Source organism: Manis pentadactyla, chromosome 10, assembly GCF_030020395.1.
Source record: "Manis pentadactyla isolate mManPen7 chromosome 10, mManPen7.hap1, whole genome shotgun sequence".
NCBI classification, from domain to species: Eukaryota; Metazoa; Chordata; class Mammalia; order Pholidota; family Manidae; genus Manis; species Manis pentadactyla.
In genome coordinates, this window is record NC_080028.1 from 82,444,229 (window position 1) to 82,586,798 (window position 142,570).

General features: G+C 47.4%; 5 protein-coding genes across 13 annotated transcripts in view; 1 reads left to right on the plus strand and 4 right to left on the minus strand.

Annotated features, from left to right (window-relative positions):
* The first annotated feature begins 20,330 nt into the window (after positions 1-20,330).
* SBK1 (SH3 domain binding kinase 1) lies at positions 20,331-72,018 on the plus strand. Of its 4 annotated transcripts, none has more exons than XM_036905706.2 (5): positions 20,331-21,126; positions 61,073-61,238; positions 65,767-65,999; positions 67,427-67,629; positions 68,454-72,018. In XM_036905706.2, the coding sequence occupies exons 3-5, from the start codon at positions 65,774-65,776 to the stop codon at positions 69,267-69,269; spliced, it is 1,245 nt and encodes a 414-aa protein (XP_036761601.1). In that variant the 5' UTR covers positions 20,331-21,126; positions 61,073-61,238; positions 65,767-65,773; the 3' UTR covers positions 69,270-72,018. The 4 variants fall into 4 exon arrangements, 3 of the variants coding, with proteins under 3 accessions (XP_036761601.1, XP_036761600.1, XP_036761599.1); XR_005028848.2 differs by lacking the exons at positions 20,331-21,126; positions 61,073-61,238 and adding an exon at positions 49,327-50,135 and having other exon boundaries at positions 68,454-70,669; positions 71,120-72,018; XM_036905705.2 differs by lacking the exon at positions 61,073-61,238.
* Positions 72,019-84,897: 12,879 nt separating this feature from the next.
* On the minus strand, positions 84,898-85,117 carry LOC118922680 (cyclin-dependent kinases regulatory subunit 2-like). The gene has a single exon (XM_036905699.2). The coding sequence runs from the start codon at positions 85,115-85,117 to the stop codon at positions 84,905-84,907; it is 213 nt and encodes a 70-aa protein (XP_036761594.2). The 3' UTR covers positions 84,898-84,904.
* A 32,637-nt stretch (positions 85,118-117,754) lies between these two features.
* LAT (linker for activation of T cells) lies at positions 117,755-122,784 on the minus strand. The gene is given in 12 exon segments (XM_036905711.2): positions 117,755-118,446; positions 118,599-118,693; positions 118,781-118,843; positions 118,996-119,058; positions 120,654-120,748; positions 120,820-120,889; positions 120,892-120,996; positions 121,088-121,152; positions 121,286-121,373; positions 121,631-121,665; positions 121,762-121,789; positions 121,978-122,784. Coding segments are annotated over 11 exon segments (804 nt in total). The 5' UTR covers positions 122,081-122,784; the 3' UTR covers positions 117,755-118,446; positions 118,599-118,604.
* A 148-nt stretch (positions 122,785-122,932) lies between these two features.
* On the minus strand, positions 122,933-130,768 carry SPNS1 (SPNS lysolipid transporter 1, lysophospholipid). Of its 5 annotated transcripts, none has more exons than XM_036905708.2 (13): positions 130,612-130,768; positions 130,060-130,352; positions 129,899-129,964; positions 128,166-128,302; positions 126,892-127,043; positions 126,731-126,797; positions 125,771-125,916; positions 125,314-125,469; positions 124,812-125,001; positions 124,398-124,463; positions 124,025-124,123; positions 123,538-123,709; positions 122,933-123,271 (listed from the first exon to the last, which is right to left on the minus strand). In XM_036905708.2, exons 2-13 carry the CDS (start codon positions 130,298-130,300, stop codon positions 123,177-123,179), a joined length of 1,587 nt encoding a protein of 528 aa, XP_036761603.1. In that variant the 5' UTR covers positions 130,301-130,352; positions 130,612-130,768; the 3' UTR covers positions 122,933-123,176. The 5 variants fall into 5 exon arrangements, with proteins under 5 accessions (XP_036761603.1, XP_036761604.1, XP_057343067.1 ...); XM_036905709.2 differs by having other exon boundaries at positions 130,060-130,264; positions 130,612-130,763; XM_057487084.1 differs by having other exon boundaries at positions 130,060-130,368; positions 130,612-130,752.
* A 4,787-nt stretch (positions 130,769-135,555) lies between these two features.
* The window catches only part of NFATC2IP (nuclear factor of activated T cells 2 interacting protein), a 10,660-nt gene continuing 3,645 nt past the window's right edge, over positions 135,556-142,570 (minus strand). The window contains exons 3-8 of one of the 2 annotated variants that reach the window (XM_036905712.2): positions 141,103-141,220; positions 140,369-140,449; positions 140,093-140,279; positions 139,031-139,175; positions 138,802-138,911; positions 135,556-137,640 (exon numbers count right to left, since the gene is read on the minus strand). In XM_036905712.2, coding sequence (XP_036761607.2) covers positions 137,482-137,640; positions 138,802-138,911; positions 139,031-139,175; positions 140,093-140,279; positions 140,369-140,449; positions 141,103-141,220 — 800 coding nt within the window. In that variant the 3' untranslated portion in view covers positions 135,556-137,481. The remainder of the gene's footprint in view (positions 137,641-138,801; positions 138,912-139,030; positions 139,176-140,092; positions 140,280-140,368; positions 140,450-141,102; positions 141,221-142,570) is intronic. The other variant, XM_036905713.2, reaches the window with a different exon arrangement.

Genomic DNA, 142,570 nt, shown 5'->3' on the forward strand with positions numbered 1-142,570 from the left:
TTCTTGGAATATTCCCTTTGGGGCAAGCCAGCCACCATATAAGAAGTCTAATTACCTGAGAACACCATGCTGTGAGAAAGTTCTAGCCAGGCACATGGAAAGACCATGTCAAAAGAGAGAGTATTGCCTGATCTCAGGTTCCATCTTTCAAAGCTACCTCAGCTGAGGTGCCAGCCATGAGAATTAAGAATCACAGATGAGCCCAGCCATGGCTTGGGAAGATGCCAGCCCCAGCACCTCTCCAACTGCAACTGCATGAGAGACCCCAAACGGGAATCACTCATATAGGCCTGGTCAATCTGCAGAACTGTGAGAGATCATAAATAACTTGTTGTTTTAAGTTACAAAACAGTAACGAGTGCACACTAGTGAAGGTCTTCCCTTTAAAAAAGCTAACAAGAAGCTGTCATAGCTCCTTTCTTGTGGGGCTATGAAATACCTGTTGTCCATAATCCCAGTCAACCACTGGGCAACTCCCTTGCATGAGACCTGGCCCATTGCCTATTGACTGTGTCCTTAAAAGACAAGAAGTACCTGAAGCTTACATCATGTGAGACCACCTCCTATCCAACCCTGAGACACAACCAGGTCTCCCAACTTCAGTGAGCCCAGGCAACCTTCAGATTGGAGGTACTCTAGCCAGAACCCAGCCCCCCACCTTCATCGTTAGCTGCTGCTGAAATGGATTTCTGTTGGCATGGCAAACCTTGGAAGAAATTCTGAAGTGATAAATCGGAGCATAGGTATTATTAAGAGAAAAAAAATCTGTGAAATTGCACTACCTGAATTCTGAACAGTGAATGTAACAGTTATTTTTATGTAAATTATTTCCCAAACAACATCTAAATTTAGGAAATTCAGTGTTATTGAATGATAATTACTTTTTTAATGGCAAATGAGAATAGAGAGGATAATAAAAGATCACAAATGGATCCAAAAATATAGTGCTGACAAAAGAGAAGATGAGCAGTGGTCTGTTGACAAATAAACACAAACTGAGTGCAAAATACCTGTATTTTATATACAGATTAGAACGAATAAAAAATAAATGTAAAATGCAGGAAATTTAAAGGACAACTTATTATGAAGCAAATGACAAATGAGAAAATAAACGTAGGGCTGTAATGAAGGAAGATATAAAAAGACTCACTAAGTGATGTAGATGCACTATAATCTTAAATACAGGTGGGACCCAGGTGTCAGCTATTCCTTTGTCCTTTGGCTCCATATGTTCTTTACCCCCCTGCCCTCAGTATCAATCCAAGTACAAAACTCCAAACATCTTTTAAGTTTCCAAAACAATCCACTCACACCAAAGCAGTGTCTCTAATGGGGGCACTAGTAGCCTCGTGCAAGAGACATCACACCAGTTGTCATGATCCTGCTGTTCACCAAGTCAGCAATGACCATGCCCCACCCCCAGTAGTCATTGTGACAGGTTAAACCAGCCCACATGTTTCCAATGCTCCTAGGGACAGTACCACCCTCACCAACAGAGACACCCTGCACCAAAGCTGTAGGGACCCATCATCTTTGCTGAAGATTTAATAAGGATACAGAAGAGAGGACTTAACATCACACATCCCACAGCAAACAACCTAGAACTTTCATTCATGCTTTGCTTTTTTCCACAATCCATCAGCTAGGCTGCTGCTAACTCATTTTTTTCCTTAGCCCCTCATCTCTCATAATGCCTGGCTGTCTAATGCATCTCTCCTCCCTTCAGACTTTCATTTTAAATCTCAAGTTGCTCTCCCCACTATTATACAGAAAAGCATCTCACCATTGCCTCAGATGCTACCCCACGTTTGCATGTCCACACTCATCACGGGTGCTCAGCAAAGCAGAGGGACTCTAATAGAACTCAGTATCCCTAGAAGGTGGGTTAGCCACCATCAACTGGCTACCTTGAAATCTCACCCCAAGTACTGTATCACCTGTGTTTGCTCTTGAGCATTCTGAAGAATGAAGTTGTCTCTATCTTGTTACTTAGAAAAACTATAGATGATTGTGGATAAAGTGAAGGTTCCTATGGCCAGGATGCTCACTGGCCCTGCATGTGGGCAATATGTTGGGCAATATGTTGCTATTGACAAAAAGCTTCACCCAGCACTCTGGGCGACACTGTGGCATGGCCGCCTGGCTGCTATACAGCTGCAGGGCTGCAAGGCTGCAGGAGAGCAGAGACTGAAGTGGTGGCAATGCCGAGGACAGACTGAGATGGCTGCGAGGGCAGAGAGGCCCAGAGGCAGAAACCAGCTTGCTACATGCAGAGTCGCTCTGAGTGGACAGGATTCTAGTGATTGACCTGCCACAGTGGGAATAAAGTTGGGTATAACCCTTTCACCCCAAGTACTTTCCATTGTCATTCCTTGGTCTCATTAAATCCATAGTGAAACTTGCCTGGGCTAAAACCCACTGGCAAGACAATGATGAAGAGGACATCTATTTTTTTTTTCCTATCCCTTCTGATGGCTCCAGTTTTGCTCTGAAGGACCCCTCTCCTCCACACTTAGTTCTTGAAGTTTGGGTGGGGCTGATCCCACTCCTCAGTGTCAGGAGTAAGCATGTATAGTATGGTTTCATTCTTTTATTAACAAAACCAGTGCTGTAAAAAATAACTTTATGCAAATGCACACACAAGTGTGCAGGTGTGTCTATAGTATAAACTCAAATTACTAGGTCAAAAGGTAAATGCCTTTGTGCTTTTGATGGACTGTTCTAAATTGCCCTCCATAGGAATTGTCCACTCCTACATGCTACACAGAGTGTTTGTTTCCACACAGGATATATTGTCAAACTTCTGGATTTTTGCCAGTCTGAGAGGTAACATTAAAATCTTTTGTGAACCGTTTGGGTACTTTGCTCCTCTCTGCTATTGAATTGTTGGGCTCCTTGTCTATGTTTCTAGGAGTTCCTTGTATAATAAGGAGACTAACTCTTTGTGATATTGACTTGCAAATATTTTTCCGAAATTGTCATTTATCTTTTGACTTTGCCTGTGGTTTTACTTTTCCATGAAGAAGTTTAAATGTTTTGTAGTTGAATTAATCTATCTTTTATGGTTTCTGGATTTTGACGAGGGTGCCTCTATGCCAATGTTTAAAGGAATTTGTATATGCTTTCTTCATGTACTTTTATAGCTTTGGGGGGAAAAAAAGGTCAATCTTTGATCTAATTGAAGTTTACTTTGCTGTACAGTATGAGGTGTGAATCCCAACTATTGTCTGGAGAAGCCAAACCCAGATCAGGCACAGCATGAGGTGACTTAGTTCACAGAAGGAGGCCAGACCTGGTGCCAGGATCTGATCCATGAAATGAAAGAAGTGCCCAGAACTGGCCAAGTTTAGGCTTTAGAACAACTGGAAGCATCATCACGTCCTAGCAGGATGATAGCAAGAAGCAGAATCAGATGGCAAGACCAGAGTCCCAGCCAAAAGAGGGACAAGAAGACTGGGAGAAGGACCTGGGAAGCTGCTTTCAAACTCTAGACAAAGCCTGTACATGATCTGACTTGTGGGATGTCCTGTGGCTACAGGCCTCCCAAGCCTCACGGTCATCATTACCCTGAACCCTTTCTAACGTGGTACATGGAGACAGATGGAAGAGAGTCCTCATCTTCAACAAATACACATTCTTAAGGGACAGTCACAGGTATCTGCCACCAATCCTAATGAAAGATCCAAAGGAGAATAGAGGTCAAGGGACATGGAGCAATAAATTCTGACCAGGAGGACTTCCTGTAGGAAGTGATAGCAATTTGAGATGAGCCTTAAAAGAACTAGTGAGCTCTGAATAGGTGGACTTTATTTTTTATTTCAATAGTATTAATTGTACAGATCAGCTTTGGGAGAAGTGACATCTTTCTGCTGTAGACTTTTTTTTCAAGAATAAGTCTGCCATTCCATGAGTTCAGTCTTCTTTTGCATCATTCAGCAGTATTTTATAGTTTCTTTCCTATGGATTTTATGCATTTCTTATTACCTTTATCCTAAATAGGGTCATCACTTCCATTATACCTTTTAAGTGGCTGTTGCTGGTATAAATAGGGGAGATACTGATTTCTGTAGTTTAATTTAGACCCAAACAACTAACTGAATATTTTTATTGTTTTTCTTTTGTCAACAGATTCAACTGGGCTTCCCAGGTATAAAACTGTATCATCTGTAAATCATATTAATTTTACTTCCTTTTTTCCATTTTCTATAGATGACTGAAAAGCAAGGAGGGCATGCCTCCTGAATTCAAGCTCTGATGTTCATTGAAGAGGAAGAGGAGAGAAACTGCATCTATTTTAGTTCCTCATGGCCTTTACATCGGTTCTTTCCTTAGCTACCCCTCCTCTCCCTTTACATAGTAGATCCCTATTACTCTTCAAACCCTTCCTCTGAGAATTTCTTCTTGACTCTTGGCCCAAATCTGGTTGGCCTGTACTTCTCTGTTGTGGAGGCCACCCCAGCACACTGCAGCGCCTCGCACCATGGAAGGATGGGATGAGTGGGGGCCTCCCCCAGGCTGGAGTGAAGTGTGCTTATTTGGGAGAACACTTGTTTCAGCCCACCCAACATCCATCTGCTTCTCAATTCTCTTTTGAGGTTTTCCTCCTCTCATTAAATGGGGTTAGTAGGAATTGAAAACAAAGGTTTTCTCTCCCCTAGCCAAAACTAGGCCAACTGGATGCCCACTCTCCACCACCCACCAGGAATTTGAATATCAAAACAAAGAGATTGATATGTCTGGACTATGGTTCCAGATGCATGTCCACTCTATACAACCAGTCCTCCTTTGTAGCCTCTGCAGCTGGCCATTTCTAGGTCTCCTGTTGACTCCATAAGCAGCCCATTTCCTTCCAAGAAATTAACTTTTGCTTAAGTTGGCCACAGCGGATATCAGGGTAGGCTATGGTGCAGTTAACAATCTAAAATCTCAGTAGCCTAACACCAAGGAAGTTCATTTCTTGTTCATGTCACAGTCACAGTGGATTGGAAGGGAGACTGTGTGCCACAGTCATTCAAAGCCCCAGGCCTTTTCCATCTTGGGTCTCCACCCTCCTTTACGTCCCTCAAGTCATCAAATCTTCTACATCTGCTGACAAACAAAAAATACTCAGGGAGATTCTGGTGTAGGTGCTTCAGGAGAAACACTTGGAAATGTCATATCATACCACTTCTGCCCCAAATTTCATTGGCCAGAACTTAGTTATTGGCTCCACCCAACTGCAAGGGGGCCTAAGAAATGCAGTCTAACTGTATGCCAGATTAAAAAAAGAAACAGGATTTGCCACTATTGTTTGCCACCAAGCAAAGTATATCTCAATTGATCTACTCACCACTGTATTTTTCAGCCTCTGGCCCCACGCCTGACACAGAGTGTGTGGCTCAGTAAATATTTATGGAGTAAGCAAACAAATGGCATGTTATATTGTTTAGTCTCCACAATAACCCTCATAAAGCTCAGAATAGTTAAGTAACTTGCTGAAGGTCACCTAGCTAGTAAGTGGCAGAGCCAGGATTCAAAGCCAGCACTCCTTCCATTGTCCCCTGGTGCCAACCAAAATTTCCATCTGTGTGCCGAGCCCGGAGCTGAGTAGGAAAAGTACATCAATAAGAGCAAGCCCCTGGCCTGGAGGGGTAACATCAAAAGAAAAGTTGAAGAGCAGCCCAAGTTTGCCAAGATTTAAAGACCAGCTCAGGACAACAACAGATGATATGGCACAGATTTCAGTGCCAAATGCACTGCACAGACAAATGTGGAAAGCAAAGAGATGCACTTTGGGCTGAACCGAATGGTTCTGGGAAATCCTCAGAGACAAGGCAGAGTTCAAATATCAAAAGAAGCTACATTCACACAAATTCTCCCAGGAACACGTTGGATTCAGGTTCTGGTCAATCGATGCATTGCACTGAATCTGACAACAGGCAATTTGAGCTTTAGATGTTAGCCTACCTGGCTACATGCTACAGTATTTGTCATGGACTAAGATTCTCTAGTCTGTTTTAGTTTGTATAAGAGAAAATCAATTCAAATTGAATTTAACAAAACAGGTATATATTCTTATTCACATATATTTAAAGTGTAGGTGTAGGTGGCCTTCAGACATAGCGTGATCCAGAGGCTTCTACCAAGTCCTTGGAACTTGGCCTCTCTATCTTTTAGTTTTTCCTATGCTCTTGGCCCTAGTAACGGGCCCCAGCTACTCCAGATTATTATCCTCTCAAGAATGAGTCTAATAGAAAGAATGATTTTCTTCCTGAATTGTTGTGGAAAGAGTCCTAGGAGTTATTCTAGGTTGACTTGGATTGGGCCATCAATTTGAGCTGAAAGGAATCTGAATAAAAGTCCTGGGTGGTATGCATGCTCCACACTCCATCCATATCTATACTCTGTCTCCCCCTCCATTTCCAGGCCATGGTGTCTTTAGATGTGGGAGGACGCAAATGGAAGGGACTAGCAAAGGAACTTTTCCTCAGAGAAAGGGAGAACTCAGCTGGGCATCTCCCATTGGAGCAGTTAGGAACTTGCCCGATGTATCATGACACACCCTTTAGAAGACCTCCAGTATACAGGTCTGAATTTCCTTCACCCTCTCAGTGAATGGAGGTTCTGCTGCCCAGAAAGGGATTTAAAGAGATGGGGTAGGCAGCAAAGTTGACAATAGTTGATGGACTCTCTCCATCCTCCGACCTGCTGGAAGGAACAAGATTTTCTGCTCCATACCCCTGAACAGCAATACATTATCCTTGTGACTCACTGAAAAATAGAACCTGGCACAGAGACCACCAGGACAGAACTGGTGGCTGGGCCTGGGCTGAGCAGGATGGAGGGCAGTTAGAACTGTTGGGCATCCACATGGTCTAGAAATCAAGACACTGTCATTGTTTAGGCATAGTTTGTGACAATAAAGAGAAACCATTTATGCTAATTTAAATAAAGTGATAGTATTTACACTAGGAATACTTTCAGCAGCAAGTAAGGAAGACTTAAAAATTAGGACTTTTTTCTTTTTTTTGCTTAATAGTAAGTAAGTGATATTGTGTAGACTCAGTTGCTCAACGATGTCAAGGCATCTCTGTGATTCTCTTAGCCTTGCCTTTGTGATAGCAAGATGGCTGCTGCAGCTCCAGACACTGTGTTCACATTCTAAGTAGGAAGCAGAGAGAAAGAGATGATGCCAGCCACACCTGACCCCTTTTTTCGGACAAAGTAAAAGCCTTCGTGTATACCTTGAGCAGCCTTCTGCTCCCATATTATTGGTCAGAACTGAGAAATACAGCTTCCCTAAGCTGTAAGCAAGGCTGGGCAAGGAAACATTTAGCTGTTCTAGATTATATAGGGGCAGTAGCAAGAAAGAAGGAAATGAATGCCAAATAGTGTCAGCCACAGAAAAGTTTATTATAAATATAGTAGAATAATATTGTGGGGACATTAACCTATGTTCTTTTCAATTTCCTGATATTTTCTTTTTCTTCCCTGCTATCAAGCCAAAACCTGTGCATATCACATCAAGAAAGGAATGTGAGAGGGTGGAAAGGAGAAAAAAGCCATTGAGATAGGGACCTTGGATGTAGTCAGAGTAGGGTGAGGGCCTCCAGGAAAAGCAAGGCAGGATATTTACAGTCAAAGCAATGTAACGATGTAAAGAAGTCCCTATTGAAACTCTGTGTTAAGCATTATGCAAAGTCAAGGTCACACTACTTCTCTAAGGTAAAGATACCAGACTAGGAATACAGACATCTTCAGTGAGATCAGTTAAAGGTCAAAAAGCCAGGAGCAACTTGGCCTGGAATGTTTGAGTGTTTCACAAATAAAGAAGGATATCTCAACATAACCCATGACTTCACTGTAAACAGCCCTAGCATATAGACAATAACCCAGCCCACCTCAGGGGCAGGGCAGGTGGTACAAGTCCACACCCTAAGCCCTCAGTTCCCAAAAATCCTCAACTGCCTATATATCCCCTAGACAACGCACCACCCCAGGCTCCCTTGTCCTCTCCTGGCATGAGCCAGGAGCTCTGTCCTCTCACTGTATCTCTCAATAAAAGCCTCTCCCTGGCTTTCCTACCTTTTGTGTTTGCTAAGTTCATTCTTCAACTCCACAAACAAGAACCCCGGCTTTTTTTCCCAATAACTTAAGTCTGGACTTTTTGTTCCAATAACTTAAGTCCTTAATGGAGAAATATAAAGGCCAAAAATAGAGTTTGCCACCTTCAGATCAGGAATATTCACCTTAGGTATGGGGGGAAAGAGATAGGCATAGGAGAGGTAATGATGAAAGAGAGAGTTTGGGAAGTCTTGAGGGTGAGGCCCTGAACCCTACATCTTGTGGGAGAAGCAGCAAGATCCAGAGAAAGGTCTGAGAAGCCCAAGAGCAGATGGAAAGAACGCTTCACAGAATACCCTTGCTCCCAGGCAGCCTGGGGCAGCAGAATGACCCCTGAGCCTGAGGATGGACCAGAAGAGGCCAAAGGAGTTGGCTGCACAGAAACAATGTGGTCTGTATGAGCTTATGGCCAGGGGCAGATGGCTGAGGACTGATGTCTTGGGCACACCTGCATGGACAGAGGAATTCAGGACAGACCCTGCTCACATAGCTGGGCACATCAAAAGACACCCAGGAGTTAGACATATTCACACAGACAAGTGCAAGTGACCTCTTGATTTGCAACAGGATTATGCTGAGTTATGGAAAATATTTAAAAAATCCTTCATGCACCCTTAACTATGAGACTTAAGTCTGAGGTCATAGTCTGTGGCAGACAGCTGGTTGCCTCTCTCAGCATCCACACTCCCTTGCTCTTTAGGAATAAACCCTTGCTTTTAGCTAAGCATATTTCCCAGATGCCCTTGCAGTGAGGTGTGATCGTATGACTAAGTGGTGGCCAATAAGATGTTAGCAAAACTGTTCTATGGGACTTGCTGAAAATCACTTTAAAAGGTGGAGCTTGGGGGGGTGAAGTTCAAACAACACCAGGGAGGGACCCACTCTTTGTCCCTTTGTCCTTGTTGCTGCTGGTATAAGGCAGCTCCAGAAGCCATGTTGGTCCAGGAAGTGACCTTGAAAGTAGAAAACAGAGCCTGAGTCTCAGTGACATGGGTGTACCATCCTAGTCTGCCCACCTCCAGATATTTTTTATATGAATGGGAAATGCATGATATTTGTCTGCTCAGGCTGCTATAACAAAGTACTGCAGAGTGGGTAGCTTAAACAACAGAAACATATTTTTGCATGATTCTGGAGGCTAGAAATTCAAGATCAAGGTATCAGCATGCCTCTCTCCTTGGTTTGTTGATGGCCAGCTTCTCCCTGTCTTTGTGGTCTTTTCTCTGTAAGCCTCAGTCTCCTCATCTCCTCTTCTTACAAGGACACCAGTCATGTTGGACTAGGGCCCACCTTAATGACTTCATTTTACCTTATTACATCTTTAAAGACACCGTCTCCAAATATGGTCTCATTCTGAGGTACTGTGGTCAGGACTTCACCATATGACTTGGAGGAGGAGACACCACTCAGCCCACACAAACACTTGCTAGCAGGAGCCAGCCTACCTTGTGGAGCAGTTCTGGGTAAATAATACCCCTGCCCTTCCTGAGCCTCAGTTTCCTCTTTTGTGAAGCAAGAGGCTTTATAGATTGATGACTACTGCTGTGCATGTTGCTTCTCAGCTCCCTCTGGGACTGCTTTTCAGCTAAATTTAGAGCCAATCTGTCCCCATTGTGGGCTTGGTATAGCTGAAGAAGGGTGTGGGTGGACTCACAAAGGACAGCTGCCAGCCTGCAGCCTCACTCCTGGACTTCGTCCCTGCCCCACAGTGAAGCTTGGGACTGGCCCAGGCCCTCCACCAACCACTGACCTTCCCCCTAGGATACACTGAGAACAGTTGTGGACAATGCCTTTTCTTGCCACCCACATCTGCACCCAGCCTGCCCTGGGCCTCAGAAAAGGGATGAGAGTCACAGCTGACAAAAGTCAGTGCTAGGTGCTTTCATGGTTAGCTCGAGAACCCTCATTTTACAGATAGAGAAACTAAGGCAAAGCCCTACACTTACGCCTGGGCCTAGATTCCCACCCCATCCCATCTTCTTGAGAATGTCTCTCTTCTGTATTTCAACTACTTTCAACAGGATCCATCCCATTAACTTTTTAAGAGTGGATAATTCACCAATTAAAAAAAAACCTTAAAGCAAGAATAAAGTCACATTTTTCATTCCTGTTCCCATCCTCCCCATGCCCCAGCCCCTTTGTGGTAAACATATTTTGCCATTTTACCCAGTGTTTTTTATGCAAATACAAACAAATGCAAATATTTTCATATTTCCTATTTTACCCAAGTCTTACACAAAAGATGGCACACTAAATATACTATTCTTCCTCTGGGTTTTTTTTCACTTAACAGTATATCCTTGTGATCTTTCAATCACAGTACATAAAAAAACTTCTTGATTTTTTTTTTATAGCAACAAAATATTTCATTTATGTGTGTACCATAGTTATTTAATTGGTCGCCTACTGATGGCCTCTTGGGCTATTTCCAATCTTGTGGATAACTTTTTAAGGTCCACAACACAAATACACACACACACTTCATCCATGCCAAGTAGCTTTTATAGCATAAGTTTCGGAAGTGAGACTGCTGAGTCAAAGGATAATACATTTGTAATTTTGATAGATAATGACAAATTACCAATCACAACAATTGTAGGAATTTGCAAAACCTGTCAGAAATGTATACCCATGCCTGTGCTTCTTTAGCCTCATGAATGTCAAAAGAAAAATGACAAAGGAAAATACATGTACAACTAACTTGATAAATGAAGAGCTCTTCTGCCTAATACACATTCTTAAAATCAATAAGAAAAAGACCAATGAGCCAATTGAAAAATACATTAAAAACATTAAAAAAGACAGTCTCCAAAGAAAATTTTCCCCTAGACCTGTGAAAAGATGCCAAGTTCACTCATAATTTAAAGAAATGTACATTAAAACCATACTGAGAGGCTATTTTTCCCCTATCAGAGAGTGGAGAAAAAAATCCAGAAGTTTGAGACTTCATCATTATTTATACCTCTTCAAAGTTCTCTCCCTTGCCTTCTCCAGGTACTATCTTATTTCTCTCCTCTTCTCCATAAGTAAATTTCTAGAAGCAACTATCTAATGTCACTGCCCTCTGTCTGTATACTTACCCAAAATACTGACAGGGTAGAAATTCTCAACTGGGGTTGATTTTGCCCTCCAGAGGACAGCAGGCAACACCTGGAAATAATTTTGGTTGTCACAGTTGGAGGGTGGGGTGCTACTAGACTCTGGTGAGTAAAGGCCAGGGATGCTGCTAGACATCCTCCAAGGCACAGGACGGCCCCACGAGACAGAATTATCCAGTCCAAACATCAACAGTGCGATGTGGAGAATCTCAGCATTCAGGGCCCCTCTGACGTCAACATTAAGTCCAGTGAACTTTGGCTAAGTCTTCAGCTATCTTGACCCCTCAGCAGCACTCAGCACTGTTGATCCTCGCTCCCTCCTTCTGGAAAAACTGACTTCTGTGACACTGGCTTCCCATCCACCATTGGTTTTACTGGCTCATCTTCATCTATGTGGCAGTTAAATGTTGGAATTCCTCAGGGCTGGGTCCTTGACCTTCTTCTTCTCTCTTTTTATACTAACCATAGTGGATGTCACCCACACCCTTGACTCTAATCACCATCTGCCCATGGTTTTGCAAATCTAACTTCCTGTTCCATGACTCCACCTGGATGTTTCCAAGACCCTGCAGCCCATCAGGCCAGGCCTGCCCTCCTGATGCCCCATACCACCCTTTTTTGGTGTTCCCTATTTCAGTGACTGGCAAAGCCATCAGTGCAGACCAGAAGCCTTGGAGCCCACAGAACTATTGTAGTACTGGCCACAGCTAAAGAAGCCTGGTGGCTTCAGAGAGAGGCTGGACTCCCAGCCCAGCAGGGTCAGTCCCTGGCACAAGGGACTCTGCCTCCAGGCCTGGGTCCTTATTCCAGAGCGGTGTGTGGCAGGGAGCAAGAACCAGAGAGTGAGGAGCTGGAAATGTCATCTCTGAGTCAATACACCTGGGTGGGCTCAGCTTTGTGAGGAGATGTTCCATGGACTGGGTGAGCTGTGTGTAGATCTCAGCAAGGCAGTCTTGGATCTGGGGGAGCAGCCCCCTTTGGCTTTGTTGATCTCTTCTTCTGAATCCAAGTAAGATCAGTTCCAGAATTTCTCTGTAGACATCTTTGGGAAGCAATTTGATTGGAAGAGCAAGAGGAAGAACAGTTGTTTTGAAACAGTGATGGAGAGCAAGGGTGTTGTTGAACTTAGAGTATATTTATTAGGGATGACTCTGGGGGCCACTCATGAAGTGGTAAGAAGACTAAAGATCCTCAGTCCACCCCTTAGCATCACCATGGCCCCAGGGTCACAGGAGCAGAGCAGGGAGATCCTCCTCAGCCACCAGCCTCGAAATCTAGCGCCCCCTATGGGAAGAGTCTACCAGGGAAGAAAGGTGGTTTGCAGAGCACCTTCCCTCACATTACAAAGGCAAGTATAGGAGGGTAGGTTTGAGCTCATTATGGCACGAGGGCATTTCAAATGAGTGAGGAAAAGATAACCTATTCTATAGCCTTTGAAAACATAAATCAGGATTCTCACTCTTTAAAACATAGGAAACAACAGAGAGATAAAAGATTTCAAAGTTAAAAATTCAATTATAAAAGAATTGAAAGAAAACATGAATGAATTTTTTAAACAATCTCAATGGGAAAGTGTTTTCCAGGTGAGGAACTGAATTCATCGATCATGAATTTGACTTTAAAAAATTAAAATTTTCTACAGAGCAAAAACTACCACAAACAAAATAAACACAAATGGCCAACTATTTTGAAAGTCTGTAATATAAATGACAGATAAAGGCTAATATCTTTAATGCAAAATTAGCTCTTACAAATCATAAGAACAGGACCATGAACTCAATAGGACAAAGAACAGAGGCTGTGAACTGGCAGCTGCAAAACAAATACAAATAGTAAGTTTGTGGGGAAAGATGTTCAACTTGTCTCATTCTTAAAGGGTCTTTGCACTCCCTGGTCCTTTGTCTGGAATATTTCCCCCAGGTAGCAACATAGCTTCCCACTCAGTTCCTTCAGATCCATGTCACTCAAGTGTCACTGTTAAGTCAAAGGGTTGTAGATGACCAGGGGCTTGAATTACAGGATATCTTGGGTGGGAAGGTCATCTGGGACAGGGATCTTCTCTGCTTCTGTGAGATAAGGCTGGCAGGGACCAGGCCATGCCAGTAGGTTAGGGATTTTGATTTGACCCTAAGAGTAAGCAGTGGCAATGACAGCAAGGGAGAGACATGATCACTATTGTGATTTGAAAAGGTCTCTGTGGCTGCTGGAGGGCAGAGTTGTGGAGAAGCCATGCAGGAGATGGCGCAGTGGTCCAGGGTAAAGGTGACAGTGGCCTGGTACAGACTGGTGGTAGTGGAAATTGGGGGAAGTGGATGAATTAGAAAGATATTTAGAGAGTAAACCTAAGGACTTGGTGAAGCCTGTGGAAGAGGAAGGTGCACAGGTCACATGGCAGCTGCAGCTCTCTTACTGCATCTGACAGAGAGGCGGGCTGCTGTACAAAGGGGAGGGATTCTACTTTCACATGGGTTCCCAAGGCCAGACTTAGGGCTAGCAGACAGAAGGCACAGGGGCCCTTTCCATTGCCAGCAGCCTTCTTGGAGAGTAGTGAGTTTCCCATCCCTGATCCTTTGTCCAGAGTGCTTTCCCCCCCAGTATTATCATCACTTACCACTTATCTCCTTCAAGTCAGTGTCACTCAAATATCACTTTATTAGTGATCTGCAACCATCTTATCTAAAACTGCAAACCTCCCACTCCATCCTTCTTTCCTCTTTCACTTTCTTATCATTTATCATCCTATATTTCATTAATTTATCTTGCTTATTATCTATTTCCCACCATTAGACTATAAGCTCCACAAGGGCAGGGATGTTTACCTGTTTTTTTCTTTACTGAATCTCTTGTGTCTAAAAGGGTAGGTACTCATATTATGAGCACACATAGTAGGTGGTCAACAAATATCTGTTGAACAAATTCCTACAACTGCCTTCAGATATAAATAGTATTTTATCCCCATTTCACAGCAATAGAAACTGAGGCACATAAAGATGAAATAACTAGCCTTAGCAGCAGCCCTGGATATCTAGTCCCAGGCCTTCTATATCCAGGGCCTGTGCAATTAACTCTACATGGTATTGCAGCTACAAAATGCTTATTACAGCACTGTCTGTAACAGAGGAAGCCTGGAAACAACCTAATTTCCAATCAGTAGGGGAGCAGTAAAATAAATTCCCGTACTAGGCATCCTGTAATAGCCTATAAAAGCAGCCTATAAACAAATTAAGCAGATCTATACGCACTTCTTTGGAACAATCTCTAAGATATTGTTGACTGAAAATAGCTAGATGCAGAACAGTGTATTGCATGTGCTCTTATCTATAAAAAAGAAACAGGATAATCATACACACATAGGTTGGATATGCAGGAAAATGTTCTGAATGGATACTCTATAAATTGTTAACAAAGCAAAGGGGAGCTTAGGGGTCCCTAGTAGGAAGAAGGGTTTGCATTTCATTTTGTATTGTTGGGATTTTAACTTATGCACAAGATTTACTTTTTCCAGCAACATAATCTCCCATCACATAGTTTTAAAACTCAAAAAAAAGAAAAAAGCTGCAGGACTTGTATTAAAAATTAACAGCTCCCTACCCTATCCCTTGGTACTCGAGGTCTATCCCTAAAGGTAGTAAATCCACCTCTTTCAGCTGTTCTGTTTGCCATTCTCTTTCTATGTCAGGGTTTCTCAAACTTTAAGAAGCATGTGAATCACCTGGGTCTTGTTAAAATACAGATTCTGACTCAGCAGATTTGGCATGGGATGGTGGGTGTTCCAAAATTCTGCATTTCTAATAAGTTCCCAGATGATGCTGATGCTGCTGGCCCATGAAGCATTATTTAAATAGAAAGATTCTAACTTACATGCTAATACATCTATTTCTTTATTTTTCTGTTTTTGGTCATACTTCCTAATATAGGAAGTGAAAATTTTTTCCCCTCTCCCACACACATGCATCCTGTCCTCATCCTCCACTATTGTTATATACCCTTTTTGGTTAAAATAGTTTTTAGTATTATATTAGTATGCCTTTGTAGATGACATTCACAGCACAGCCACATAGTATACTTACATTACATAGTATAATTACACTTCTCTACTTGTGCAACTTTTTGTTTTTCCTGGAGTTAATAATTGCTTCAATTTTTTTCATTTCACCTTTATTCATACATTCATCAACCTTCCTCTCAAAACTGAAAATTCAAATGTATAATCTATGCCTTGGAGCCTCTGTCCTCCTGGCCCAATATAGATTGGTTGTTCCATATAATTCTTCAATTAAAAAGACCCCAAAAATGGGCTGGTAAACAGAATTTATGACTGGAAGCAGAGAGGAGGACTCAGATCTTCAGCTACAAATTAGGCCTTCATGACTAACCCTAATCTCTCTTCTTCCTTTCAGATTTACCCTATCCCTGCCCTGGGTTTTAGCAATGTACATGGCTGTGCAGATAGAGACTGAATTTCCCAGTCTCACTTGGAACTAGGGGACTAAATATTTGCTGCCAGAATATGAGTGGAAGTGAGGAATGCCACTTCTGCTTCACTCTATCTTTTTTCCTTCTTGAGGACTAAAATGTGAATATGGTGCTTATTAGCCAGCTTCAACCAAGAGGATCACTCACCTCTGGACTGTTACCTGATGAGAAATTAAATTCCACCTGTGATAGAGAAAACTTGGACCAAAGTAGATTTGACACAAAACTTTTTTTTCCACATGATTAGTTCACAAACTACTCCTGGGAAAATGCTGGCATTCTTGACAAAATGTCTAAGCAGCATTTTGATAAACTTTAATTCAAGTAAGACTTCTTCTAGGAAACAAGCTTCCCATCCACTCAGCTGTCAGTCACTCAAGGCACTAATGATTGGGAATCAGACATTCTTTTCTCTTGTGGCTGGTTGAACTAGCCAGGCCTCATGTATCCTGTTTGAGCCACCTATTGCAGGCCTCTTTGTTACAGCAGCTTAGCTGCACCCCGATTGATAGAGAGAGAAAGTCCTACTCCCACCAACCCCCACTGGGCAGAAAATCTGCACAGATGGGATCCTTTCCTCTTGGGCTTGTCTGGATCCCCACATGCACTGCCTAGCCTGTGGGCTGGCCTCAGGTGTACACCCAGTAACAACTGAATTTGAATTTGAAGTGGGAGCTAGTTCTGTCCATCTTTGCTTCCCCATCAGACTATGAGCACATTAAGTTCATTCCATTGATCATTCAGGCCTTTAGTGAAGGACTTTGAAAAACACCAGCCATGCTCAGATGTGCCAAAAGGGAAGATATTTTGTCAAAGCTTCAGAGGCCTCTGGGGAAGAAAGCCAGTCCAGCAGATGGAACAAGACCTTCACTGACCAGTCATTGCATGCCAAGCATTTTACATGTTCTGACACTGACCTAGGTGTCATGACTCTGGGTGTTCATATTATTCTCCCAACGAGTCCATGAGGTTGTGTTTGGAGTAAACCTTGACAGCTTTTGCCTGCCCACCATCCATGGGGATAAAAGGGAATAGAGAAATGAATAAAAACAAGGGTGGGGCCTTGCATGGACCAAGAATAACAACATACCATGAACTGAAGAGAAGGATTAACCCCACCTTCTGCATACCTGAGTTGAACATGGAAAATAAGGGAATTTCAGGGAGTATCCTCTGGGGCCTGGGTCAGGGAGGGGACAAGGCTAGGCTGTGGACAGGGTGCATGGGACATGTGAGCCTGGCAGTCACCATTCTCCACGTCCTGGTTCCTGGGTTCTGGAAGGCCATAGTGCTAAGCTAAGAACCCAGCAGATAGCTCCTTTCAATGGCCTGAGTGTTTCCAGCCAGCCGGGTGTGGGCCTTGGGTCAATCGAGAAAGGCCTGGGTTCTTGGGGAAGCAGGGAGGGCCTTTCCAAGGTTGATACACCTCAAGGTCACACCTCCTTTTTGGAGGCTCATGGTGTTCTAGAAACATAGAAATGCCAAAAACAGCATTATGAAGACCACAGTGTATCCTAAGTGGTTGCACTTGCCTAATTAACATTTTTAACACACATACAAATACAGCGCAATATAGCTGTCCGTTCGCAAGACAATTACAGGATCCATAAAGGATATTGACTCCAGGGAAGCCCATGGAATATTGGGGGAATGTAGTCTGAGATGCAGCATGCTCTTACTATCCTATGAATGTTCTTGGCTCTCAATCCTGTCAGGGAAATGGTCATGCCTTAATGTATAACTGCACACAGAAATAATATCAGAAGCTTACATTTAAACCTCTTCAGGAATGTGAGGCCTGGATCACATACCCCCCTACTCCTAAGACAGTGAGCTAGGCCTGGGCCCAAGAGGGTGACTGGGGTGGCCCCTGAGCACTGGACAGGGGTAGGCTCGTCTGGGCCACAGACCACTGGGCCCAAGGGTCACAGTTCTGATTCCAGCCCCTAAAAGCTTGTGGGGCTGTCCCTGCTGGCACATTTCTGGCCAGTAGGTCTGGGACAGGAGCCATCCCTCTTGGAGGGGCTTGGCTGGAGGGTGATGGAGAATGGCTGAGATGTAAGGGCTCGAACCCTCCAAGATGCTTGGGGCATAGTTTGGAGCTGCCTGGTGACTCTAATCCCCCCTCCCCAGGCTGAAGTCAGAAAGTGATGGGTATGGGACAGAGAAAGGTAGATTCTCAGGCTCCTGAGAACTGGTCTGAGCCCCCACCCCCACCCCCAGCCCAGAGCCAGGCCCAGCCACCCAAAGAGCAGACAGACAGAGCTTCACAGCCACCAAGAATTAAACCTATTGATTTTCCCCATTAGCTAGAGAACGCCATCAAAGTACATTAAAACCAGGCAGAGCACCAGCCCTGTGAATAATTAACATCCACAAATGACAACCCATGGGGCCCCCAAGAGGGGAGAAGGGGCGCCTAGAGGCCTGGGGTAGCCTGACCCCTTCGACTCCCACCCAAGGGAGACAGAGCATTGCTGGCCCTTTCTTGTTCCTCCCCGAATCCTGTCCCCTCTCATTTCCTGTCCTCTCCTCAAAGAAACACCAAGTCTCTGAGGAAAGCAGCCCAGGATGAGTCAGAGCAGCGAGGACAGAGCACTGGGGAAGAGTTGAAAGTGCTGTGTGGCATGGTGTGACGTCAGCGGAGTCCGCCCCTTTCTGGGCTCAGTCCTCCTCTGTGCAGTGAAAGGGCTGTATTACCTGGCCTCTGGAGAAGTCTGCAGGTCTGTGGTTCTAGAGAGGGACAGTGGCTGGCCCAAAGCACACAGCAGGTTTGTAGCAGAGCCCACACTAGAACCTGGGGCCCCAGGTCATCCCCACTGGGGCCTTTGTGCAAACCAGAAAAAGGTCACCCCCTTTTGGATAGACCAGTTCGAAAAAGGCACCCCTGTGGATGGACCAATTAGATGAAAGCATGCCCTCTGAACAGACCAATTCAAAAGAGGGACCCCTCTAGGCAGACTAATTTTTGAAAAGGCCCTCTTCAGGCTGACCAATAAGAAAAAGGCACCCTTTTGGCTAGACCATCGGAAAAGAGCAACACCCCCCTCCCCCACCATGCTGTCACAGTTCTAAAGATGCAAGGCTTGGCAGAGCAGAGGAAGCACTGGCTATAGGCTCCCACTCACCATCTGCCAGGCTGCCCTGTGCAGCCTGAACAACTCTATGTTGGGGCTGTGTACCCACACCCCCCACCTTTTCTTGGCCAAAGAGGCCCAGATCTGTCCTTTCCATCAGTGGAATTCAATTCAATAATGTAGATGTTTACTTCCAAGTCTCTCTGCCCCGACCCACCTCCTCAGCCTTCAGCTGATCCAAGTTCCCACTTGCATCCTCCTCCCACCCATTCTTCCTCCTAAGAGCCCTGGGAGGGGCAACTCTAGAATGAATACCTCCTATGTCTCTGACCACATCACCTCCACCTTCCTCCTGCCTTGCAGGGCTCCATCCAGCCTTTTGTGCCTCTGAGCCTTTGCATATATATACTGTTCTCTGTGCTGGTACCACCTCCTGAGCCCCCTCAAAAACTCCACTCACTCTTTAAGACCCAGCTTAAAGACCTCCTCATCTGCTCCTCCTGCTACTCCTCAAACATGCCAGCTAGTTCTTGCCTCTGAGCCCTTGCACCTGCTGATCTCTCTTCCCATCCTGTTCTCTTCTGACTGGCTTCTCTTCCTGCAGGTCACAGCTCCAATGTCAGGTCCTCAGAGGTCTACTCTGAGCACCCTATCAAACTGCCTCCCCATCATCAGCCTCTCTCACATCTCCCTGTTTTATTTTTCCATAGCACTTTTCACAGTCTGAATTTATTTTTTCCTTTGTTTATTGGTGCCTCCACTGTGAATGGCTGTGCACGTTGTAAATTGCAGAGGAGGTGTGTGGGGCTGAAACCCAGCCTGGAATCCACACCACATGCTGGTGTCCGGGGCTGTCCTTGTCTGGAGGGGAAGGATTTGGTGCCCTGCCATGGTACACAAGCCCACCAAGGCAGGAAGTGCCCACCCTCTTCATTGCTGGGTGTCCAGGCACCCAGCACAGTGCCTGGCACATAACAGGTGCTCAATAAACATTTTTTCAAGCAAACAAATTCTACCTGGAGTCCCCTGCTCCCACCCTCTTCACACACTCCTCAGTAGAATAGGTGGGTGCACATAGTCCATTTCTGGGTCCCACCCGGGCTGCATGCAGTTCATCTGGTGGTGGGTTGGGGGGTCTGACAGGAAGCCAGTGATGGAACTGGACCCAAAGCTAGCGATGGTGACTGTTTATTAAGGGAACATGGTCGGGGAGGGAGCATCTAGTGAGTTGAGGGGTGGATGTGTAAGCTCAGAGCCCTTCCCATCCAGGGATGTTGCCCTCAGCCTTCAGTCCCACCCAGCTCTCTGGAGATGCCCCTGGCATTCTGACCAAGATCCAGATGCCCAGTGCTGCACAAAGACTCCTGTGAGGAGGTAGCATCTGAGGGTCCTGTGGAGGCAGGCCAGGCACAGGTGGGGGCCAGGCTGAGTGTCCTTCCCTGTGCTCCCTGTGGCCACCCACCTGCCCTGCTGGCCTCCCCAGCTCTGGCAGTGAAGGAGTTAACTTCCCCGCTTCTCAGCGTGAATGTGGAGCTATTAATACCCACAGCCAAGCCTGTCTGCCAGAGCAGCCACTGGAGTTGGAGGGAGCAGGAGCAGAGGGAGCGAGCTCCAGTAGGAGCCAGGACTCCAGGGGCCAGAAGTTTTCTAGGGAACAGCGTGGATGCTGCGCCAGCCTCATCTGGTTGTCACCCACCTCTCAGCTTCAGGTCCTGACCCTCTCTCCTGGAGGCCATCCATGCCACCTTCCCCAGGAGGGGAGGACAAACTTTCTTAGGGAAACCACCTCCACTGCTGTGCTGGCTGGACAGGGAGGAGCAAACGCCTGGACAGACAGATGAACAGATGGCCGGGGCATCTGCAAGCCTGCCCTCCCAGGCCCAACCCTGACAGGCACGGCTGAGCGGGCAGCCAAGGGGCTGAGTGCTCCATAAAGGGCAGCGAGGGGCCCTGCGGGACCTTTGTCCAACAGCGAGCCACCTGAGGCCAGGCGGCTGGAAGCTGCTTCCTGAGGCCCAGCCCTGTGACTGCAAGTGCTGTGGCCAGGACAGGAGTCCCCATCAGGCAGAGCCACCGGCTCTTCCACTCACGGAGGAGACGGGGAACTTGAGTGAAAAGGCGCAGGTGGCAGGGGGGCAGGCACAGGGCCCCGAGGCCAGCAGGCTGCTGACCCTGGAGCACTCAAGCTCGGGGACTCCTGCCCAGGCTGGGGATGATGCTGCCGAGACCACCAGCAGCCACCCCTGCCCTGCCCTGCCGCTGCCCCCAGCCTGGTCCCTGGGCTGCGGAGTGGAGGATGTGCCCCCCTTCTGCTTCGTCTGCTTTCACCAGGAGGAGGAGGAACTGCTGCTGGAAGATGGCCCACTGCAGAGGTCAGTGCCCAGGTGGGCAGGGGGAGGGCACAGGGCTCAGACCTGAGGCCCCTCGCTGCCTGGCAGACCTGCTGCTGAGTCTCTCTGTCCACCACTCACTGCCCACCCCCCTGCATCAGACTCTCGGATCTCCCACCTGGTTGTCACCAAGGCCTCCCCCCTATCTCTCCCACCCTGGCCCCAAAGTGACCTTCCTGTCCTGTCCCACAGTGGTCCCTCTGCTCAGAGCCCTCTGTGATTCCCAGCTCCCACAGGACAAAGTTGACACTTAGTTGGGCATTCAAGTCCTGCTTTATTGAGCCAACCCCACCCACCTCATCTCACTCTGCTCCCCTGTATTCACCCCCACTGAAACTGCCCAGATTTTCCTTCTCCTGGCTCAGCTGTGGTACCACCTCCTCCAGGAAGGCCTCCAGGAACCCCCCACCCCATCCTAAGGCCCAGCCACAATGCCTCCAGCCATAGGGCTGGGCCTTGGGAAAGAGCCACCTTTCCCCACTGAGCTGCACTGACACGTAACAACATTCAGTCTTTGTTGAATTGTGAGTCTGCATGTAAATATGCACGTGTGTGTGTGTGTCTGTGTGTGTGTGTGTGCGTGTGTGTGAAAGAAAGGGTGAGAGTGGGGGCAAGGGGAGGGAATGGTTTCTGTGGCTGTGCGGGTATTTGGGAATGAGTATGTGTGATTGTGAGTGTGCGTACATGTTTGTAGCAGTGGGTGTGAGTTCAGGGTACCTATGTAGGAGAGGGATTGTGCAGTGTGTCTTGGGGGAGGTTCATGCCCTAGGAACCATTGTCCCTTTTGCCAGCTCTCCCCAACCCCCACCTTCAGGGAAACCCAGACTCCAGCCAAGTGCATTACCCAAGCTGTGACCACAGGCTCCAGGAATGGATGGAAAATCTGCAGAGAAGACAGGGGTCACCTCTGCTCCAGCCCAGCCCGCCCACGTCTCCATCACCACCTGAGTCAGCATTGCCCTAAGTGAGGAGAAGGGCAGTCTCAGAGCCAGCCCAGTGCCCCTTCCAGGCCCCTTCAGGAGGCTGAGGGTGTGGGCTTCTGCAGCCTGGGCCAGATTCCTCCCTGAATTTCTCTGTTGGATCTCAGGTCTATTATTTTCCCTCTGTGGGTCTCTGTCTCCTCATCTGTGAAATGGGGGGATGCTCCATGCCACAGTTACCATTCTTTATTCAGCAAACAGTGACTGAGCACCCGCCGAGTGCCAGGGCCTGAGCAGGGGGCTGGAGCCCCAGCCCTCACAGGGTCACTGCCTGCTAGGAACACAGACAAGCAAACAGATCAGGTTCCAGAATGGTGGGCACCACAATGGGCATGGGTGCACTTGCTAGGGAGTCAGGAGGAAAGTCTGCTTCTGGATCCCCTGCTGGGGCTGCCTTAGAGCCCAAGTCCTCTCCCTGGTGGTGAGTGAAGTGGAGGAAAGGACATGGCAGGCGGCAGGAAGGCCAGGAGCAAAGACCCTGTGGTATGAAAAAGAAATTGCATAAAGATAGTGGAGATGAGGCTGGTAAGGGCCCACAGGGGCCAGACAGCAAGAAGCCTTGGCTACTGAGGCAAGGACTTGATCCACAGGCAATGGAGCAGGCACTGGGGTCAGGAATTAAAGCAAAACAGAGCCAAGTTACGAGAGTTAATGGGATTACAGGTGTGGAAGTACTTCTTGAACCCCGAAAAATAGACTCCTGAGAAAATCATTTTTTTTTAGGAGGTAGAAATGCTATCGAATGAATGAATGACTATGACATGGGGAGTTAGGACATTGGGATCATCTGAGTTGAGTGTTTAAAAATACACGCTCCTAGGCCCTGCCCTGGAGAGGGGATGACTGTGTGATTTAACTAGTGCCCCATGTGAGCAGCTCGAGCAAACCAGCATTTGAGAAGCCCCAGAATGAGAGAGGCCCAAGCCTTAGGGTCAGGCACCCAGGAGAGATCCTGCTTTCCTCCCCTCCCACTCATCTCCCACCTCCAACTTTAGGGAGCCCCCCAATAGGGGATGCTCCTCCACTCCTGCCCTGGGGATAGAGTGGCCTGTGTTTGCAGGAGCCAGCATCCAGCTGGTAGGTGCTGGCCCTTTAAGGCCTGGGGTGGAGATACCACCAGGCTGGGCAGACAGTGACCACAGGTGCCAGGTGGTGAAGCTAAAAATACCGAGTGATGTGGACACCCAGGCTGTGGAAGCCAGGCAATGCTAGCTGGGGAGGGTAGGAAGGAAGGTTCTGGAGCATTCCTTTCCTACTGCAGGGAGGTTTGTGCCCACTTGGGGGCTTAAAGGAAATGACCCTCACTCCTGCCCTCTTCAGCCTTTCTCCAGCCCCTGGAAGGTGCCAGGATTCACTACCAATAGTGGCTTGCCCTGGGTCACTCTGATTCTGCAGCATCTTGTCTCTCTGTGACCCCAGAGAAGTGATTTTCTTCTCTTTGAGCTTCTGTCAAATTAAAGAGTTGGACTTTCTTGGGCACTTTTAGGGACAGAGAGGCAGTGAGGGGTGCAGGCTACCAGTCCATTCATTTGTAGATTCAACAAGCATTCCCTGAGGCCTCTTGGATACTGAGGCCACAGAGGAGCATGACACAAGCACTTCCCTGGAGGAGCTTACAGCTTTGTGAGGCCAGGACAGCGCCTGTTACATGTAGCACAATGTGCTCTTCCAGAGGTGTGAGCACAGAGCCTTTGGCTTCTGTTGTGGATGAGGCAAGAAGCTGCCCCACAGAGTACATCTGCATTTGATAAAAGCTTGTCAGCCAAAGTGTCACCCACAGGGCTGCTCACCAGCCACCTACATAGAGTGCTTTGATGTATTAATGAAGATGAGGTGAGCTGTTTTAACAAATAAGCCTGGAAATCGCCAGGACTTGAAACAGGAGCACCTCTGCCCTGCTTACACAAAGTCTAGAGGGACCTAGGTGTGGGGAAGGCTCTGCTCCACTCAGTCTTTTGGGGACCCAGGCTCCTCCCATGTGATGCAGTTGTCACCCAGGGCTTCTGAATCCAGTGCTGACAGCCACTGGCAGATGAAGAAGAAGAACAGTGATCACACATGAGGTTTTTATGAGCCAAGCTGGAAGTGGCCCACTTGGCTTCTGCCCACGCTCATTGTAAGAGAAACTGGGAAATGTAGTCCAATTGTGACAACCCCATAAGTTGTGAAAGTGAAATCTTTGGTACACATGAAAGCACCTGGCACATAATAGGTGCCCAGTGTGTTCATTAATTCACACATTCATTCATTCCACAGAGGGCTAGCACTAGAGACTATATGGTGAAAATACCACCTCTGCTCTCATGGGGCTTCTCTGCAATGGGGAAGCCAAACAAAATACAAACAAACAAACAAATAAATATGATCATTAATCTTCAAAACCCACTGTTAAGGAAATAACCTGAGGGATGATCTGGGAGAGACCCTGTTAGCATGAGGTGAACTGAGGAGGTACAGACATTCCATCTGAGACCTAAAGAATGAGAAGGAGCTAGGTGGAGTAGGGCAGGAGTATCCCGGACACAAGAGCAGAGAGTGCAAAGGCCCAGAGGCAGACTAGAGTTTGGGGAGCGGGAGGACATTTCAGGTTAGTGTGGCTAGAAGATGGAGAGTGATGGAGAGACAGGAAGGCCTGGATCATATTGACCTAGTGGGCCATGGTGAAGAGGATGGATTTTATTCCAGATGGGATTGGGAGCCTTTGGAGGATTTTCAGTGGGGGAAGAGGGTGAATCTGATTGACATTTGAAACGATCTCCGGGGCAGCACTGGGGAGAATCGATGGCAGCTGGGCCAGAGTGGACTCAGGCTACCAGTGTGGTCCTGGTGATGATGGAGGGGGGCATGGCAGTGGTCTGCACCAAGGAGCACCTAGAGATGGAGGAAGTAGATCCCTTCTAGAGAGAGTTAGGAGGCAGAATTTTCCAGTGGGTTAAAGGAAGAAAGGAACTGAGGATGAATCTGAGGTTCCTGGGTTGGATAAATGCATGGATAATGATGGGAAAGCTCATAGGAGAGAAGGGTATAGTGAGAAAATCAAGAATTCTGTCAACTGGAGAAGCATGTGAGATGTCCAAATGAAGGTGTCAAGTGAGGGATTGATCCTAAGCATCTGGAGCTCAAAAGGGGAGTCCCTTGGCTGGCAATAGAATATCAGAGACATCAGCATAAAGATGGCATTGGAAGCCATGTGTGTACCGTCACAGAAACCAAGAGAAGAGTGTCTCAAGGAGGAGGGACAGAGTAGACAACTAGCTTCAAAATGCCAAACAGTCAAGGAAAACAAGAATGGATTTAACAGCATAGAAAGTGAAAGTGACTCAAACATTTCTTGAAGGAGTGGAGACAAAATAGGTGTGAATGGAAACTTCTGGTTAAAGACGGTGGGTTGAATGCACACATTTAACTTCTCTATGTCCTGGAACCTCACTAAAAGGAAATGAGTGGATTTTTTTTAAAGGCATGTAATGCATATTAGTCTTCAGTTCTGTCATAACAAATAACCACAAACTTAATTGCTTATGACCAAACAAATTTATTCTTACAGACCATAGGTCAGAAGTCCCACACAGGTCTCAATGGCAAAAATCAAGGGTTGAGAAGGGAGCCAAGATGGCGGCATGAGTAGTTCAGCAGAAATCTCCTCCCAAAAGCATGTATTTTTGAAAATACAACAAATACAACTATTCCTAAAAGAGACACCAGAGGACGCAGTACAACAGCCAGGCTACATCTCCACCTGTGAGAACTCAGCATCACACAAAGGGCGTAAGATACAAGCCACGGCCTGGTGGGACACAAACACCCACCTACCCCAGACCCCAGGGGGACGAAAGGAGTCAGAGTGGGGAGGGAGTGAAAGTCCAGGACTGCTAAACAACCAGCTCTAGAAATCCACACCAAGAGCACAGACACATGGTGCATGGGGTGCTGGATATTAGAGAAATGGAAAAGCAAAACCTGTGACCAGGTCCCCGCAACTGGCACCCCTGAGACAAAAGAAAAGCGAGTGCTTTTTGCAAGTCTTAAAGGGACAGGGACCCCACAGCTGGACGAAGTCGTCCTGGCACACTCAGCCCAACACATGGGAATCCCGGGGAACTCTAGGCTACCTAACCCCCTGGGTGGCAGCACATCTCTGAAGCCCCTCACGGCGATAAGCAGCCTGCCAGTTATTCCCCCAACTGGCACGGACCCCGACACACCAGCCCAATAGTGGGAGAGCAGCAGTGCGTGCCGGGGTCAGCGGCGCCAGAGGGACCTGGGAGTGGCCTTTGTGAGCCCGCAGAGGTGGTGCCAGAGGGGCATGGGAGCGGCCCACGCGCACCTGCGGTGGTGCCAGAGGGGCCTGAGTGCAGCCTGCACACACCAGCAGTGGCAGCGCCAGAGGGGCCTGGGAGCAGCCCGCGGGAGCTGGCGGTGGTGGTGGAGGAGCAGCCCAGGAGCAGCCATGCCCCCAGCAGCCACCCAGAATCTCAGCCCGATGCACAGCCGCCCAGGCCAGACCCAGAGGCCGCTGCTGGCACACAGCTGCCCAGGAGAGGCGCCACTTTCTCAGGAGAGTGCACCCGGTACGCCTGCCACTCCCCGCAGGGCTCTGCGCTGCTCTGACAGAGACCCCGCCCACAACAGCTTAGGGGATTAACCCGGAGGCTGCTCCAGGAGTGCTGGTAATTGACACAGGCAGCGGAGAAGGGCAAGGCAACCAACAAGCAGGAAAGGACTTTGTTCTCCCAGCTGACACACACGCTACCTGCCTACAGCCACCGCTATCACCATGAAAAGGCAGAAGAATTTAGTGCAGTCCAAAATATTTCAGACAAACCCTGAGAGAGGGCTGGGAAAGATAGACCTAACCAATCTCCCAGAAAAAGAATTCAAAATAAAGGTCATAACCATGCTGATGGACCTGAAGAGAAATATGCAAGAGCTAAAGGAGCAAGTAGGGAGGGAGAATACAGAAATAAAACAATTTCTGGAAGGACTTAAGAGCAGACTGTATGAAGTGCAAGAGGCCATTAATGGAATAGAAATCAGAGAACAGGAATGCAGAGAAGCTGATGCAGAGAGGGAAAAAGGATCTCCAGGAATGAAAGAATATTAAGAGAACTGTGTGACCAATCCAAAAGGAACAATATCCGCATTATAGGGGTACCAGAAGAAGAAGAGAGAGAAAAAGGGATAGAAAGTGTCTTTGAAGAAATAATTGCTGAAAACTTCCCCAAACTGCGGGAGGAAATAGTCACTCAGACCACAGAAGCACACAGAACTCCCAACAGAAGGGAACCAAAGAGGACAACACCAAGACACATAATAATTAAAATGGCAAAGATCAAGGACAAGGATAGAGTTTTAAAGGCAGGGAGAGAGAGAGAAAAGGTCACCTGCAGTCACCTACAAAGGGAAATCCATCAGGCTATCATCAGACTTCTCAACAGAAACCTTACAGGCCAGAAGAGAATGGCATGATATATTTAAAGCAATGAAACAGAAGGGCCTTGAACCAAGAATTCTGTATTCAGCACAATTATCATTTAAATATGAAGGAGAGATTAAACAATTCCCAGACAAGCAAAAGTTGAGGGAATTTGCCTCCCACAAACCACCTCTACAGGATATTTTAGAGAGACTGCTCCAGATGGGAGCACTCCTAAGGCTAAATAGATGTCACCAGAGAAAATAAAATCACAGCAAAGAAAGCAGACCAACCAAATACTAACTAAAGACAAAAAATAAAATCAACTACCCACAAAAGCAGTTAAAGGAAACACAAAAGAGCACAGAATAAAACACCCAACATATGAAGAATGGAGGAGGAGGAATAAGAAGGGAGAGAAATAAAGAATCATCAGACAGTGTTTATAATAGCTCAATAAGTGAGTTAAGTTAGATGGTAAGATAGTAAAGAAGCTAACCTTGAACCTTTGGTAACCACGAACCTAAAGCCTGCAATGGCAGTAAGTACATATCTTTCAATAATCACCCTAAATGTAAATGGACTGAATGCACCAATCAAAAGACACAGAGTAACAGAATGGATAAAAAAGCAAGACCCATCTATATGCTGCTTACAAGAGACTCACCTGAAACCCAAAGACATGCACAGATTAAAAGCCAAGGGATGGAAAAAGATATTTCATGCAAACAACAGGGAGAAAAAAGCAGGTGTTGCAGTACTAGTATCAGACAAAATAGACTTCAAAACAAAGAAAGTAACAAGAGATAAAGAAGGATAGTACATAATGATAAAGGGCTCAGTCCAATAAGAGGATATAACTATTATAAATATATATGCACCCAACACAGGAGCACCAGCATATGTGAAACAAATACTAACAGAATTAAAGGAGGAAATAGAATGCAATGCATTCATCTTGGGAGACTTCAACACACCACTCACTCCAAAGGACAGATCCACCAGACAGAAAATAAGTAAGGACACAGAGGCACTGAACAACACACTAGAACAGATGGACCTAATAGACATCTACAGAACTCTACATCCAAAAGCAACAGGACATACATTCTTCTCAAGTGCACATGGAACATTCTCCAGATTAGGCCACATACTGGGCCACAAAAAGAGCCTCAGTAAATTCCAAAAGATTGAAATCCTACCACCCAACTTTTCAGACCACAAAGGTATAAAACTAGAAATAAATTGTACAAAGAAAGCAAAAAGGCTCACAAACACATGGAGGCTTAACAACATGCTCCTAAATAATCAATGAATCAACAACCAAATTAAAATAGAGATCAAGCAATATATGGAAACAAATGACAACAACATACAAAGCGCCAACTTCTGTGGGATGCAGCAAAAGCAGTCTTAAAAGGAAAGTATGTAGCAATCCAGGCATATTTAAAGAAGGAAGAACAATCCCAAATGAATAGTCTAACATCACAATTATCGAAATTGGAAAAAGAAGAACAATTGAGGCCTAAGGTCAGCAGAAGGAGGGAAATAATAAAGATAAGAGAAGAAATAAATAAAATTGAGAAGAATAAAACAATAGAAAAAAATCAATGAAACCAAGAGCTGGTTCTTTGAGAAAATAAACAAAATAGATAAGCCTCTAGCCAGATTAATTAAGAGAAAAAGAGAATCAACACACATCAACAGAATCAGAAATGAGAAAGGAAAAATCACGGTGGACCCCACAGAAATACAAAGAATTATTAGAGAATACTATGAAAACCTATACGCGAATGAGCAGGAAAACCTAAAAGAAATGGACAACTTCCTAGAAAAATACAACCTTCTAAGACTGACCAAGGAAGAAACAGAAAATATAAACAAACCAATTACCAGCAAAGAAATTGAATTGGTAATCAAAAAACTACCCAAGAACAAAACTCCTGGACAAGATGGATTTGCCTCAGAATTTTATCAGACATACAGAGAAGATATAATGCCCATCCTTCTAAAAGTTTTCCAAAAAATAGAAGAGGAGGGAATACTCCCAAACTCATTCTATGAAGCCAACATCACCCTAATACCAAAACCAGGCAATGACCCCACCAAAAAAGAAAACTACAGACCAATATCCCTGATGAACACAGATGCAAAAATACTCAACAAAATATTAGCAAACCGAATTCAAAAATATATCAAGAGGATCATACACCATGACCAAGTGGGATTCATCCCAGGGATGCAAGGATGGTACAACATTCGAAAATCCATCAACATCATCCACCACATCAACAAAAAGAAAGACAAAAACCACATGATCATCTCCATAGATGCTGAAGAAGCATTCAACGAAATTCAACATCCATTCATGATAAAAACTCTCAACAAAATGGGTATAGAGGGCAAGTACCTCAACATAATAAAGGCCATATATGATAAACCCACAGCTAACATCATACTGAACAGCGAGAGGCTGAAAGCATTTCCGCTGAGATCGGGAACTAGACAGGGATGCCCACTCTCCCCACTGTTATTTAACATAGTACTGGAGGTCCTAGCCATGGCAATTAGATAAAACAAAGAAATACAAGGAATCCAGATTGGTAAAGGAGAAGTCAAACTGTCACTATTTGCAGATGACATGATATTGTACATAAAAAACCCTAAAGACTCCACTGCAAAATTACTAGAACTAATATTGGAATTCAGCAAAGTTGCAGGATACAAAATTAACACATAGAAATCTGTGACTTTCCTATACACTAACAATGAACTAATAGAAAGAGAAATGAGGAAAACAATTCCATTCACAATAGCATCAAAAAGAATAAAATACCTAGGAATAAACCTAACCAAGGAAGTGAAAGACCTATACCCTGAAAACTATAAGGCACTCTTAAGAGAAATTAAAGAGGACACTAACAAATGGAAACTCATCTCATGCTCCTGGCTAGGAAGAATTAATATCGTCAAAATGACCATCCTGCCCAAAGTAATATACAGATTCGATGCAATCCCTATCAAATTACCAACAGCATTCTTCAACAAACTGGAAAAAATAGTTCTAAAATTCATATGGAACCACCAAAGACCCCAAATAGCCAAAACAATTTTGAGAAGGAAGAATAAAGTGGGGGGGACCTCACTCCCCAACTTCAAGCTCTACTACAAAGCCATAGTAATCAAGACAATTTGGTACTGGCACAAGAACAGAGCCATAGACCAGTGGAACAGAATAGAGACTCCAAACATTAACCCAGACATATATGGTCAATTAATATATGATAAAGGAGCCATGGACATACAACGGGAAAATGACTATCTCTTCAACAGATGGTGCTGGCAAAACTGGACAGCTACATGTAAGAGAATGAAACTGGATCACTGTTTAACCCCATACACAAAAGTCAATTCGAAATGGATCAAAGACCTGAATGTAAGTCATGAAACCATAAAACTCTTAGAAAAAAACATAGGCAAAAATCTCATGGATATAAACATGAGTGACTTCTTCATGAACATATCTCCCCGGGCAAGGGAAACAAAAGCAAAAATGAACAATTGGGACTATATTAAGCTGAAAAGCTTCTGTACAGCAAAGGACACCATCAATAGAACAAAAAGGTACCCTACAGTATGGGAGAATATATTAATAAATGACAGATCTGATAAAGGCTTGATTTCCAAAATATATAAAGAGCTCACACACTTCAACAAACAAAAACCAAATAATCCAATTAAAAAATGGGCAGAGGAGCTGAAACAGACAGTTCTCCAAAGAAGAAATTCAGATGGCCAACAGACACATGAAAAGATGCTCCACGTTGCTAGTCATCAGAGAAATGCAAATTAAAACCACAATGAGATATCACCTCACACCAGTAAGGATCTCCACCATCCAAAAGACAAACAACAACAAATGTTGGCGAGGATGTGGAGAAAGGGGAACCCTCCTACACTGCTGGTGGGAATGTAAATTAGTTCAACCATTGTGGAAAGCAGTATGGAGACTCCTCAAAAAGCTCAAAATAGAAATACCATTTGACCCAGGAATTCCACTTCTAGGAATTTACCCTAAGAATGCAGCAACCCAGTTTGAAAAAGACAGATGAACCCCTATGTTTATCACTGCACTATTTACAATAGCCAAGAAATGGAAGCAACCTAAGTGTCCATCAGTAGATGAATGGATAAAGAAGAGGTGGTACATATACACAATGGAATATTATTCAGCCATAAGAAGAAAACAAATCCTACAATTCGCAACAACATGGATGGAGCTAGAGGGTATTATGCTCAGTGAAATAAGCCAGGCAGAGAAAGACAAGTACCAAATGATTTCACTCATATGTGGAGTATAAGAACAAAGGAAAACTGAAGGAACAAAACAGCAGCAGAATCACAGAACCCAAGAACGGACTAACGGTTAACAAAGGGAAAGGGACTGGGGAGGATGGGTGGGAAGGGAGGGAGAAGGAGGGGGAAAAAGAAAGGGGGCTTTATGATTAGCATGTATAATGTGGGGGGGGGGCATGGGGAGGGCTGTGCAACACAGAGAAGACAAGTAGTGATTCTGCAGCATCTTACTACGTTGATGGACAGTGACTATAATGGGGTTTGTGGGGGGGACTTGGTGAAGGTGGGAGCCTAGTAAACATAATGGTCTTCATGTAATTGTAGATTAATGATACCAAAAAAAAAATCAAGATTTGACAGGGCTGCTCCAGGAAGCTCTTCCTGGAAGAACTTTCTGGAAGCTCTGGGTGAGAATCCATTTCCTTATCTTTTCTAAGGTGCCCTTTTCCTGAGGGCACTTGCACTCCTTGGTTTGTCTCTTCCCTCCAGCAAGGTCGTACTTCTCTGGTCCTCCTGCTCTCATCACATCTCTTTCTCTGACCACAGCCAGGAAAGGTTTTCTGCTTTTAATGCCTCATGTGATTAGATAGGACTCGCCTGAAAGACACAGGATCCTCTATCCTCTCTCTGTCTCCAGGTCCCTTTTTGCCATGTAAAGTAACATACCTCACAGGTTCTGGGGATTAGGATGCGGGCATTGTGGGGGGTCAATAATCTGCCCACCACAATATGACTCATCAAGAACTAATACAGTGAAAAAGAGACAAGATTTTGAATCTAGAAGGCAAATGAACATGTGGTAGGTGATTTAGCAGCCTAATGACACTGTGCCTGTAATGAGCCCTAACTGGGAGAGAGAGAGGCCCCAATAGTGCCACTATTTACCCTCAGAACCCCAAAATGCCATGGACTAAGTACCCGTGGAAATGGTAGTAAAACTGGGGCCAAAAATGGGAGAATTGGTCTAAAGAGGGCTTTACTCTTCAGATCCCTTCTTGGCTCAGACCAGTGGGGCAGCCCCTCCCCAACCCTGACAAAGGCTGAACGTTTATTCTCCAGAGAGGATAAAACACAGGGTCTCTAAACAGGACACAGCATGGCAAGGGGGAAGTGCTCAGCCTGCCCAGAGGGCTAATTTGAATGCTCTGTGAATGTGGGAAGCCCTGCCCCCGTTCACCTTCACCTAGGTCCTTATTCTACCTCCCAGCTCCCAGAACAGTGACATCAGGACTAAACTCTCCAGGCAGGACACTCCAGAGTCCATCCCCTTCAATCTCTAAACATGTTAGTGATGGGTATTTTATTACTGTCGTTTTTTCCTGTTTGCTTTAGTTTTCTTCTCTGTGCATGGCTCCCATTTCCTCCAAATTGCTTTTATTCTGCATGTTTTAGGTCTGTCTTTTATCTTACAATCTGACTAACCAAGAAAAGGATACCTAAATGGGTTGGCACCAGGGATTTTCCCATGAAAGAGCCCAGCCAGAAATCTTGGCATTGAACCCCGGAGTCAGTCAGCACAGAGCCACTCATCAGCTTGCTTTCCTAGATTGTATTTTTATACTCTTTAATCAAGGCATAAATATAATGAAATGCAAATACAAGTGGTAGATCTAATGACTTTGTATTATATGTATACAATGTGTACACCTGTGTAACCCACACCTCAATCAAAATGTAGGCCACTGCAAGGTAACATTCATAGTTTAATGGTGCCCCAGGCCATACCTCCCCAACACACATACAGAGGCCACTATTATTCTATTGGCTCTTTCAATCTCTTAAATAGGAGCAGATAAACAGGAACAATCAACATTTGAGAAAAACCTCTAATACAAGAAGCAGAACAAAAACAAATAGAAAATCAGAATTTGGAGAAAACAGTATGCAGGGGATAGAAAACGTAAAAACAAAACTATTATTACTATATTCAGAGAGTTAGGAAAATATATTGCAACTGTGAAACAAAAACTATATGCTATTTTGAAAGAAAAACTACTGTGAGAATGAACAAAACAAAACAACTTAGAAATTAAACATATAGTAGTAGAAATGGAGAACTTATTTAAAAGAGTTAGAATAGGGGTCAGCAAACTATGGCTGCAGGCCAAATCCAGCTCTCACCTATTTTTTAAATAAAGTTTTATTGGAATATAGCTACACCTAGACCCATTCATTTATGCACTATCTATGGCTGCTTCCACATAGAGTTGAGTAGCTGTGATGGGTACCATATGACCCACAAAGCCTCAGATATTTACTGTTGGGCCTTTTATAGAAAAATATTGCTGACCCCTGGGTTAGAAGATAAAGGTGAGGAAATTTTCCAAAGAGTTGAGCAAAAAAATAAAGATGTATCAGCTTGGATCCTGCAGTAAACAAATGCTGAGATGGAGTTAGGAGTGCAAGGAGTCCTGGGAGGCTGCCTCTGGAGAATAGAGGAGGAGGAAGCAGGGCTGAGCAAGAAGTCCTCAGACCATGAGGCGGACACCTGTGAAACGAACCAGGGAAGGAAACAGATCTGGGCTGACAGAGCCTGACTTGGATGCAGATCAAAGTTATAGCCAACTCAGAGGGGGCTCCCAAAGCAAAGACTGTCCATTAGAGGAGTCCTACATGGAGCAGAGATGGCCAGGTCCTAGTTCCCTGCTGTGCTCCATCATTGGCTAGGCTGCCCAGGAAGGCCATGGGCTTGGCTCAAAGGCTATGGCAGATCTCAAAGGACTGTAGTTGGAGGCAGTCAGCCAACTGCACTCCTCATGGCTGAGTGACAAGTTTTTTCTTGAAAGGAGAACCCAGCACGGCACTTCCATGGCTGCCACAATGTGGAAAACAGGAAGAAAAAAAAAGGAGTAAGAAAATCAGAGGGCCAGTGCAGGAATCTAACACCTGCCCAAAAGAGTTCCAGAAAGAGAAAAGAGGGGAGAGGAAACAGTCAATAATGAAATATTTCAAACATTTCTCAGAAGAGAAGACCTGAGTTTCAAGATTGAAAGGTCCACTGCATGTCCAACCAAAGGATAGAAATAGACCCACACCAAGGCCATAAATTTCAGAACAGAGGGACGAGAAGAACATTCTACAAGATTCTACAAAAGATCAAAAATCATGATGGCATCAGGTTTCTCAACAGCAATCCTGATGCCAGAAGACAATTGAGCTGTTTTCGAAAGTATGAAGGAAAATTATTTTCAGGCTAGAATTCCATACCTAGCCAAACCATTAATAAAATAAGGGTAGAAAAAGATATTTTCAGATTTACAAGTCCTCAAAACTTTTGTCTTCCATGCACCCTTTCCTAGAAATGGGAAACTACTGGAAGATGTGTTCCACTAAAATAAGGGAATAAACCAAGAAAGAGAAAGAACTGGAGTCCAGGAAACAGAGGAGTCAATACAGAGGGAGGTGAAGGGCATCTCCCAGAGATGTGAAGGGAGATCCTTGGGCAGCACCTCTGGGCAGCAAGCCTGGAGGTCAGGCAGTTCACACTGGAATAAGTCAGAAGGTTCTAAAAAAAAATGTTTTTCAAGGAGATGAAATTGATAGAATACCTAATGTATTTTAATGAACTTTTGGCATATTTAAAGTGGGAGAGAATGTGGATTGAATTAGACACAAACAGAAAAACAAGCCCTCCCCCCAGAAAGAGTTATTAACCCCAGGGAAAAAAACTTTTGTGCAGAAAATGTTAAGAAGCTTAAAATTTGAAACTTGAACTCTGTATGACATGGTTAAGAAAATGAGAAGATAAACCATAGAATGGGAGAAATATATTTGCAAAAGACGTCTGATCTAATAAAGAACTATTTATTTGATAAAGGACTGTTACCCCAAGTATACAAAAATCTTTTAAAACCCAACAATAAAACAGTATTCTTAGGTATTTACCCAAATGAGACTTAGGTCCACATGAAAACTTTCACATGAATGTTTATACCAGCTTTACTCATAATTGCCAGAAACTTGGAAGCAACCAATGTGTCCCTCCACAGGTGAATGGATGACTGTGGAACATCCAGACAATGAAATATTATTGAGCAATAAACCAAAATGAACTATCAAGCCATGAAAAGACATGGAGGAAACTGAAATGCAAATTGCTAAGTGAAAGAAGCCTTAGTCTGAAAAGTCTGAAGAGGCTACATACTGTAGGATTCCAACTACATCATGTTCTGAAAAAGCCAAAACTATGGACAGACTAAAAAGATCAGTGGTTGCCCAGGGCTTGTGCAGAGGGAGGGAGGGAGGAGGAATAGTGGCATTTTAATTTTATTCTGTATGATACAGTCATGGCGGGTCCATCACACTATGCATTTATCATTACCCATAGAATGTACAGCAGAGTGGCCTTCATGTACACTTTGGACTTGCATTAATAATAGTGTACCTATGGGTTATCAATTGTAACAAGTGTACCACACTAATGCAAGATGTTCATAATGGGGGAAATGGCAGGGAGGGGTACACATACTTTCTGTTCACTTGTTCTGTAAGCCTGAAACTGCTCTAAAAAATAAAGTTCATTATAAAGAATGAAAGAAAGAGGGAAAAAATCATAGCATTCCACATAAAGCTGTGAGTTATGTTCGCACAATATGAAAGCACTACCCATATTAGGATGCAACTGAATTGGGAGGGTGGAAGCAGGAGATGGGTGGGGGTGGGGGTGGAGGGAGATGAGGACTTAGGGCAGCTAAATCTTCACCTTCCTAAGTGAGAAGGTGATAGGTAAAGCCTAAAACTGGTAAGAAGCAATGTAAATATGCTTTGTGGGAGACACGGAAAGAAAAGTTACTGGAAGAGCTGAAACGGTTGTCCTTAAGAAGTGGGAATGGTGGTGGGGCTGCCCATGTTTCTTGATTCTAAGCTATGGGCATGTTTGACTTGAATAAAAATTAAAACCGTATTTACAAAAGAAAAGTGGAAATAACAATAAGAATAAAAGAGAAACTGGATGGTGGCAGGGCAGAGACAATTGGGAAGCTGTGCTGGGGGGAGCATCTAAGAAATAGATGGAGATGTAGGGTAAAGGAGACGCCAGGGGGAATGGTCCCGGAAAAAGACCAAGAATGGTAGAGTGTGTGTGTGTTGGGGGGAGCCCTGCAGAGACAAGGTCCCAAGGGTGGGTTGCCTTCAGAAGGAGAAGGGCCAGGCAGGCCTGTGCTCTGGAAGAGGTGATGGAACAGCATCTGATCCATCTGTGTTCTCAGTGAAATGGGAGCCACGTTTGAGAAGAGAGGAGGCAGGAAAGGAGGTATCTAAGACCTGCCACTCAGAGTGGGGTGTCCAGACCCCAGCATGGGCACCACCTGGGCTGACTAGACATGCAGAATCTTAGGCCTCACAATGATTCACCTGAGAGTCTCAGACAAACTGAAATTTGAGAAGCACCGCTGGTAAGGGGCAATGGGGAAGCGGCAGGCAGGCAGAATGGCTTGTGGGGCAGCAGTGAGTGTCTCTTTGAGACCATGAATTAGGAGGGAAGCTGCCTGCCTGGCATCTCAGAGCAGTGTGGGCTTGCTTGGGACAGGCAAGGAGCAGGTGGTGGCTGGCATTTTGCCAGGCAGGTACTACAACAGGAGAGGTGGGCATAGGAGTGAGGGTTTCTAGGAAGCAGAAATGTTGATGGTGTGTGGAGCCCAGACAGGACAGGAAGGACAGTAGTGGGAGTGGGGTCTGATGAGCAGTGAGAACACAATGGGGGGAACGGGCCAGGAGAACATAGAGGGGTGACCAAAGAGAGACCTCACAGGGCGTGAGGTGGCATAGTTCCAAGGTCTGGGATATGGGCCTGGGAGCGGAAGGGGTCAGGGAGCTGAGAGGTGGCTCTAGCTGCTTGAGCTCTGGTCTGTCCTCCCCTGAAGTTTGCACCTACAAATCTAAAGATGGTAAGAAGAGACTGACTTATTTGGTCTTGAGCCTGGCCTGTGCATGGGAGTTTTTGAAAGCTTCCCAGTAGATTATAACGTGCTGCAGAGTTTGAGGGAACCATGGGTGTAGGCAGAGACCCAGGCTCTGGCAGAGAGAAAGAGAAACCAGGGAGCAACAAGAAGGTACCCTGGGGCTGTCACAGCCGGTGGGGCCCGACTAAGGAGGGGACTAGCTGTGCAGGGTAGCATGTCTTGGGTTGTAGGTTAGCAGAAGATGGAGATGTTGTGGTCTTCCCCTGAAGAACCGAAGAGTAAACAGGGGTGTGTGTATGAGTGTATGAGTGAGAGATCCCAGCGCCTTGCGGGCCCATTCTCCGTATTGCACTGCGGAAGAACAGCCACTAGAGGGAGCGCTACGCTCACACATTGCGGGGACTTTCTCCTGCAGGTCCTGTTCTGAGCTTCTACGTTCAAAGTTGGGATTTTGCAGCCTCTTATCCTGGGTGTAACTCCACGTCCCACTACTCCCAAGGCCCTATGACCTTGGTCAGATTACCCAACCGCTCTGTGACCCAGTTTCGACAGCGGTAAAATGGGCATAGCAACAGTTCCAGCCTTCTGAGCTCATGGGGAGGATGAATGAGGTCGCCATGCCGCATTGGGAAATGGCTGAACTGAAGTGACGGTGGGGGAGGTTTTGCCACCGCTCCTGTCTCCCTCTGCTTCTCCTGCGGCCCCCCAACCCAGCCAGGGCGGGGAATGGAGGGGGCCTCCTGGGGTTGGGGGAGAGCAGAGCCTGGGGTGAGGGCAGTGGAAGCCCAATTTCCTGTTGAGTCTTGCTGATTCTCTTGGTCTGGGGCAAACCTTACCCTGTGGCTCATTCCTGGCCATGGTCTCATCCTTCTCCCCACAACCCCGCACCTTACCCCCTCCTCCCAGGTACCCAAGGGACCAGTAGCTGCCTTTGCCTGGCAGCCACGTCATTCCTGGAGCAATGTCACTGCCCAGTACCCAATGGACGCTCCTTTCCAGCCGTTCTTCTAAGTGCCCCTCAGCCCTGCTCCTGTCCAGACTGGACAAGAGCTGACCTATGAGGCCCAACCCCAGGTTTGGAAGTGTCTGTGTTCCCAGATTTGCAGAGACCCCAGGTATGGAAGTTGCAGTGGGCAGAAGGCCCACAGAAGCAGCCCCTCTGTGTTATACTCGGTCCTGCAGAGGGGTATAGCCTATCCTGACTTTTTGTACATGATTTGAGAATACTAAAAATATCAGGGCCTTATATCCTAAGATCCAGTTTTGCAACTTCTCTTGAAAAATTGGAAGCTCTGAGAGCCTGAGTCCACATTCCCATATGACAACAGTGGGCCGCAGGGCAGGGGAGGCCGCCATTCAGCTGGGCCAGAGCCCTCCAGTTCACCACTGTCCCTGCCCAGGCCATGTCCCACCTTCACAGTGCTTGCCTGGCCCCCGGCCAGCAGCTCAGTCTGCAACCCTGTGTCCAGGTGGGTTCGTGTGACTATTTCCATGTTGCAACCACTGGCTCAAGGCAGGCAGAGATGCAAAGGCAGAGGGTGGATGTGCCCCAGAAATAAGAGCAGATCCTCAGGGACATGGGATCCTGGGGACAGAGAGCTGCTCAGTGTCTTCAGCTGCTTATGGAACTGCCTGGTCCAGGTGGCCAAGTCAAACTACACACATGAGCACGTGCACGCACGCACACACACACTGCCCTCCTATCCAAGTTGTCCCCAGATTCGACCACTTCTCACCACCTCTCCTCCCGCTGCCCTGGTTCCAGTTGCTCTCTGCTCTCCCCAAGCTAGGTGCAAGAGCTGCCTGGCTTCCACTCTGGCTGCCCAGAGTCTGTCTTCCCACAGTAGCCAGAGGCAGCCTGATAAAGCCTCAGATACACCACCAACACCCCCTGCCCTCAGGGCTCAAAACCCTCCAGTGACTCCTACTTCACTCAGAGTCAAAGCCAAAGGCTTTTGGTGACCCTGAATGAACTGTCCTCATTACCTCTTGTCTCCTCCCAGGCTTCATCAGCTTCAAGCTCATTCAAAGCATCCCCAGTATGCTCTGGCTCCAGGGCCTTTGCACTGGCTGTTCCCATTGGCTGGCCCACTGTGCCCCACCCCCATATCTGCACGGCTCCCTCCCTCACCTCCTTCAAGTTTCTGCTCAAATGTAACCTCTATGAGGATGTCCCTGTCGGTCTGTCCCCTCTCTGCTGTCTTCCCTCACACTAAAAGCATAATTGTTTACTTTACACCCCCTGTTGTCTTCTCCCCTCAGTAGAATGGATGACGGGAGGAGTTTCTCTCTGTTTTGTTTGTTGCAAACAGTGCCTAGCAGGCAGGCAGTAAGTCTCTGCCTTACTCACTCTGAATGAGTGAGTAAATAAATAAATATATGAAATGAGGTCAATAACAGTACCACATATGCAGAGTGGCTGGGAGGACTCAGATGGTGTGTGTCACACAGGGTGTGATCAGCAGAGTCACACAGGGCCCCAGCTCTGGAGTTCAGTGCTCTGTGGTTGGCATCCTGTGACTTACAATTTCTTCTTTGGATTTGTAAGTGAAGTCTGAATGGAGCATGTACCCTGAGCAATCCCACCCTCCCACATGTCCTGGCTGGGTTTCTGGCCGCCCACTCCTTGCCCTGGAGTTCAGTGCTCTGTGGTTGGCATCCTGTGACTTACAATTTCTTCTTTGGATTTGTAAGTGAAGTCTGAATGGAGCATGTACCCTGAGCAATCCCACCCTCCCACATGTCCTGGCTGGGTTTCTGGCCGCCCACTCCTTGCCCCCCCACCAGGCACTGCTGCCGTCCTTTGTCTAGCAGGGGCCTGGGTTCAGGAAGGATTGGTGCCAAGTGTGCTATGGGGCGATCCCAGGCACCTGTGAGGGTCTGCACGAGCCCCAGGAGCATCCAGTGCCCAAGGGAGCACATTAAATAGTCAGTAAAGAACACCAGGGAGACCTGGGCAGAAAGGAAAAGCATTTTTCCTGCTTTCTGAGCAAGAGGCCCCACCTTCTGTAGCTGGCCCTGGTGCCAAGTACTCACACCTCACAAATGCTCAGTGCTCTATCCACAGCAGCTGTCGGTGTTATCATAGTTGTTATTCAGGAACCCACAGTTTGAGGGGAAAAGGGCCCAAGTGAGAGAGAGAAAGCCCTGGGGGGGGGTGACCTTCCAGGCGACTGGCATCGGGCCTGGGAGAGAACAGCCCCTTGTTCTCTCCACAGCCCTGCCTCTGGGGTCTCCACTGAGCAGGCTGAGGAGGAGCTAGGGCAAGCGCTGTCCTCCCTGGCCTCAGCCACCACGTCTGTGAGCAGGGTGGAGGGCCCGCAGGTTCCCCTCTGACAGCCACGGAGCAGCGTGCAAGCGCTTTGCCAACTTGAACACGGCGGGAAGTATAGATGGTGGTCATGGTCCCGGCCCAATCATAGGGATTGTTAGGGCTGCTCTGAAGGGTTCCTGGGTCAGGGCTCAATTTATAACCCATCCCCTAAATGTTGAAAGGGGACCTAGCTTTGACCCCCAAGGAGTGGGTGACGGGACCAAGTCTCAATGGTCATTTCAGGCCCAGGCGTCAATAGCATCTATGACCCTGGTGAAGGCTTCAGACCCTGAGGGTAACTTCAGACCAGTGCCTGGGGTTGGCTGCAGACCTGATGGTTACAACAGGTCTTGGTAGTGGCCTCAGTGCCCTCAGACTGCAGCAGTGGCCACAGAAAGACCCAGGCGACACAGGGAGGCACTAGGCATCTCATTCTCCCTCCCTCCACCCTGCCAAGCCCCTCTCTCCCCAGCCATTCTAGAATTTGAGCCATTCTTCAGGATCCACTTAATTAGCCAAGCTCATTAACTCCCACAGGTTTCTCCTCCCCACCTAATTAACTGACTTAATTAGGGTTTGCAGGCCCGCTCCTACCCCTTACCACCTCCTTCAGGCCCCTGACTCAGCTAAGCCTCCACCAGGCTGGGAATGGATCAGGATGTGGCTTGGGCCCCTCTGGCACCAGACTTCCACCCTGCATCCTTCCTCCGAGTCCTGGGACACCAGGACAGTGCCTGATCTGGGCAGCAGTCCACAGGCAGGAATGGATCAGTATGGGAGGTGGATGGGGAGAGGGATGGAAATGGGACTGAATGGAATCAGATGAGAGGAGGAGGTGAGGATGGCTCTGGATGGATAGTCTGGGCAGCGGGTGGTTAGGGGCCTGGACTCTGGAGCCTTCACTGGTTCAGGTCTCAGCTAGTGTGTGAACTTTAGCAAACTCATCACCTCTCTGTGTCTCAGATACATGACAGTGGCCACACCATAGGGCTCTGTGAGTTCTGAACAGGCCGATGTGTGTGAAATGCTTAGAACCCAGCCTGGCACATCCGTGCTTGCTAAATAAGAGGGCACAGATGAACAAGGGAAGGGAGAGCCAGAGGGTGTCCTAGGGGTCAGGGAGACCCCCAGGCAGGCTCTGGGGTGTCAGGCAAAGGCTGTCATCTGGGAGGAACCCTTGGCCTGGGAGAGGTTAAAGGGATAAGTGGCAAGAAGGACGCAGGTCAAGGTGTCCAGTTCCTACTCTGGAGTGGACAAGGCTGACCTTGTTAGTTCAGGGCCTCTGTACTCTGTGCCTCAGTTTCCCCTTCTAGGGGAAGGCTTATCCTAATGGAAGTGCCTGGCTTGCCCTAGAAGACTAGTAGACATCTGGAGACTCTTCCCTGAGAAGGAAAGTGATACAAGGAGCATTTGAAGGGAGGTGCCCTGCCGCCCCTCCCCTTCCCTGGGACCGAAGCAGAGAGTGGGCTGTGCTGGCAGCAGGCAGGATGCAGGTCAGACATTAGGCAGGGCTTCCCAGGGTGGAGTACGGTCTTAAAGCTAGGCAGGAGGAACAGTGTGCCTGAGTTGTTGAGGCTGCTCCAAGGGAGAGATAGGTGCTGAGACCTGAAAGTGAGCAGAAAGTGGGGAGATGGAACCCTTTACCTACTTAGCTCCTTCTCATCCTACTGATCTCAGAACAGCCATCACTACTTCCAGAAAGGCCCTGACCTTTGTGACTCCTTTGTTCTCTGATCTTGGGTATAATAAGTGCAAAATTTATTGTGTGCTTAGCATAGCGTCTCCCCCCGACTAGCTTAGCATAGCATCTCCCCCGACTAGACTGGAAGCTCCTGAAAGCAAAGATTATCTGTTTGGCCCACCCTTTTGTCCTACTGCTCTCACAGAGCAAGTGCCCCTTAACAAGTGTGAATGAATGGATGAATGCATGCCATAGCCAGCTTAGAGAGAAAGGGGCCCCATGTGGCAGCCAAGCACCCACCCTCTGTGCTCAGCTATGAACTCACACAGCACCTCACATGGTCTCAGGAACAACCGCCCTTAGCAGAGAGGGGCTGAGCTCCAAGGGTTTGAAACTCCTGCTCCTAGGCTGAGCAACCTTGAGAATCCCTTTACATAACCCAGCATGCTGAGGAAATAGTGATTATGGGAGACCGTGGAAAAGTCTTTCATTTATCCTGCATTTTTAAACACTTTAGAAACCAACATTTGCACACAGTGTAAAGAGCTTGGGGATATAAGAGACAGAGACCCAAATCCAACTGGCTAAAGCACAAAAGGGACTTTAGTGGGTCACATTCCTAAAAAGTCCAGTCTTCAGGAATGGCTAGATTCAGGGGCTCAAATGGTTGCACAAGGATTCTGACTGTCTCCATCTCTTGGCTCTGCTGTCTGCTGTGTTGGCTTCATCCTTAGGGAGGGTCTCCCTGGTGCTGGTAATGTCAGGCTTATATCCCACCATCTTTCAGTGCAATCAAAAGAGAGTTCTATCCTATTGGCCTGGCTTGAGGCCAGACCCATCTCAGAAACAGTAAACAGTCACTGTGGCCAGAGTGCACACTGGCTGCTGGGGGCTGGGTCATAAGCTCACCCTTAGAGCCAAAATGGTGAGCCCCATCATCAGAACCCCTAATGAGTAGGGAAGGATATGTCAAGGAATGCAAGTCCCCAAAGGAAAGTTTGGGTTCTGTTGTTAAAAGATGGGGACAAATGGTGCTGTATGAGAGTTGTATTCCACAAGGAAGAGGTGGGCATCGTGCCAGCCTCAGGTCCCTGTTCTAAGCACTAGGTGTTTGTGGCAGACACTGTCAGTTCCCTGCCCATATCTACCTGGGCCCCTTCCCCACTCCTACCTGCCAGCATCCTCATTGCTCTTCCTGAGGGCCTTCTCTGCTCCATCCAGTTCTGTCGCACCCCCACCTCCACCTGCTCCCCCCAGCAGCTCTCACTAACAACTGACAGTAGCTTAGGTAGAACACATGTTCTATGCACATAAGTGCATGTTCTACACTGTCTCTGAGAGCTCCCCAGTGGGGTTCACCTCTGGTTGCCCACATGGTAACTTGCTTGTTAACATACCCCTTGCCACTGCTTTCCTGCTTCGCTTCTCCCCTCCTCTACCTGGGATCACCTACCGCATAAATGACTTGTTCTCAAATCCCTGTCTCAGGTCTGTTTTTGGGAAACCCAAACTAGGACATTATTAAAGGCAGACCCCAGGGATGGGTACCAGCCAGCACTTGTTTCCTTCCAAATGCCTGCTTCCCTGGGGACAGCTTTGGTGACCCCTTCCCGAGGAAGGGCCTGGGACTGCACCGGCCCTGAGTAGCTTTGCCTCTGTTCTGAGGATTCCAGAGCATGTTCCCTGATGCTCTGCAATAAGCAAGTGGGGCAGAGGTGGAGACCAATTAGATCTTCACTCTAGTTTCCCAGTGGAACAGCCACACCCAGCCACCGGGAGCAGCAGGTGTGGGTGACAAGGGGCCAGAAGCCAACACACTACCCACTCCTGTATTCCTCGGAGAGTGAGAGGTGAGGTCATTTTAGATAGTTCTTGGGCCTGGTTTTAGAAAACGTAGAATCACACAGTAAAAAAGGTCTTTTTTTTTTTAAGATCCCATTTGAAAACACTTCCACTGAATTTTTTATTATTTTGAAAAAAGTGGAAAAAATACCCAAAACTGCAAACCCATGCATATCTACAGCTAGAATAAATGTTACCATTTTATCATATTTGTGTCAGATATTTTTAAGAAAAAAAAAAAGGCCTATAAAGATGAATTCCCATTATCTACCCTGGCCACAGGCCCATTTCCTGGATTCCTCCCACAGGGGCAAACACTCTCATGATTTCAGAGATAGTTTTCTCACATCACTGGACATGCCTTCAGCTACAAGGGACATAGTAGCTACAAGGGCCAATTGCCTTCAAAGCCGCTCCAAGTACAGCTCAGCAGCTCTGAGCTATCAGAAAGAAGTAGGTTCTCCCCTCTCTGCGCTGCCACCACACTGTGCTTGCCATCATCAGGGGCATCCTGCTGGCTGCGGTCACAGAGCCGTATTTCCACATGGGAGGTGGGAATTCATCAGGACTCTGGCTGGAACACTGTGTTTCTCACCTCAGAATATATTCTCCAAAAAGGTATTGAGAGAATCAAAGATCCATCCCTGCCAGCCTCTGTACACCCCAGGCTGCCCCACTGTCTTCTTTCTGATCTATCTCGTGTTCTGGGGGAACTCCTGGTTTTCCTTGGCAGCAATAAGTTAACCCGTGTCTCCCAATGGCCCTGAATGCTCCTGCTCCCAGCTGGGAGCAGCTTCTGTCACCTTTGTCCAAAATGTCATCATCTTCAGCTCTCAAAACTTGATCGACTCTATGAGCTACTCAGTCACCAGTACCACCAGAGTCCCTGATTGTGCTGATGAGCCAGTCACCAGCAGCAATGGCCTGCCCGTGATGGTGGCCATCCAGGACAGGGGGTTCTTCCTGTACAACCAGACCATCATAATGCAGACCAACAGGTCAGGAATGCCTTCTGTCTGCCATGACGGGGCACGTGAGCATAAGGAACAGCATAGAACACACTGGGGAAGTCCCCAAATGCCATCACTGTCCCCCAGCATGGAGACTATTAGTATGGCCAGAACAATGCCTTAACAGATCATTTTTGGTACAGCGGGTAGTTACTCCACCTTGTACAATTTGAAACATTATATGCAGGTTCTAGAGGACAGAGACTCGGTTGCGATTCCTTCCCTGTCCCCCCATCCCCACACCCCCTCCCAGCAGTAGCAGGAACTTCTGACACATCAGTGAATATAAAATGCAGCCAAAGGGAAGGTGCATAGTAATCAGAAGTCCTGGGGTTCCTGGCTTCATGTGCTTCCTTGTACAGGGAGCAGCATCTGATTGCCCAGGAGCATGAGGACATGCCAGGGTGGAGAGGTCATGAAGGGAGTGTGGGCTCTGGGCAGAAGAAATCTAAATTGAGAGCTCTTTTCCCATGTCTCTTCTGTGTCATTATGGAAATCACACCAAGTTTTATCTTTGTGTTCTGCTATCCAAATCATACCCATCAAGACCCTCTCTGGGAAGGCAGCACTGTGGATGCAAAACTTTGAGCTAGCAAGAGTGGATTATCCTTGGGTGTCAAGGAAAAAGGACTGACTGTAGCATTACAAACAGATGTTTTAGTTCCTCTCTTCAGATATGCCGTTTTAGTTCAGTCCTCCAAGAAGCAAGCCAAGATGGATTTAGATAAGCAAGTGATTTATTGGGGGAAATGTGTGGGAGGGAAAATCAGAAGGGAGCCAGAGGAAGATGAGAGAGTTCTCAGACTCAATAGATCCAATGCATGCAGGAAGGAAAGAAAAAAGATGAATAGTAAGAGTCTTAGGTAGAAGTGCAATGTTAAGAAAGTTTCAACAAAGCCAATGGAGAGTGCTCAATCCCCAGTTTCCCATCAGAGAAGCCCTGTATCTCCAGGGAACTGTGTGCTTTAGTGGGTCTGCTGTGCTCAGTCATTGGCTGGGATCAGCTGGGGGAAGCAATGTGGAACTGCCTCTGTGAACCCTGCACAGACTCCACAACTGCAAATCCTCTGCACTCACCAGCCTGCACTATAGTCAGAGATCCTGATGCTGCATTTTCATGGCTCCCATATCCCACCCCTTCTTCCGTGGAGCAGTGGAGCCGGGAGCCTCTCTTTCTAAGGGAAAATTCTGAGGAGGGAGGTTAGTGAGACAAACTACAGCCCCTCCCCCTTGCTGCACTTGATTTCTGGGTGTAACTGATGCCATCCTTTCCCTACTCTATTATCCATTCTCAATTATCCACACCCTCAACTATCACCTTGATGGGCAGGTCTTGATGGGATATAGTGGTATGACCCAATCCTTCAGTCCTAAGGGATCTAAACTCTTGGTTATCATAACCAATGGATCACTGGGTTCCACATGTATTTCTCCCTGCTCCCACTTTGTAGAAGCAGCCCTGCTTTCTTCTAGTACCCCGTCAGGGTCAGTTACTACAGCAAGGACAGTGATTCCTCTTCTTACCAGCTGGTCACAGAACGCATGAAGTCCAAGGTGCCCTGGCAGCAACCATAGCTTAAATCTTATTGAGATCTTTGCTGTGTCCCCAGAAAGAGTGTCCCCATTTTGGGAACCAGGATTTCCCACCCTGCACAGCTCAGGGTTCAGGGATTTAATTACCCACATTGCATTTTGGCAAACGTTTACTAATTACATTGTGGGTAACCAAATTCCCAGCTGAGGAATCAGGGAAGGCTTCTGCAGAAGGTGGCCTTGAACTGCATTACTCTTGATAACTGTGACTGGGAATATTTCACGGCCTGGTTCTACCTCTGCCTCTTCTAAGCCTCAGCTTCCTTTCCTGTAAAAAGAGGAACATGGGGTCTAAATTTTAATGTTTTGCAACACAGGAAGACATTCCTTTCCCTCTCCTTCCTCTCTGGTCTCCCTCTATTGCCTGCTCAGTAGCTCAAACTCCTCCATTAGTTTGTTTTTGGCAATCAGGCCTTACTTGGAGAAGATTAGAACAAAGGGTGAAATTGGAAACTCTGGAAACTCCAGCAGACAGGGATGGGTGAGAGGTGAAAGTAGACACAGAAAAGGTGTTAGAGAGGAAAGATCTTCTAAATGAAGCAAAGCATAAAAGACACAGAGGTATGAGAAAGCAGATGTTCTAGGAACACTGCCTGAGGTCAGGGGTAAACGGAGAAGAGGAGAGCTCCATAGGGGGCATGTAGGAAGTCCCAATTCTAAGAGCTTTGAACACCAAGATAAGGGAATTAGATTTTAGGTTACCTGGAAGTAACAGGGCATCATTGGTAATTTTATGTAGAGGAGAAACCCAGTCCTCTTGCTATTTCCCAGAGCTGATGGTTACATAGGACATGGGTTCTAGAAAAAAAGAGTCTGGATAGAGGCAGGAAGGAAAAAAGTTGTGAACTAAGGCAATATTCTCAGTAGCAAAGGTTACAAAATGATGGCCCATTGGCCACATTTGGCCCAAAAGCATGTTTCATTGGGCCCATTTAGTATTTCTGAATCTGGGGAACCAATTTCAAACATCTAAAAGTTGGAGGATACTATGTTAGAATATAGATTTCCTGCTTCTTTTGAAAAAATCATCTGTCCAAACAGGGCCCATAATGCTCTGGTTTGCCTCACCTCCACCACTCCCTATCAGCAATTTACACCCAACCCCAGTCTAGGTTCTGTGATCTACAGAATCCCTGGTTCTAAAAGTTCTAGAAATGGTCTAGTTCTAGAAGAAGTTCTAGATATTTGTTAGGAAGAGTATGCTGGGTTGGAGAAAATTGCCAGAACAAAGAGAAGAAATAGGGAATGTGCAGGGTCTGATGGGGGGTTTCTTATAAGGAAAATAGTTTGGCTGGGGCTGCATAGACAAGGCTGAGAAAGAGAGAATAGGCCCAGGAGGATGAGCTGTCCCTATCCATCTCCACCTTCATCCATCCCACTTGCTTCCAGGCCACGGATTTCCAGTTATCAAACACACAATCCTCTTTCATACAGGGGTAGTGGCTTCGCACTTGCTTCTCACTCTGCTTTGGAGTCCCGCTTCCTCCCTTTGCCACCCACGACTACTCACTGACTTTACACTAGGGGTCACAAATGCGACATGGCCCCCAAGGTCCTAGTACACAGCCTCTTCCCTGAGTTGGCTGTTCGTTCTCCAAGGACTCGCTCAAAATAGGATGGATGGATAGTTGGATGGATGGGCGGACGAATGGGATAGACGACAGACTGATGGACGGATGAATGAATGCCTATCCGATTGCAGAGCTTGAAACAGACACAAGGATCCGCAATACAAGAACAGACTGGGACGGTCTGGGGCAGTCTGGGCCTGCAGGGGCCAGGAGGCTGGACCAGGTGACCCTCTCAGACTCTCCCGAGTTCTCTCTAACCTCGTTCTCGCCCCCTTGTGGGCTCTGACCTAGAAAAGACGGGGGTGGGAGGATGGAGGGAGTCCACGGGCGCTAGGACCCAGCGCGGCCGGAAGGCGGGATCGGGGCGCCGCGCGCCGCTCCCTCTAGGTAGGGAGATTCTGCGCCCTGCGGCGCGCGGCGGGAGAATGCGGCGGGAGAGCGCGCGCGCGCCTGGGTTAGTGCGCGTGCGCGAGGGCGCGCGCCAAGCGGGGCGGACAAAGGGGCGGGCGGAGGCGCGCAAGCTGGAGGGCGGAGCCCCGGGCCAGGCGGGCAGGTGCGCGCAAGCCAGAGGGCGGAGCCGCGATGCCGCGATGGAGCGCAGCCCTGGCCGGCGCCGGGGCCGGAGCCCGAGCACCAGGCGAAGCACGAACCGGAGCTGCAGCCAGAGCCCGGACCAGGCCAGGGTCCGGGACCGCAGGGCCGGGCTGCTCGTAGCGGCGGCGACGGAGCTCCCCAGCGGCTGAGGGGCTTCCTCCCAGCTCTGCCCGGTGGCCGGGACGTAGCAAGCCCGAGCAGCCGGGGAGCTCGGGGATCCCCGCACCACATCCAGGATCCAGAGACCCCTAGGAAAGCGGGGACCCCTCCAGGTCCAACACAGAGCGACTCCCCAGCTGGGGAAAGCAGAAGCTTCTTCTGTATTCAGAAGACAGTGACCTCCTTACAGTACCGCGAAGACTCCCCCTCTTCAATCTGGGTCCCCCAAGATCTAGAACGCAGTCACCCCCCCCCCCCATCCGGGTTTGCGGGGACTCCCTCTCGAGATCCTGGTCATTACAACTCCACGCCTCAAGACACGAAGACCTAGCTCAGAACGCCCCTAGGTCAGTGGGTCCTAGACCCCCCAATTCTAGGGACCTGAAGACAGCAAGAAATATCCCTCACCAGCAAGAGGACCCTCTCAAAGCTCGAGGACCAGGGCGACTGAGCCCCTCGCGGCGCCCTTCGCATCCCAGCCCATGGTTGTGGAGCCCTGAGCCCCCGGGCCAGGCTGACAAAAACCGAGACGGCGCCCAGGCCCCCTGCCGCGGCGTCCCCGAGGCCCCAGCCCAGGTAAGCCAGGCCTTGGTGATGGGCAGCAGGTGAGTGGCTGCCGAGGTCCCTAGCCCTGCAGGTGGGGAAGGAAGTATTGGTGCGCACTGCCCCCTCCCCAGCGTCGCCATAGAGCAGAGGCTGAAGGACGTCTCTTTGTGTCTCGCTTGGAGGAGCCGCCCCCTCCTCCTCGTCCTTCCCCACCCCACCCCCCAGCCCTGGGGTTTGGGCGCAGCGCCCTGGCCCCACCGAGGAGTGGTGGCAGAGCATCTTATGCCACGGAACAGGGAAGAGGGTGGAGAGTCTCCCCCACAAAAACTGTGAACCTGGGGCTTTTTGGACCCTTGGTCCTCGGAGTAATAATATACCCCTCCCACAAGGCCCGGCTGAGTTCCCAAGTGAAGTCGTCATTGTCCTCCCACCCCAGAAGATTTGTGGATGTCCACAGGTGAAGGGACCTGCAGCATGTGGCCCAAGGGTGATGGCTGGGGCTTTGGGTGTGTGTCTTTGTCTGTGAGAGGGCAGGGCAGCTCTGTGTTTGAGAGAATAGGTGGGAATCCCTTATTTTCTCTGTGACTCCACTGCCCCCCACAGTGGGGGATCTTCCTCCAGGCTATACTTTGTGCTCCCTGCAAGAGGGGAGGAAGCAAGCCCTTTTTAGAGTGAGGCACTGGTTTCTGGGGAGGCAGGTAGTTTGGATGAAGAAGCCATTTCAGGTCAAGGGACCTTTCTGTCCCTATTTGCCCAGGGGCAACAGACCCAAGGCCTTCCTTTCTCTTCCTGACCTCCAAAACACCCAGGACCAACCTCTTGGTTGTCCAGTGTGGTGTAGACAACCAAGGGGCCATTCTAGGTTCTCACTTTAGCTTTCCAAATCATATACAAAGCAGTACACCAGCCTGGCCCTCAGGGAAGTTCTGAACCCCAGGCCCTGCAGCTCATGGGAAGATGAGAGGCCCAGGGAATGTTGTACACTGAAATTCTGGATCAGAGATCCTGAGAAGGAACTAGACAGCACTGAGGGGACAAGGGGAACACGCTGGGCTGCTGGGGTTCCCCCAGTCTCTCCTCTCTGAGCCCTCTGCAGGCAAGCAGTGATCCTAAGGAAGGCAGGACTCTGGGTACAGGTAGCCCCCTCAGTAGTTCCTTTGTTCATTTATTTATTCAACAAACCTCTAATTGTTGTCTGTGATATACCAGGTACCAAGTTTTTTCCCCCCACTTCATAGATCTCCTTTCCTGTTCTCTCCTGTTCATCAGATCCATGGCTGTTCTCAATCTTCTTAGGCCACTCTTGTTGGGCTTGAGGTGGGCCTCGTCAGCCCCAGCTGACTACTTCTGACCCCATACCTGAAGAATCTTATCCCCATCCTGCTGCAGACTTGGGGGCCCTGAGCCTGGGTGGCTTATTCCTCTTCTGCTCCCTTCCCAACACCAAGTGTCCCCATACCCACTTGCTGCTGGGGGGAGGATATGACCAGCAGAAGAGGTAGGGGGCACTTCAGGCCAGACCTCTGGCAGCCCCTCCTGCAAATTCAAGGAGAGTTGAGGAAGTCCCCCTCACTCAGCACAGGCTGTGGGGGAATCAGCTGTCCTGGATGACTGGGTGACCTTGGGCAAGTATGTGGCATCTCCCAGAAAGAATGACAGAGTGACACGCGCTCTGCACCCTCAGGGTAGATGTTAGATATATATCGCACTTGGGCCTCAAGAAGTACACAGGGGTGTCCTCTCTCTCTCTGAGGGAGTTTGTTTCCCCCAGTGGTTCTCAGGAGCTGGGCCTTGTCATATGACAGACAGACAAGGGAGTGGAATGAGAGGCTAGAGTGGAGATTTCAGTCACTGTGACTAGGGGAAACCATCAAGAGACTAGAGAGGGGAAAGGGAGTAAGATCTCCCCTCCTCACTTACCTGTAGTGGCTCCCCACTGAGTCAGGAATAAAGCACAGCCAAAGCTCTTGGCAGTGTGACCCTAAACCTCTTCCCAGGTGTCGTCTCCCACTCCTCATTCACCATCCTCTACGTCTGGCTCATCTCCCCCATTCCCTCTGACTCCCTACTCCATCAGGTACTGTACCCTCAACCTGCAAAGTTCCTCATAGCTGCTAAGGAGCAGCTCTCTGCCTCCACCTCCCTTCTGATCTGACCTGGGCTGGCACAGAGTACTGAACTAAATTGGATTGGTTGCTGGTTGGTGGCCTGGAGACAAATGTGCTGTGAGTTTGTTTCTACATCTAGACCCTGATCTCCAGGAGAGGGAACCAGGTCTGTCTTGTCCATGTTGCATCGGCTTTGTCTAACCCAGAGTCCAGCATATTGTACAGCACATGTTGTGAAAAACAGCTTCTGGACACATTTTGTTGACCCACACTGTATTTTTCTCATGTTGATATTTGTTGCCAGTGCCAAAACAAGATATATTCCACATACAAATATTGATTTCTGTATCCTCTTGAAAAATGAGATGATGTGGCAACCTCAGGCTATAGCCAAAAAATGACCATCTTCTACATACACTCACCTTCCAGCTCGCCCTAGGCCCCACCTGTCCTGATCACTCATTTATGTGACCTACTGGCCTCTCCTGTAGGCATCTGGCTTTGCAGGCCTAAGGTGGAATCCAGAAAATGTTTGCTCAGCGGGTGACCTTCCTCTGTGTGTGTTTTGCACACGAGGGTGTTCCCTGCCTCCCCCAAGGCTAAGTTAGAACATGCACAGAGTAGTTTCCCTCCGGGGTTGAGGGCTAAGTGATAAAGTGAGCCTGAATTCCTCTAGCCAGAGCACCTCCAGCCTAGTGCTGCTTTTTACTCTGGGCCCTGTCTTGTGACCCTGCCGCATACTGGAAGGATTCAGCCACTAAAAACTTGTTTTGACTGTCCCACTTGCTCAGGAGCAAAAGTCCAAGGTTCTAGGCCCAGGTCTTGCTGAGAACTGAGGGCAGGACCACTCTTTGTGTTTCAGTTTACTCATGTGTCCAGGGAGGAATTAGACTAGAGGTCCTGTCTGCTATAAGCTTCCTCCATGTTCTAAATTTCTAGGACTGAGTTCAAGCTGTTCTAAGTTTTGATCAGGCAAAAGAGGGGGGCCTAAATGCAGGAGTCACTAAAACATATTGACATGCCCTAAACATTAATGAAACCAACAGGCGTTGCCAAGTGGCTGGGCCAGGGGCCAGTGCTGGACCCCAGCATGGCCCTGGAAGGGAGTGTGCCATCTTTCTGGATGAAGGTCTACAGCAGCCCCCGATCAAAGGAGATGGCAGAGCACCATGGTTGAAATCACAGGCTCTGGTCTTTGCCTGGGTTTGAATCCCACTTCGCTGCTGTGTGATCTTGGGCAAGTCACTTAACCTCTCTCACCTTCACTTTGCTTACATGGAAAACAAGGATAATACCTACCTCAGGGCTCTCAGGGGGATTAAGTGAGCTAAAGCAAGGAAAGGGTCTAGGATAGGGTCTGGCATGTGAAACATGCTCAATAACTATTGACTCAAAGGGGTGTTGGCAAGTGGGTAACCAGGCCTTGGTGGTAATGCCTCTTCGGTTTTCCTATAGCAAGTCTGGGGAGGCTATGGGGCTTCTACTATCCCCTTGAAAGGGAAGGAGGTGTTTGAGCAGCAGTAGTGTGTGATGGTTAAGAGCATGAAGCATGCTCCTGCTAATAGTGGGGTACGGTGGGGTTCAATCCTGAGAATCTTTGAGGGCCCTTCCAGAACCTTGCTCTTTGGCTCTAGGGCTGAAATCTGGGGCAGGCTGGCCATAGTCTGTAGCTGAGGTACTCTTCCCTCCCAGCTCTGCATTCTAGGTGAGACTTCTACTGGAGTGAGTCCCTGAGGCTTTCTGTCCCCATGCAGTTGGGCCTCAGGCCAGAGCCAAGACCAGCATGTCCAAAAGACCCTGAGTCCTCCCCAGACCACCCACCCTCGTCCCTCCTCTCCCTGTCCCTCTTCCATGTTTCTGGAAGCAGCAGCAGATAGGCCTAGAGGGGCCAGTAAAAGCCCCGGCCCTCTCCTGTCCACCTGCTCTCCCCTCTCACAGCCATAGGTTGGCCACAGTCTAGAGAGGGGACAGGTCCAGACTCTCAGCTTAGCTCCCCCAGCCCAGGAGCCCAGGAGTGTAATAGAATGGTTGGAAGGAAGCAGAGGAACATTTTTCAGTGTCAAGTGCTCCATGCCGGACACTGGATATCGCTTTCTCATCTAGTGCTGAGAACAGCACCACATTAACGCAGAGTGAGGATTTGAATGCCCACCTCTGGGAGCCACCAAAAGGTTTGTGTGAAATATGTCAGACTGCCTGGGTTTGAATCGTACCTGAACCATTTACTAGATATAAGACTTTGGACAAGGCAGTTGTCCCCTCAGCCTCAAGTTCTCTTGATGGGGAATGGGGACAGTAGCTCCTACTTACTGGGGTTATGGCGAAGACTAAACAACCCTGTTACAGAAGGGTTTTTTTTTAGCAGTGCCTGCTACTTAAGTGTTTACTCTTGTTTCTTATGCCACACCCTGCCAGGGATGCAAATAAGCTGGTCCAGGCCAGAGGAAACCCCTGTGACCCCCCACTGCAGCAGCTGTCCTGCCCTGTTTCTTTAGCTGGTCATGGGAGAGGCAGAGAATGTCTGGGATGGCCCTGAGGGATGGATGGGGGCTGGACAGGACACAACCACCTCATCCTCCTCTTGGTCAGGCCCAGGAGAAGCAGGTCAAATCCCTGCTCCAGGCAACTCTTCTGAGTCTGTTGGACTTCCCACCATAGCAGCAAGGCTTCGCACTCTCTGGGGCCAGAGCCCACTGCACTGCCAGGAGATCTGCCCAAACTGATAGCTCAGGTGCCCTCCAGCCCACGCCCCAAGTGTCTCCAGGAGGAGCAGCGGGATCGGCAGTTAACACAGCTGAGTGCCAAAAGCACAACCTCTGGACCCCACCATGTGACCTTGGGCAAGGTGCTTTAAACCTCTCCGTTCCTCCAATCCCTCATCTACAAAAGAGGGATGGTACTAGTACCTGCCTTGTAGGGTTGTCCTGAGGATTAAGTGAATGCATGTTTGTAAAGTGCTATGAATGGTGCTAAGCGCCCACTGAGGGTTTGCTGTTAATGTTAGTCCTGAAAAGCCCAGAGCAGAAAGGGAATGTCAGTCCCACTTTTGAAGGTAAATAAATGGAAGCTTAGGGGTGAAAGTACTCTCTCAGGCCTCCATATCTAGGATTCAGGGAAGATTCTGCCCACCGTTCCATCATTCACTCACCGTTTACAGTGCAAAGCCAGCCAGAAGGACCCCACAGGACCTAAGCTGGGCTCTAGCCAAGGTTCTGAACAAATTGCTTGGCTTTCCTGCCCCCACACCTCTGCTCATGTGAGGCCACAATAGGCAAGAGCCGCAGCCCAGGACTTTTCTGGAAGCTTCTAAGGCTTCCCTCACCCTTATTCCTCTGTTGTAGTCCAGGGACAGTAGTGGGACATAGGGAAACCGGACTCTGAGTGCAGACTGGGTTGGGATCATGCTTTCTCTTTGCCCCAGGGCCCGACACATGAGTTGGCTTCAGGAAGGGTTTGCTTAGGTCTGGGATCGGGATGCATCTCATTCAGAATGAAGGCCAGTTCCTCACTGTGGCCTTCCAAGGCCCTGCACACTGCCACCTGCTCCTTACTTCTACCCTCCTCCCCGGCCCCTTGCCCCATATCCTCTACTCTGTAGCCATGCTGTCCTCCTTACAGCTCCCTGAGCACACTCTCCCAGTCCTCCGTGCCTCTGCCAGGAAAGCTCTTCTGCAACATCCCCGTGCTTGCAGCTTGTGGCTTTTCCTGCCACCCACCATGTCTACGATATCATTCCCCACCCGTGACATGTCCTTACTTCTCCCTGTTTTGTTTTCCCCTTTAGGACCTCTTACTGTCTGACACTTACTTTTATTATTGTCTACCTCCAATCTAGAATATGAGCTCCTTAAGGACAGGACTGTTTATTTGGTTCATGAATGTATTCCAGATCCAAGAATGGTGCCAAACACAATGTAGATGCCCAACACATATGTATTGACAGTTCTGGAGCTAGAGAGCCATCTTTAAGCCACTTTCTAACTGTGTGACACTGGACACATCACTTAATTTTCCCTTCTCTGAGTCTCTGTTTTCTGAACTGTAAGGGATGTAATTGGGAATAATAATAGTAGCTTCTCCTAAGATTGTTATGAGGTTTAAATAAATCACTATATATAAAAAGCTTATGCTTTAAGTGGTTGTAAGTGTTGGCTATTAATGATACCTTAACTTGTACAATATTATTCACGTTTTACTGATGAGTAAATAGAGGCACAGAGAGTAAGTGATTTACCTAAAGCTTCATGGCTAGAAATGAGAACCATTCCGGTTCAACCCAGGAACACCTGAATCTGGGTTCCAGGCTCCTGAGCTAGGCCATATCCTCACTCCATCCCTCACCAGGGGCTCAGAAGAGAGGTGAGGGCTGTGGCTAGTGAAAGGCCCATCTCGTCAGGGAGCCTCTACTCATACAGCCTTCCCTCCAGTGGCCTCCACCTGTCCATGGGTGAAGACCCAGCCAAGGCCCCTGGCCCAGTCAGCCAGTGCCGAACAACCCCTGAGCTCTGCGCCCTCTACTCATATTGACAGCCCTGAATGCTGGGCTGCCCACCTCAACCAGGTGACAAGGCTCCTGCCTCCTACCACTCCCACAGTGGCTGCCATAGGCACTGGGCCCTCAAGTGGTCTGGGAGGGGTGAGGCCCAACGCTCCCAGCTCCCTGGGGCCTGGCTGCAAAAAGAGGCTGGAGAGCCTGTTCCAGCTCTGGTTGCCAGCTGCAGGCAGACAGGCCACAGGCTATTAATAGCCCCCAAGAATGTGCCCCAGGGAAGGGGCAGCATGTGGCAGCTGGGAGGGAAGACCAAGACAGAGGCTGGAGCCAGAAGCGGGGCCTTGCAGCAAGGAAACCCCAGGCAACCCCTGGTGGAGAGTGCAGTGGGAAGAATGTTGTTGCCAGTTTCTGCTGCTTGATCTTGGGAAAGTCCCAGCTCTTCCTCTCAGTGTCCTCACCTGAGAAATGCAGAAGCTGAGTCAGATGATCTCCAAAGTCTCTTCTGGCTAAGGGAGATTTGGGAGGTGAGATTTGGCAGAACCAAAACAGCCCCCCATTTCCAGCACAGAAAACCAAAGTGCAGTCAGAGTGTGGCTTTACCCAAAATGGTGCAGAGTCACACAGAACCAAGGTCCCAGGACCCTATGCCCAGCAAATTCTTTCTGAATATCTGCTCTGTGCCAAGCATTTCAAGAAGTGCCTGTTCAATTCATATAGAAACCCACCACATTAAAGGGGCATTCTCAGCCCCATTTAACTGATGGGCAAACTGAGACTTAGATAGATGGCACAGCATGCCCAAGATCACACAGCAAGAAGGAATGGAGCCAGAATTTGCACATGAGGAAGAGATTTGAGAATATTGTCCTCCTTTGAACAAAATAGAATGTTGGATGGCATCTGTATTTGTGCTGAAAGACCAAGAGGAGGGAGAGGTCTTATCTGGAGTCTCCCTGGGGCCATGACCCTCTGATGCTCTATGTAGATGTATATATAGGGTGACTGGGGACCTTTTCAGGGGAAAGGATACTGAGACTTTGGTGATCCATGAAGGAATAAGAACCATTAAGTTGCTTTTTTCATGGTTTGGAAAACTGAAGACAAGGTGAGCCAGGCGGCTGGCCAGGGCTGTTTCTGGGGCTAAGTGGCCCAGCTCTGGGTCCCCCACTTCCTGCACTATGGTAAACAGATGAGAAAGCCAGGAATACTGGTAGGGAAGGGGTTGAACAGCAGAGAACCAGACTGGGCATCTGCCTTGAGGCTAGAGTGAGGTGTTAGAGGGGCTTATAGGTGCCTCCACCTTCCTGAACACAGGCTGGCCTACATGGGAATTTGGGGCAGCCGAGCTGAGCCATTCCTCCTCTAGCCCCTCTCGGGGGACACCCACCTTGGGTGAAAAGTCACGACCTCCCCTCCCCTCACACTTGCCTCTGGCATTGTCTGGACCCCCAGCCAACCTGTTTCCTTTTACTCCCTAGACCCAACAGGGTTGTACCTGGTGAAAAGTTACATGGCTGCCCCCTGCCTCTATTCACTCAGTTCCCACTTTTCTCCTGAGACATTCATTCATTCATTCACCAGGTATTTATTAAGTGCCTACAATGCACCAGCTACTGTGCTAGCTGCCAGGGGATGCAGCAGTGAACAAAAGCAGCCCAGCAAAGTCCCTGCCCTCTTGATCTTTAAGTTCTAGTTGGGGGGAAAGACAGACACAATAGATACCACAAGTTGGTAAATTGTATAATACGTTTGAAAATGATACACCCTAGCGGAGGGAAAAGTAGGTTAGCATAAGGGGCAAGCAGTAGGGTAGCCCTAGTTGAGGCAGTGTCATTCGAGCACAACTTGGAGGAAACAAGCCATGTGGATATATGGGGACAGAAGGAACATCCCCCAGGCAAGGAGCTATTGGTATGGGGGACCAGTTAGGAATTTACTGCAGTAGCTGAGAGATGATGATGGTTCAGACCTATGGGATTAAGTGCTGAGAGTGATCAAGACCTTTATTAATGTCTGTTTTTGATTCCAGAGTTACCTTATGCAAATACAAGCAAATGAGAAACCTATTCTAATTTCCCCCGTTTCAGAGTCACATACTGTATACAGAAGCCCAGGCAGGGCAAGGAGCTGGTGGCAGCTGCTGTGTCCCACCAAAAAGTGGCCTTCTCCCACATGGCTGGGGGAGGGCCAGTGGCACAGCCCCCTGGGGGATGTGGAGCACTCTATAGAAATTCCCAACACACACACCCTTTAACCTCGCAACCCATTTCTAGAATAGATCATACAGACACACCTCTGCAAAATGACTTAGCTACAAGGCTATTCTTTGTTTGTAATAGTAGCAAAAGGTTGAATTTGACCCAGGTGTTTTTCAGCAGGAGTTTGGTTAAGTAAATGGCAGTATAACTATGTGCACCTTTCCAGCCCTGAGGGCTTGGGCTCGCATTCTCAAGCATTCCTCCATCCTGGCTACCTAACCTTCTCAGGCTTCCCCCTGCCTTGCACTTACTGTTGGGCCTGCCTGGGTGCTGTCCACACCTGTGGTGCTGAAGGCAGTGGGCCAGAGGGAGGCCTGGGCTTCAACCCAGGAACCAAGAGTAGAGAAGTTCAGATAAGCAGCAGAAGTTCAAGGTTCAATTTCTGGCTCTGCTTCTCACTGGCTGAATGACCTTGAGCAAGTTGCTTAACCTCTCTGAGCCTCAGCATCCTTGTCTTGCCAATGGGTTTCAGCCCCAAGCAAGTTTGCTATGGATTCAATGTGACCAAAGAAAATGACAGCAAAATGTTCTTGGGGTGAAAGGGTTATACCCAACTTTATTCTCATAGTGGCAGGTCAGTCACTAAAATCCCATTCACTCAGAGTGAGTCTACATGCAGCAGGCCGGTGTCTGCCTCTGGGCCCCTCTGTCTGCACAGCCGTCCTCTGGGCCCCTCTGTCCACACAGCCATCCTCTGGGCCTCTCTGCACAGTTGTCCTGCAGAGCCGTCCTCTGGGCCTCTGTCCTCAGTGCTGCCACCACTCCAGCCTCTGCGCTGCTCTCCTGCAGAGCACTGGGCTAAGCTCTTTTTATAGAGTCAACAGCCATGTATTGCCCACAGGTGTGCAGTGAGCTAGTCAATCACAGCCTGGTGAGAATTCTGGCCACAGAAACTCTCATTTTATCCACAATCCTTATCTGTAAAATAGGGTTGCTGTGAAAATTGAATGACAGCAGCAATATAAAGCTTGAGAAAATAAGTGATAATTTTTACTGTATCATTTTAGAGACAGTAAACCATAGTGGTTAAGCTTTTGGACACTGAAGTAATAATGCTTGGATCTGAGTCCTGGCTCTGCCACTTACAGGATGATCTTGATCAAGTGACACAGTTGCTCCTCACTTTCCTTACCTCTAAAATGGGGTTAATAATAGTCTTTGTGTCATAGGACATTGTGAGGATTAGAGAGTTGATCTATGTGAGGCACTTGGCACATGACAGAGGTTCCTTAGTAGTAGCTGTTATTATCACTTTCCTCTCTATTATTGTCCTCATTCTCAGTATAACCTGCAACCTAAAGATTCCAGACAAGTATATGTACCCAAGTGTATGTTCATAGTGTATGTTCTCAGGTATCTCTTTCCTGAGAGCTGCAGCAAAAGTCCTAGGGCTAGATCTCAGTGGGTCACCTTTGGTCACATGTCCATCTCTGAACCAGTCACTGACCCGGCAGATGGGATGGATTGACTGGTTGACTAGACTATAGACAACCCTACTGAACCACATGGACAGAGAGGGGCCATTCCCCAAAGAAAGGGAAATTGGTGCTGAGCAGGAAAAAAACACCACAGGCTGATTCAAGAAGCCACTGATAATGGCTGAGCAAGGCAGGGGTTAGGTCAAATCTGGTCTTAAGACAATTTACCTGACCACATGGATGGGGGAACTGGAGGGGAGAATGTGGGGATGTGGGGAGTGAGCTCAGCCACACAGGCTAAGGGAATGAAGCTCTAGCCCCTCACTTGACATAGAAACAAAGTCAAAGCAGCTGAGAGGGGTCAGAGGGGCTCCCTGTCTACCTTACAGCTGCTTTTTCACACAGCTTTTAATTACAACATGGACCCAGAGAGGTGACCCACCCAGCAACAATTATCTCTTCAATGGCATCCTTCCAGGCCAGGGCTTTGTTCAGGATACCTTTGGGATCTGCCTGTGCTGAGAACATAGCATGGGTCCAGTGACCTGAGAGCGGGTATCTGGGTGTGTGGACAGAGAATCTTAGAATTCCAGAGTGACAGTCAGAAAGGCCTGGCTGACCTCACTCAGTCAGACCTCACCCACCGATTCCCCAACAAATGGGCACTCATTCTCTGCTTCTCTACCCCCAGTGACAGAAAATGTGCTTCCTTCCTCCTGTGACTGTGAGAACTGCCTCATTTTGAGCTGCTGTATGCTTGGGTCTACTTTTAGGAGCCTCACACAGCACATAAGGGCATAGGATCTGAAGCCCAAAACTGAGTTCAAATCCCAGCTCTACCAATTATTAGCTCTCAGGTAAGTTACTTAGCCCACTGGTGCTTCAGTATCCCTCTCTGTAAAATGGGGATAATAATGGCAGCACCTACCTCCCAGACTTGTGACTTAAATGATTTAATCCACAGTGCTTAGCACAGCACCTGGAATATGGTAAATGCTCAATAAATATTTGCCAGTATTCTTATTCTCCCAAAAGACAGGATAAGAGCAGGCCCCCTTATCTTTACAGGCTGGTCACCCTACAGGCAGTTGGACACACTGAGGTTGAAATCCTAGCTCTTTTGCCTGCTTGCTATATACCCCTTGGAAATAACTGGGTAGTGCTGGCTGCTATAACAAATAAGCCCCTATATCTGAGCCACCTAACACACTAGACATTCACTTCTGGCTCACATAAAATGCCAAGTAGGTAATCCTCACCAGCAAGAGGCCTCCCCCACCCAGAGACCCAGGCTTCTCCTATCTTCTAGCCCCACCATCTTTTAGGGCCTTGGAATCCTTTGCATCAAGCCAGCATACTGAAGAAGAGAGAACCAAGAAACTACTCACTTAAACAAGTCCCCACCAGCACTAACACACATCATTTCGACTCCCCATTCCATTGGGGAAAACTGGGCACACAGCCACACCTGGATGCCAGGGAGGCAATGCAGTTCCCTGCTGACAGCCACGCTCCAGCAGCCACTCTGTATTAGAGAAGGGGAAACAAAAGTTTGGTGGGCAGTTGGCTATATTTACCATAACTACAGTCAGTCACCAGCTCCTTGGGTCTCTGTTCTTCGTCTATAAAGTAGAAAGCATTACTCAGTTATGGCAATGGTTGCACAGCTCTATACATTTACTAAAATCATTGAGTTGGGCACTTACTAAGGGGTGAATTTTGTTATATATGTTATGCCTAAATTAGGCTGTTTTTTAGAAAACAGGAAGCGTCTTGCCCCCTTTCTCAGGGTACTTATGAGGACTCAATGAGTAAAATTTTGCCAAGATGGCACTGTGTGTGTGGTGTGTATTTGTGTGTGGCAGGGTGGTGGGGTGGGGAAGAGAGAAGGGAGGTTCCAAAGTAGGCCTGAGTTGAATTATGCATTGGGTGTAGTTCTCATGAGAGTGACACCCAGCTCAAGCCACCTGACAACAGGAAGTTGTAGACGTTCAGTCTTGCTTCTTGCTTGGGAAACCCTCCCCCCACCACAGTGGCCCTCCCAACTTGTGGCAGAAGACCCAGCCCACAGGGCCAGAGCCTTTGTGGTCAGAGGCATGGCTGCTGCTGTGAAAACCTCATGGCTGTTCTGTGAAAGCCTTCGGCAACACAGACAGGAAACAGAGGGCCTCCCTCAGGGCCAGCAAGGTCACACACTTGAGATGCAAGAATGTGGGGTCCCCTGGGCAGCACAGTCAGCTTAAGTGTAGAGAGGTGCAGGGTGAATGGAGGTCAGCCAGGGGGCCTCCACCGCCTGGTGCTAGAAAGTTCACAGCTACTAAGGCCATGTCGAGGCCTTCAAGAGGAGGCAGAGATAATGATGAAGATAAAATGCTTTTGGATCAAGTTCCCATTGATGCCAAACATATACTGTATATATATATATATATACCTTCAGCCACTCAGTGAGGCAGATATGTCTTAATTTACTCCAGGCTCAAGTCCCCTCCTGATAAAAGGAGGGGGCACACCTCCCACCCTCACTGCTGTGAGCATTGAATTAATACATGTAAATCACCTGGACCAGTGCTGGACACCCAGTAAGCCCTCAAGAGGAGCTGAATGCATGGTTATCTTCGGCTGAGACTCTGCCATCTTCTGGGCCTCAGTTTCCCCATGGACACCAAAGGATCTGGATGAGATGTTTCACCATTCTGACATGGGAAAGCACAGTGGTTAAGAGCACTAGGTCTGGAGGTAGTCCTGTGCTTACTGCACAACCTTGGGCAGACTACTGAGTCTCTCCGTGCCTCCATCTCCTCATCCGTACCACTGGGATAATAATAGTCCACACCTCACAGAGCTGGGATGGGGTGGGTTCATCCTTAGGACAGGGCCTGGCCCGTAGTCAGTGCTGCTACAGTTGTTATTGTCATTATTGTTACTTTCTTCCTCATGTGGACATGGAAGCTGAGGCCCAGAGAAGTGATGTGACTTGCTCAAGGTCACCCAGCTAAGAAGTGGCACATGTTAGGATCAAGGCCAAGTCTGCTGAGCCCCAAGGCCCGTGCTGTTTCCGTAGCTCCACTGCACCTCTTAAGTCACATGCATCATAACTGGGTCAGAGGCAGTGTGTACCTGGGGAGATGGTGCTGCAGCAGGGACAGTATATGGATTAAATCCTTGTCTCCTGTTGACACCTTACAGAGAACAGGAGGATGGGAAGGAGGGAGGGGATGATAGTGGGGACCTCCAATACTGGACCCTAAGAACCAAGGAAAAGGATGAGGGAGAGTTGGATCTGATATAGCCCCTGTCCCCAGGGACAGACAGGAACACAGATGAGACCACCCCAAGATATTCAACAGGGGCCCTGAGAGAGAGACAGACAGACCCTGTCTGAATCCTAGGACTTGTAGAGGCAGGAATTGGCACCTGGGGAAACAGGGAAGGCTTCCTGGAGGAGTGTAACCTAAGGCTAATGAGACACAGGAGAGAAGGTGTGGGACGGGGAGGTGAAGGCGGTAACAGGAATGGTGGAAGAGACTTATGCCACCTTATAGCCATAGAGGGGCAGTGCAGGGCAGTGGCCAGCATGGACTGGACCTGAGGTGAGGGGGCAAATGTGTGGTCCAAACCCACCAACTGTGTGGCCGTCCCTGACCCAGCCTAGTGCCTACCCAGAGCAACTCAAGCTAAAGCAGCAAGGACGAGGCAGGCACCCAATGGTCCCTGGGTGAGGGAGAAGAAAAAAAGGAGGGATGAAAGGCTTTTAGCACTTGCAGAGCCCGAAGTGGGAGTGTGTACATGGGCAAAAGTGTGTACACGGGCGCCTGCACACACGTGGGCCGCCCATCTCAGCAGCCCTCGGGGTGTTCACACACAACAGGAGAAGTAGGTCAGCAGAGCAGCCCAGGTGGGCAGGGGGAAGAGGTCAAGGCCACGAGGGCGAGTGCACAGAACCCCCAGGGTTAACCCCACACTCTCCGTGGAATGGGCCTGAGGACACTTGCACAGGAACAGCCTCCCCACTCCCTGCTGCATCGGAGCATTCACCTCACTTGGAATCCTTTCCACACCGGTGGTGGGTAGGCCTTTAACAGATATTGGGAGAGGTGACCGCTGCCAGCCCTGAAACCAGGGAAAGACTATTGTAGGGAGATGCCACCCATGTCAGCCTCTACTTGGTGGCCACTGCAAGAGAGGTGACTGCATGGAGACCAGGTGATGGGTGCCACGGCAGGCTTGGGTTCAGGGCACTGAGGGTGGCAGAAGGAGGCAAAGCAGAACCAGCTCTCCAAGGGCCTGGCACCATCCCTCCCTCTGGGGGTCTGTGCAATGGACTGGTCCAGGCTACAGCCTAGGCTCTCTGGGGGCAGCCATGTGGCATTTCAGGTGACTCCTAGTGTGGGTTCAGAAGGAAGGAGCTAGGAGGGGAAGGGCGGGAGCTGTGGTGGGGAAAGGTTCTAGGGAGCAAGGCTTGTTCATGAATGGAGGGGAAGGGAGCTGAACAGGGAAGCAGGATCCTGAGGAAGCAGAAGGGATGGGAGCTGAAGCCGGAGAGGGGAGGAGGGCTCCCTGCTCCCGCAGCCATCTGTGAGGATGTGCAGATGGAGCTCCGTTTGGGGCTGGGTGGGAGGCCAGGAAGTTCCCTCCTGGTGTTCCTCCTCTCCGTGTGAAGTGGGAGGCTGGGTCGTGTGTGCTCAGAGGGAAGGGGAAGGCAGAGGAGGAGAGGAGGGTTTGAGCCTGGAAGGGGAGTGACTGGGCTAGGGATGAAAGGCTTTTAGCACTTGCAGAGCCTAAAGTAGGAGTGTGTACATGGGCAAAAGTGTAACCTAAGGCTAATGAGACACAGGAGAGAAGGTGTGGGACGGGGAGGTGAAGGCGGTAGCAGGGATGGTGGAAGAGACTTATGCCTTTTATCATAATGTATAACTCATGTGTTCACTATGTTTATTGTCCATCTCCCCCTAGAACATAAGTCCCATGAGTGCAGAACACTTATCCATTTGTTCAGTGCTGTGTTCCCTGGGCTCTGAAGCTGATCAATACATGTAACTAGGAGCACTCATGTGAACTTGGTTTATGGCGTTTCTTTGTGTGCCGTAAACACATGTGCCTTGCCTGACATTGTCTGTATGATAGCATGAGGCAGATAGGCTGGAGATGCCCAAGGGGGTTTGGGGGGGACAGTGACTCTCAGGAGTGCTGGCTCAGGCCTGGCCCTGAAGCTTTGCGACAAGGGAAAGCAGCAAAGATGTTTGTTGCCCCCTTGTGGTCATCTGGAGCCTGGCATCCAGACCCACGAGTGGTGGGATGGCATCCTAGGAGCTGGGGAGGGAGGAAGTGAGTGGAGGAGGGGGGCCTGGCCTGATGTCACATTTCATGCCATATCCCCCACAACAGGGAGAAGATGAGCGTGGGCTGCCCTGAGCCCGAGCCACCCCACTCCCTGCCCTGCTGTGGGCCAGAGACTGTGCCTGGGCTGGGTGCAGGCGTGCCCCTCCTCACTGAAGACATGCAGGCTCTGACCCTCCGCACAATGACTGCTAGTGACGTCACCAAGCACTATGAACTTGTCCGGGAGCTGGGCAAGGGCACCTATGGGAAGGTCGACCTGGTGGCCTACAAGGGCACAGGTGAGTGTCTGCAGAGTGGCTGGTTTTTAAGGCTGGGGTGGAGACTTAGCTGGGGCTTCCAGATGCTCTCTGCAGAGCAAGGAGGCCAGCAGGGAGGCACAGTCAGTTGTCCTGGTGGAAAGAATGTGGTCTGTGCTGTCCTAGGAGGAGGGGACACAGAAGGAATCTGAGGGCAGAGTGCCCAGACTGGAGGGTAGGCTGCTTTGGGGCCATCTGAGGTACCTTTAGGACAGCCAAGGGGCTACACATAGGACATCTGGAGCTCAAGAAAGAGGTCAGGGATGCCAGTGGTGTTTGGGGACACACTGGCATATCAGTGATAGTTAACCCCAAGGAGGTGGACAGAGCTGAGGGTGGGTCCTTGGGAACAGGGCACCATGCTTATGGAAGGGTGGGAGATGACCCTGTGAAGTTAGTCTGGCCATCTGCATTTCTCAGGGGATGACACTGAAACCCAGAGAGATTCGGTCACTCAGCTGAGGTCGTGCAGCTACACAGGGTTTTTTTGTGTGTGTGTGTTTTAAAGCTAGGATGCGACCCAGTAGTCAGCTCCAGAATCTTCTTAGCCACTCTCAGCCACTGAACTTGATGCTTTCCTTATACTCTAAGCTCACAGCAGTGCCCACTCAGCCAGTCAGGGATGGGGGTCTGCATGAGCTCCCACAGCTGCACACATTTGGGGCAGGGGTTCTACCCCAACTGAGGACTGAGTGCAGGAGGAGCACTGGACATGGGGTCACCTGAGTGTTACCACTTGCTTGCTCTGTGACCTTGGGCAAGTGACTTAACCTCTTTGTGCCTAGGTTTTCTCTTCTGCATTAGGGTCTACCTTATAAGGTCATTTTGAGGAGTGGGTCATAAATGCAACATGCTGAAGGCAAGGCCTGTGGTGTGTAAGTGCTTTGGTGACACATGTGTGTTTTGTGTGTCAGTTTTGTGCCCAGGTGGGTTCAGATAGCTGCCCAAGCACAGCGCTGGGGCCTTACCTCCCAATGCCTAGTTCACCCATTCAGCAAACTTGTTGGGCATCTACTATGCACCACACTCTGTTGTAGGCACTTGGAGATGTAGCAATGAACAAGAAAAAGGTCCCTGTGCACGGGGAACTTCATTACAGCTGGGGGAGATGGACAAGATAAACAGACACATAGACAACAGGAAGAAAGTGAGAGATGGGGGAGGAAGCAGCATGCCCTCATGGGAGAAAGCTGCAGGCTGGGTGCAGAGACCCAGGTCAACCCCTGAATTGCTGTGTGGCCTTTGGCAAGCCCTGTCCCTGGTCTCAGTGTCCTACCTGTAAGGTGTGGACAGCCATGCCCGCTGGGACCTCCACATGCCTGCTGGCTGGGACGGGCCATGCAGTCATGGGCATGTCAGGCACAGGAGCTCAGGGAGAAGGGTACCCACTGTCGCTGCTGTCCCATCAGGCATGAAAATGGCACTCAAGTTTGTGAACAAGAGCAAGACGAAGCTGAAGAACTTCCTGAGGGAGGTGAGCATCACCAACAGCCTCTCCTCCAGTCCATTCATCATCAAGGTCTTCGATGTGGTTTTTGAGACTGAGGACTGCTACGTCTTTGCCCAGGAGTACGCACCTGCTGGAGACCTGTTTGACATCATTCCTCCTCAGGTACTGGGATGGTGGCATAGGGAGGGGAGATGGTCTTCCGGGCCCCAGAGCAGGAGAGCTGAGGAGGAGTCAGATCACTCACGTAATCAGCAAGTATGTATTGAGTGCCTTCTCTATGTCAGTCACTGGAGAGTTAGGGATACATGATGAACAAGACAAAAGTCTGCTGTCTTCCTGGAGGAAACACTACAGTAAGCCAGGTAACAGGCTGAGCTAAGCACTCAAAGAAAACAGCCAGGGTGATGGGATGAAGTCCAACAGCACCCTTCTCTGCAGCTGCATGGGAGCAGGTGGGGACACAAGAGGGGAGGTTAGCAGGGCTTCCCAGAGGAGGTGCCAGGATTTTAGGCTCTGGGATTTGCAATTGGCCAATGCCAGGCTGAATCTGCTCTGCCCTTACTGGATAAGTGGCAAGGCCTCTCAGAGCTTCGGTGTTCCTATAAAGGAAATGGGCATAATAGCAGCGGCTGTGAAGAGCTGATGAGACCCTGGAGGGTAGGGTGCTTAACAACAGCACCTGGCCCTCGAGTAGATGCTCAGTACCTGTCGCTGCACTTCCTAGGGAAAACGATAGGTGATGAAAACCACCGGGCCAGAGGAGGAAAAGGACAGGTGTCCAGGTGGGTGAGATGGGGAGGGCAGCTGGCACCCCGATCGGGGGTGGAGACCAAAGGAAAAAGGCAGGCCCAAGCCAGGACAGTAGGAGAAGGCAGCACCCTGAGTGCAGAGCAGCCCAGGAAATGGAGCCAGGACACAGGCGGGGGCGGCAAGAGGACCAGAGGCGGCCCCCTGAGCGCTGCTCGTGTTCCGTCCCCGGCCTCCAGGTGGGGCTCCCCGAGGACACCGTGAAGCGCTGTGTGCAGCAACTGGGCCTGGCGCTGGACTTCATGCACGGGCGGCAGCTGGTGCACCGCGACATCAAGCCCGAGAACGTGCTGCTGTTTGACCGCGAGTGCCGCCGCGTGAAGCTGGCCGACTTTGGCATGACGCGCCGCGTGGGCTGCCGCGTGAAGCGCGTCAGCGGCACCATCCCATACACAGCGCCCGAGGTGTGCCAGGCGGGCCGCGCCGACGGCTTCGCTGTGGACACGGGAGTGGATGTGTGGGCCTTCGGCGTGCTCATCTTCTGCGTGCTCACCGGCAACTTCCCATGGGAGGCGGCGTCCGGCGCCGATGCCTTCTTTGAGGAGTTCGTGCGCTGGCAGCGGGGCCGCCTGCCGGGGCTGCCTTCACAGTGGCGCCGCTTCACCGAGCCGGCGCTGCGCATGTTCCAGCGCCTCCTGGCACTCGAGCCTGAGCGCCGCGGGCCGGCCAAGGAGGTCTTCCGCTTCCTCAAGCACGAGCTCACGTCCGAGCTGCGTCGCCGGCCCTCCCACCGTGCGCGCAAGCCAGCGGGGGACCGGCTGCTGGCCTCCGGGTCGCTGCGCCTCGAGGCACCTGGGCCGCTCAAGCGTACGGTGCTGACCGAGAGCGGCAGCGGCTCCCGGCCCGCGCCCGCCGCAGTTGGGCCCGTGCCTGTGCCGGTGCCGGTGCCCGAGGCCAGCCTGGTGCCTCCCGGGCTCCCCGGCAGGACCGATGGCCGCCCAGACAAGAGCAAAGGGCAGGTGGTGCTGGCCACGGCCATCGAGATCTGCGTCTGAGTTGCCCCCGCTGTGCGGGCAGGGGCGCTGTGCACGCAGCCAGGCCAGGGCGCGGGGAGCCGCCCTGGACCCGTGCCAAGGCAGGGGCAGCAGCCGCGGCAAAACCGACCAGCCCCCACGGGGGCAGGAGGGAGTAGTGGTAAATTAGGCAGAATGGTGGGTCCAGGCGTCCTGTCCACGGCAGGCTGCTGAGATAGGCACCAAAAGACCTCTTGCTCTACCTGTGGGGTAGGAGCTTGGCCCATAGGAGCCAAGCCTCACAGACCCGAGGATTTAGAGGCCCCCACACACACCAGAAGCAAGGGAGCTTGCAGGCAGACTCCCCCACACAACCCCGAACCCTTTTGCACCTGGTCCTTTGTACCCCCTGGCAGATTTTACCCACAGTCCCACCCCTGGTCCTGCCCCCTGGCCACCCTACCCTCTGCAGTCCCTCTACCCACGGGCACAGAAAGGGACTGAAATGCTGGGGCAGAGAAGGGGCTTAGGGCTCCTGGACACTGGCTGGGAGGAGGGCGATGAACCGAGGGCAGGGGAGGTCAAAGGGAAGAGGCCAAGTCCCCTGCAAGATGTAGCAAATGTCTGGATGTAAAAATGTGTGTGTGTGTATACGTATGTGCACATGCAGGCTCAGGCCCCCAAAGTCTAATGACTCCCCCACAACCCATTCCCATGATGAGGACACTGAGCCCCCAAGAGGGCACCTTTCCATGAGGTTCACAGTCACTGAGTGGTAGAGCTCTAGTAGGCCTCCCCTTTCTCCACAGGGATTGTCTTGACACCTCCCTCACAGAGGGCTCCCAGGGCAGGGGCCTCAGTTTCCCCTGCATCCCTAGGCATGAATGAGGAGCCCAGAGCCAGGCTCAGGGAACCTCTCAGACCTTGCCGCCCCAGTCCAGACACAATGGCTGGACTTCTGGCTGGTGGCAGGGTGATTTGTGCCAGAAATTTCTCCTGAAGTCCAGCATGTCAGCCTGGGGCTGACCCCATCACCACATCTTCCAAGTTTCTGGTAGTGGAGTATGCCACTGTTGGTGTGAGAATGCTGTGGGTTTAAGAATGGAGGCTGTGGAAATGTGAGGGGGTGCATGTGTGAATAGGTGTGTGTGCGTTGTGACTGCAGAGTGCCAATGTGTGCATGTAGTCTCACATGTTAAGTGACAGCATCCAGACGTCTCAGTAACTGCCCCATCCCAGGATTCTCACCAGGTAGCTGCCAGAGGGTGTCCAGGCCTGTGCTTCATCACACCCCTCAGGGAATCTGGTAAGGAGGCACCTGCAGATTGGTTCAGGACCCGAGGCAGCAAAACATAAGAGAGGAACCCACCTTCTGGCAGTGCTCTCCCATGACCCCTGCACTCTCTGTGGAGGCCTGGGACCCCGCAATAACCTCAACATGGGTGAGGCTGCTCCCTCTGCTTGGCAGTGCCCATCCTCTGCCGCCCTAGGCCACATCTACCAGGGTCCTCCTGGGCTTCTTGGCCACTTGGGGGGCTCCCTGATGGGCCAGGATGATCAGAGGGGGGATAAGAACCCTCTGGCCTGGAGCCTGTGCCCCCCTCATCCCTCATTCCCACCGTGCAAAAGGGCTATAGGTCCCCCTGCCCTGCCCGGGTCCAGTTTACAAACAATGTGCGGCTGCCCCAGGGCCTAGCCCCACTCTCCTTGGTGTGCCCCCTCCCCCTTGAGACCCACCTCTCCAGTGGACACAGGGGCCCTCCACATGCCAGGTAAGTAGCAAACCCCTCCTCCAACCAAGGATCACGTCTGTGAAGGCCCCCATCACTGCCCCCAGCCCACCTGGAGCCCCTGGCTGCCTCTCCCAGCCTCGACTTCTCTTTTTGCCTTAGGCCTCTTGACATCCTGTCTCCTGCAATAACAAGGAAGTGAGATTCCAAGTAGATGTCCCTCGCCGTGCATCCTCTCTCTCTTTCTCTCTGTGAAGATCCTGTTCGGGAGTTTCTCCCTCATCGTAGTATCTAGAATGTTAGAGTTGGGAAGGGACTGTAGTTATGTAGCCCAGCCCCCATGTTCAGAGGCACAGAGGGGCAGTGACGGCCTGACGTGGAAGCAGGACTGAAACCAGGTCTGCTCCTTCACTGTCAGGACCCTGCTGCCACCACCTCCGCCTTTACTGGTTGGCTTGGGATCCTTTGCCCTTTAGGAGAGGTGTTGGTCACAGATGTTTACCTCAGTTTATGTCACTGTCGAAGAAACGAAAATAAATAGCAAAAAATTAATAACACCATAGAATGAAGACTTAGAGAAGACAAAAAAATCCCCCTCCCATGCGATTCTTCTGTGAAGGTTGTGTGTGGTGTGTGCACACATGTGTCTGTCCAACCCCTGGCAGGCTGGGTCATCCCAACCTCTGTCCCAGCCCATGTGCCCCCACACTGCCCCTTGTCCTTTGGTGCTTCCCAGAGGCCCTCTGAGCTGACCTGTGGGGCATGGGGAACCTCCTGGATGGAAGGCAGGGCCACAGGTTAGCTAGAGGGTCTCCCACCAGGCCCATTGAGCAGAGCCCCAAGGCTGCCAATATTCCCTGAGTCCCTGTTGTGGCCATCGGGACAGTCATGGTGGCTGGCATCAGCATCAGTCCCCTAGCCCCAGACCTTCATGTATTGCCACCCCCCCCACCATGTGTTTGTAAATACTCTGGCATCCTTTGGCCCTGAGAAGGTTTTTAAATGTGTTATTTACTTCTCTAATCATGACAATTGCTATAAAATAAAGTTTAGAAAAATTACCACATTTTGATACATTTTGTGTCTGTCTGGTCTCAGATATGGAGTAGGGAGGGGGACATGCAGAATTACTCTCAAAACCTACAAATATTCTAAGGTGGGACCTACAGAGTCTGAGGGCAGCTCCTCCAGGTCTCCTGGGACCTCTCAGGCCTAGAGTAGGACCCGAGGGCAAAGGGAACAAGCACCCAGGTTCTAGGGGAAGGGGCAGGGAGTCGGCCCTGGCCTGGAGTCCAGCTCCTGCTTGGAGCCTTTCAGACTGGGCAGAAAATAGAAACAAAAGCCCAGAGGAATAGAGTAGGCCAATTCATCCAGTTCCACTCAGCAAATATTCACCAACCACATTCTATGTCCTGGGCTTCTGGCTAGGGACCAGGAATATGGCAGTGAGCAGGCAGATAGGATCCCTGTCCTCGGGCAGTCAGCAATCTGATGATGGAGACAGACACATGAGCCTGGGTGCTGGGAATGTAACCGTGAAGCCCATCACGTTTGGAGGTGCCAGGAGCACCCTGGCGACAGAGAGCAGAGGATTAGGAGTTCTCTGAGTGCCAGGGCCTGCCAAGGTGGGATGAAGCTGAATGGGCAGTGCCTGAGACTTAGAGGCAACAGGCAAAGTGGAAGTTTTAAAGCCGGGGGAGTTGGCGCAAGCTGTAGGGGGTGTCAGCATTCACCCTTCATTCAGCAAATATTTATTAATTTATAATCAATGGAACAATTCTTCAAATCCAGGTCTACCCGCTCACTTCCTGCATTGTTCCCTCTGGACACAGCCATCCCTGCCTGGCCTGCTAGAGCTCCTCACTGGCGTCCCAGCTCTCTTACCTTAACCTCTTCATGGTATAGCAGCCAGATGGGTTTTTCATACATAAGATCTGTCACTCTGTTCAAAACCCTTCACCCGCCCCCTATATCACCCCAAATCAAAGCTGAAGTCCTTACAGGCCTCCAAGGCCACTTCCCCTCCTCCTCTCCCCTGTGCTGCCTCCAAGCCATACTGAGCCCTCAGATACCCAAGCATGGTTTCCCTTCAGGGCCTGGGCTTTCCCAAATCTCCCTTCCTTCAGGTCCCAAATCTCCCTTCCTTCAGGTCCTTGCTCAAAAGCCAAGAGATCAGAGGAAACTTCTTGGAGCAGAAGCCCCTTACCCTGCTTCATCACGCTTAAGGGTCACCACCACTCACAATGCTATGTTTTTGCTTGCTCTCCATCTTTCCTACTATAATGGAAGTTCCATAACAGCAGAATTGTGTTTGGCAAACTGCTCCTCCACCTCCCACCCACCATGTCTGGCACATGACAGGAACTCTAGAACGATTTGTTGAATGAATGAATGCTCAATCTTATTTTAGGGGCCAAGGATACAGCAGTAGACAAGACAAGCAATCTCTGTCCTCTGAAGCTCACTTTCCATAGAGGAAAACTGGCATTAAGTAGGTTACATAATTACCTATGAAATGGGGGTAAGGGGAAAAAAATAGGGAAAAAATAAGGAAAGAAAAGGTGTGTGTGTGGGGGGGGGAGAATCAGTCCAAACTAGGTCAGAGGGAAAATGATTCCTACCCAAGAATTTGGTTAAGAATATTTTAGGGTCACAGGAAGATGGCGGCATGAGTAGTTCAGAGGAAATCTCCTCCCCCAAACATATATATTTATGAAAATACAATAAATACAACTATTCCTAAAAGAGACAACAGTGGATGCAGTACAACAGCCAGGATACATCTTCATCTGCAAGAACTCAACATCACACGAAGGGGGTAAGATACAAGCTGCGGCCAGGCGGGACCCAAATGCTCCCCCACCCCAGAACCCAGCGGGAAGAAAGGAGTCAGAACAGGGAGGGAGTGAAAGCCCAGGACTGCTAAACAACCAGCTCTAGAAATCCGCACCCAGAATGCAGACACAAGGTGCATGGGGTGCTGGATATTAGAGAAATGGAAAAGCAAAACCTGTGGGCAGGTCCCCGCAACTGGCGCCCCTGAGACAAAAGAAAAGCAAGTGCTTTCTGCAAGACTTAAAGAGACAGGGACCCCATAGCTGGACAAAGTTGTCGCGGCACACGTAGCCAGCAGCTGGGAATCTCAGGGAAACATAGGCGCCCTAAACCCGGGGGAGGCAGTGCAGCTCTGAAGCTGCTCATGGCACTAAGCAGCCTGCCAGTCGTTCCTCCATCTGGTGCAGACCCCGACACACCAGCCCAGTAGCAGGAGAGTGGCAGTGTGTGCCAGGGACGGCAGCGCCGGAAGGGACCAGGAAAAGATTTGCACACCAGCAGAGCCAGACGGGCCAGGAAAGGCTTGTGCAAGCCTGCAGCAGTGTGACCGAACAGCCTGGGTGCAGCTCACGCGCACCGGCGGCAGTGAAGCCAGAGGAGCCCGGTAGAGGCCCGCGCGCACCTGCAGCAGAGCCAGAGGGAGCAGGCACGCTCCCAGCAGCCGACCGGAATCCCAGCCCAACGAACAGCCACCCGGACCAGAACCAAAGGCCGCTGTTGGCACACAGCTGCCTGGCAGGGGCGCCGCTTTCATGGAGGAGCGCACCTGGCATGCCTGCCACTCCCCGCAGGGCTCCGTGCTGCTCTGACAGAGACCCCACCCACAGCAGCTTAGGGGGCTAACGTGGTGGCTGCTCCAGGAGTGCAGGTAACTGTCACAGGAAGTGGAGAAGGGCAAGGCATCCAGCAAGCAGGAAAGGACTTTCTTCTCCCAGCTGACACACCTGCAACTTGCCTACAGCCACTGCTATCACCATGAAAAGGCAAAAATATTTAGTCCAGTCCAAGATAGTTACAACACCTGAGAAAGGATCTGCAGAGGCAGAACTAACCAGTCTCCCTGAAAAAGAATTCAAAATAAAAATCATAAACATGCTGACACAGCTGCAGAGAAATATGCAAGAGCTAAGGGATGAAGTCTGGAGGGAGATTACAGATGTCCGGAGGGAGATTACAGACATAAGGAGGGAGATTACAGAAGTGAAACAAACTCTGGAAGGATTTATAAGCAGAATGGATAAGAAGCAAGAGGCCATTGATGGAATAGAAACCAGAGAACAGGAATGCATAGAAGCTGATGCAGAGAGATAAAAGGATCTCCAGGAATGAAAGAATATTAAGAGAACTGTGTGACCAATCCAAAAGGAACAATATCTGCATTATAGGGCTACCAAAAGAAGATAGAGAAAAAGGGGTAGAAAGTGTCTTTGAAGAAATAATTGCTGAGAACGTCCCCAAACTGGGGGAGGAAATAGTTGCTCAGACTACGGAGGCACACAGAACTCCCGAGAGATGGGACCCAAAGAGGACAACACCAAGACACATAATAATTAAAATGGCAAAGATCAAGGACAGGGACAGAGTATTAAAGGCAGCCAGAGAGAGAAAAAAGGTCACCTATAAAGGAAAACCCATCAGGCTATCATCAGACTTCTCAACAGAAACCTTACAGACCACAAGAGAATGGTATGATATATTTAATGCAATGACACAGAAGGGTCTTGAACCAAGGATACTGTATCCAGCACGATTATCATTTAAATATGAAGGAGGGATTAAACAATTCCCAGACAAGCAAAACTTGAGGGAATTTGCCTCCCACAAACCACATCTACAGGGCATCTTACAGGGACTGCTCTAGATGGGAGCACTCCTAAAAAGAGCACAGAACAAAACACCCAACATATGAAGAATGGTGGAGGAGGAAAAAGAACGGAAAGAAATAATCATCAGACTGTGTTAATAACAGCTCAATAAGCGAGTTAAGTCAGACAGTAATGTAGTAAACAAGGTAACCTTGAACCTTTGGTAACCACGAATCTAAAACCTGCAATGGCAATAAGTACATATCTTTCAATAATCACCCTAAATGTAAATGGACTGAATGCACCAATCAAAAGACACAGAGTAATAGAATGGATAAAAAAGCAAGACCCATCTACATGCTGCTTACAAGAGACTCACCTCAAACCCAAAGACATACACAGATTAAAAGTCAAGGGATGGAGAAATATATTTCATGCAAACAATGGAGAGAAAAAAGCAGGTGTTGCAATACTAGTATCAGACAAAATAGACTTCAAAATAAAGTAACAAGAGATAAAGAAGGAAATTACATAATGATAAAGGGCTCAGTCCAACAAGAGGATATAACCATTATAAACATATGTGCACCCAATACAGGAGCACCAATATATGTGAAACGAATACTAACAGAATTAAAGGAGGAAATAGAATGCAATGCATTCATTTTGGGAGACTTCAACACACCACTCACTCCAAAGGACAGATCCACCAGACAGAAAATAAGTAAGGACACAGAGGCACTGAACAATACACTAGAACAGATAGACCTAATAGATGTCTATAGAACTCTACATCCAAAACCAACAGGATACACATTCTTCTCAAGTGCACATGGAACATTCTCCAGAATAGACCACATACTAGGCCACAAAAAGAGCCTCAGTAAATTCCAAAAGATTGAAATCCTACCACCCAACTTTTCAGACCACAAAGGTATAAAACTAGAAATAAATTGTACAAACAAAGCAAAAAGGCACACAAGCACATGGAGGCTTAACAACATGCTCCTAAATAATCAATGGATCAATGACCAAATTAAAATGGAGATCCAACATTATATGGAAACAAATGACAGCAACACAAAGCCCCAACTTCTGTGGGACACAGCAAAAGCAGTCTTAAGAGGAAAGTATATAGCAATCCAGGCATATTTAAAGAAGGAAGAACAATCCCAAATGAATAGTCTAATGTCACAATGATCGAAATTGGAAAAAGAAGAACAAATGAGGCCTAAGGTCAGCTTACGGAGGGACATAATAAAGATCAGAGAAGAAATAAATAAAATTGAGAAGAATAAAACAATAGAAAAAAATCAATGAAACCAAAAGCTGTTTCTTCAAGAAAATAAACAAAATAGATAATTCTCTAGCCAGACTTATTAAGAGAAAAAGAGAATCAACACACATCAACAGAATCAGAAACGAGAAAGGAAAAATCATGATGGACCCCACAGAAATACAAAAAACTTATTAGAGAATACTATGAAAATCTATATGCTAACAAGCTGGAAAACCTAGGAGAAATGGACAACTTCCTAGAAAAATACAACCTTCCAAGACTGACCCAGAAAGAAACAGAAAATATAAACAGATCAATTACCCGCAATGAAATTGAAGCGGTAATCAAAAAACTACGCAAGAACAAAACCCCCGGGCCAGATGGATTTACCTCACAATGTTATCAGACATACAGAGAAGGCATAATACCCATTCTCCTTAAAGTTTTCCAAAAAATAGAAGAGGAGGGAATACTCCCAAACTCATTCTATGAAGCCAATATCACCCTAATATCAAAACCAGGCAAAGACCCCACCAAAAAAGAAAACTACAGACCAATATCCCTGATGAATGTAGATGCAAAAATACTCAACAAAATATCAGCAAACCGAATTCAAAAATACATCAAAAGGATCATACATCATGACCAAGTGGGATTCATCCCAGGGATGCAAAGATGGTACAACATTCGAAAATCCATCAACATCATCCACCACATCAACAAAAAGAAGGACAAACACCATATAATCATCTCCATAGATGCTGAAAAAGCATTCGACAAAATTCAACATCCGTTCATGATAAAAACTCTCAACAAAATGGGCATAGAGGGCAAGTACCTGAACATAATAAAGGCCATCTATGATAAACCCACAGCTAACATCATACTGAACAGCGAGAGGCTGAAAGCTTTTCCTCTGAGATCAGGAACAAGACAGGGATGCCCACTCTCCCCACTGTTATTCAACGTAGTACTGGAGGTCCTAGCCATGGCAATCAGACAAAACAAAGAAATACAAGGAATCCAAATTGGTAAAGGAGAAGTCAAACTGTCACTATTTGCAGATGACATGATATTGTACATAAAAAACCCTAAAGACTCCACTGCAAAACTACTAGAACTAATATTGGAATTCAGCAAAGTTGCAGGATACAAAATTAGCACACAGAAATCTGTAGATTTCCTATACACTAACAATGAACTAATAGAAAGAGAAATCAGGAAAACAATTCCATTCACAATAGCATCAAAAAGAATAAAATATGCAGGAATAAACCTAACCAAGGAAGTGAAAGAACTATACCCTAAAAACTACAAGACACTCTTAAGAGAAATTAAAGAGGTCACTAACAATTGGAAACTCATCCCATGCTCCTGGCTATGAAGAATTAATATCGTCAAAATGACCATCCTGCCCAAAGTAATATACAGATTCGATGCAATCCCTATCAAATTACCAACAGCATTCTTCAACGAACTGGAACAAATAGTTCTAAAATTCATATGGAACTGTCAAAGACCCCGAATAGCCAAAGCAATCCTGAGAAGGAAGAATAAAGTGGGTGGGATCTCGCTCCCCAACTTGAAGCTCTACTACAAAGCCACAGTAATCAAGACAATTTGGTACTGGCACAAGAACAGAGCCACAGACCAGTGGAACAGAATAGAGACTCCAGACATTAACCCGAACATATATAAACATATATGGCCAATAATATATGATAAAGGAGCCATGGACATACAATGGGTAAATGACAGTCTCTTCAACAGATGGTGCTGGCAAAACTGGACAGCTACATGTAAGAGAATGAAACTGGATCACTGTCTAACCCCATACACAAAAGTAAACTCCAAATGGATCAAAGACCTGAATGTAAGTCATGAAACCATAAAACTCTTAGAAATAAACATAGGCAAAAATCTCATGGACATAAACATGAGTGACTTCTTCATGAACATATCTCCCTGGGCAAGGGAAACAAAGGCAAAAATGAACAAGTGGGACTATATCAAGCTAAAAAGCTTCTGTACAGCAAAGGACACCATCAATAGAACAAAAAGGTATCCTACAGTATGGGAGAACATATTCATAAATGACATATCCAATAAAGGGTTGACATCCAAAATATATAAAGCGCTCACACACCTCAACAAACAAAAAGCAAATAATCCAATTAAAAAATGGGCAGAGGAGCTGAATAGACAGTTCTCTAAAGAAATCCAGATGGCCAACAGGCACATGAAAAGATGCTCCACATTGCTAATCATCAGAGAAATGCAAATTAAAACCACAATGCGATATCACCTCACACCAGTAAGGATCGCCATCATCGAAAAGACAAACAACAACAAATGTTGGCGAGGGTGTGGAGAAAGCAGAACCCTCCTACACTGCTGGTGGGAATGTAAATTAGTTCAACCATTGTGGAAAGCAGTATGGAGGGTCCTCAGAATGCTCAAAATAAACTTACCATTTGACCCAGAAATTCCACTCCTAGGAGTATACCCTAAGAATGCAGCACTCCAGTTTGAAAAAGACAGATGCACCCGCATGTTTATCACTGCACTATTTACAATAGCCAAGATATGGAAGCAACCTAAGTGTCCATCAGTAGATGAATGGATAAAGAAGATGTGGTACATATACACAATGGTATATATACAGCCATAAGAAAAAAACAGATCCTACCGTTCACAACAACATGGATGGAGCTAGAGGGTATTATGCTCAGTGAAATAAGCCAGGCGGAGAAGGACAAGTACCAAATGATTTCACTCATATGTGGAGTATAAGAACAAAGGAAAACTGAAGGAACAAAACAGCAGCAGAATCACAGAACCCAAGAATGGACTAATAGTTACCAAAGGGAAAGGGACTGGGGAGGATGGGTGGGAAGGGAGGGATAAGGGCGGGGAAGAAGAAAGAGGGCTTTATGATTAGCATGTATAGTGCGTGGAGGGCAAAGGGAGGGCTGTGCAACACAGAGAAGACAAGTAGTGAATTTACAGCATCTTACTACGCAGATAGACAGTGACTGTGAAGGGGTATGTGGGGGGGACTTGGTGAAGGGGGGAAGCTAGTAAACATAATGTTCTTTCTGTAATTGTAGATTAATGATACCAAAATTTAAAAAAATAATAAATTTTAAAAAAGAGTGTCTTATAGTTTTCAGGGTATATGTCTTTCACATCCTTTGTTAGGTTTATTCCTAAGTATTTTATTATTTTTGATGCAATTGTGATTGCAGTTATTTTCCTGATTTCTCTTTCTATTAGTTCATTGTTAGTGTATAGGAAAGCTACAAATTTCTGTGTGTTATTTTTGTTTCCTGCAACTTTGCTGAATTCCGATATCAGTTCTAGTAGTTTTGGAGTGGAGTCTTTAGGGTTTTTTATGTACAATATCATGTCATCTGCAAATAGGGACAGTTTAACTTCTTCTTTACCAATCTGGATTCCTTGTATTTCTTTGTTTTGTCTGATTGCCGTGGCTAGGACCTCCAGTACTATGTTAAATAACAGTGGAGAGAATGGGCATCCCTGTCTAGTTCCCGATCTTAGAGGAAAAGCTTTCAGCTTCTCGCTGTTAAGTACGATGTTGGCTGTGGGTTTGTCATATATGGCCTTTATTATGCTGAGGTACTTGCCCTGTATTCCCATTTTGTTGAGAGTTTTTATCATGAATGGATGTTGAATTTTGTCGAATGCTTTTTCAGCGTCTATGGAAATGATCATGTCTTTTCTGTCCTTTTTGTTGATGTGGTGGATGATGTTGATGGATTTTCGAATGTTGTACCATCCTTGCATCCCTGAGATGAATCCCACTTAATCATAGTGTATGATCCTCTTGATGTACTTTTGAATTCGGTTTGCTAATATTTTGTTGAGTATTTTTGCATCTATGTTCATCAGGGATATTGATCTATAATTTTCTTTTCTGGTGGGGTCTTTGCCTGGTTTTGGTATTAGAGTGAGTTTGGAAGTATTCCCTCCTCTTCTGTTTCTTAGAAAACTTTAAGGAGAATGGGTATTATGTCTTCTCTATATGTCTGATAACATTCACCTGTGAGTCCATCTGGTCCAGAGGTTTTGTTCTTGGGTAGTTTTTTGATTACCGATTCAATTGATTTGCTGGTAATTGGTCTGTTTAGATTTTCTGTTACTTCCTTGGTCAGTCTTGGAAGGTTGTATTTTTCTAGGAAGTTACACACTTCTTCTAGGTTATCCAACTTGTTAGCATGTAATTTTTCATAGTATTCTCTAATAATTCTTTGTATTTCTGTGGTGTCTGTAATGATTTTTCCTTTCTCTTTTCTGATTCTGTTTATGTGTGTAGAATCTCCTTTTTTCTTGATAAGTCTGGCTAGGGGCTTATCTATTTTGTTTATATTCTCAAAGAACCAGCTCTTGGTTTCATTAATTCTTTCTATTGTTTTATTCCTCTCAACTTTATTTCTTTCTTCTCTGATCTTTATTATGTCCCTCCTTCTGCTGACTTCGGGCCTCATTTGTTCTTCTTTCTCCAGTTTCTATAATTGTGACTTTAGACTATTCATTTGGGATTGTTCTTCCTTCTTTAAATAGGCCTGGATAGCTATATACTTTCCTCTTAGAACTGCCTTTGCTGCGTCACCTAGAAGTTGGGGCTTTATGCTGTCATTGTCATTTGTGTCCATATATTGCTTGATATCTGTTTTAATTTGGTCATTGATCTATTAATTATTTAGAAGCATGTTGTTAAGCCTCCATGTGTTTGTGAGCATTTTTGTTTTCTTTGTACAATTTATTTCTAGTTTTATGCCTTTGTGGTCTGAGAAGTTGGTTGGTAGAATTTCGATCTTTTTGAATTTACTGAGGCTCTTTTTGTGGCCTAGTATGTGGTCTATTCCACTAGTATGTGGAAAATGTTCCATGGGCACTTGAGAAGAATGTGTATCCTGCTGCTTTGGGGTTTAGAGTTCTGTAGATGTCTGTTAAGTCCATGTGTTCTAGTGTGTTGTTCAGTGCCTCTGCATCCTTATTTATTTTCTGTCTGGTGGATCTGTACTTTGGAGTGAGTGGTTTGTTGAAGTCTCCTAGAATGAATGCATTGCATTCTATTTCCTCCTTTAATTCTGTTAGTATTTGTTTCACATATGCTGGTGCTCCTGTATTGGGTACATATATATATTTATAATGGTTATATCCTCTTGTTGGACTGACCCCTTTATCATTATGTAATGTCCTTCTTTATCTCTTGTTACTTTCTTTGTTTTGAAGTCTATTTTGTCTGATACAAGTACTGCAACACCTGCTTTTTTCTCCCTATTGTTTGCATTAAATATCTTTTTCCATGCCTTGACTTTTAGTCTGTGTATGTCTTTGGGTTTGAGGTGAGTCTCTTGTAAGCAGCATATAGATAGGTCTTGCTTTTTTATCCATTCTGTTATTTGGTGTCTTTTGATTGGTGCATTCAGTCCATTTACATTTAGGGTGATTATTGAAAGATATGTACTTATTGCCATTGCAGGCTTTAGATTCATGGTTACCAAATGTTCAAGGGTAGTTTCTTTACTATCTAGTCATCTAACTTCACTCTCTTATTAAGCTATTATAAACACACATTCCGATGAGTATTTCTCTCCCTTCTTATTCTTCCTCCTCCATTCTTTATATGTTAGGTGTTTTATTCTGTACTCTTTGGGGTTTCTTTTGACTGCTTTTGTGAGTAGTTGATTTTGTTTTTTGCCTTTAGTTAGTATGTGGTTGGTCTGCTTTCTTTGGTGTGATTTTATTTTCTCTGGTGACATCTATTTAGCCTTAGGAGTGCTCACATCTAGAGCAGGCCCTCTAACATACCCGGTAGAGGTGGTTTGTGGGAGGTAAATTCCCTTAACTTTTGTTTGTCTGGGAATTGTTTAATCCATCCTTCATATTTAAATGATAATCGTGCTGGATACAGTATTCTTGGTTCAAGGCCCTTCTGTTTCATTGCATTAAATATATCATGCCATTCTCTTCTGGCCTGTAAAATTTCTGTTGGGAAGTCTGGTTATAGCCTTATGGGTTTTCCTTTGTAGGTGACATTTTTTCTCTCTCTGGCTGCCTTCAATACTCTGTCCTTGTTTTTGATCTTTGCCATTTCAATTATTATATGTCTTGGTGTTGTCCTCCATGGGTCCCTTGTGTTGGGAGTTCTGTGGGTTTCCATGTTCTGAAGGACTATTTCCTTCCCCAGTTTGGGGAAGTTTTCAGCAATTATTTCTTCAATTACACTTTCTATCCCTTTTTCTCTCTTCTTCTTCTTCTGCTTCTTCTTCTGGTACCCCTATAATGCGAACATTGTTGCATTTGGATTGGTCACATCATTCTCTTAATATTCTTTCATTCCTGGAGATCCTTTTATCTCTCTCTGCCTCAGCTTCTCTGTGTTCCTGTTCTCTGATTTCTATTCCATTAACAGCCTCTTGCACCTCATTCAGTCTGCTCTTAAGTCCTTCCAGAGATTGTTTTAGTTTTGTATTCTCCCTCCCTACTTGCTCCTTTAGCTCTTGCATATTTCTCTGCAGATCCATCAGCATGGTTATGACCTTTATTTTGAATTCTTTTTCAGGAAGATTGGATAACTCTATCTCCCCAGGCCCTCTCTCAGGGGTTGTCTGGGTAATTCTGGACTGAACCAAATTCTTCTGCCTTTTCATGGTGATAGAGGTAGCTGTAGGCAGGTAGCACATGTGTCAGCTGGGAGAACAAAGTCCTTTCCTGTTTTCTGGTCCCCTTGCCCTTCTCCGCTGCCTGTGTCGGTTACCTGCACTCCTGGAGCAGCCTCCGGGTTAATCCCCTATGCTTCTGTGGGCGGGGCTGCCATCAGGGTAGCCCAGAGTCCTGCGGGGAGTGGCAGGTGCACTGGATGTGCTCTCCTGCAAGAACGGTGCCCCTTTGCGCCTTACCCTGGTTTCCTCTGCCTGCACCAGGCAGCTGTGTGCTGGCAGCAGCCTTTCGGTCTGGCCCAGGTGGTTGCACACAGAGGGAGATTCTGGATGGCTGCTGGGGGCGCGGCTGCTCCCAGGCCACTCACCACCACTGCAGGCTTGCATGGCCACTCTCAGGCTAATGGGCCTCTGTGTCGGGGGCTGCACCAGCCAGGGGAACAACTGACAGGCTGCTTATCATTGTGAGGGGCTTCAGAGCTGCACTGCCACCCAGGGGGTTAGGGTGCCTGTAGTTCCCTGGGATTCCCAGCTCCTGGGCTGAGTGTACCAGGACGATTCCATCCAGCTGTGAGGTCCCTGTCCCTTTAAGACTTTCAAAAAGCACTCTCTTTTCTTTTGTCACAGGGTAGCCAGTTGTGGGGACCCGCTCGCAGATTTTGCTTTTCCATTTCTCTAATATCCAGCACACTGTGCACTGTGTGTCTGCGCTCCCAGTGCAGATTACTAGAGCTGGTTGTTTAGCAGTCCTGGGCTTTCACTCCCTCTCTGCTCCAACTCCTCTCCTCCCATCAGGGAGCTGGGGTGGGGGGAGTGCTCGGGTCCTGCCAGGCCACGGCTTGTATCTTACCCCCTTCATGAGATGCTGAGTTCTCACAGATGTAGATGTAGCCTGGCTGTTGTACTGTATCCACTGGTCTCTCTTTTAGGAATAGTTGTATTTGTTGTATTTTCAAAAATATATTTGGTTTTGAGAGGAGATTTCCACTGCCCTATTCACACCACCATCTTGGCTCCTCCTGCCATGTTAATTTTTTTTAATGCAACATACAAACTTTCAATAAATAACAGATAGAGACAAACAGACACTTATATTAAGAGAAAAACCCACTGGAAAAAATATGTCTTAACACTTTACTGTAACCTACTTGTAGCTGCATTTAACTGAGCTCTGTTGCTCTGAAGAATACAGCTCATGCACAGGTATGGATGAACGATTTGTACATTTTTCAAGTATTCATCAAATACTACCTTATATCCACATATACATTACATTTGAAAAAGATTTAATTGACAATCCCCAGGTACACTTCATTTTTTTTTGATCTTTTGGAAGAAGTCACCTAAAGAGAAGACTATGTTGTTCTGGCTCATGAATCATGTAATGAACCCAGCCTAGACTCTGTTGGACACCAAGTCTTCTCCAGTCCTCTTCAGACATCAGATGGGTTTTGGGTACTTGTTTGGAAAGTTCTCTGGGTAACATGACATGCCAGTACTTGTAGTCCTCGTTGAAGTACTTGTCCAAGTAGTAGATCTGCTTGCAGGCCATCCTGTGGGCAGGCGGCGCAGAGCAGGAGCAGTGAGGCTGATGGCCACATGGAGCCAAGGAACAACTTGACTCGCCATGCTAATTTCAAGTGCAATATTAGTGCACTTTATTCAACCATCTCCTTTTGGAAAGAGATTCACTTTGTTTCTAGTTTTTGCTGCTGTAAACCCTGCTACAATAATCATCCCTTAGCAATTTTCTAGGGCAGGAAACAATCTGAAGAATAATGGCTGAAAACTTCCTAAATTTGATGAAAAACATTAATCTGTCCATCCAAAAATCTTAGGGAAGTTATGACATGTAAACTCTACTCAGAGCAGAGCCATGTGGTAAATTATTACCTTTACCTTCTGCAAAACCTTAAATTTCCTTTTTTTATTTGCTTAGAATTATCTATATATTTATTATTAATTAAACCCCCAAATCTCCACCAGTGGTTTAAACCATTTCTCAAGATGTTTAGTTGGATTAAGGAGTTTACAAATTTAATCTTCTTGAAGAAAATCTCGGTTAGAATCCCCTAGACTTCTCCATATGAACCCACCACTCTTTGGACCTTCTACACAGTATCATCTGAGGGTCTGTCCTCAGCAGGAAAGGGAGCAGGAAGAGAGGAAACCATTTCCCTGAGGAGTCCTTCCTTCTCTTTTCTATCCTGGAGCTCCTCTTCCTGCATTGAATTAAGCTTCTCTCACTTGTTTTAATCTCCTGTTTTGGTGGCCCACATTCTCCTGGCATTGCCCTACAAAGGGTGCCTAACAAGTAAAATTATTGAAATCTTGAAAAAAAATATTATGGGATATTGCCGGATTGCCCTTAAAAAGAGATGTTAACAATCTACATTTCCATCAGCAATATATGAGAGTATGCTTTTCCCCAAACCGTGCCAATTTTTGCCAACTTGCTGGGTATAAAGTGCTACCTCTTTGGGACTTTAATTTGCCTTTCCCTAGTCACTCATGAGGTTGCACGTCTTTCATTTATTTATTTGATGTTTGGATTTGCTCCTCTTTTTCTTCATTTCTTCATACCCTTTGCCATTTTTCTTTGGGGCTGCGTATCTTTCTGCTGTCAGTCTGTAAGGACTATCTGGGCAGCACAGGCATCAGCCACTCATCTGCCATATTTTCAAATATAAATCATCCTTTAACTTTGCTTAGGGATCTTCCCATTATTTTCCCTCTGATTTCAACATAGAATCATACAAAAGATTTTTGGTGGCCTCTGGCTTCTTTTCTTGGTTTAAAATGTTTTTCCCCTGAGATTGATTCAAGATGGGGGCATGAGAGGTGAGATAGAGAACTCCTCTGAAAACCACATATAGGACAAAAATATAGTTAATACAAGTAAGCCTAAACCAGCAACAGTAAAAAAGGCTGCACTAGACTGCATACACCTGGAGAACAGAGAAGACCTCATGAAACAGGGTAACATACAAAAGCCTTAATCTGGCAGGACCCGAGCCCTTACCCCACCCCAGATCACTGGCAGGAGGAAGAGAAAAGGAGCAGGGAGGGGGTGGAAGCCTAAGTCTGCTGAACATCCAGCCCTGGAGTTCTGCTTTGGAACACAAACCTACATTGAGAGGTGCTCTGGACATTGATGGGGTTGGGGAGCTGGGACAGGAGGAGTGCTTGAGAGACTGAGATTCAGCCATTTGTGGAGGACAGGGATACAATCTGGCCACTTTGAGACAAAGGAAAGGCAGGCATTCTGAGAGGCTTCCTAGCAGTGAGAGGGCTGCTGAAGGGGTGGGGTTTGCATGGAGCTTGCTGCATGGGAGACAGAATATGTGGACAAGGTTGTCTGGGCATGCTCTGCCAAGCAGGTTGGGAAATTTGAAGAGCTTCAGGCCCTCCATTCCCTCTGGCTGGCTACTCAACTCTGTGGCCCCCAACTGTGATACGCAGCCTTCTGCACCTTCCTCCTGGCCTGCTGGCACCAGCTTGCAAACCAGCAGTCACAGCATTGGTGTCAGGCCAGCCAGAGGGAGGCCCTGCCTACAACAGCTAGAGATGCAAAGCACAGAGGCTTACACCTGTGTGCTCGGCAGACTGGCTCTGATAGGGAGGCAGGCCCTGCAGCTGGGAATCAGTAAACAGATCTTTCCTCCCCCCAGGCACCAGCACCACTCCCCTGCGACGACCAACCTCACTCCAGGGACTGAGCAGCTGCAGAGACTAGAGCTTCTGGGCACTAGAGGGCACCACATACAAATATGAAATGTCAAAGGAACCTGGTTCAGCCCAAAATCTCACAAACCCCAGAAAACGGGTCAAATGAAACTGAACTCACCAATCTTCCTGAAAGAGAGTTCAAAATAAAAATCATAAACGTGCTCATGGAGGTGCGGAAAAATATTCAAGAACTCAAGAACAAATTTAAGGTGGAGATTCAAACATTAAGAAATTCCATATCTGAAATGAAACATACAATGGAGGGATTCAAAAGCAGATTAGATGTAGTAGAAGAGATGGTGAATGGAATAGAAATTAGAGAAGAGTAATACAAAGGAGAGGAGGCACAGAGAGAAAAAAGGATCTCTAAGAATGAAAGAATATTGAGAGAACTGGGTGACCAATCCAAACGGAACAATATTTGCATTATAGGGGTACCAGAAGAAGAAGTAGAGAGAAAAATGGATAGAACGTGTCATTGAGGAGGTAATTGCTGAAAACTTCCCCAGTCTGGGGAAGGAGATAGTCTCTCAAGCCATGGAGGTGCACAGATCTCCCAACACAAGGGACCCAAGGAAGACAACATCAAGACATATAATAATTAAAATTGCAAAGATCAAGTATAAAGACAGACTTTAAAAACAGCTAGAGAGAGAAAAAAGATTACATGCAAAGGAAAACCCATCAGGCTATCATCAGATTTCTCAGCAGAAACCTTACAGGCCAGAAGGGAGTGGCATGATATCTTTAATGCAATGAAAAAGAAGGGCCTTGAACCAAGAATACTCTACCTGGCAAGGTTATCATTTAAATTTGAAGGAGGGATTAAACAATTTTCAGACAAGCAAAAGCTGAGAGAATTTACCTCCCACAAACCATCTCTACAGTACATTTGGAGGGACTGCTATAGATGGAAGTGTTCCTAAGGCTAAATAGCTGTCACCAGGGGAAATAAAACCACAGCAAAGTAGAACAATTAATTACTAAGCAGATGCAAAATCAAATCAGCTATCCCCAAAGTCAATCAAGGGAGAGAAAAAGAGTGCAGAATATGATAACTAACATTTAAAGAATGGAGGAAGAAGAAAAAGGAGGAAAAAAAAGAACCTTTAGGTTGTGTTTGTAATAGGATACTAAGTAAGTTAAATTAGACTGTTAGATAGTAAGGGAATTACCCTTGAACCTTTGGTAACCATGAATCTAAAACCTGCAATGGCAATAAGTACATACCTATTGATAATCACCCTAAATGTAAATGGTCTGAATGTACCAATCAATAGACATAGAGTCACTGAATGGATAAAAAAACAAGACCCATTATTATGCTGCCTAAAGACACTCACTTCAAACCCAAAGACATACACAGACTGAAAGTAAAGGGATGGAAAAAGATATTTCATGCAACTAATAGGGAGAAAAAAGGAGTTGCAGTACTGGTATCAGACAAAATAGACTTCAAAACAAAGAAAGTAACAAGAGACAAAGAAGGACATTACATTATGATAAAGGGGTCAGTCCAACAAGAGCATATAACTATTATAAATGTCTATGCACCCAACACAGGATCACCTACATATGTAAAACAAATACTAACAGAATTACTGTTATGTAATAGACAGTAGAAATAGAATGCAAAGCATCATTTTAAGAGGCTTCAACACACCACTTACTCCAAAGGACGGATCAACCAGACAGAAAATAAGTGAAGAGACAGAGGCACTGAACAATGTATTAGAACAGATGGACCTGATGGACATCTACAGAACACTCCATACAAAAGCAGCAGGATACACATTCTTCTCAAGAGCACATGGAACATTTTCAAGAATAGATCATATACTAGGCAACCAAAAGAGCCACAGTAATTCAAAAAGATTGAAATTGTACCAATCACCTTCTCAGATCACAAATGTATGAAACTAGAAATAAATTACACAAAGAAAATGAAAAAGCCCACAAACACATGGAAGCTTAATAACATGCTCCTAAATAATCAATGGATCAGTGACCAAATAAAACAGAGATTAAGCAATATATGGAGACAGATGATAACAATAATTCAACAAAGTATATTGCAATACAGGCCTACCTCAGCAAAGAAGAACAATCCCAAATGAACAGTCTAAACTCACAATTAATGAAACTAGAAAAGGACAAACCAATGAGGCCCAAAGTCAGTAGAAGGAAGGATATAATAAAGATTAGAGCAGAAATACATAAAATCAAGAAGAATAAAACAATAGAAAGAATCAATGAAAGCAGGAGCTGGTTCTTTGAGAAACTAAACAAAATAGATAACCCCCAGCCAGATTCATCAAGAAAAAAAGAGAGTCTACATACATAAACAGAATCAGATGTGAGAAAGGAAAAATCACTATGGACACCACAGAAATACGAAGAATTATGAGAGAATACTATGAAAAATTACATGCTAACAAACTGGATAACCTAGAAGAAATGGACAACTTTCTAGAAAAATGCAAACTTCTGAGTCTGACCCAGGAAGAAACAGAAAATCTAAATAGACCAATTACCAGCAACAAAATTGATTTGGGAATCAAAAAACTACCTAAGAACAAAACCCCTGAAAGAGATGGTGTCACTGCTGAATTTTATCAAACATTTAGTGAAGACCTAATATCCATTCCCCTTAAAGTTTTCCAAAAAGCAGAAAGAAGGGAATACTCCCAAACTCATTCTACAAGGCCAACATCACTCTAATACCAAAAACAGGCAAAGACACCACAAAAAAAGAAAATCGCAGACCAATATCCCTGATGAACATAGATGCAAAAATACTCAACAAAATCTTAGCAAACCCAATTCAGAAATAAATCAAGAGAATCATACACCATGATCAAGTGAATTCATCCCAGGGATGAAGGATGGTACAACATTCGAAAATCCATCAACATCATCCACCACATAAACAAAAAGAATGACAAAAACCACACGGTCATCTCTATAGATGCTGAAAAAGCATTCGACAAAATTCAACATCCATTCATGATAAAAATTCTCAATAAAATGGGTATGGAGGGCAAGTTCCTCAACATAATAAATGCCATGTATGACAAACCCACAGGCAACATTATACTTAACAGTGAGAAGCTGAAAGCTTTTCCTTTAAGATTGGGAACAACACAAGGATGCCCACTCTCCCCACTTTAATTCAACAAAGTTCTGGAGGTCCTAGCCATGGCAATCAGACAACACAAAGAAATAAAAGGCCCCCAGATTGGCAAGGAAGAAGTTAAACTTTCCCTATTTGCAGATGGCATGATATTGTACATAAAAAAACCCTAAAGGATCCACTCCAAAACTACTAGATCTAATATCTGAATTCAGCAAAGTTGCGGGATACAAAATTAATACACAGAAATCTGCTGCATTCTTCCTATACACTAACAATGAACTAACAGAAAGAGAAATCAGGAAAACAATTCCATTCACAATAGCATCAAAAAGAATAAAATACCTAGGAATAAACCTAACCAAGGAAGTGAAAGACCTATACTCTGAAAACTACAAGACACTCATGATAGAAATTAAAGAAGATACCAATAAATGGAAACACATCCCATGCTCCATGCTCATGGTTAGGAAGAATTAATATTGTCAAAATGGCCATCCTGCCTAAAGCAATCTACAGATTCAATGCAATTCCTATCAAAATACCAACAGCATTCTTCAACGAACTAGAGCAAATAGTTCTAAAATTCATATGGAACCACAAAAGACCACGAATATCCAAAGCAATCCTGAGAAGCAATAATAAAGCAGGAGGAATCATGCTCCCTGACTTCAAGTACTACTACAAAGCCCCAGTCATCAAGACAATTTGATACTGGCACAAGAACAGACCCATAGACCAATGGAGCAGACTAGAGAGTCCAGATATAAACCCAAGCATATATGGTCAATTAACATATGAAAAAGGAGCCATGAATATACCATGGGGAAATAACAGCCTCTTCAACAGCTGGTGTTGGCAAAAATAGACAGCTACATGCAAGAGCATGAAACTGGATTATTATCAAACCCCATACACAAAAGTAAACTCAAAATGGACCAAATACCTGAATGTAAGACATGAAACCATAAAACTCTTAGAAGAAAACATAGGCAAAAATTTTTTGAATATAAACATGAGCAACTTTTTTTGAACCATCTCCTGGGGCAAGGGGAACAAAATAAAAATGAACAAATGGGACTACATCATGCTAAAAAGCTTCTGTACAGCAAAGGACACTATCAGCAGAACAAAAAGGCATCCTATAGAATGGGAGAATATATTTGTAAAAGATGTATCTGACAAGGGGTTAACATCCAAAATACATAAAGAACTCACAAGCCTCAACACCCAAAAGCAAATGACCCTATTAAAAAATGGCTGGAGAATATGAACAGACACTTCTCCAAAGAAGAAATTCAGATGATCAACAAGCACATGAAAAGATGTTCCAGATCGCTAATTATCAGGGAAATGCAAATTAAAAACACAATGAGATATCACCTCATGCCAGTTAGGATGATCAACATAGAAAAGAATAGGAACAACAAATGCTGGACAGGTGCAGAGAAAGGGAAACCCTCCTACACTGCTGGCGGGAATGTAAACTAGTTCAACCATTGTGGAAAGCAGTATGGAGGTTCCTCAAAAAACTCAAAATAGAAATACGATTTTAGCCAGAAATTCTACTCCTAGGAATTTACCCTAAGAATGCTGGAGCCCAGATTGAAAAGGACATATGCACCCCTATGTTTATTGCAGCACTATTTACAATAGCCAAGAAATGGAAGCAACCTAAGTGTCCATCAGTAGATGAATGCATAAAGAAGATGTGGTACATATACACAATGGAGTATTTTTTATTTTGGTTTTATTAATGTACAATTACATGAGCAACATTATGATTACTAGACTCCCCCTATTATCAAGTCCCCACCATATACCCCATTACAGTCACTGTCCATCAGCATAGTAAGATGCTATGGAATCACTACTGATCTTCTCTGAGCTATACTGCCTTTCCCATGTCCCCCCACCTACATTATGTGTGCGAATCGTAGTGCCCCCTTTTTCCCCCTTATCCCTTCCTGTCACCCATCCTTCCCAGTCCCTTTCCCTTTGGTAACTGTTAGTCCATTCTTGGGTTCTGTGATTCTGCTGCTGTTTTGTTCCTTCAGTTTTTGCTTTGTTCTTATACTCCACAGATGAGTGAAGTCATTTGATACTTGTCTTTCTCCACTTGGTTTATTTCACTGAGCCTAATACCCTCTAGCTCCATCCATGTTGCTGCAAATTGTAGGATTTGTTTTCTTCTTATGGCTGAATAATATTCCATTGTGTATATGTACCACATCTTCTTTATCCATTCATCTACTGATGGACACTTACGTTGCTTCCATTTCTTGGCTATTGTAAATAGTGCTGCAATAAACATAGGGATGCATCTGTCTTTTTCAAACTGGGCTGCTGCATTCTTAGGGTAAATTCCTAGGAGTAGAATTTCTGGCTAAAATCGTATTTCTATTTTGAGTTTTTTGAGGAACCTCCATACTGCTTTCCACAATGGTTGAACTAAAATTTACATTCCCACCAGCAGTGTAGGAGGGTTCCCCTTTCTCCACATCCTCGCCAACATTTGTTGTTTTTGTCTTTTGAATGGTGGCCATCCTAACTGGTGTGAGGTGATATCTCATTGTGGTTTTAATTTGTATTTCTCTGACGATTAGCGATGTGGAGCATCTTTTCATGTGTTTGTTGGCCATATGAATTTCTTCTTTGGAGAACTGTCTGTTCAGCTCCTCTGCCCATTTTTTAATTGGCTTATTTGCTTTTTGTTTGTTGAGGTGTGTGATTTCTTTATGTAATTTGGATGTCAACCCTTTATTGGATATGTCATTTATGAATATATTCTCCCATAGTGTAGGATGTCTTTTTGTTCTACTGCTGGTGCCCTTTGCTGTTCAGAAGCTTTTCAGTTTGATGTAGTCCCATTTGTTCATTTTTTATTTTGTTTCCCTTGCTCGAGGAGATGTGTTCAAGAAATAGTTGCTCATATTTATGTCCAAGAGATTTTTGCCTATGTTTTTCCTATGAGTTTTATGGTTTCATGACTTACATCCAGGTCTTTGGTCTATTTTGAGTTTACTTTTGTGTATGGGGCTTGACAATAATCCAGTTTCATGCTATTGCATATAGCTCTCCATTTTTGCCAACACCAGCTGTTTTCATTTCCCCATTTTATGTCCATGGATCCTTTATCATATATTAATTGACCATATATGCTTGGGTTTATATCTGGACTCTCTAGTCTGCTCTATTGGTCTATGGGTCTGTTCTTGTGCCAGTACCAAATTGTCTTGATGACTGTGGCTTTGTAGTAGAGTTAGAAGTTGGAGAGAGTGATCACCCCCACTTTATTCTTCCTTCTCAGGATTGCTTTGGATATTCGTGGTCTTTTGTGGTCCCATATGAATTTTAGAACTACTTGCTCTAGTTTGTTGAAGAATGCTGTTGGTATTTTGATAGGAATTGCATTGAATCTGTAGATTGCTTTAGGCAGGATGGCCATTTTGACAATATTAATTCTTCCATCCATGAGCATGGGATGTGTTTCCATTTATTGGTATCTTCTTTAATTTCTATCATGAGTGTCTTGTAGTTTTCAGAGTATAGGTCTTTCACTTCTTTGGTTAGGTTTTTTCCTGGGTATTTTATTCTTTTTAATGTGATTGTGAATGGAATTGTTTTCCTGATTTCTCTTTCTGCTAGTTCATCATTAGTGTATAGGCATGCAGCAGATTTCTGTGTATTAATTTTGTATCCTGCAACTTTGCTGAATTCAGATATTAGATCTAGTAGTTTTGGAGTGGATTCTTTAGGGTTTCTTATGTACAATATTATGTCATCTGCAAACAGGGACAATTTGACTTCTTCCTTGCCAATCTGGAGTATTATTCGGCCATAAGAAGAAAACCAATCCTACCATATACAACAACATGGGTGGAGCTGAAAGGTATTACACTCAGTGAAATAAGCCAGGTGGAGAAAGACAAGTACCAAATGATTTCACTCATCTGCGGAGTATAAGAACAAAGCAAAAACTGAAGGAACAAAACAGCAGCAGACTCACAGAACCCAAGAATAGACTAACAGTTGCCAAAGGGAAAGTGACTTGGGGGGGTCGGGGGAAGGGGGGGAAGAAGGGGAATAAGGGGCATTACAATTAGAACACATAATGTTGGAGGTGGCATGGGGAAGGCAGTATAGTACAGAGAAAACAAGTAGAGATTCTATAGCATCTTACTACGTTGATGGACAGTGACTGTAATGGGGTATGTGATAGGGACTTGATAATGGGGGAAATCTAGTATCCACTGTGTTGCTCTTGTAATTGTATATTAATGATACCAAAATAATAAAATAATAAAAATACATTGTTTCCCCAGTCCGTAGATCTTCCTTTGACAAAACTAAAATTCCACTTTTGTCATGACTTAAATTTCCATAAATAATAGGATATGTGTCTGGGTTGTCTACTTAGTTGCCCTGGGTGCAGGTTTTTTACATTTCCCATGTGAAATTTAATATAATGTCATCTAATTTTAAAAGTCCACATAGGTGGTTTCTCACCTGGGACTTTCATGTTCTTCTGATATTTTAAGTCATCCTGTTACCAGCTGCATCTGGGAGGTCTATCCCTGTGCACTAGGTGAAACCTCATACTGGATGGGGGAGTGTTCTTGACTCTGAATGAAAAATAATTCTTGTACAGATCTCACAGGTCTTGAATTCATTAAAGCGAGAGCAGCAGGAAATGACAGCTGCCTTGCAGGCAGCAGAAAGCAAGGAAGTGCAGAGGGAAAGAGGGGAAGTTCTCAGCCTAGGGAAGATTCCCTTGGCAACTCTTAAGGCTGGGGTCACCTGGCGTCATGTGCCCGTTTGGATCGATATGGCATGGGGACTAGTCCCTACGACCTTAGGATTTGGGGGAGTCATGGAGCATGTAATGGAGTGAGATTATGTTCTGAGAACTTCTCAAAGAAAGGAGATTTTCAGGCAGGCTGCTAAAAGCAGATCACACAGCTGCAGTTCCGTCCAGGTCACTCAGGTGATGGGAACTTGCAGGCCCAAATCTGAGCTCTCAGCAGCGCCTCCCTACTTATCAGGAGTAAAGTGAGACAGAATGAAGACTTGGAAATAGAATGAAATAGCAAAAAGACAAAACGCAATAACTTGAACAGTGAGAAAACTATTTAAAAGTATGCACTTAAAAGGAAAGTGTGGACATCTTCAGAACGAAGGCGTCCTGAAAGGCTGGGAATTCTGTCTTTTAAGGCTTTCAAGAATGGGGCAAAGGGCAGTGGGGCAGTGGTGGGGTTGTTGTGTGTAGGCTTGTCTTGTGATCTCATGATGTCCCTCTCCCGTGAGAGACATTATGTTACCATCCACAGTCAGTTCCTCTAAATAAGTCTGTAAGATAAACTTAACACAAGGAATTTATTGATCTGGTTCCTCTCCAAGATAATGATTACCCTCAAACAGTGGGGAAATGTCAGTTAAGACTGCTTGCCCTGCCTTAAGATTGGGTGGGTTATTCTCTGATTACCAAAGAATATGTTAGGAATCTTACTTCTTAACTTGCTGATTTTTAAAAGACAATCTTAGCCTTAAGAGAGGTCCCTCCTGTTCTTAGTATACTGTTTATATCTCAGCATTTTTCATCATAGGCAGGAAAAGTTAATCATAATGCTTGCCCCATGTCCCTGCCCTACCTCAGTCCCATTTTCTGATGTTAGCTCTTTCTCTTTGTCCTTCTCTTACTGAGTCCAAGTTCATGCCACTCACACACAACATGGCAATAAGTCAAGAAACAAGGTGTTGGGCAAGGAAAGTAACTTTATTCATAAAGCCACCAGACCAAGGTGGTGGACTAGTGTCCTAAAGCACCACCTTAACTTAGGGTAGACTTCAATCTTCCTTTATATTAGGGAAGAGAATGCTGGAGGGGGCTGAGGTCAGGAAATGCACACATTTAAACATCAGCAAGGGTCTGTGGAGGGTTGTGAAACTCCTTGTTCTTGGTTAGTTGACTCCAGTCATTTTGTTGACATGGGTCTGGCCAAGATGTTCCTAAGTCCTTGACAGTTCAGTCATCATTTTTGTACATAGAACTTCGTTATCTCCTCAGGGGAGGTGAGTTTCAGGTAAGGGGCTGGTTGCATAAATCTTAAGTCATGAGCAAAATTCCTTTTGATGATTAACAAGCCTATGTGCAAGGCTACAGGGCCGAGCAGAAGCTTGTTGACCCAAAGATTAAGGCAGCAAAGGAGATGGATACAATATGAAGGCAGAGATGGCAAGCTTTTTTACTTTGTTACAATTCAACACATTTTTTACTTCAGAGAGGTCCAGCACTTTCTGTATTAAATTTATCTTCTAATAATATAAATGTGAATCAAATATTTTCATATTTTCATTTCTAGCCAATGATTTTTTTTTCATTAAGGTATGATTGATATACACTCTTATGAAGGTTTCACATGAAAAAACAATGTGGTTACTACATTTACCCATATTATCAAGTCACTACACATGCCCCGATGCAGTCACTGTCCATCAGTGCAGCAAGTTGCCAGAGATCCACTATGTCCTTTCTCTGTGATACACTGTTCTCCCCGTGATCCCCGACACCATGTGTACTAAACATAATACCCCTCAGTCCCCTTCTCCCTCCCTCCCCACCCACCCTCCCCTCCCCCTCCCGTTTGGTAACCACTAGTTCATTCTTGGAGTCTGTGAGTCTGCTGCTGTTTTGTTCCATCAGTTTTGCTTCATTGTTATACTCCACAAATGAGGGAAATCTTTGGCATTTGTCTTTCTCCACCTGGCTTATTTCACTGAGCATAATGTCCTCCAGCTCCATCCATGTTGTTGCAAATGGAAATGGTAGGATTTGTTTCTTTCTTATGGCTGACTAGTATTTCATTGTATATATGTACCACATCATCTTTATCCATTCAGCTACAGATGGACACTTAGATTGCTTCCATATCTTGGCTATTGTAAAAAGTGCCACGATAAACATAGGGGTGCATATGTCTTTTTGAATCTGAGAAGTTGTATTCTTTGGGTCTTTTCCAAGGAGTGGGATTCCGGGGTCAAATGGTATTTCTATTTTTAGTTTTTTGAGGAACTTCCATATTGCTTTCCACAATGGTTGAACTAGCTTACATTCGCACCAGCAGTGTAGGAGGGTTCCCCTTTCTCCGCATCCTCACTAGCATTTGTTGTTCTTAGTCTTTTCAATGCTGGCCATCCTTACTGGTGAGGTGATATCTCATTTTGGTTTTAATATGCATTTCCCTGATGATTAGCGATGTGGAACATCTTTTCATGTGTCTGTTGGCCATCTGAATTTCTTCTTTGGAGAACTGTCTCTTCATATCCTCTGCCCATTTGTTAATCAGGTTATTTGCTTTTTGGGTGTTGAGGTGTGTAAGTTCTTTATATATTTTGGATGTTAACCCCTTGTTGGATATGTCATTTACAAATATATTCTCCCATACTGTACGATGCCTTTATGTTTTGTTGATGGTGTCCTTTGCCGTACAAAAACTTACTATGTTGAATAGAAGTGGGGAGAGTGGGCATCCTTGTCTTGTTCCCAATCTTAAAGGAAAAGCTTTCAGCTTCTCACTGTTAAGTATAATGTTGGCTGTGGGTTTGTCATACATGGCCTTAATTATGTTGACGTACTTGCCCTCTTTGGAAAACTTTAAGGAGAATGGGTATTAGGTCTTCACTAAATTGATAAAATTCAGCAGTGAAGCCATATGGTCCAGGAGTTTTGTTCTTAGGTGGGTTTCTGATTACCAGTTCATTTTTGTTGCTGGTAATTGGTCTGTTCAGATTTTCTATTTCTTCCTTGGTCAGCCTTGGAAGGTTGTATTTTTCTAGAAAGTTGTCCATTTCTTCTAGGTTATCCAGTTTGTTAGCATATAATTTTTTGTAGTATTCTCTAATAATTATTTGTATTTCTGTGGTGTCCGTAGTGATTTTTCCTTTCTCATTTCTGATTCTGTTTATGTGTGTAGACTCTCTTTTTTTTCTTGATAAGTCTGGCTAGGGGCTTGTCTATTTTGTTTATTTTCTCAAAGAACCAGCTCTTGCTTTCATTGATTCTTTCTATTGTTTTATTCTTCTCAATTTTATTTATATTTCTGAGTTCTTGGATATCTTTCCGAACTTCCATTAGCGTGTTGATGATTTTTATTTTGAACTCCCTTTCCAGAAGTCATAAGGTCCATGTCATTTAAATCTTTCTCCGGAGTTATATTAATTTCACTCTGGACCAGGTTCCTTTGGCATTTCATATTTGTATATGGCGCCCTCTAGTGTCCAGAAGCTCTACTCTGGAGCTGCTCAGCCCCTGAAGCAATGTCGGGGGTCGCAGGGGAGCGGTATTGGTGCCTGGGGGGAGGGAAGGGCTGTTTCCTGCTTCCCGGCTTCTGTGCCTGTCTCCACTGCCTGAGCCAGTGGGCTGAGCACAGAGGTATAAGCTTTTGTCCCAGAGCAGCCGGATGTGGATCCCTGCTTTCCACAAGTGGCTGGAATCTCAGTCTGTCCAGGAATTCTGCCTGTATTAGCTTTCCAGCCCCATAATCACACGAGTATCATGAAAGCACCATGAAATGTAGGTTTGTTTTCCCAGAGCAGATCTCCGGAACTAGGCACTCAGCAGTCCCAGGCCTTCCACTCCCTCCCTGCTCTGTTTCTCTTCCTCCTACCAGTGAGCTGGGGTGGGGGAAGGGCTTGGGTCCCGCGGAGCCACAGCTTTGGTACGTTACCCTGTTCAGTGAGGTCTGCTCTTTTCTCCAGGTGTATGCAGTCCGGCGCCGTCCTCTTTCCTGTTGCTCTTTCAGGATTAGTTGCACCAACTATATTTTCTAATTGTATACGGTTTTAGGAGGAAGCCTCTGTCTCTCCTCTCCCGCTGCCATCTTTAGTACTCTCTCCTGATTTCTTACAATATCAAGTTAAATCATCTCTTCTTTTACAATAATGAGTAATTCATTTTTTATCTTGGCATATTTGGCAGAATCTCCAAAACACAGTTTTGTTTTGGTTCTAAGGAAATGACTTTAGTATTTAGAAAGACGTTTGCTGTTAAGTTTTGGCAAGGAATATTTATCGTACTCAAATAGTTTATTCCTTTTTTATTAGGTCTTTTTTAAAAAAGATAAAAGAAGCTACTGAAGTTTTTCAACTAACTTTTCAACATCAACTGTTTGACCACCTTGTTATTTTCCTTCAGTGTGATGTAAAGAATTATGTTGATCAATTATTGATGTTGAACCTGTCCTATTGCATTCCTGAAATATGCTGTTTTCTCAAAGTTATTCTTTTGATATGTGAGTGTGTATTTCTTTTGTTGTTAGCATCTTGTTAGGAATGTTTGCCTTCAAATCACAGAGAAATTCATCTATGATTTATTGGCTTGTGTTTTGTTTTTTGTTCTTGTAATTTGTTTGTTGGTTTACTATGTTTAACTAAGTTTTTATACTAAGGTCATGCTGCCTTCATAAACTAAACTGGAGAGTTTCTACCTTTTTCTATTACCTAGAATAGCTTAAAGAACATTGGAATTGCCTTTATATTTATAAATTTAAACTATCTGAAGATAGGTCAAATTCATCTTTGAATTTGTCAGGACCTGGTGCCTTTACAAATAATCTTAAACATACAGAAAGGTATGTAACATGAATGTAAGTTAGGAGACATAGAACGAAGACTCAAGAGCCACATGCAGATACCTTTATAACTTACTCATCTGTGCCACCAAGGTTTGGGTTGGCTTAAAGGATGGGGGAGAGGGTGACACCCACTGCCTTCTCCTAAGAGCAGCTCTGGAGTGGGCCAGACCTGATGTAGTGTCCTTGGGAGGTGGTAAGACCCTGTAGGGCTATTCATGGTTTTCTCTCCCTTCTCTTATTTTCTTCTTTGTAATTACCATGTACCCACATTTAAACCCCTGTTTTATTGACTGGGTGAAGCTATGTAGGCAACAGAGAGAGGAATTGTGGAGGAGGAAGGGGAGATGAAGGTGTGAAACCCCGATCTGTCCTGGGCAACTTGGGCACCCATGCTGAGCTAGTTTCTCAGCTGTAAAACAGATTCATGTGAGGTTGAAATAGGGCAAAGGCTGTGCAGAGTCTGCAGATATTCCATAAACATCCTTTTCTCCCTCCCACCCTAACATAAGAAAGCTGCACTTCATTGTGTAGGTGAGTGGGAGCTACTGCAAGTGAGGTGGGGTGTCACCAAGATCCAGTAAAGCACAATAGGAAGAGTTTAGTGCTGAGAGGTAGATTTAATTAGCCTGATGTTACAGGTGGGGAAACTGAGGCACAGAGAGGAGATGTGCCTTGCCCAAGGTCACACAGCTATAAAATAATGGAGCTGGAATCCAAACCCAGGTCTTTCTGTCCCTGGTCCTCCTAGTCACAGGGTCTGTCCCCGCCTCCCCCAGAATCTGGGAGACATCCCCAGTCCACCATAGCCCACTGTGCAACCAGCTTCTTGAGAGGGACATGCATCCCCCCTTGTGGCCCCATACCTTCCATACCTGCCCCCACATGAGTCACTCACCAGAGCCAGAGTGAAAGAGCCCAGCTCCTGGGGGTGTTCTCTATGTGAGTGCATTTCGGTTCCGTCTTAGTCACCACTTAGAACCACTTTTGGTTCCCACCCCTCCCCCGATGGCAGGGAGCCTCCATGTCCCCAGCCAGAGCCACCTGTGCCAGGAGCTCTGGTCTGAAGTGTGGTGAGGGCATGGTGGTGGGGCTAGTGAGGTTGGGTCCTGACACTGAGCAGAGTGGCTGGGGGCACGAGGCTCTATAACCACCACTGGCTTCTCTCAGCCTAAGTGAGAGTGGTGCACCTGCCAGGCAAGTACAGACTGAGTTCCAATAACAGCTGACACTTGGAGAGTATGCAGTTCACTCTGCACCCTTTGCACCTATTAAGATGTTTAATCCTCATAAAAGCCCATGAGGTGCTACTGTCCTTATTTTGTAGATGAGGTACTGAGGCTCAGAAAGAAGTGACTTGTCCCAAGTAACAGAGTCAGCAAAGGACAGAGCAGAGAGGACAGAGCAGGGAGTTCAACTCAGGCAGTCTGTGGCCCAAGTCTGTGCACAGATGCACTCTTTGCCCTGCTGGCTGCCCCAGCCCACCTCTCCATGATGGGTATTCCACCACCGACCCGGTTGCAAGGGCCAGCAGGGCTGGGGCCCTGTCTTGGGTCTCTCCTGCCCCTCAAGCCCAGCCCAGCCAGAGCCCCTGAAAATGGTGAACAGGGGCCACCCTCTGGGGAAGACACTGTCTTTGCTCTGCACAGGTGAGCTCTTGGCCAGGCGCCATGCAGCTACCCCAAGTTGCCAAGCCTTCTTGGATGGTTTCCTTTGCCTGGAACACCACTTCTTTCTTTCCACTGGACCCATCCCATCCCCTCTCCTGTAATTACTCAAGGGGCAGAAGCACCTCCTCTGGGAAGCCTTCTGAAATGTGCCCCCAAAGAACCCTACACTTCCTCCAGTGAATCCCAGATCTGCCACTTGCTTGCAGTGACCTTAGGCAAATTACTGAACCTCTGTAAGCTTCAGTATACTCATCTACAACATGGGGCCAGTAATATCTCAAGCAGTGTTGTTAAGATGAAGAGAGAAGCTGGGCAACATGCTTACCACAGGGCCTATTCCATGGTAAATGCTCACTAAGTGGGTTAATCTTATAGCATCAATCTGTGTACACTGGGCTGCAATTGTGTCTGTCCCTCCCACTGGACCAAGTGCTCTGTAAGAATAGAAATGGTATCTCATTTCCATACTGGCCCCAAGCCCAGCACACAGCCTACCCTGGAGGACATCTCAACACATACTCTATTTGTTGAATGGATGACCCAGGGCCCCAGGTGAACAGCAGCTGAGGGCTAGGACCTCATACTTGCTGGATGGTCAGGCTGTGCTCGGCCTGGACAGGGGGCTGCTCCTGCCTGGACGTTGACACTGGGCAAGTCACCTAAATTAACCTCTCTGCATCTCAGTGCCCTTATTGGCCAAATGGGGATACCAACAGTCCTACATCCAAGGGCTCTTATGAGGATTAACTGAGCTGAGATTTATAAAGCACTTAGGACAGGGCTGGCCCACAGTCAGTGCTGTGGTACAAGTGCTGCTGACATAAAAATAAGCAGCTGCACCTCCTTCCAGTGGCAGCCTTTCTGTCCACATTTGGCCAGCTCTCACTCCCCGCCAAGGGCCCGGCATCTAGGTCACAAAGAGCACTTTCTTCATGCCATTCCCCAGTTGTTCCAGGTGTATGCATGGCCCTGCTCACAGCTAAGCCCCTCATCCTAGCTTCTGAGCCCTGGTGTCCTGCACCCTGACAGGTGCTCCGTAGAATCCAGGAGCAGAAGAAAACCACACAACCTTATTTTCTGGGCAAACATAACCTTCTTGACTCTGACCTACTTCCTCTGACAACATATTTGAGACATGTTCAGGGAAACTCAGTCCAAACTGGTGATTTTTCAGTCACATTGAAGATTCGGAGTCCCAACCGCTTTTACGACAAGGGTCATGTGTTCTTCCTCTTCGCTTGCTCCGGGGCTGGCCCCTGGCCCCCAGGGGTGAGGAGGAGCCCACCACAGTGACTGTGTGGGCTGAGCTGGGGCTGGCTGCTGCCCCGCGGTAGAGGGTGGCAGGGGCGCTGTGGTTTCCCCCACAGCGTCAAGGCTTTCTTCTCGGTGTTCACTGTTGCTGATGCTTCTCAAGTCGCCCACTTGGTGCCCGATTGGGCACCAGCCCTCAGCTACAAGGTCACATCACCCTTGACACCAGCCACTCCTCCCAGCCCCCTTCCGTGTCCCCTTTAGAGCCTGCAGAGACTTCTGGAGTCCCTCCTTACTGCGTGAAACCATGGGTGCCTTCTCCCAGAAATGCTCTCCTGTCCCCTTCATGCCCATGGATAGGCTCATCAGACCCAATGCAGGACACCCAGTTAAATTTGAATTTCAGATAATCGATAAATATTTTGGTATGAGTATGTCCCAAATAATGCATCCTGAATTATTTGCTAAATTTGACGGTGCAACTTGTGGGGCTGGATTTGTCTGTAAGGACTTGGTTAGGGAGAGAGTTGTTGGTCTCCTTCTCTCTGACACCAAACTCCTCAGGGACCCTTTTCCTGCATTTCCTTCCTTACTGTCTACCTTATCCCTCACTGTCTCAAACTCTCCCTTTATCTCTCCTTTCCAGCTCAGATATGTTTTCTCTCTTGGTGGCAGGAGAGACCCTGTTCTCCCACTTGGTCTCCCTCCCTGGTACTCTTCTGTCACACACCTGGCATCATCCTTTGAACTGGTAGTTCGGGCTCTCCATCTCCCGTCCCAGCTGCTTTTGTGGGAGGTGGTAGGAAACAGAACAAATTTTTTGATGCCTTAAGTCAGCTGTCACGAATCAGCCCTCCACAACATCCTGCTGTACACACATCCTCTCCTTTGAGTTCCGCTACAACCTGCCCATTTGATAGATGTGGACACCAAGGCTCAGAGAGATCAGAGCCTCACAGGTCACAGAGCTGCCCAGAGCAGGCCCCACTTCCTTGGAGACCTGGGTTCCCTGCAGCAGCTCAGCAGGCCCCATAGAAGTCTTTTCACGTGGGAGCTGGAGCTACTGCCACGTGGTGAGGCCTCATCCCCCCCACACACACACCACAGCTGGGGCCTCATGTGACATTTCCTCTCTGAGGATCAGCCACAGCCCTGCTGGGCTGGCAGACAGGCAGGGAAAGGAGGCCCCGCCCACCCATGGGAACTGGTTGCTTGGGCTGGCCAGGGACATCCTTGTGGGGCTCAGGAATGAGCAAGGCCCCTTTCAGAACTAGTACCACTACTCTGGGGGCCCATGCAAGTCATTTCAGGGCCCCAAGTCTCTGTTTCCTCATCTAAAATTAGGGTCAATAATACTCTCTACATCACAAGGCTGATTGAAGGATTTAAAATGGCCTTCAATAACAAAAATAAATGGTTAGCACTTTTTATATGGGTGTAGCACATGTCAGACACTGTTCTAGGCACTGTACATAATATATCAAATCAGTCAATCTCTTCCCAGCTGAGATGCTGTTTTTCCCAGGATCGTGTCTCGGAGGTGATGAAGATGAAGCCAGCAGATAAGAGTGCGGAGCAACCAGCAAAGTTTTTAATGAGGAGCAAAAGGAAAAAAGAAAACTCCTGCTAATTGGGTGGGGTCCCAAGGGAGGATAACATTAGGGCTGCTGTGTCTATGGTTTATAAGCACAAAAATGGAGTAAATCACGTAAGTGGCTGGGAGTTGTTGCTAGGGCCTGCTGCTAGGGCCAAGCTAGGATAAAAGGAAAAAACTCTTTTTTCTCAGGCTGAATTTTCCCAGATGTCCAGGATGAGGCTTCTTGTTTACCGCAAAACTTTAACCCTGACTGGAACTTACCGGGGCCTTGAGCTCTATATGCCTGTGTCCCACTAGCACCTGCCTCAAATCCTCCCTGCCACCCTATGAGGTAGGAATTATTATCCCCACTTTATAAATGGAGAAACTAAGGTAGAGAGATGAAGTTATTGCTCAGGTTCACACAGCTGCCCTAGTCAGTAATTCTAACAGGTCTCACAAGTCCAAGCTGTTAACTACTACAGGTTATGTGTAAAACACACAGCATAGAAGTGCTCAGTAAAACTCCAAATCAGGGCTCACCAACTGAAATCACCCATGAATAGACAGATGTTAACAAATAGACCAGAAAATCCAGAAACAGGCCAAGGGAATTTAGAGGGTATGGTACCATTTCAGATTAGTAAAGAAAATATAGGCTATTCAATAAATGGCTTTGGGGCAAGGCTTAATCATCTGAAAAAAAGTTAAAAATAAGACTGCTTCATCCCTCTTACCTTATACCTGGATAAATTACATTAAAGATTTAAATGAAAATAATAAGATAGCAACAATGCTAAAGCAAACCATGTCAGATTTTTTTTTTAATCTCAGAGTGGTAAAGGTCTATGACACAAAACCTAGAAGTCATAAAAGGTTGATAAACTCAACTATTTAAAAATAAAAGGCTGTTCATGGCAAAAGCCTCTGTGATATAAACAGCGATAAAAGACAAGTGACACAGGTGGTTCACTTTGTGAAGACTCATCAAGCTGCACACTTGACACTTCGGTGTGTATGTTATGTTTCAGATGGTTCTTTTTTAAAGGGCCGAAGTGGGAAAATACATTTGCCCCTCATATCACAGACGAAGAGTTTATTTTCCTAATATATAAAAAGTTCCTAGAGATAAATAGGGGAAAGACTACTCAAAAAATGGCATTGGACACAAACAGAAATGGGTCACAGAAAAAGAAATACAGATGACTCTTAAGCACATGAAAAGATGTTCATCTTTTCTCACAGTAAGAGAAATGCTAATTAAACTATAGTTAGAAGCCAATTTTTATCTGAGTTTGGCAAAAAATGAAAGAGTTCAATAGCACTCTGAGTTGGCAAGGATGTGGGAAGACAGACACTGTCAGCTATTGCCAAAGGGGAATTTGGCAATATCTATCAAAATCACACATGCTTGTTCACTTTGACCAAATGACTACACTTCCAGGGATTCATTGTACAGAGATACTCCCACATATGTTAAATGATTTATGTATAAGATTGTAAACTGCAACTTTTTTTTTTGTCAAGTAAATTATTGGGAACATCTAAATGTCCATCACCAGAAAACTAGTGAAGGTACGTACATCCATATAATGACAAACTATGCAGCTGTAAGAAAACAATGAACAGAGTTTTGGGGTATGATACAGAACAATCTCCAATATATCATTACATTAAAAAAACAAGATTCAAAGAGTGTATAAAATTATACCTTTGTGTGAAAAGGGAAGGGCAGAGAAAATGAATATATATGTACTTGCTTATATATACCTGAAAACAGGTAACACCAATTCCTGTGCTTTGGGACAGGAATTTGGTACCTGGGAGCACCTGCTGGGGCTGGCAGGGGATAGATTTTCCGCTGTACATACTTTAGCACCTTTGGAATTTTGAGGCACAGAAATGTAATCCTTTTTTTTTAAGTATTAAGTTTTAATTTTAAAACTTTGGAAGTAAAATAAATGGGGCAGGCTCTCTACACAGCTCTGGCCAGTCATCACCATGTGGGAGTGCAGACCCAGTGTTACCAGATCATTCATGTTTTCAGGAGAAGCCAGAACTGAAATTTCACTAGAAATTACCTGTGTTCTTAATGTCCGCAACAGTCGGGGAGGCTGCAGTTGCCTTCTCCTCACTTGTTTCTTTCTTAACTAAGAACTCTCTATTCTGTATTTGAAGTAGTAATGTGCTCTGGTAAAACAATGCAATTCCTAGCCTCCCCTACAGGTAGGAGTGGCCAGTGAAACAGAAACTGGTCTCCCTGAATGCAGATGCATAAAATCCCTCCAGTGGGGCTTTCAGTTGGTGGGAGAGTGACCATTCTGCACCACCTCCACTTTCTTCTTCTTCCTGCCAGAATCCACACCTGAGCATCAGCAGCCATCTTGTGACTCTAAGGATGGAGTTAAGAGCTGACTAAACAGAAATATAGTAGGAAGCTGAGTTCTTGGTGCTGCTGTGGAGCTAGCACACCTCCCTGGACTGGGAGCAGGGGTGCTGCTTGCCTCACAGGACACTGTGTCTGCAGGCACAACATTCACATGGTGGGTGTTGCAAATTTATATATGGATTGTGACTATCTTCTGGTATATAGCAATGGAATGTCTCATTTAAACAAAATCAACATATTACAATTTACTGGGAGATGGATATAAAGTATCTGAAGAATGAGTTGTCTTTTTCTAATTTTCACAAAATCCCCAGCTGCCTCCTTCCAGGCTTATTTATTTTCACACAGAAGAGAATTAGACTATTATTTCACCTGAGTCACTGTGGTCAGGTATCTTACAGTCTCTTTACTTACAGTCAAATTTAACTGTAACTGATTCATCAACTAATTTCTAAAAAATTAAATTTAAAAAGCCCATCCTGAAATTCATATGGCGTCTCAAAGGACCCTGATTAGCCAAAATAATCTTGAAAAAGAACAAAGTTAGAAGACTCACACTACCTAATTTCAAAACTTATCACAAAGCTACAGTAATCAAAACAGTGTGGTATTGGCATAAAGACAGACCAATAGATCAATGGAATAGAATAGAGAGTCCATAAATAGGCCAGTACATATATGATTAAATGATCTTAGACAACGGTACCAAGACCACCCAATGTGAAAAAGACAGTCTTTCTTTTCAACAAATGGTGTTGGGAAAACTGGATAACCACCTGCAAAAGAATGAAATTGTACCCTTACCTAACACCACATATAAAAATTAACTCAAAATTAAAGATCAAATATAAGACCTAAAACTATAAATCTCCTAGAAAAAAAAATAGGGGAAAAACTTCATCACATTGGATTTGGCAATGATTTCTTGGATATGACATAAAGGGCACAGCAACAAAAGCAAAAATAGAGAAATGGGACTACACTGAACTTGAAAACTTCTCTGCATCAAAAGACAAAATTAACAGTGAAAAGGCAACCCACAGAATAGGAGAAAATATTTTCAAGTCATGTATCTGATAAGGGGTTGATATCCAGAATATATAAATAACTCATACAACTCAAGAATAACAATGAAATAACTGGATTTAAAAATGGGCAAAGAATTTGAATAAACATTTCTCCAAAGACAATATACAAATGGCCAACATCCATATGAAAATATACTGAACATCACTAATCAATAGGGAAATACAAGTTAAGACCACAATGTATGACCCCATACCCATTAAGATGGCCACTATTAAAAAAAAAAAAGAAAGAAAATAACAAGGGTTGGCAATGATGTAGAGAAATTGGAAATCCTGTGCACTGTGGGTGGGAATGTAAAATGATGCAGCCACTATAGAAAACAGTATACCAGTTCTTCAAAAACTTGAAAATATTGCTACCATATGATCTAGCAATTCCATTTTGGATGTATACTCAAAAGAATTAAAAGCAGAATCTAAAAGAGATATTTGTGCATCCATGTTCATAATAGCATTACTCACAATAACCAAGAGGTGGTAGCAACCAAATGTCCATTGACAGATGGATGAATGGATAAACCAAATGCAGTATATACAATGGAATATTATGCAGCCTTGTTAAAGGAAGGAAATTGACACGTTACAAAATGGATGAAACCTGAAGATAGTATGCAAAGAGAAATAAGCCAGTAACAAAAAGACAAATACTATATGATTCCACTTATATGAGGTCTCTAAATTAGTCAAATGCTTAGAAACAGAAAGTAGAATGGTGGTTGCCAGGGCTAGGGGGATGGGGAAATGCGGAGTTGTTATTTTATAGACACAGAGCCTCAGTTTTGCAAGATGAAAATGTTCTGGAGCTTTGCTGCACAACAGTGTGAATGCTTAGCTCTACTCAATTGTGCTCTTTGAAATGGTTAAGATGGTAAATTTGCTGTTATGTGTTTTTTTACCACACACACAAAAAAAATTTAAATACTGCAGTGGGCCACCAGTTTGCAATCTCTCCTTTAGATAGTGCCTCCCCAAGGCTGGCCATGCAGCACGTGCTGGGACTGCAAGGACTCCAGGGAAATTGTCACATGGGGGGGGGTCACATGTTTGTCTTGAGATCTCTTTTAATTCATTCATCCAGTAGTACCAAGCACTCACTCTATGCCAAGCCTGAAGTGACAGAGACAAGAAGCAAGGAGCTCACAACCTAGAGGGGACAGACGACGAGCATCCAGCTACATAAAACAATCAATATTATGAGGCCCATTCAGTAGGGTTACAGGATACACCTGACTGGGAGGGGACAAGGTTACATGGAGCGAACAGGGAGGGCCTTGGAGGAGGGGACTTCATCTAGATCCAAATGACAGAGGCCGGCGGCCACGTGAGGATATGGGAGAACTCCAGGCAGTGGGCACACCAAGTGCAGCAACAACCTGGAGGCAGCAGTGAGGCTGGCCTGTGTGCAGGGCACAGGAGCAGGAGGGCCAGAGTGGCTGACGGGCCCTGTGGAGGTGGACAGCTGACACCCTGGCAGTGCCCTGTGCACATGAAACAGATAAAAGCCAGGCTTTTATCAGCATAAACTTGTTTTGTGAGTTCAAATGTGTCATTCTCTTTTATGATAAAAAACAAATCATAACAACAAATTGTATTGTTCTAGAGAAAGGCTGGGTCAACAGATGCCCCTCAAGGTTTCATGTTTGCCTCAACACATCCAGTGTCTGCTGAGTCCCTGAATCAGCGCTTTGGGGTGGCTTAAAATCCACTGCTCTGCTTGGGTCCCATCATTCCCATCCCCACTCAGCTGGTGGGTGTGCTGAAGCCCAGAGCTGCGGAGGGACTCCAAGCAAGGCCGGAGCAGAGCAAGAGTTAAGCCTGGAGGTGGGGTGCACCTGGCCCCTAGGTCAGGGGTGAGGAGGCCTGGGGAAGGAGGCTTTGCACTGGAGGCCCCGGCCGCACTTCCCTCATGGGGAGAACCCCCAACCCCCCGACCCCTGGGCAGCCGGGGCACTGGTGTGGGGCCTGTGAGGGACAGCGGGCTGTGGCAATCCGGCAGCGCTGAGGGCATGGGGGCGCAGGGCGGCAGCCACCTGCTCAGCACTCGGGACAAGCGAGAGCTCCCCTCCTCACTTCCTGCCTGTCCTCCAAGTCTGCTTTGGCCCTCTGCCTCCATGCTCTGGGCCGGCGAATCTCTGAATCAAGCAGCCCCAGTTGGTTTCTGTTGCTCTGTACCAGGAACCTGAAGGTGCTGGCTGGTCTCCCAGACTCCAGTGCCTCCATAATCACCCCAACAGCCCCTGTGAGGGCTATGAGAGTCCAGGCAATGCCGCTCACTGGCCATGTGGTCTCAAGCCGTGATCATGGGCTCTGCCGAGCTGGGAGGGGCATGGCTGAGCCAGTAAAACTCAGTCTCTCTGGGTTTCCTAAAATTCAATCCTGAATCCACGTGTAAGACTTTTTACCATAACCATAACTGCCTGGACCAATTTTCTTACTACTTTTCTTGGAGATGACTTCCTTTTTAAACCTACATTCATTTAAAAGGCAACTATATGTCACACTCCTAAATGGAAACCAGTGTTGCTTGCCCTAAGTAAAAGGAAACCCTAGAAAACAAATCCAGAAAATCAAAACAAACTGTTAGACTCCATAAAACTGCCTGCTAAGGGGCTCTGAGCTTACAGTATCCTCCCTCTGTGTAAAAAGGAGAGATTTGCGAGTGTCTGAGGGTATCAAATAGCAGCCCCCGAGAGCCTTTCTCTGTAATTAGAACCTGGAAGAAAATGATTCTCTCCCCAGGACTGAAGATGAGTTAATGCTGCCTCTGTTTAACACGGGCACCAGTATGGCACACCAGACTTTGGCAATGACCAGTCTGATCCAGAGTCCCGTCACATCAAGGGTCCCCCTGCGTGACCTTGGGCAGTGCACTTAATGGATCTATGCCTCAGTTTCCCCAACTGTAAAATAGAGCTAACAACAGTACCCACCTCATAGGCATGTGGTGAGGATGAGAGCCATGAATGGTTGACTGACCTGTGACACAGCAAATGCTGCCAGTGTCTGTTAAATAACAAGCACCCTTGGTACAGAGGGGATCGCTGAGACTCAGGGAGGAGAAGGGACCACCTCCTCCTCTCAGCCCCTCCCAGCCCCTGCCAGCCTCCCCGCAGACACCCCAGCTCCTGCCTTCCCTCCTGTCCCGCATTCCCCCCTCCCACTGAGACCTTCCTCTGGCAGGCTGCACTATCTAACCCTCACACCAACCCCAGGGGCAGTGGGCCCATCAGCCCAGGCCACAGAAGGGAGGACTGAGACTCAAAGAGGTGACATAATTTCTCCATTTGCCTCTGAGTGTACTAGGGCCCGGAGGAAGGCGCGGTGGATTCTGGGACTCCCCACCCCAGGCATTATCTCTAGGTGGCAGCAGCAGAGCTTCCCCTCCCAGTATCTCTCTGATCCCCCAAATTTCCGGTTTCCTAAGACAGCTCAGGATGTGGGGAGGGAGGGGCAGGGAGAGGAGGTGGGAGACAGAGAACTAGAGAGAGATCACAGAGAGAGACAGAGAGGCGAGGAGAGATGAGAGGAAGAGAGAGGGAGGGGCAGAGACCATCCAAGACAGAGAGACACACAAAGGCAGAGACAGTGAGACAGATGAGAGAGAGCCTCCAAGACAGAGTGAGGAGCAGACTGAGGCCAACAGAGACAGAGAGACAAGGCAGAAGAGACAGAGTCCAAAAAGGGAGGGGCAACCCTGAAACAAAGGGAGACAGGAGGGGAGCCTGAGACTGAGATGGTGACAAAAACAAGAGTGGTGCGTGGGACAGGGAGAGGGGGCCAAAGTCAGGGTGCAGGGCATGGGGTGGAGGTGTCGGCTGTTGGGGGCATCCAGAAACAGAACAAACATCGGTGAACCTGAAAGCCAGGTGGGAGAGGGTCAGAAATGCTGAAGGCCCACCCAGGTGCCCAAGGAGGCAGACAGGGACAGGGAGCCCAAGTGTGGAGGGGGAGACCAGGGGCCCCACATCCCCCTCTTGCTTAGAGCTCCAGGGGGCCCCCCACCCCCATGGGGCCACAGATGCTCCCAGCGTCCACCTCTCTGTTGCACAGCCCTTATGTCCTAGAGGAGAGGGACTCAGCTCAGGCCCAGTCCTGGAGCCGCCCAGAGCCCCAGAGCCAGCAGCCCCAGTTTGAAGCCCAGTGGGCCTCAGCTGCCCACCAGCTCAGGGACAGAGGTGGACAGAGATGCCTTAGGAGGGGCTTGGTGGGCAGGAAGGAGGCACCTGGGAGCAGGGGCTGCCTTGGTACCTAGGAAGAGAGCACTAGCATGCTGCTTGGTCTGGCCACTTGCTCTCTCTGAGCCTCAGTTTCCTTATTTGTGAAAGGGAGATAATGCAAAGAATTTAGGCTCACTGTAAGGACCAGATGTATGTGAAGTACATGACACTGCGCGTGGCTTTTGTAAGTGCCTGAAGGTGGCCTGTTGAAGGTCGTTACTCCACAACATCCTGTCTAGATGAGTCACAGCCCTTTCATTTGCAAATGACAGAAACCCACCTGGAGCTGAGTCAAGTGAAGGAAGGGAGTGAATTAACCCATGGAACTGAACAGTTCTTGGGTGGAATCCAGTTTCAGGAACAAATGGATCCAGGTTCTCAGGAACCTTTCACTTTTATGCTGCCAACTGTCCCCCAGGCACCATTCTCATGGCAAATTTGCTTTTTGGTTTGCTTTTTTGTTTTCTCCACACACTTTGCATAAACTTTTAATCAGTATATAGCCTCCTGCTCCCACCCCAAAGTAGGCTGTGCTTCCATAAATAACTTTGGGATTTGCTGTGTGACCTTAAGCAAATGGCTTAACCTCTCTGAGTGTGTTTTCCTTTGCTACAAATGAGGCTCCTCAAGCCTTATAGACAGGAGTGTTGTAAGGCTCAATGAAATGGCAGTTGAGTACGGAATAAATGCATCCCAACAGTCATCCTCCCTTCTACCAGCAATAGCCTCTAATTTTCTTGGGGTCCCTTCCCCATTTCCAGTCTCTTAGAGTTGGGGGGTGGGGCATGTGACACTGGCCTAAGTCGGTCAGCACATGGCATTCTCCTGGCCAATGCCTGTTCTGGGGAGTCCTGTGTCCCAAGCTTAGGCAGTTAGTGAGCTTAGGGCTTTTGCTGGAGCTGCTGAGACATTTTGCACCCCCCAGGATGGGAACCTGGAAGAACATAGTCCCTGGAGGTGCTAGAACCATCATGTGACTGCACAAGGAGAGACTGAGAAAGAGTCAATAGAGAAAGGAGAGCAGGCTAAGAAGAAACTAGAAGCTGCTGCTAATGTTTAGGCCTCTGACTCCAGGTACATCTGAGTATTTCCAACCTTCTCAGCAATAAGAGACTATCCTTTTACTTTCAGGGACAATTTCTGGGGCAAGGAACCCCAGAATGAGAAGGTTTTAAAACTTAACTCCAACATCCTCAAAGATGCCCAAAATCCAGGAATCTAGTTGCAGAGTTGGGACTGGTCTCCTCAAGTGTATTGCAGTGCTCTTGCCACTAAACACAGTCGTCTTCCTGAAATTTTTGCTCGTCAGCTCCAAGACTGATAATAACACGTTAAAAAAAAAAAAAACAGCAAAAGGAAAAATAAAATAGAATAAGGAAAACGCAGAGATTTTTCCCTGTGGAGATTGAGGAAGAAGTTGGAACCCTGCAAGTACGTTAGGGAGGTATGTGGGCAGCCCTGTGTGCCCAGGACAGATGGGTTCCTGGCATAAAGTGTTCACCCTGGCGTCTCGGAGGGGCAGCACAGAAGATGGAGAAGGAGATAAGAAAATGAGCCTGGAAGTTTCTCACATTGGTTACTGAGGGCACATCACCAGCCCAGGATGGCTTGACGGTGGTTGGGATTTGGTGGCAATGAGAGCAGCCACGGGATCCATTAGCGATCTTTTTGCTGCAAGTGACAGAAAACTTGGCTCAGATTGGCCTAAGCAAAAAAAACACACAAAAAAAGAAAATTGATTGGCTCATCAAGGAGTAAAGGTTTCAGGAACATTCGATCTGGGTGCTTGGGTTATCAGTACTCAGCTTTCCTATTTCCATTTGTTGACTGCTTTCCTCTGAGGTGCCCTCATTCTCAGGCAGCCTGTCTGCAAGTGGAAGCCTGCAGAAGCTCCAGGCCAGTGTCTTATGGTTTGGCACCCCAGTGGATAAAGAGCTTCTCTTTCCCAGGAGTTCTACCAAGAGTCTCAGGAATGTGTCTCATTGGCCTGAATTGGGTCATGGCCACTGTATCAACCAGTTACTGTGGCCAGGGAGTGGGATATAATGATTGGCCAGTCCTGGTCACATTCACAAATAAGAAGTCAGTCCTGCCTGAGCCACATGAACATCTCCTGAGCAAATCCTACGGCGTCACTGAAAGGAGAAATGGAAGCTAAGAAAGCAAAAAAAAGATGTTCTCTATAGATGTTAAAAGGTGGTCTGCAAAATGCTAATAACATTTTTTAAAGGTTCTGAATTTCAAATAAATTTAGGGTGTACTGGGTTAGGCAAAGAGATACATCACAGCCTCTGTCTGAGCTGTTAACTTATTAATGCACATTTGACTCTGCAAGGGAGGGTGTTAGAGAGCGCCCCTTTCCCCAAACTCTCCTGACCACAGAATTCTTTCTGGAGGAGTTTCTCCCCAGACTCATGGACCACACAGAGCATTTTGAGAAAAACTGCACCTGAATGCCACCAAGATCCCAAGCTCTTGTAGCTGTCAGTCAATGCCTCATCTCCTCTCATTTCGGTGTACACTGGCCTGCACAGCTGCCTTCCCCGGCTCCGGCTTGCTCTGGCCACTGGAGCCCACTGTGCCCACAGGAGTGGCAGGGCAAAAGTTCTGAGAATTAACACCCCCGATGCATCCCTCAGATAGTGACTACCAGGAAGGGATGTGTAAATACGCCGGCTCCCTCCCTGGGACAAGGTGGCTCACACCCACATGCTCCATGCTGGTCCCAGCATGCTTTTCACAGGACAGCACCTGTTGCCCACAGTGGTAAGTGGCTCTATAATGCACCCTTTGCCTTCTCTTTCCTGCCTCACATTCCCACCCCCATGCCAGTATTTTGGGGACTATCTCCCAAATAAAATTAACTACTTTTGAAAATAACTCAAATTTGGAGAGTGCATTTGAGTAGAAATGTAATTTAGAGCAAATCACTTTCCTGATTCCTTTTCTATTTGGTAAACAAGTCTTATTTTTTCTTTCCATGGCTAAATAACTGCCTGCATCCTCAATATTCTACTTTAATTGATGCAATAGGTTACAACAATTAAAAGCAAATGCTAATGTGAAATATATATATATATGTACATATAAGTGTGTAATTTCCCCCTTGTTAATAAAATGTAGCATACTATTAAAAAAAATTAACTACTTTCACTAGGACCCTCATCTCCAGGACTGCTTCTGAGAGAACCCAAATTGAGATAGCTGTTGCCTCCTGATGGCTTTTAGAAGAATCCAGATGTCTCCCCCAATTCTAGAAAATTCTCTCTTACTTATCATTGAATCTACCTTTCCTCCACCAGCAGACTTCAGGGAAAAAAAATCTATTTCTGCTCACTAGCTTCCATCTGCAGAGATTTCCCTCTACTGACCACCAATTGTGCAAAGAAATCCCAGCTCCAGCCCCGTAGACCTCGTTGCCCTGACTTCTGTCCTACCTGGCTCATCAACTGGCTCATCAACTGGTGGAAGCAAAACCACATCCTTTTGCTGGTCCAAGAAACACAAATGGGAAGCTTCTTAGTGCTCAGGGATGCCTTACCTCAAGGTAAGGACCAGAGTCATGTTGAACTTCCCCATGCCTCACAGCCCACCACCAACCTCTCACCACGTCCCTTGCTTCTGCCTCCCAAACCACCTCTCTCCATTGCCTCTACCACTTCTTGGGCTAGCCCACGACTTATTATTCCAACAGCCTCCTCACTGCTCCCACCTCAGGGACTTTGCATATGCCACTCCTAAGGCTCAAGTGCCACATGCAACCAACCAGCTAACACAGACATACCAATGACTCTCAGCCTGTTTACTCTGTCCTAAAGCTGCCCTTCCTCCCACCCTGACCCCCGACCCTGACCCATTCTGCCTTTGGCCCTTGTCTTTCTTGTTATGAGATCAGACATGCAAACACTTAAGAAAATCAGGTATCAAACACTTTTTGCACATACTATTGAGGCCTTCCTGAACTCCTTCCCAACCATCCCACCCCCTCTGCCCTGCAGTTCCCACTCTCCGAATTTGGTATTCCTCATTTGATTGCTAATCTTGAGGTTCTTGTATATATATATGTGTCTATCTCTAAACAATGTTTAATTTTCATTTTTAACATTATATAAATACAAACTTGTTTTTTTCTCACTCCATATTCTGTTGGTGATATGCATCTGAGTTATAGGCACTGTCCCAGAGCACTCATTTTGCCTACTGTGGCGTATCCACGGCGTGGCTGGAGCTGCAGCCCACTCTCTTAATGATGGCCCCTGCTGTTTCCAGCTGTTGACCACTCAGTGCTGCCGAGCCTCTTGTACCCACCCCATTAGCTTGTGTGCTAGTTCGTCATAGTTATTCCCAGGATTTTACTAGGTTAAGGGCACACTGTCCTCAGCATTACTGATGTTGCTAGGTTGTTCTCCAAGGTGGTTGTACCAATGTATCTTGTTGGTAAACTTTCTCTGTCCTTCAGCCAAGGCACAAAGATGCCTCTGCCCTTTTCTATTTCTTCCAATAAAATTATTTAATTCCACCTGTTTATGTCTAGCTGGCATGACCCCCTCCCCACCTCTCGCCTTCAGTTCTCCAATGGGGCCTCTTACGAGCTTCCCCGTTTGGGGCAGCTGGCACTTTGTACAACACTCAGCAGAAGGATGTTGGCAGCAGTGACTCTGGAGGCCAACAGCCACAGATGCAATCCGATTTGCCCCTCTGGCTGTGTACCTTCAGACAAATCACTTCTCCTCTCTGAGCCTGTGTTTCCTCACCTGTGAAATGGGGACACCCCAGCAACGAACAATAGGGGAGTGATGATGATTAAACAAGATGAGCATGGAAAACGTGCAGACGTTAAGAGAGAAAAGCTGTTATTTTACCTTTAGAGCCTAGAGGATGTTGATTTTGTGTATCACTCAGGACTACTTTGGTTGTATGTAACAGAAACCCCAAGTCAAGCCAGTTGAAGAAAACTGGTAATTCATTGGCCCATGTAACTGGGAAGTCTGAAGGGATGTTTCACTTCAGGTGTGACTGTACCCAGGAATTCTGACACCATCAGGAAGCTGGCCCTGCCCATCTCTGGGCCATTCTGTCTTCTATGTTGGCTTCATTTTCAGGCAGGCCCTGCAAGTGGGAACTCTAAGACTACATTCTTCCAGCTTACTAACTGCCAGAAATGAAACCTGCTACTCCTTCATGGCACTTTCTGCCCCAATCCCAGGGCTGGTCCTCATTGGCCCCAGTTAGGTCACATACCCACACTGGGGCCAATCACAATGACCAGGGTATCTACCAGAAGCTGCCACTCAAAGTGTAGTTCTTAGAATGCCAGGATCAGCACCACTTGGGAGTTCCATGGAAATGCAGCATCTCAGGCCCCATCCCATCCCTAATGAATCAGAGTCTGCTTCTCAGGCCCCATCCCATCCCTAATGAATCAGAGTCTGCTTTTTAGCAAGACCTCCAAGCAAGTCATCTGCACATGCAAAGTCAGAAAGTGTGCTACACATCAACACTTATAGTTGCTTAGACAATTTTTAAGTTGTTTTATTGAGAACCACAAAAGGTAAGGGCAAAGAAAGCCCACTGAGGTTAAGTCCCCACCCCTTGTTCTGAAGTCGGAGAAACAGGCCAGCAGGGAACAGTCCTGCTGAGCCGTTCACACTGTGCCCAATGCTTCCCCACGCACTGCCCTTCCCTCATCGCAGCCACTGTTTCATGGACTCTCTCATGGGGAGATGCCTCTGAGCCCTAGAAGTGCCTGCCTGGGTCAGATTTGTCTCACTCAGAAGATGACGTGTCCTAGCCACCATTCACACAGTCATGGACACAGCACCTGGTCAGGACCCTCGGGAGCAGGAGGCCCCATGCAGGATGGAGACACACACACTCCCCTGCAGGCCCTCAAATACAGTCCACCCTCACCCTGACTCCCACCTGCTGGACCCTCAAAGCCAAGAGCACTACAGACCATACTAGTCTTTCCGCTATTACAGAGTGGGGCTGAGGCCAGGGTAGCTCATTTCTCAGGCTATGTCAGAAGATGCAGAGTGTTGGGGGTACACAGACTGGACCCCAAAGTGACAATAAGTTAGGGGGAAAATACTCAGGCTGTTGTCAGGCTGGGCTAGGGTGGGGTGCTACTGGAACCTCCCAGAGCCACTGCCCAATGCCCAGCTGGGCACTCCCAGGCAAGGACAGACACGGCCTCACTCTGAAACACAATAAGGGGAAGAGCTTAGGAGGTTAGTGGGACTCAGAGGGGCCCCCAGAGTCAGAGAGGTTGGGGCTGAGATGGCAGAGAGGGATCGGGGAAGGAGGGCTTCAAGCAATAGGGGCAGGGCAGGGAGGTGCATGGCCCCTCACCTGGCCTCAGTGAAGCTCCTGCAGATTCTCATAATCAGGAGCGCCCTCTTCATCCTGTTCCTCCTCATCCTCCATCTCCTGGGAACTCGGGGTGGCTGAGAGGGAGGAGACATTGGTCTGCACTCACAAACCATCCCGCCAAAGGCAGCTCCCAGCTTCTGACCCCAGCCCCCATGGCTCACCAGGCTTGGTCCGAGCCACGGGCTGCAGCTCCTGGGACACATTCACATACTCCCGACTCCCATCTGCAGGGACAGGTGAGAAGGAGGGGCGGCCATACCAAAAGGTAGGCAGAAGGACACCCAGACAGGAGGTGAGGGAGCCACAGAGGGCGTTGTCAGCACCCTCAGGTAGAGCATGGCCACACTGGAGGGGGCGGGGGGCACCAGCCACTCACCCAGAGATGCGTCTGCATTCTCCTCACTCTCAGGAACGTTCACATAATCTTCCCCCGACTCCACTACGGGAAAGCACCAGAGCCCCCCAGCACCATTACCAAGAGCCACTGAGTGCAGATACCCAGAGACTCCCAACTGTGGCCACCAAAGACTTCTGACATAACCAGCACAAAACTTTCACACACAGACCCTCAGAGACCCTGTACACTTAGCCCCTGAAGGAGGCATAGCAGGTGCTCTGGACCAGCAGTGCTGGTGCCCTGGAAGCAAAGGCCATGGGGATAGAGAAAAGTAGGTCGACTTGACCACAACTGGTTGGAGGGAACAGAATTGTGGGGGAGGAGAGACAGCAGACCCCAGCATGTCCCCCAAGTTGGGGAATAGGGACAGAGAGCCGCCCGGAGCAGTTGAGGCTGGGTGGTACATGTGGACAGGGCCATGACACTCAGGACTGGGCTGAGTTAGGGGATGGCCCCTCCTCAGCCAGGCCTGCCCTGCCCCCCACTCCCATTTTCATCCCTTCCCAGCACTTAATGCTATCGACAGTATCTTGTTCTTTCATGTGTCTACTTGTTTCTCCATTAGGGCATGGACAAGGCAGCCTTTGGAGCCAGACTGCCCAGATTCAAATCCACTTCTAGCACTAATTGTGTAACCTCACACAACCTACCCAACCTCTCAGCCTCAGTTTCCTCATCTGTGAAACAGTGAGTAACAGTTTATACCTCATAAAGCTGCTGTGAGGACTGGAAAAGTAAATACAAAAATATTAAAACAGGGCGTCTTACGGTAAGTGCTGCCAAGAGTGTGTTAATTAAATAAACCCTGCCATTGTACAGATGGCACAAATGAGGTACAGGAGGGGAAGGCAAAGGTTCAACAGCTCCTGGGAACTACAAGGTTTAATAAGTTAATATACACAGAACTCTTAGAAGGCATGCAGGAGGCCCTCAATAATGGCAGCTCTTTTATCATGATACCTTGTTAGCTGTTTTATCAGAGGCATCCAGTAAATATGATGAGTGAATGAGTGAAACAATGAAAAGCAACACTGGGGTAAATGGTCTGGAGCTCAGGAGAGTGGTGGTGAATTGGGAATCTGGATGGCAAATGAAGCCAGGGTAGAAAAGTGACTGCCCAGAGCAAATAGAGAAAGAAGAGTGACAGAAAACTGAAGATCATCAGACATTGAAGGGAACCTCTACCAGATAGGATGAGACCAAAGCTGCTCAAGGGAAACTGAGTCAGTGCAGTAAGCAGAAGAAAACTTCCAAAAAACTCAACCTATAATCAATATCCTTAAAGATTTATAATGATATTATCACCACAAAACAAGAACAGGAGGTTAGGAAAAAGGAACATTCAGAGTTCAAGAAAGAACTTTCAGATGGGAGCAACAAAATAATAGAATCAAAAGATGAATCAAGTCAAGAAACTCTCACAATAAAAGGAAAAGACAAAGAGGTGAGAAAGAGGAGAGAAAAAGTAAGAAAATCAGAAAATCAGTGCAGGAAGTCCACTATCTGAAGGACAGAAGTCCTAGAAAGAGAGAAGAGAGAAAATAGAGGGATCACAAGCATCAAAGAATTAGTAGGAGACAGAAATGCAGATAGGCTGCAGCATGGGGTTGGGGGGAGGTCAGAAAGGGCCAACTCACTGGAGAAGGCGCTGTCTCGGAGGCCAGGGTTGCTGGGCACAGGAGCTACTGGGACCACAGTGCCAGTGGCTGGGGCAATGTCAGGAAGCACCTCCCTGAGGGGAAGCCAAGGGACAGTGAGCAAGGAGCCCGGGCCTCAGCCCTCACCTCCCACCTGCCCACTCACAAGTAGCCCTCGTTGGGATAGTCTTCCTCTTCCTCATCCTCATCCTCGTCCTCACAGGCTGGCTCTGGGGTAACAACACAGGGGTAAGCAGAGCCTGGGACAGGCCCCAGCTCCCCACAGCCAGGGTACCCAGGGTCCTTGACGCACCCTCGTTCTCGTAGCTTGCCACACTGTTGGCTTCGGAGAGAAAGCAAGGGGGAAACTGAGTCAGCTCAGACGGGGCCTAGACTCTACTGAGCCCCAGTCCCTGAGCCTTGCCCAAACTTACCACGATCTGAGTCCTGCCGGGAAGATGGCATGCGGTAGGAGCTCCCAGGGGGCTGTGGGGATCTCCTGGGAGTCAAAGGTCAGAGGTCAAGCTGGGGTATGGCTTTGGGACAAGAAGGGTTGCAACAAGGAAAAAGGCCCCTAGTCTGAGGAGGTGAAGGAGTACAGAGGGTGACTTGGAGGGCAAGAGCCTACTTACAGGATAGGGAGCAGGTCTGGCTGGCTCAGGGGTGGGTAGGAGGTAACAGGTGGGTAGGAAGTAGCTGGTGGCCAGGGAGCGAGAGTGGCTGAGGACACAGGACCAAGCTGAAGAATGACTGCAGACATCATGTCCCTTCCCTCATCAACACCTCGAAGGGCAGACTAACCTCCTGTAAGCCCTATGCTCTGAGGCCTGAGGGCACACAACTCCCTCCCCATCCCCAGCTCAGGCCAAGGCCATGTGGGCAGCCCCAGGGGTTAAAGTGAACAAAGGGACATGCTCTCCCACCAGCCAGGGGACCCTCTCCCTTACACTGAGGGAGGAGACCCTCCATGTACTCACGAGGCTGTTTGATCAGGATGCTACTTGGGGTCAAACTGGCAGGAGAGACACAGCTTGGGTAAGGAGGCAGGAAAGGCCCCATCCCAGTGACCCAGGGACCACCCCCAGAGGGGTATCAGGGTCAGACTCACCTATCAGAGGCAGCACTGTCATATGAGCCTGGGGAAGAGAGAGCTGGTGAGGCAGGAAAAGGCGGTGAGGAGGGGAGAGGGTGATGCAGTCCAGGGCTCTTACCATCTCCGCATGCAGGACAGCATTAGGGACAGCTACGGAATAAGGGATTGGGGAGGGGACTGAGAACCCCTGTAGCTACATCCAAGCTGGTCACCCGGCCAGCTCCCACTCACTTGGCAGCTCTCGGCAACGCACACACAGAGCCATCAGCAACACAGCCAAGAGAGGCAGCAGTAGGAGGCCCAGCACGTAGGGGATCAGGATGGCCGCCTCCATCTGCAAGAGAGCCTGGGCCAGGCCTGGCTGCTCACCACACACCCCTCAAAGGCAGAGATGCAGCAGGGCGAAGGCTGGGCCAGCAGGGCTGCAGAGGCCCAACAGGCACCAGCGCCCTCCTTGGGGGCTCTGTGAATCCTCTTCTCTCACTGAGTGGGGGTCAGTGCTGGCTCTGGAAGACACTTGATCCCAAGGCAGTCAATCCAGGGCCTGTGCTGGGCTCTGGGGCACCAACCACCACTGTGTGGACCCAGCGCCCCAGCCCTACCTGCCCCTCAGAGCCTGCCTCTCCTCGCCTCCTGCCTGCCTGTGGCAGGAAGCTGTGGTGAGGCTGGGTGAGGGCAGGAAATCATCGGGCTCCTCAGTAGGCTGTACCCGCCCCCTTCCCACCCCCACCCAGCCAGTGGGGAGGGGGAGGAGGACTGAGGAGCCACCCCCAGGCCCTCAAGAAGGGTCTGCTGGCCTTCAGGACGAGGGGCAACTCACACCCGTGAGAGGAGGGAAAGACGCTTGCTGGCCAGTAGCTGTAGCCTCCACAGCAGTAGCTCAAGAAAGCAGCAAGGAGGGAGGCACTGACACTGGGAATTCCGAGGGGCACAGGACAGCACCCACTGCCACCTGACCTTGGCCTGCCAAGAGGGGCGGGTTCTAGGGGAAACACAGGCGTGACTCACAGTCCCACTGATCTAACTCACTCCACGCTCTCATAGACCCTGCCCAGAAGTGCAGGGATTGGCCCAAGGCCTCACAAGAGTGACCCTACAGCCCTGGGTAAGTCCAGGGCTGGGGAGGGCCCATCCCTGCAGTTCAGAGGTCAGTAGCACCCAGAGAAACTCAAGCAGGCACTTGGGGTCTGGCTACAAATTTTATTCAGTTACAAATAGCACCGAGCCCCTAGGGCTGGCTCCAGTGGAGTGGGATCCCCACCCTGGGCCTTCCAGCCCCCCACCCTGGCTGCCCATGTAGTGTGTGGGAGTTGGGACATGATCCAAGGCCCCTCCTAGAAGCTAGGCCAGGCCAAGTGTTTGGGCCTGGACCTCCTGGGGCGGGCCCAAGGCCAGCTGTGGTAGGTGTGCAGGTCAGCAAGCATGGCCCGTCAGATAAGCACACTGGACACGGGGACCCGGGTGGAGCGGCCTCGTTGGGGCACCACAATACGGTCATCTGTGGGTTCTGCCTCATGCAACAGACCTGCCGGGGAGGGGACAGGGCCAGGCTGGATGGACAGGCCACACAAAGTCAGGAAGGGGACAGCCAGTGGGGACTGCCTGGGGCAGCATGGCCATGGGAGCTGTGAACACAGCTGGGCCCCAGTTGGGGGAACAGGCACACCCAAAACTGAAGGAGGGGGCAGGCGGGCCAAGAGGTGCCAGGCACCCAGGACTGGGCAGAGGGATGGAGGCACAGCAGGGGTATCGTCAAGGAGCCACAGACAGACAGAGGGAGGCCCAACTGACCCTGCACATGCAGCTGGGCCCGCCGACGGTCGCCCTCAATGAAGATGGCGGAGCCCAGGAAGGCTGCACCACCGAGAGCCCCGATGAAGGCGCAGAGCATGAGCGAGAACTGCAGGGCCCGGAACTCGGACAAGAAGGATGGGGGCCAGCCCCAGCGGAGGCGGTCGGAGATCTGTGGGGAGATGAGGAAATAGAAACCAGGAGAGTGAGTCACAGAGAGAGCCCCAAACTCCAGAAGAACAAAGAAGCTGGAAGCCAGGAAGGAAGGATGTCTGGACCATGAGGGTGAGCTCCATGGCCTCACCAGGGCACCTGCAAAGACAAAAATCCTTCCCATCTAGCTGAGGATCCAAGGTGAGGGGTGCTCCGCATAGAGAACAAGGACACCTTGCAACGCGGTCCAGGATCAGGACTCCGTCACCAGCCAGTGCTGGGAACACAGGGCCCCCGAGCCCCACCCCAGACCCAGCCAAGGGGCAGTACTCACCAGGCCAATGAGGTAGGGACTCCCAGCATCACCCAGCAGGTGGGACAGCACAATCTGGAAGGCCTCAGCGGTGGAGCGTCGTGTGGGGATCACCACGTACTGGGGGAAGAAGGGGCAGGAAGCAGAGAGGGAGGACAGGGCCAAGGCTCAGCTGAGGCTGAGGTCAGAGATAAACCCCAGTTCTGAGGTGTGAGTGGGGTGAAGGGCAGGGTAGGCCCAGACTACAGGCTTGTCTGGGCTAGACTCTGAAATTGTTATGGGGCTGGGTTTTAAAGAAGGGGTAAAGGCTACAATTCAAGCAAGTGAGGCCCCCTTCCCCTCTTCCTGCTCCCATCAACCTCTGGGCCAACCCTGGAACAGCCCACTTACTCACCAGCAGAATGTCAGCCACAATGGCCCAGTTCATGGACAGCAGTGTCTCTCCAATAAAAATGAAAATCTGGAGGGTGGAAAGTGGGGTCCCAAGGGGCAGGGGGGTTGGTCTCATTACAAGAAGAGTAAACACACAGAAGGTATACCATGTACCAGGCCCATCTATTAACTCATTTAATCCTCAAAACACCTCCATGAGACAGGCTGCTATTATTTCCATTTTAAAGATGATGAAACTGAGCACACACAGGTTAAGTCACTTTCCCTATGAACACAGCTGGGAAGGGCCAGAGCTGAGATTCAAGACAAGGTATTCCCACTCCCAAGTCAGCTCTGAACAACTATACTGGCCCAGTACACCATTATTCTACCCTGGACCCAGAACACCCCCTTTGACAACCTGCTAGCTACTCACATAGGTGGCCACAATGCTACCACGGGCACAGGCAAGGGACAGGAAGAGGAAGGGAGCAGAGCCCAGGAGGCCAGCAGCACAGACCAGCGGGTCAGCCCGGGGATTGCAGCGGCGGAGGCGGCGGCTAATCTCCACGCCCAGGCCCACACCAAGGACCCCAGTCAGGCAGGTGATGAGTCCAAAGAGGAGGCTGGGGACAAGGCAGTGGGAAGAGGGGCTGGCATCTCTGCCTGCAAAGCTCCCTAGCCCTCCCCTCCGTGGCCTGGAGAGGAAGATGGTCCATCCCAGCTGCCCTCACAACCCAGGCCTACCCAGGGGCAGCACCCAGAGGAAGGCATTATCTCACCACCTAGTTCCCAGACCAGGAGCCTGGGACTCTGGGCAAGGAAGTAGCTTGTGGAGTCAGGATTCAAACTCTCCTTTCCCGAGTCTGAATCACAGACTCTCTTCACTCCATCCCCTGCCACCTGCAGACCACCCAACCCAGCCCCAATCTGGGTACCTGTCAGAGGAAGAGCAAGACTCTCCAGGAAGGCAGGGTGGGGTCTCCCCCAAGACCACACGGGAGCGCAGCAAGAACGCAGGAGCCCAGAGAGCTAAGGAGCCCGTGACAAAGGCCACAGCAGTGAAGCCGAGGGAAGACAGGATGAAACTAGCACTGCAGACAGTTGGAAGGGAGAAAGTCACACTCCACTGAGTTGTCTGAACACAGGATCTGTGTTCTCCCTCCCTGCCTTATTATAGTTGGCTCAGGGCACTGGGTGTGAGGCTTTCCTGGCTCCCAGGATCTGGGCCTGTAATTTAAGCAGCTGTCACAGGGGGGGCAGTGGTGACTGAGTTCCTGGCCTTGTGGTAGGGCCAGTCCCAAGAAAAGAAAGACCACCCCCAAAAATCTTAAACTAGCAGTTAGTCCCTCCCTGGAGTCCTCAGATGATGGGTCAGAATGTAACTAAACTCACTTTCTTGCCAGAGCCCTCAGATCTGCCCACCATGAGGTGGGGTTCAGTGGTGGTGAGTCTGAATGGCGCTCCACAGCTCCCCTTGGTGGCTCCCGTACTACCAGGAACAGCAGCAGAACAGCCACCACTCCTAAACCTGGTGTCACCTGGGGAAGAAGTGGGATTGAGGACAGGCACAGGCAGTGACCTCAATCCTGTGGGCTAGAAGAAAGTGAAGGTGTATAAAGGCAGCTCAGGCCCCAGCCTCAAAACACCCTGGCAAGTGCCTGCTCAGGGAAGCTGACCCTGCACCTGGAGGGAGGGGCAACTGCCACTAGGGGCTCCCTGCTTTGGCAAGCCTAACTGCTCCCTCTAAAATGAGGGTAACAGTGCCCTCATTTTCTTTGGGGAAGCCATGTCCCCCATTTCTCTCAATCCATGTGGTTCGAATAGGACAGGGGCTTGTAGCCAGGCTTGGCCAACAAGAATAGTGTTAACCTCCCTGGCCTCAGTGATTGATTCAATGACAGGCATGTGACCCACATTCATCTCATCAGACACCATCCAGGACTATGCTCTAGGATCTAGGGTGCTGAAGTTTCTAAATGGGAAGATAAATATGTGGAGCCTTCACTTGCTTGCAAATGACATAAACACATAGGAAAGTAGAGCTGAGAAAAGGATGATGAAATTCCTGTGACAGTGTGAGAGAACCCTGGATCCAGATTTACCTGAAGCTCACCCTGGGATTTTTCCATTATGGGAGTCAATACAGTCCCATTTGGGGACTTACAGTTTTACAAGGGGCTTCTGTCACCTGCAACCAAGAGTTCTGTGTAGCATATGGCTTTGTGGTAAGGGCAGTTGGGCTTCCTGCAGGTTTGGCAGAATAAGCTACCTTCAAAAGGGGGTGTCTGAAGATAAGAACTGGGGAATAGTGAAAACATTGCTGACCTTCCCCCAGACTGTGCCCAGACTCACCCTCAAAGCCCAGTGCCAGTCCCCAGCCACATCCTTCACTTTGGAGCCTGCAATGTAACCAAGACCACTGGGGGAAGAGGGTGGGAGAGAAGAGGGAGAGCTGTCACTCCTGCACCACTCCAGGCCCTTCTGCTTTCCCGCCAGGCCCAAAGCCCACTCACCTGCCCACTGGGATGGCAAAGTAAAACACACTGAGCATCCGGCTTCGATGGTCTGCCACGAAGAGGTCAGCGATGAGAGTGGGTGCGATGGTGGAGTAACTGGCCTCCCCGACCCCCACCAGGCCCCGGGTCAGGAGGAGCAGCCAGAATCGCTGGGGAATGAGACATAGGAAGGTGGCATCCCACCCTGCAGCCAGCCTCCTGGCCTAACTCACCAACCAGCTCATAAGAGGTGGCAGGGATGATGGGAGAGGCCTGGGTTTTAGAATCAGACAGACCTGAGCTTGAATCCTGGCTCCACTACTTACTAGCTGTGACCTTGAGAAAACAACTTAATCTCTCTGAGCCTCAGTTTCCTCATCTGCAAAAGGGGGATAACAATAACTTATTCACATAACTACTATTAGGATTGGACAATAAAAAGTCTATTCATTACCTTACACCCAGTAGGTGCAAAATACATTTAATTTCTACCTTACCCACCCCACCCAAGACATCCCAAAAGTAAGTAGGTGGGAATTTATCTGTCTACCAAAGACCTAGAAGCTAAGGACAGGGTATGGTCACCCAAGGAGAGTACGTAGTGCCTGGAGCAGAGGACAGGATTCCGGGCCACAGGGTGAAAACAGACAGAGGAGGTTTCAAAGGAGCAAAGAAGCGACAGCCAGAAATGCAGGAGGAAAGCCAGAAGAGTGGCGTCAGAAGTTAGAAGAGAGTTTCCAGAAGGAAGAGGTGGGTCAATAGAGCCAGAGGCTCCCAGGAGATCTAGTGAGAACAGGACTAGGAAGGAGGAGCCACATTTAGCAACCAGGTCACTGTTGACTTTGGCAATGGAATAGTGGGGGCATGTCAGGGGCAGTGCTCAAGGGGTAAGTGGAAGAAGAGGAAGTGCAGGCAAAGTGAGCCTCCCCTGGCTGCTCCTTCACCCAGATTGGAGCTAGGTCAAGGGGGCCTTCGGCAAAGTCTGACTAGAAACAAGAAGGGGGAGAGAGGGCAGTCCAGGTAAGGTCTTTTCCATGGCAGAGAAACCTAAGTGTTTGGTGTGGACTGGAAGGAGTCAACAGTCAGGGGAAGGGGGACAGAGGAGGTTCTGGAAGAAAAGGGGAGAGGGTAGGGTGGGCAGATTAACTCAGGCAAGCAGAGGTATAAGATGGCATGGACCAAGGGAACTGCCCAAGTTCCCCAGGCCAAGTCTGCAATGATTCCAGAGAGCAGCAGCAAAAATTGATGGGGGAGTTGGGGGTGCTAGAAGCAGAGCCAGCACGGGGCCTCACCTCTCTGGGGATGAAGGACGACCCCAGTGTCACCAGGGACCAGAAGGCAATGCCCCCGCACATGAGATACTTCCGATTGTACCTGTCACCCAGGTAGCCAAACACGGGTGCCAACACCATGTAACTGGAGATGAACACTGGGGGGAAGCAGAGAGTCACACCCAGCCCCAGCACCCCCACCCCCCCACCCCAGTTCGGGGATGGCTGGGAGGGGACAGGAATAACCCCCAACCCTGAAACCAAGAGAGCTTCCTGCCAGGATTAGTCCAACTCCAACCTCAACTTCTTTCAAACCTTCCAGTGTAGAAATGGAATGGCCCATCTGACCCATCACTTCCTCCATCCAGCTGAGAAAATCCAAAGTTCACACCACAGCCCAAATGGACTATCTGATGTAATCCCTCCCAACCTCATGCTCACCACTTTCCCTTCTCTGCGCCCCAGTGGCCCAATCGCCAAGCTCAATACCATGTTATGATTTTTGGCACCCGCTATCTTCTCTATCTAGAACATTCATCTCCTGAGGTTCACAGGGCTTAGCTTCTTCAGGTTCTAGCTCAGACACCTTCCCAACCACCACACATCCAGCCTCTATCACATTTACTGTTTTCTTTTACATAACGCTTATTCCTATGGGAAATTGTCTCATTATTAGTTTAGGTTTTTATGGACTGCTGCCCTCTCATGTACAGTAGAATGTCAGCTCGATGAAGACAAGCCCTTTGCCTGTACTGGCCATGACTGTGCTTCCATCACTTGACACATGGCCTGCATGAAGTAGGTGCTAGATAAACATATATGGAATGAGAAAGTGAATGGAGCTACTGAGAAAGCCTTGCTTCTTTTCTAACCCACCAACTCTTTGGAGCTTTGCAGACCTTGACCTATAATCCCATTCCCATTCCTCTAGACTTTGCCTTAACAACCTCCAGTTCCTTATTGGTCTGGAATGGAGCAAAGAATAATGCAAGACCTGGTTTCAGATTCCTCTTCTGCCTCTGACTTGTGTGACTCTGGGCAAATCTTACTTAACTCTTCTCCAAGCCTCAGTTTCTTTATAAAAAAAATGTAGATAATACCTACTTTCTCTATAAAACAAGAATAATAACACCTATTCCTTGGCTGATGGAAGGATTAGAACTTGGTTAAGTTCTATGTATGTTACCACCTCTTCCTCCAGAGCCTGGTACATAACAGGTGCTCAGAAACATTCACTAAATGAATGAAGGAGAGAGTGAAAGGAAAGAGGACTTGGCCCCAGCTTTGTCTCTCCCACAAATCCCGAAATTCTGAACAAGTAAAATTCACCTCTCCCCATTCCAGACACCCTCTTCTGCTGTTATTTACTGGGTGCCTACCATGTTCCCAAACATGTATGATGCACTTCACAGGCATCATCTCATCTAATCCTCACATCAGCCCTATGAGGTGATCTGAGTTACTAGTAGTTCCATCTCACTCACAAGGAAAGTGAGGCTTAGAGAGGTTGAGCACCTTGCCTACCATCACACTGAGTAAGTGGGAAGCTGATTTAAACCCAGGTCTGTCTTAACTATTACACTAAAGGGACTCCCTCTTTAAATGTGGTGCCCTAACTGAACAGGACAGCCCCAGAGCAGAATCAGGACCATCTCCTCCCCTAGCTCTGGCCACGATATGTCCAGCAATGAGGCCCCAACTAGAGTAGAAAAGGAAGAAAAGCTGCTGTGTGCCCAAGAGGGGCCTCCACTCACCAGTCTGGATGAGGCCGGAGCTACTGTCTCCAATATCAAAGAACTGCTCGATGTCCGGAAGGACGCCTGGGAAGAACACTCGGGATGGGCTCAGCAAGGCAGCCCCACCTTCGGGTCCCCGCTCCCTTCCCTTTGTCAAACTTCCTCCTAGAAGTTAGTACCAGCCACGGTGAAACGGTCCATGTAGTTGAGGAGGTTGATGTAGCACAGCACAGCCACTATGAGAGCCGAACGGCCCGAGGACAAGCCAGTGATGCGCTGCAGCCCCTCCGGGTCCAGGACCTCGGAATCCTCGGACTTCGTGTTCCCCATGGACCCCGGTAACCCCGGGGTGCCAGGCACCGGCCCGTCGTCCGTGTCATCTGCCTGGCTGAGGAAGGGCGCGGTGTCGGACCCGGACATGGTCCCCGCAGGCCGCGCCCCGCCCGCGCTCCGGTCCCACCGACGATCCCACCTGCGAGTGGAGGAGACTGGAGGAAGGAGGATGGAGGAAACCCAGGCGAGGGAGGTGCGCCCAGAAATCGGTGGGAGCTTGCCCCGAATCACAAAGCACGGCTGTATGGAACCCGGGCCCTGTCATACCTCCCGTCCCATACATACCGTCCCGGCAGACACACCGCGCAAAGGGGATAGTGGAATGCGGGTGGCACGTCGGGGACAGAAACGGGTTGAGAGCCCGATCCCCGCCCCCCGAGGTTGAGGCCACCCCTCACCTCAGGTAGAAGCCCCCTAGATGCGCTGTAGCTCAACTGCGGAGCAGCACCGCGGCCACCGCCATGCTGTTTTAGAACCCGTCATGTGATGCGGCAGCAGGGAGCGCAGACACCGCCGCGGCCAATCTCTCGGTACGTGACCTGCCGCCAGACTACGGAAGCCGCCGCGGACTGCCGCCAAGCCCCTCCCGCCTCTCCGCGAGCTCCCATGTCACGTGACTGCCGTCCGGCCGTCAGGGTAACCAGAGAAGCATCCCAGGCCCAGCGCCTCAGCCTGCTGCGTTCCCGCCGAGGCCGCCAACCTGAAAGGGTGTTTCCGTGAACAGATTAATCTCCTCACCGCCTGAATCTCAGCTTCTTCATCTGCAACCCCACTTGGAGGCCTCTGAGCAAACAAGAGCAAACTATTTAATGGAATCTTAAATGGTTATGAAAGTAGTAAATATCTCTAGAAATGCCAACGAACAGCTCTCGCTCTCGGTAATTATTTCTCTCTTCCTCAGTGTCTGGCTTGGGCTTCATACATGCTCAGAAAGGGTTGAAAGCATAAATAGTGAACAGCGGCCTCCAGCCCTGGCCCCTCGCACGGATCCCCCAACCTGGAAACCACCAAGCTTTCCCTGTAGACATTGAAGGAAGCCTCCCCAGACCCCAGCATCCGCCGATCCAGCAGCTGGATTTTTCTCACCTTCAACCCGGACTGGAGCTATTGCGCCCTCTGGTGGTCTCATTTGGGGCACAGGCAGAGGCTTAAAGACTAAAGAGACTCTCCTAGCTGACTGGGCTGAGAAAACCCAAGAGCCCTGGCGAGCCCTGGCACCAAACAGTAGCTTGGAGTGACTCTTTAGTGCCCCGGGTCCCAATCTCCAGCTACAACTAATAAATATATAATCCAGTAAAATTAGTATAGTTCTTTGTACAGAGGAAGAGGTCTTCCAACCAGACCTTGAAGTTCCTACCGATTCTGAATTTCATGGGGACAGCATGGGGCTTATCAGAAATTATTTTGGATCATGGATAACCTTCACTGGCTTTGCTCCAGGAGGTACTTCATGCTTTAGAACTTTAAGCCTGGTCTCCCCTGAGGGACTAAGGGGAAGAGTTGGAGAGGAACTTCAGATGGCAGTCACAGCATTTCCTAAACAAAGTGTAATTGAGGATACTATCTGCCTGGCATTATGCCACATGTCAGGCAAAAGGATTAGTCCCTGCCTTCATGGAGTTTATCTGAGGAGACAGGTGCCCGTACACATGTAAAACTGCACCTGTGAAATGAAAAGGTGAGCCACAGATTGGAAGATATTTGTAAAACATGTATCTGCCAAAGCACTTATATCCAGATGTATAAAGAACTCTTAAAATTAAATAAGACAAAAATGCATTTTTCAAGTGGGCAAAAGATCTGAGCAGAGTTTTCACAAAAGAAGTTACATGAATAGCCAACAAGTATATGACACCATAGGTCACTATGGAAAATACAAATTAAGATAAGATACCACTACTAGAATAGCTTTAAAAAATAAAAATAAAAACAAAAACCCTGATAGTACCAAGCACTGGAAATGAAGTGGAGCAGCTACAACCTTCATACAGTGCTTGTGGGGATGCAAATAGCACAGCTACTTTGGAAAACAGTTTCTTTAAAAATCAAACATACACTTCCCATAGGACCCACAATTCCACGCCTAGGTATCTTTCAACAAGAAATGAGAACTTGTCCAAACAAAAACCTGATGCAAATATTACAGAAACAGCTGAAAAATGAAAGAAAACCCCACACATTAATCAACACGTGAAGAGTATATCCATACAATGGAATACTAGTCAATGATACAACATGGATAAATCTCACAAATATCGTGCTGTGTATTCCCTATTATTTCGTCTATGTGAAAATACAGAAAAGGCAAAACTAAAGTGACAAAAAGCAATTAGTGGTTGCTTAGGGTCCAGGGGAGGAGGAGGCACAAACAGGCACCAGGAAACTTTGGCAGGATTGTGTACGTCTAAAATTCATTGAACTGTAGACATAAAACGATTAAATATTTAGGCATGTAAATTAAACTCCAGTAAGTTAAAAAAAAGAAAAAGAAAAAGAAAAAAGAAAAAAGAAAAAGAAGAAAAAGAAAGAATTAATAGTTCATCCTATTAATGAAAATAAAACTTATGGTTATAAAGGCAAATATTTTTATGCTAGTTGTTTTTGCCAAATAGGAAATTTATTTGGCTTTTAAATTTGATGGATCTCTCCATTAAAATTCCTTTATGGTCAGATAAATAAGTCTGTACAGATCTATTAGTTTAAACTGGAGCCCAACTTTTGCTCTGCTTGCTTTGGAAATTGTGGTTTGTGAAATAAAAGTACATGTGGAATTTCTTGAAAAAAAAGTTCACCTATAACAATTGTCACACACACACACAAAAACATCTGCCATATAGGTATTATAAGAACCTGAAAGCAGGTATTTGACCTGGTCAGGGAGGTTGAGATCCTCTCTAAAGAACTGATCCTTGAGCTCAGATGTGGAAGAGGGGCAATCACTGACTTCCCAGGAGGGAAGTTCAGGAAGCAGAAAGCATGTGCAAAGGCCTTGCCACAGAAGGAAGCAAGGATCTGAAATAACAGTGTGGAGAGCAGTGAGGGGGAAGCCCAGTGTCTTGCCAATGGGTTTCAGCCCCATACAAGTTCACTATGGATTCAATGAGACCAAAGAATGACACTGGAATGTTCTTGGGTTGAAAGGGTTATACCCGACTTTATTCCCATGGTGGCAGGTCAATCACTAGAATTCTGCCACTAAAGCAAGTCTGCAGGCAGCATGCCGGTCTCTGCCTCTGGGCCTCTTACCCCCGCAGCCATCTGTCTCTGTTCTCGGTGCTGCCACCACTCCTGCCTCTGCTCTCCTGCAACCTAGCAGCTCTACAGCCATGCCACTGTGTTGCCCAGAGCACTGGGCAGAGCTCTTCATATATAGAGTCAGTAACGATGTATTGCCCACACATGTGTAGTGAGCTAGCCAACCAGGGCCAAGTGAGAATCCTAGCCATAGGAACCTTCACTTTATCCACACCAGCCAGCAAGCAGGGAGGGGCCAGGCTGGACAGGCCCTCAGCCATGTTAAGGATTTTCTTCATTTTAATATCAGATTTGCATTGGAGATCATTCTGGCTGCACTATAGATGGACTGGAGGGGTCAAGCAGCAAAGCAATCTGCCATGTGGCTGGGGCACTAGGCTGCAGGGAGTGGTGGCTGAACCAGAATGGGATGGAAGGAGAGTAGTGAACTGCTTGAGAGCTATCTGGTGCAATTAAGCTGATTTGGTGATGGAGTGGGTGTGGGGATGGAAGAGGTGTCAGGAGTGGAACCTGGGTTTCCAGCTCATGGAGTGAGATGGGTGGTAGTGGGATGCTCTGAGAAAAGGAACTTCATTCATTCATTGAACAAACATTTGTTAGGTAACTCCTATGTATCAGACACTAAGCTGGGGGTCTTTGAGAACAAGCTATAGTATTTGTTTTTTAAGAAGTTTAAGTCTAGTCGGGGAGAAAGAGAAAACAATGGGTGTAAGAGTGTACTGAGCTATACCCGTTCCAGGCTGAGGTGGGACACACACAAAATGACGTGGCCAGTCCTCTGGGGGCTTCATGGAGGAAATGGCAAGCGATGGGAGGCTTTGAAGGCATGAAGCTATAGAGAAAAAGGCAAATAGCATCCTGCCACTCTAAGCACAGTCAGCAGTATTGCAATGCCTGGGAGCCTGGGAGAAATGCAGTATCTTGGACCCCACCCAGAACTGCTGATACCACATCCACATTTTCACAAGCTTCCCAGCTGACTAAAAGGCACATTCAAGTGTGAGACCTTGTTAGGAATTCTGAGTCATGTCAGGCCCACCTGGTTTTGCATCTGGCTCTGGTCTGGGGCAGGCTAATTAATCTTCCTAAGCTGTTTCTCTTCTGTAAAATGGGAATAACAACATCTACCTCACAGGATCGCTCTGAGGATGAAAGGGGTTATGAAAAGTGCCAAGCCTGGTATGTGGCACTGAGTAAGGGCTCACTAGAGTTTTGAGGGTTTCTAATCAGGAGTGTTTTAGAAAGATACCCTGGCAAATGATCAATCTCTTTGATCAAAAGGATAATTATCTCTTAGAAGAAATGTGAATTCTTTTAAAATGAGTAGTCTTTCTCATATTCTCTCAGATTAAGGGCTGGGGAAGATAAAAGGAAACTGAACCTTGTAGCACTTGCTAATGGATTTATAAAGAGGTCCAGCCACTTTGGTCAGCAATCTGGCAGAACTCAAAAGAGAAATTGGGTAGGTGAGTGCATATTCAATATTAAAGGATTCCACTCACGGATATAAACCTGAGAAAATCTCCCCCAGGGACCCAGAGGGGATCAGTACACTATTGCTCACAGCAGCACCTTCCTAGGGCTACAAATGCACTACAAGGGACAGAAATCCTCAAATGGCGGTGATTTAAACAAGATGGAAGTTCCCCTCTCCTGTGAAATCCCCAACATCAGCAGTGCTGGGCTGGTATGATGCTACAGGAGGCTGAGACCTAGGCTCCTCTTGTCTTGCCCTACATGGCTTCCTTCCCCAAGGCCACCTCATGTCCAGGTTGCTCCACTTCCTATCAGCAGCAGGAAGAAAGCAGAGGGGCACAGGCTGCCTGCTTATGGCCCCATCCTGCAAGCCGTGACTCTTCCCCCAGTCAGGAGCCTGAACTGGCACTTGGCCACACCTAGCTACAATGCTGACTGGCAAGTAGTGTCTTCATTCTGAAGTCTCTGTGCTTTGCTAAAGACCGGGGCTTCTATTACCCTGAAAGGAGAAAGAATGGACATGTGGGGACAACCAATGGTCTCAGTCACAGGGGCTGTGGGAGGTGGGGCATCCCATGATAGCCACAAAGACAGAAATCCTCGAGTATTCACAAGTTGAACATATTCCCATTTATTCTGTGGAGACTGAATACATAATTTGAATGAGTTCAAACTTATAAATGAACATAAAAGTTCTGAAAAAAATGAGTGCTATACCATACCATGGTTATTGAAATATTACAAAGGTTTCTTTTTATTTTTCCAACATTATAAATTCAAAGGAACACCACATTCCAACAAAAAATTTTTTTTCAGAAGGTGACAACTTTTGCCAAAATTATTCCACACATCAGTGGAAAATTAATGGCTTTAGTAGTAGACAGCACTTAGAAAACTGGATCATATGGAGAAAACAAAACTTGGTTCTCATATAAAAAGGTGAATTCAAATACTTTAAAAGTAACAGTCAATATTTAGCAGCCAGCATAGCCTGGCATTAACCGATGAGAACAAATGTTTGATCATGCAGAACAGATGCCAGGCAATGTACTGGCTGGACTTCAGCCCTACTTAGTGGTCTAAACGTGAAAGGAAAAAAGAGTAAGCTAAAAGAAAATTAAAACATCTAAACTACTTTTAAATAAATCAAAAAGCAACGAGTAATATGACAAAAGAGTCATTCATCTACATTAAAATAAAGGATTTCTGTTCACTGAAGAGCACCCAAAATCTACACCCAAGTGCCATTCTAAGTTATTTGCAACTGCCCAGGGTAGTTCACAGAAAGGGCAACCAGAAAGTCTGATCAGTATATGAAGAAATTCCCCAAATTACTGGTGGCCAGATGAATGTACATGAAAACACTGAGCCACTATATAACCATCAGACTGGCAAAAATTAGAAAGCTGGGCAGTAAGAATACCAGTGAGGATGAGGAGAGATGCGGAGCCTCAAGCGGGAGAGTCAATGACTGTTCTAAAGAAAAATTTGCTAGAACCATAAGGAAATTGCTGTCTGACCTGTAATCCCATCCTGGCTCTCTATGCTGGAGAACTTTCCACACAAGCATGGAAGGGGACACGTGATGTTCATCCACCCATCATGGCCTTGTGTATGTGCTGAGGAATTGGAGGTACCCAGGATTTGTAATGTGGAAGTAAGGACATGTAAGTAAAATACAGTTGACACCAACAGGGGAGCACAACAGAACAGCTTGAAGCAACCAGGCAGATGTAGAATGTTGAGTGAAAAAGGAAACAACACAAAACCTACAGAACAACACCACATATGTAAAAAGTATATTCACACATACAACACTGCATTTTACAAGGACACATTCATAGTTAAAGACATGGATTCAACACTTAAGAATGGGTGCTTATGGGACATGATGGTGTGAAGGGGGAAAAGCTGTAAAACGAGAGAAACCTTGCATGGACTGTAATCCTGAGAATCAAAGCAAAAGTGTTCAGCTGTGCCTTAAATAATGTGTGTATCAGGAAGGTCTTGGGGAGAGGAAAACACCCAAGGTTGAAAATCCACTATTTTCTTCCAAAGAGCAACCCATTGTCTGCCTATGCTTAAGCATGTGAGCCTGACCGTTTATTTTCTGCAAACCAACAAACCACACCTGTTTATGTGCCTCAAGCAAACTTCACCCCCTGCCTCCAAATGACACTAAGGCCACTGCTGGTCCTGGAAGTGGCATAAATCCCAGAACCAACCTTTGTTTATTTCAACTACTATTTAAATGTGAGCAGTTTCATAAAACAGACATTTTGATGAAGGAAAGGGTGATGGTGAAGGTGAAAGGCTGGCGGTCAGGGGTACCCCTCCATGCCCTAGGGGGCTGCAAAACTCAGCACACCATGTGGATAGCGCCACATCTACCCAGGGCAGCGAGAACCACCATATGACTAACCAACTAACTAAAGGCTTGAAAGCAGGGTTAACAGCAGAGGGGGTTTTATAGGGCCAAAAGAGACAGCCATTCTCTCCCCCAAGTTCAGGGTGGACCTTCAAACGGAGATGGGATTTCATCCCCAGACCTCAATGAGGTCCCCGGATTCCATGCCCAGATCAGATGGCTGTTCCTTGCCTGAAAGCTTCATCCCATCAAAGAAGAAGGAGAGCTTGTGGCCTGAAAGTCCCATGGCCTCTTCGTAGCGGGACATGAGAGTCTTGAGAGGAGAAGTCTAGAGGAAGAGGAAAAAAATGGATATAAGAATTTGGAAAGAGGAGCTGGGAGAACTTGTAGATAGACAGAGGCTTGGGACATGGAGGACAAGGGGACCAGGAAAGTCAGAGCCTATGCAGAGGAAGGTGAGTAGACAAAGAAGCCAGCACAGCTGGGTTCCCCTCCAGGGAACAGGGCCACAGAGCCCAAAGCTTCAGATGTAGGCTCTGGGTCAGGCAGGCTCTCCAAGGCCCCATCTCCTCTCCTACCAGTGGAGGCACATACAGCATGATGAAGACAGTCCAGGCTCTAGAGTGAAAACAATCCAAACCTGGAAGCCAGACTCTCCCACTCAACTGGCTATGTGGACTTAGGCAAGTGTTATGGGCTGTGTCCCCCAGAAAGACTCCTTGTGGTCCTAACCCCTAGTAAATGTGAACATGACCTTATCTGGAAATAGGCCCTTTGCCGATGTGATCAGGATGAGGTCCCACCCGATAAGGGTGGGCACTAAGGCAATGTGGCTGGTATCCTTATAAGAGAAACACCCAGAGGGTCACACCGTGTGATGAAAGAGGCAGAGACTGAGTGATGCAGCTGAAGGCCAAGAACACCCACGATTTATGCCACCACCGCAGGCTGAGAAGAAGCAAGCAAGGCTTCTACCCAGAGTCTCAGAGGGAGCACGGCCCTGCTGACACCTCAGTTTCAGACTTCCAGCCTCCAGAACCGTGAGAGAATTCTTGTCTTAAACCACTGGTTGGTGAAACTTTGCTGCTGCCCTAGGGAATATTGCAGCTTACTCCCCTTCTCTAGACTTCCACTTCCTTATTTGTTAAATGAGGGTAAGAACAGTGCTTTCCCACATGGACTGCTGTGAAATTTCATGGCAGGAATGGGGAGGAATTATCCTTAGCACGGGGACTGTCACTTAGCAGTGTGGCTTTAACGGTTATTTTAATGGATTTAATTGGTTACTGCACAAGAGTCTTTCCCTTTTAGCCAGATGGAGGCTTAGAAGATGAGAGCAGGGGAAGTTGTATGAGGGGTTTTTTCCATGACCTGGGATGGGCTCGGGAACCCAACCCACTCAGGATTCGGAGGACTCCATCCTGTTAGCCGACAAGAGAGCCGGCGGAGGAAAGGGTGAGGGGCACGGACAGCCATCTCTCCCACTCACTGGAGACAGGGAGACTTCCAGCATCTGGTGCTTCTCCTTCCCTTGCACCCGCAGCTGGAGCAGCTGGGACATCCTTTCAGCCTCTGGAGAACTTGCTAGCACCACACAGTCTGCAGGAGGCAGGATGGGGAATCCAGGGTTGAATGCAGGGCCTCCTCTGGGCCTTCCCCCTATCCCCTCCCTGTGGCAAAGTCCTCCTCGAGACTCCACCTCCCTTCCTTCCTCTCACCAATGATGTCAGCTACTCCAAGCTTTAGAGTCCTGGGGGTGGCAGTGGGGGACAGCTCTGTCTCTCCAAAGAGCAAGAGGATCCTGCTTGGGGACACCCCAAGATGGGCAGCCATGTGGTCCACCACACCCTGTAGGGGCTCCGACTGGGGAGGACAAGAAGCAAAGGAGGCCTTTCTGCCTTGATGAGCCCCAACCCACCCTACCCCCTCCAACACAAGTTTCTGGCCTTTGCTACTTGCTGAGCTGCTCAGCTGTGAGTCTCATATTTACCTGTTAGAGTATAGACTTATCGATAAGGGGTTTGGGCAAGGAAGCAGCCACGATAGGAGGAAAAAAAGGAGTGGTGGGATTGCAGCAAACTGGAATTCATATGCCTCGTCTAAACAGGGCAGTTGGTTACGCAGCTCCAGCTGATTGGCACCATGTAGGAATACAGGCCAGTGTGACTACATCTGCTTATTTAGGAGAAGCCATCCATTTGGACCTTTGTATGAAATCACCCACTAAGTTTCAAAAGCATTCTGCAGGGCAAAAAAAAAGCTGTACTGTTTCTAAAGCCGTGAGCTGCCAGTTTGCAACCTCAGGCTTAGCTGCTTGCCCAAGCATGGTTACAGCTCAATAAATGGTAATTGGTTATGAGTCTTGTTTTGGAATTGGGGTCATCCCCACAAAAACAGTAGTCTTCACCAGGAAGCTGGGGGAGCTAGGAACAACTGAGTGACATCTTTGTGTCTAAGGCAGTAAGAGCAAGCACAGGAGGGAAGCACAGGGTCTAAAGGAAGGAAAGAGGGATGGGCTGCACCCTGGGGAGAGGGCCACTAGGTAAAGCTCCCTAGGATGCTTAAGAGGAGCCTTGAAAAATGGGTGGGAAGTTTTCCAGAAAGAGAGGAGAGAGTGAGGAAAGGACAATCCAGACAAAAACACCAGCAAATGCAAAGGCATGGCAGGCAGCCCCAGAGAACAGGGGGCAGAGAAGGCAGAGTCCCTTCCACCCCGACGCCACAGTGCCCCAACAGGCAGTTCCTGGGACCCGTCTCCCATAGGCCCTGCAGGCACTTACCATTCTGATGGGCAATCTGACCAGGTCAGCCCGGCACCGGATTTTGAGCTGGAAGAGTCGGGAGCTCTGTGGGAAGGTAGGCCCCTCCACCAAGACCACCTCATCCTCTTGTCTCAGGTGGTCCTGGTCCTGGTGCTGCTTGGGACTCAGGCAAGAACGGAGATCTTGGAGGCGCTTGTTCACCTCCCTGGAGTACAGAAAGGACCTCGGGTCAGCCAGGGTTAGGCCACTCCAGCTGCCCCTCTCCATTCCAACCAGAGCCCCCACCCTTGGCACCTTAACTTCTGCAGTGCCCGGGTATGTTTTCTGCTTTTGGTCCTTCGCAGAGGTGGGGACAAAGGAGAAGTATCCTGAGCCCTGCAGAGAGAAGAGAGGAGCAGGACGGAGGAAAAGGAGGGGCCCCAGCCCCACACCTGTCCTTGTGAGGGGAATTGGAGAAGCAAGATGGAGCAGCTTCCGGCCATCCATCTTATTAGAAGATGGGGAGGTAAAGACAGGGAAATCCATGTCATCTCTTTTTATATTTACAGAACCCAAATATTAGGAAGGAAAATGCCTAACTTTTAATACAAGTCACTTCCTAGGTGAATGTCTAACAACATCCAACAGACACCAAGCACCTACTAGATGCCATGTTAACTCTTAACCTACTCACAAATTCTCCGACACTCTGTCCCCATTTACAGAAGAGGAAGTGAGGCACAGAAAGAATAGTTAAGAGACAGCTGGCCAGATCTGAACCCCAAGGGTGATCTCCAGAGTCGCACACCTGCATTACTACTGCCTCAAACACAGACAAAACACTCCACTTCCATAGGTGGGCACAAAGAGTCTGCTGTCATCCTCCGATGTGAGCCATCTCTTCTCCCATCATTCCTCACCTGAGCCTCAAGATCCTTCCATCCCTTCTCCTTAGCCTTTCAGGAGTCCCTCAAGGGTGGCACCTGCCTCAGCCTACCCCTCCAACTCCCTTTCTGCTCCTCGGGTCCCAGTGCCCTGCCCTCACTCACAGAAACACCTCTTTCTTCTCTTCTTCTGCTTCCTTACTCCTCAGCTTCTTCTTCCAGGGAGAATCTGGGCATGGGGGATCTTCAGCCTGGGGACTGCTAGAATCAGCCATATCCACCTCTGGGGAAGCGTTAGCCAAGAGAGGGCAGTGAGAGGCCAAGGAGAGACAAGGCAAGGGCTTCACAAGGTCCTGAAAAAGGAGACTACAGGGCCCTGACACACACACAACCAACAGTAATACTGGGGAAGTGCTCACTGGTGTGAGTCAGTAGGGAAATGCCTAACACAGAGAAAAGGATGGGCTGGAGTGTGGCAGAACGGGAGAGTGACTGAGCCAAATGCCAAGACTCAAGACAGGACAACCGGAAAATATGTTTACTTAATACACATATACTACTTACTATACATGTACATACTATTATGTATGTTATAAAATGTACATTAAAACAGATGTTGTCAAAGGATAATTTTTTTTTTTAATGTTTCTCTTATTTTATTTCTGTACTTAACTTGGTGGGCACAGAGAGACTTGAGAGTGTGGGATGGAATGGGTGGGGAAGGGAGGGGAATCAGGTAAAGACATAAAAGATCATCATTAGGAGGTCCTAGCCACGGCAATTAGACAAAACAAAGAAATACAAGGAATCCAAATTGGTAAAGAAGAAGTTAAACTGTCACTGTTTGTAGATGACATGATATTGTACATAAATAGCCCTAAAGACTCCACTTCAAAACTACTAGAACTGATATTGGAATACAGCAAAGTTGCAGGATACAAAATTAACACACAGAAATCTGTGACTTTCCTATACACTAACAATGAACTAATAGAAAGAGAAATCAGGAAAACAATTCCATTCACAATTGCATCAAAAAGATTAAAATACTTAGGAATAAACCTTACCAAGGAAGTGAAAGACCTATACCCTGAAAACTGTAAGACACTCTTAAGAGAAATTAAAGAGGACACTAACAAAAGGAAACTCATCCCGTGCTCTTGGCTAGGAAGAATTGATATCGTCAAAATGCCATCCTGCGCAAAGCAATATACAGATTTGATACAATCCCTATCAAATTACCAACAACATTCTTCAACGAACTAGAACAAATAGTTCAAAAATTCATATGGAAACACACCAAAGACCCCGAATAGCTAAAGCAATCCTGAGAAGGAAGAATAAAGTGGGGGGGATCTCACTCCCCAACTTCAAGCTCTACTACAAAGCCACAGTAATCAAGACAATTTGGTACTGGCACAAGAACAGAGCCACAGACCAGTGGAACAGAATAGAGACCCCAGATATGAACCCAAAGATATATGGTCAATTAATATATGATAAAGGAGCCATGGACATACAATGGGGAAATGACAGTCTCTTCAACAGATGGTGCTGGCAAAACTGGACAGCTACATGTAAGAGAATGAAACTGGATCACTGTTTAACCCCATACACAAAAGTCAATTCAAAA

Bases quoted from the DNA above. Each gene is read 5' to 3' on its own strand.
- SBK1 (XM_036905706.2), top strand. From the start codon at position 65,774: ATGAGCGTGGGCTGCCCTGAGCCCGAGCCACCCCACTCCCTGCCCTGC. The intron at 66,000-67,426 runs GTGAGTGTCTGC...CTGTCCCATCAG, and splicing joins GGTGGCCTACAAGGGCACAG to GCATGAAAATGGCACTCAAG. The intron at 67,630-68,453 runs GTACTGGGATGG...CCCGGCCTCCAG, and splicing joins TTGACATCATTCCTCCTCAG to GTGGGGCTCCCCGAGGACAC.
- LOC118922680 (XM_036905699.2), bottom strand. From the start codon at position 85,117: ATGGCCTGCAAGCAGATCTACTACTTGGACAAGTACTTCAACGAGGAC.
- SPNS1 (XM_036905707.2), bottom strand. From the start codon at position 130,496: ATGTATGGGACGGGAGGTATGACAGGGCCCGGGTTCCATACAGCCGTG. The intron at 125,002-125,313 runs GTACCCAGATTG...CCTTGTCCCCAG, and splicing joins TCTTGCTCTTCCTCTGACAG to CCTCCTCTTTGGACTCATCA. The intron at 123,710-124,024 runs GTGAGTACTGCC...ATCTCCCCACAG, and splicing joins GTCCCTACCTCATTGGCCTG to ATCTCCGACCGCCTCCGCTG.